The sequence below is a fragment of the Malaya genurostris genome, chromosome 1 (genome assembly GCF_030247185.1).
Source record: "Malaya genurostris strain Urasoe2022 chromosome 1, Malgen_1.1, whole genome shotgun sequence".
Taxonomy (NCBI): Eukaryota; Metazoa; Arthropoda; class Insecta; order Diptera; family Culicidae; genus Malaya; species Malaya genurostris.
The window spans coordinates 163,043,696-163,187,874 of NC_080570.1; the positions used below are offsets into that span (position 1 = coordinate 163,043,696).

The following is a 144,179-nucleotide window of genomic DNA, read 5'->3' on the forward strand; positions in this document are numbered from 1 at the left end:
TCACTGCATTATGACGAAGGGAACACGCTACGTGCTGATCGGATCTTCGGCTCTTTAAGAGATTCAATTTAGTCGACATCAATTAAAGATAAGTTAATTCGCATTGCATTTATTGCATCATTGCAAATCAATGATTCAATTTCGATCATGCATATGAAAGAAAACCGGTGCATAAGAAAAACGGCGCACAAAATGAACCTTAAGTTTAAACTAAAAGAGCTGATGAGCTGATACATCGAATCGATTCACTTTGGTGAGCTGATCGGTTCGGAGCTGTTCACCAAAATGAGCTGTTTTGCACACCTCTAGCCTCGATGACCAGCAAGCAAATGAGAGATGCGACCTGAGCGTTTGAGGTTTTTATTAACCACGCAGAAGGTGCATTCTCTCTCGCTGCTGGTGGAAAGTTTAACTCCCGCTGCTGCTGCTGGCTGGTCCTCGCGCCTCGATGGCCAGCAAGCGAATGAGAGATGCGACCTGAGCGTTTGAGGTTTTTATTAACCACGCAGAAGGTGCATTCTCTCTCGCTGCTGGTGGAAAGTTTAACTCCCGCTGCTGCTGCTGGCTGGTCCTCGCGCCTCGATGGCCAGCAAGCAAATGAGAGATGCGACCTGAGCGTTTGAGGTTTTTATTAACCACGCAGAAGGTGCATTCTCTCTCGCTGCTGGTGGAAAGTTTAACTCCCGCTGCTGCTGCTGGCTGGTCCTCGCGCCTCGATGGCCAGCAAGCGAATGAGAGATGCGACCTGAGCGTTTGAGGTTTTTATTAACCACGCAGAAGGTGCATTCTCTCTCGCTGCTGGTGGAAAGTTTAACTCCCGCTGCTGCTGCTGGCTGGTCCTCGCGCCTCGATGGCCAGCAAGCGAATGAGAGATGCGACCTGAGCGTTTGAGGTTTTTATTAACCACGCAGAAGGTGCATTCTCTCTCGCTGCTGGTTGATGATTCCACTCCCACGACGTCTGCTTCCATCGAACGCACAAGAAGAAATGATCGATTTTCGACCACGGTTCCCCTTTTATACGCATTCAGTTGAAGATATGTGCCTGACTATCTCAAAATCGTCGTCCTTGCGCGAAAAACCCAAGCGAAAGTAAAAAGTTTTCCGCGTTGTTTTCAAATTTTAAGAAAACTTAATTTTTGAGTTGTTTGTGGTTATCGCACACTGTTCAAAATATTATCCTGAATTCCTGATCATATTTTTGATGAAATGGTGAAAGAATTATGTTGCTACCATTAATACAAGTCGAGATATTCGCTATTAAGTTCTGCCCATTCTTCCATATGGCTAATTTTGAAAAGGCGCCCCATAGTAAAGTAAGTCGTATTCACGACAAAAAACAGCACGAACTTATTTATACCTCTAGGAAAGGCCTATACGCTTTGGTGCGAAATTCGTTTTAAGACTTAGACAAATCTCAAAACATTTTTTCAAGAACAGACCTTCTTAGGTCGGTTCTGAGCCTACCAACGTTGTTGTGGTGATGGTAAGGTTTCTATGAAAAATTCGTACTTTCTCAAATTGTATAAAAAAATCTACAGAAAAAAAAATTAAATCTTCATTAATGCTACCGTAACAAAAGAAAAAAAAACTTTCATATAATACATCATGCATGTATTTACTTCACAATCAATTTGGACATGATGGAATGTAAGAATTAAAAACTTATATAAATCGTCCCATGTGCTGCTGGGTCGTCTATGAGTTGAGTCGTCATATCAAAATGTTTTGAGATAACGTCGGAACGGTTAAGCTCCGTTTGTAAGATCCTCCACTGTTGAAATATAATCCAGCATGTCTCGCTGAGTGACGATTCCTACGACAGTCTCGTTAAGCTGAAAGTTATCTGTGTCCGTATCTGAAAAATAATCAAAAGTTTTTTTCAATCTTCCGTGGGATCTCTTCACTTCACGGTGCATTTACATCGTTTCTCCTTCTGCACCACCAGCACGAAAGGATCCTTTTCGAGAATTCGTGAAACATGTCCAAGATTGTCAGATCGATCGATTTTGACAAACTGCTTGAAGATAGCCTTGGATGTCGGATCGCTTGGACTGGCCAATCGGTTTAGCAGTTTACTCATGAGATTGGGCAGGTAAACCATACCCTTGATGGCGCCCTCTTGATCGATAACAGGAAACTGGTTGACGTTGTCACGTTTCATAATGCCAATCACCTCCCGGATGCACAGATCGGACGTCACCGTTAGTGGGGTGGTGAGATTCAGAGAAGCGACACTGGTGTTCCACCATCTGATACGAAAATATGGAGCTTCATTGAATTCTGGACGGTCGAAGATTACTCATACGGTTACTTACTTATGATCGTGTACGTTCGTCGAGCTTTTGAACTGACGAGCCTCCATCCAGTTGTCCGACACGAACTTGGTCAAGTAGTTGCGAATATTGTCCGGAAGGATGACGACACAGTTCTGACCTTCCTTCAAGTTTTTTGCCGCTTCCAAGGCGACGGCAACGTTTCCTCCACTACTGCCACCACAGAGGAATCCCTCTTCGGCGATCAACCGGCGAGCCATCGGTAAAGCAACCTGATCGTTGAACTTGATCCAACGATCCACCACACTGCGGTCCAACACGGTCGGGATAAAGTCATAACCTACGCCTTCCACTTCGTAGAAGGAGACATCCGTTTTGTTGAGTACCTCCGGTTCCGCTAGAATCGATCCCTCGGGATCTGCTCCCACGATCTCGCAGTTCGGGTTGACTTCCTTGATTTTTCGACCGATACCGGCTACGGTACCACCCGTTCCAGCTCCCACAACCACCATATCGACCTTATTGTCCAACTGGTCCAATATTTCCGAACCCGTGCCGTCGTAGTGAGCCAGCGGATTCCCAGCATTCGTGTACTGATTCAACACGATCGAGTTGGGAATTTCCTTCTCCAACCGCTGGGCTACAGCAATCAGTCCTTCCGGAGAGTCAAATGCCGCCTCCGTTGGAGTGCGGATAACGGTAGCACCGAGTGCCTTCAATGTGTCCACCTTTTCATTGGACATCTTCTCCGGCATGACGATCAAACATTTGTAACCCTTGACGGCTGCTCCCATGGCGAGACCAATTCCGGTGTTGCCGGACGTTGGCTCGATAATGGTGCAGCCTGGTTTCAGTAAACCTTTACGCTCTGCTTCCTCGATCATACGCAATCCGATGCGATCTTTGACTGATCCTCCTGGGCTGAGAAATTCGCATTTTGCATCTGTCGGAAGAAGAATTGACAACAATTGGTCAGGGTTCTTTGAAAACAACGGTACCCGGCAAACTTACACAAATTGCATTTCAGACCTGCCGCTTGCGGGATTTTATTCAACTTCACCAGAGGAGTGTTTCCGACGGCTTCCAAAATTGTACCAAGGACTTTTGCTGGGGCGGTTCTGTGAAAAGGAAAAGATTTATCACATTAAACAAATTTGACAACATCCACGTGCCGTGCCGGTTATCGATGACTTCTCGCGGTCAAGGTCCCATCCGTGATGTAAATAAATTCCTTATCAAACGGAGCGCACAGACGCAACATTATCAGTCTGTCCCAGCACGGAAGTGTGCTCGCGTGCACAACGTCAACAAAGTTCGCTGTTGGTCTTTTCGGGGCTTGATAACGTCAGCCGGTGGTTTATTCCCTACTGATAACGGGTTTGTGGGTTTGAACAACATAATCAAACGATGTTGCTATTTACTACTGTTTGCAGCGTATCTTCCCAAACCGCAAATGGTGATGATGGCAGTTTTTCCGTCAGTTTCCTCTAATGTCAATCACCAGTTGTTTTTAACCCGTACGGCCTACTGCGTTTTCTCCGATTGTTACGATGTGACTCGATTCGTTCTGTGGCTTTACTCACTAGAGAAGCTCAAAACCGGTTCTAATGAGCACCGTCTAGGAATGAGAAATCGAATTAAAGTGGCATTGCTATTGTCGTTAGAACATAGTTTCTCACATTTAGGGGATACAGTTTTGGGAATTTAAAATTAATTTCCTATTAAAATTGCAAATATTTATTTTTCCACATCGTTCTCTTGGGAAACCTAATTCTTGAATATAAAAACGTTTCCGCAGAAGAACGATCAGCAAAGACTGGGAGTTCCCCAAAATTTAATCAATTTGTTTCGTTTATTTAGTGCGAAAAATCCTCATTCGAATCAAACCATGTTTGTTTGAAATAACTGTCGCATTTTATACCGTTGCAATTCGACTTGAGTTTATTATAATGAAATCATTTGTTTAATTCGAAATCTACGGTTTTATCTTTCTTATACAGAAAGGCTTAGTAATCACTGTGAGGAAGGACGTTTGAATCGAGTGTCATATACCATTCGAATCAAATCGACGAGATCGCAAAATGTGCTTGTATGTTTGTGTTTATGTGCAAATAATGTCAGCCGAACCGATTTTGACAAACTTCTATGAAAGGTCATACTTTTCAATAGAACACTATTGAATGTTATCCGGATCGGACTTTCGGTTCCGGAATTACAGAGTGATAAGTGCGAAAAATTCGATGCGATCTGGGAGGACGAGATTTTACCGGAGGAATGGATGGAAGGAATCGTGTCCATCTACAAAACGGGCGACAAGCTGGATTGCTGCAATTACCGCGCGATAACTCTGCTGAACGCCGCCTACAAGATACTCTCCCAAATCTTATGCCGTCGACTTTCACCGATTGCTCACTATTCATCATAAGTTTAATGTACCAGAAGACGTTGGAGAGCACAAGATGTCAAAGTTTGCCATAAAATACATGATTTGGCAAGCAATTTACTCATGTGGGAAGCGTACTCAATGGAGGAATACTCTAATTGTGACAACCGGGACGATCAACTGGCTGATATATATGAAAGAATGCCTCCAGCAGCGTCTACTTCCACTTCTAAGGTCACACAATGGTACTACACTTTTCTGGTTGAATTTAGCCTCGTGCCATTACTTGAAAGATGTTCTCGAGTGGCACAAGACTAATGAGGTCAGTTTCGTGCCAAAGAGCTTCAATCCCACGAACACACCGGAGCTACAGCCAATTGAGAAGTACTGGGCCGTCATGAAGCAGGCGTTTCGGAAATATCCTAAGGATGTAAAATCGGAGGAAGACATCGCTTTCCATGCAAAATGTTGATACAAGACCTTATCAGTAGTGTCAAAACGAAGGATTGTGCATTTGAATATAGTATTGAAATAGAATAAAACGTGATTCAATACTTTAGTCTATCATTTAGTTTCAGAGTTGAGACCTAACTTTTAGGTCCACAATCCAGATCGAATATTCATATCCTGAATTTTATGCATGAATTTTGAAGCTGAAATCCGAAAATCAGAATTCTGGATTCGAATTCTGAACTTAAATTAAGGAACTGAATTCAGTTCCGAAATCTAGTCAAGAAATCAGTTCCAGAATCCAGAATTAGGATTCAGTTCCAGAGTCATAGTTTTTAATTCTGAACCTGCTATATGGAATTAAAAGTCTCGGGCAGAAAAGACGTGAATAGTTTTGAACCGTGTATATTTTTATTGAGCTCAAGCCTCTATATGGCCCAATACCAAATTTCATGACAATCTATCCACTAGTGTTTGAGCAACAGCTGATCGTGTCAGACGAATTCTAGTTTTCATCATCATCTATGGAAAAAGACGCACCAGCGCGCAATTCATGCACAAAAGCAACGGTGAAATTGAATGATTTGCAGTACGGGTTGGTCAATCACCCCCCGTATTCTCCAGACCTGGCCCCCAGCAACTATTATCTATTTCCAAACCTGATACGGTTTCTCTAGGGAGAGAAATTTTCGTCGAATGATGAGGACTTCTTATTCCATGTAGTATAATCTAAAACTGAAGTCTAAAACTAAATTTTAAACTTAAACTTTCATTTTGCGGTTTTTTCTACACAGATTTCCGAAGTTACGCGGTCTCAAATTCACTAAGTCCCAAAGTCGATTTTTACAAAAAAACATTTTTTTGAGATTACACCAGATCTGGACGTATCATTCATTCCTAAGATATTTGAAAACAAAGAAAAATTCTTTAGTTTTGAGGTTTTTTACGCGGATTTCCGAAACTATGGGGTTTTTTATGCGACTCGTATCCCCCGCGTAAAAAGAGATCTCAGTGTATTTGATTCGAAATCTACTGATTTGTATTTTTCATATAGAAAGACGTTTGAATCGAGTGTCATATACCGTTCGAATCAAATCGTCGAGGTCGCAAAATGTGTTTGTACGTTTGTGTGTAAGTGACAAATAATATCACTCAATATTCTCAGAGATGCCTGAACCGATAATCTTCTATTAAAATAAAAGGTCATACTTTCCAATAGAACACTATTGAATGTAGTCCGGATCGGACTTACAGTTCCGGAGCTATAGGGTGATAAGTGCAAAAAATTACAAAAAAATATGCATTTAATTTACTCAGATATGACTGAACCGATTTTAGTGAGCTTAGATGCAAATGAAAGGTCTTACAATCCTATGGAACGTTACTGAATTTCATTTGGATGAGATTTCCGGTTCCGGAGTTACAGAGTAATAGGTAAAGCACGACTTCTAGAGCATGTTTCTATACCCGTAGGGTTACCACCTGCAGTGTCGGAACTAGAAGTAGCTGATGACTTTTGAAGACGCTTAACTATCGTTCATTGATTCTTCTTCAAAGCGCATGGTTTTATGCATTCACTAAAAATTTTTACCTAGTGTCTTATCTTCTTCTAGAATTCAGTTCACAGCGTTCTAGCTACGCCAACCCATTTTGAGTTATGGTTTCAATCTTGTAGATTGCACTACTGACAACTAAAAAAACTTTTTAAAAAATGTACGCTGAAGCTCTTTACAACTGTTATATTCTGGTAATCAATTATGCCGAGGGTCTTGTTAAATGATTTTTTTCTTGGTAATAATTGTAACAGTTGATAGTATTTTAGGACATAAATCATGTAAGAATTTCCGGTAGATTTTGATCACGAAAAAAAAAACAGTTTTTGAAAACTCATTGGCTGAAAAAATTACTTTCGAAATTTTCATTCCACAAAACTGACCCTCGAAGTTCATAAGTGATTTTCTATGTCAGCGAAACTTGATGACGAAATTTCACCCACAGAAATACCGCTCAAGGGATAATCGAAAGGGAGAAGAGTCTCCGATGAAATTTCGATGTTGAATTTCCACTACGCATCAGTTCAACACCGAAGTCATTCATGCATTACAGGATTTTACTGTTATATATTCATCAATATAAAAACTTATACTGAATAACTTCCCAACTTAGCTATAATGACTGCGGTATTTTCGATGCAGGTAGAGTTGGCAGTACTGACTACTAAAAATCAATATTGTTTTACACATTCCAAATAGCGATCAAGCGACGGAAGGCTGTTTTAATTACACTGCACTATTTTGATTGAACCCAATAAAACACTATTTAGCATGGATTTGATTTATAGAAGTAACAGGAGCGCAGGATTTTGCATGTCTCGAACACTCATAGTGATATAACATGCTTTGTGATTATTTTTATTATCATTATAACGATTATTAATCACAGCGCTTGCTGCTTTTATTAATATTACTCCACCACCGGTATTGCTGAATAAATTTTGAGTACATCACCACTTGTCAACAGAGCATCAAATTGTAAAAGAAATATTTAGCATTTTATTCCATTTCACCCTACGCGCACTGACCATTTTCAGAGAGGTTCAGCTGTTGTTCATCTTCTGTTCGAGAATCATATCAGATAAATTCAATATGCGAACTTTTTTTTTAAACATCATCGAGGAGAATGTTCGCTAGTTAACTTTTCACAACTGATTTTTTGCCTTGTTTGAAATAAATCAGCAGCGAGTTTTCTGATTGATGATTTTTTCATCTGAAAATCACTAGTGAAAAATTTCAGTCGCGATTTTTCGCACTGTTGATAATTTACCAACACTGCTGTTGTAGTTAGGTCTCAAGAAGTTTGGAAACATAACACAGCGGGAAATTTTATCAGGCAGAAAAAAGCGATAAAATGGCAAATACACTTTGAGAATAACTTCTCTTTAAGAAAAAGACACAGATTTTTGAAGCATTCAGTAAAACTTTTCTAACGATTCACGCCGAAAGACTGGAAAACAAAACTTATTATGAATACTACAAGGCTTGAATAGAATTTAGTTTTAATCAAGATATTGTGATTTTCAAAGACACATTGGAATAAGAGTTGTTGTTCTCGAGTTGATCTATCGAAATGAAGTAAAACATACATGCTGGATATTTTTGCAATTCCTCTCGTCACATATGGATTGAAGTCTGCTTCCGTGGAGCTTCCGTTTCAATAGGGTATCAAAACTTTAATCCGAGAGCCAGAAACATTATTGGTAATCAAAATATCAGCTCACATAGATAAAACAATGCGCATCTTCCACGCAACGTTAAGGTTCTGGTAATTAGATCCATTGTTAGTTGCATACACTCCACACGAAAGCGGTGTATAATAACAAAAAAATTAGTTCTCAGTTACGTCTCCAGCATCAGGTTATCAATTTTGGGTCCTACCAGCACACTGTACATTCGTTTCCTGCTTTATTAGAATAAATTTCACCGTTGACCTATTTGGAGGTTATCGAACATCGTCTATTTCGTTTATTTGAAACTGAAGCTATGCTGAGGTGCGATTGAGTAAAACATGGCTTACAAAACACACGAACGAGAAGCAAATACGCATGATAGTATTTCATTTGGGAATGTCCAGTGTGTCGGAAAAGCAAACGTGCGTAAAACCAACGCAAAGTTGCGACCAACCGACTAGATTAGTTATCGGGGCTGATACATTTCTAACAAAGAACGGGGTTAGTTATCGGGGCTGATACATTTCTAATATTAGATCTCCGAGAAATTTGGCTAATTTTATCGAAATTCGTTGAGTCGAAAAAAATCCGCCGATGGAAAATGTGCGGTTAATCGCTTACGTCATTTATACTATTATATCGTCATAACCGGAAGTGACAACCTTTTGATTTTCGAACTTTATCCAAAACCCATTAGTAGCTTTCAAATGAACCTGGGCTTGTAAAAATCGGCACAGCCATCTCTGAAAAAAAATTAACGGTTAAAAACAACGCGTTTTGTCGGTTAGGTAACTTATACCATTATAACAGATCGGCTGAAAAGTTCGTATCGTTTCTATGAGAGGGCGCCACTAGAATTAAATCCATACCATTTTCAGTTAGTACCAACCTTCAAAAGATATGTGTATAAATTTGACAGCTGTCTGATTATTAGTTTGTGAGATATTGCATTTTGAGTAAAGCTACTTTTGTTATTGAGAAAAAATGGAAAAAAAGGAATTTCGTGTGTTGATTAAACACTACTTTTTGATGAAAAAAAGTGCCGCCAATACCAAAAAATGGCTTGATGAGTGTTATCCAGACTCTGCACCGGGCGAAGCAACAATTCGTAAGTGGTTTGCAAAATTTCGTACTGGCCATATGAGCACCGAAGATGATGAACGCAGTGGACGTCCAAAAGAGGCTGTTACCGATGAAAACGTGAAAAAAATCCACAAAATGATTTTCAATGACCGTAAAGTGAAGTTGATCGAGATAGCTGACACCCTAAAGATATCAAAGGAACGTGTTGGACATATTATTCACGAATATTTGGATATGAGAAAGCTTTGTGCAAAATGGGTGCCGCGTGAGCTCACAATCGATCAAAAACAACAACGAATTGATGATTCTGAGCAGTGTTTGGAGCTGTTATATCGAAATAAAACCGATTTTTTTCGTCGATATACAATGGACGAAACATGACTCCATCACTTCACTCCGGAGTCCAATCGACAGTCAGCTCAGTGGACTGCACGCGATGAACCGAACCCAAAGCGTGGAAAGACTCAACAATCGGCCGGTAAGGTTATGGCGTCTGTATTTTGGGATTCGCATGGTATAATTTTCATCGACTACCTTGAAAAGGGAAAAACCATCAACAGTGACTATTATATAGCGTTATTAGAGCGTTTGAAGGACGAAATTTCAAAAAAACGGCCTCATTTGAAAAAGAACAAAGTTTTGTTTCATCAAGACAATGCACCGTGTCACAAGTCGATGAAAACCATGCTGAAATTGAACGAATTGGGCTTCGAATTGCTCCCTCATCCACCGTATTCTCCAGATTTGGCCCCCAGTGACTTTTTCCTGTTTTCAGACCTCAAGAGAATGCTCGCTGGTGAAAAATTTAGAAGCAATGAAGAGGTAATCGCTGAAACTGAGGCCTATTTTGAGGCAAAGGACAAATCGTACTACAAAAATGGTATCGAAAAGTTGGAAGATCGCTATAATCGCTGTATGACAATTATGTTGAATAATAAAAACGAATTTTGGCAAAAAAAATGTGTGTTTCTATTAAACGATACGAACTTTTCAGCCGAACTGTTACAAACGCGTTTTGTCGTTTACGTCACTTATACCATTATATCTCCGGAGCTAAAAGTCACAGCCTTTTGATCTTTGAACTTGATCAATGGCCCAATAGTAGCTTTCAAACGAGTCTAAGCTTGTTAAAATCGGTTCAGCAATCTCTGAGAAAATTGAGCGGTAAATCCAAACGCGTTCTGTCGCTTACGTCACTTATACCATTATATGTCCGGAATTAAAAGTCACAGCCTTTTGATCTTTGAACTCAATCAATGACCCAACAGAAGCTTCCAAATGAGTTAAGCTTGTTTAAATCATTTCAGTAATCTCTGAGAAAATTGACCGTTAAATACAAACGCGTTTTGTCGTTTACGTCACTTATACCATTATATCTCCGGAACCGGTTTCTTTAAGTTATCTAAAGATTTGACACCCTACAGTATTTTAACTTCAATTTTGTGTGAAACTTCACAGTTCGGTTTAACTCCGCGCTTCCTAAATATTGGGGTTGGTCACTTCATCGTAATTTGGTACCAAAACTTATGCATGTTTTTTTTTTTCAAATCACAAATTAGGAGTTGTAGCTGAAAGCCCCGACCTCGAAGGATTCTTAGTGTCAGTAGAATTCATGGTACTAGCCATGCAATGATTCTGTACACTAAGAATCGGCTGCGAAGTCTGTTGAAACAGAAAGGCCAAATTCCACAAAAGGAATGTAATGCCAGGACTTTGCTTTTAGCTGAAATTTGAAGCTACACAACTGTATAGATAAATTGGGTGAAAACCTATTTGTAATGAATGCTTTTTTCAATTTCCAAAAAATGTCCGGCCTAGCCCCGTTCTCCCCTATACAATCAACTGTAGGAAAACTTCATTGCTGCTTCGATTTTGTATGAAAATTATCATATTTTTATGTCAATTTCAAGCTAGGTCTACTACTCAGTCTTTCACATAAACCATAAATTAACAAAAGGATGTTTATTTAGGAGCTTGCTGATTTGAAACTTAAATAAAACATGAGTCAAATTATTAAATGGCCAATTTTTTTTGTTTGGAAGATAACTTTTTGGCATTTAACATTTAAATATGATTTCGGGTATATGTCCGTCACGACCATTTTTCATAAAGATCATTCTGAAGGTCCAATTTCCGACCACTTTTTTAAACATTTTAGGCCGTATTTCATCAATGACACGTTGAATATTGGTTTCCAAAGTATCAACCGTTGCTGGTTTATCCACATGAACCAATGAATTCACGTATCCCCGCAAAAAATAATCGAGTGGCGTCAAATCGCACGAACACGGAGGCCATTTCACCGGTCCATTACTCGAATTAATGTTCTTCCAATAAGTCGATTGTTTCGGTCGCAGTATGACAAGTGGCACCATCCTGTTGAAACCACATTTCGTCCACATCAATATATTGAAGATTTAGTATCGAAAATTCACTGGTCATGGTTCTGTATCGACTTCCATTCACGGGAACGCGTTGTTCTCCCTCATTTTTAAATAAATAAGGATCGATGATAGCTTGGCCTCCAAAATAGTGAACGTATACCGATAATTTTGATAATTACGTTCTTTATGGTGGTCTCAGATGGACCATTCTTTGCACCATAAAATTCACGAGTTGCTCTATAAACAGTTTTAATTGAACACATAATGTTGAAAATAAATTTTTCCATGATTTGGAAGCGTTGTTTTGGAGTTAACCTGTTCATGATGATTTGCCAAACAATACTGAGTAGAGACGTCACTGTCAAAACAACGTGCAATGACTATGATAATATTAATGGAACACACATCGCCTTCTGAGATATGGTAGAATCGATTTTTCAAACTTAGACCCAAATGAAATGTCTTATCCTCACATCGACAGTTTTTGAAATTTATCCGAACCCGTCTTATAGTTCCAGAGTTGCCTCATAATGAATGCTCAAAATTTCGAACCGTTAGATCAATGAAGAATGAAACTTTAGGTTTTCACTTTAGAGTCATGACATATGCATTGACATATTTTCCCAATATCAAAAGGAGTAGAAGTAAACAATACCATTGGAGGAGAATGTTAACAAATATACAATTTGGCTTTTAACCTTTCGATTTCAATACTACGCCACTTTTCATGCCAACTACTCAAAACACATTCACTGGGTACTGCTTCAAAAACAAACAAAAAACCCCTAAGGATCAAAGTTACTCCTATCATCGGTTGGCATCCCATAATCCTGCAGCCTCTCCTCTATCCGAAGCACACATACTCACAGCGCTTGATGGTAGTGAGGACTCGATTGTTCGGTACCGACGGCCCAAGTGCACCGGGACGGAAGATCCGGTCGCTTGAAACTGGCCAGGAACTCTTCGCGCGAATTTCCTTCACCATTGACTATCCCATTGTGGTGACCATTCATCGGACAGGTGCGATGTTCGGTGGACATTTTCACTTCACAATTGACACGTGTAACTTCCCTAGTTTTGTTCTATTAACTGATTGATTACTTTTGAACTTCGGGCAAAACGACAGAAAGAGAGCGATAACAGTTAGAACTCTACGAAAAAAAAACCCCGACTGCTCAGAGCAACGACTCCAGTACGACTGAAGTGTTTTGCGGAGAAGTAAAACAATTTAAATTCAAAAGCGGGCCTTCTTATTAGTTTTTTTCCGTACTGAATGTTGTTTTTTGCCGTGCCTTCTGCTGTGAAATGATAAGGTACGACGAACGAGACATAGAAGATGGAATAGCGAAACGTCGGTCCGTCTTTATCTGGTGACGTTGTGGTTTCTGGCAAACGTTAGATCGTGAGAGTAAGATATTCGAGCAGTCGACGATTGCGGTTTTATGCTCTCGCTCTGAGTGCACTGCGTATCGGGTTACCAGCTTCAAATTCGTGATTTACATCTATCTATTACTGACGGTGTTTTTCGCGTATATTTTAATATGTATTTTTCACGTGCAAAAAGGTTTTGCACGAGTACCAGTACGTCAATGAGAACGATTAGTAACACGAGGTTGTGGCCTTTAAACGGAAATCGAACGCTTCAGTTCGAAATATGACTAAAAAGTTGCTTGTGAGCAGCAAGACTTTTCTGCAAAATACTCGAACTGGACTGCGTACGTTTGAGATTCAGCGGTCCGTCAACCGCGACGAATGACAGAATACGGTCGAAAAATGGCTGACGAGACATGCGTGAAGATGTACTTCAACCAGATTCCTGCTAAGGTTGAGAGAGAGACGTTCCCGAGAATCTCCAAACAAAGATGATGTCGCAGTTCGCCACAAAGTTCTTAATTTGGCAAGCGATTTGTACTTCCGAAAAGTGGAGTACACCTATCGTTACCAGAAGACCATGAATGGACTGGTGTATTTGGAAAAGCGGATTCTCTTTCTCCTGAAGACTCACAGCGGTTCGACGATTTTCTGTGTGGATTTGGCATTATGCCACTACACGAAGGGCTTGCTAGAATACTTGGTCATTATAAAGGCGAATCTTTGAAATCAACCTAAAGCAACACATCACTCAATAAGTCGTGTTATTAACGAAAAAAGTAATATTGTTGCAAATGTTCGGTTTTATTTATCCAATTAATCTCCTTCAAGAGCAATACAATCATTGCAACGCTTCTCTAACTACTCGAATTTATTTTTTTCCTCAGAATAGGCCTCACATTTCTTACCGGCAAGCATTTTTGTCGTGAATACGACTTACTTTACTATGGGGCGCCTTTTTAAAATTAGCAATATAGAAGAATGGGAAGAACTTAATCGTGAATATCTTGACTTGTAATAATGGCAGCAACATAATTCTTCCATTATTTCATCAAAAATATGATCAGGAATTTAGGATAATATTTTGGACAGTGTGAAATAACCAGTTAAGTTTTCTCAAAATTTGAAAACAACGCAGAAAACTCTTTACTTTCGCTTGGGTTTTTCGCGCAAGGACGACGATTTTGATGTTGTCAGGCACATATCTTCAACTGAACGTTATAAAAGGGGAAATGTGGTCCAAAATCGTTCATTCGTCATCTAACACTCGATGTGGATAGACGAATAACCTACTACGACTAATTTCGATTTTGTTTTATTTTTTTATTCGCAGTTGTCTACCTACCCAAGCTATGGGTAAAAACCGCCATAGATCCGAGAAGGATCCAAAGGATGCTAAGCGTCTGAAGCCAAGTGATGTACAGGTAAACGACCGTTTGCTGAGTAAAAACCAATATGCTGATCTGCCAGTAGATGTCGAAGAGGAACTGCAGAAGAAGGAAAAAATGCCGCCTTTCTACCTGAAGGGCTTCCCACCAACTCTACGCTCGGATTTCAACACTCTGATCAGCAAAGGACTACAGGCAACAATCCGTTTATGTACTGAAGGCTACAAAATAACTGTTCCGGCTTTGAACCACTACAAAGGAGTGGAATGCTATCTGAAGCAGACAAAAGCGGAATACTTCACACACGATATTGCCGCCAACAAACCTATGAAGGTTGTACTTCGAGGACTACCTGACATGATGGAAGCCGAACTAAAGCAGGCACTGTCGGAGGCTGGACTAAAGCCTTTGATGGTATTTAAAATGAAGCGACATAATACGGACAAAAAGTTCAGAGATCAACTGTACCTGATTCATCTGGAGAAGGGCTCCATCACCATGAGTCAACTGAAAACGATTAAATCGTTATTTCACATAATCATCGAATGGCAAAAGTATAAACCGGTACATCGGGATGTCACACAGTGCACGAACTGTTTGAACTACGGCCATGGAGCGAGGAATTGCCACATGAAAAGTCGGTGCGGGAAATGTGCCGAACCACACAATACCAACGATTGCCTACTAGATGACATCGCTGTAAAATGTGTGAACTGTGATGGCGACCATCCATCTACTAGCAAATCGTGTCCCAAACGTGCTGAGTTCACAAAAATTCGACAACAGGCGTCCCGTAAACAATCAACGCGCAAGAATGTTCCACAGAAGGATGAAGTTAATTTCCCACGGCTCCCACCGAAGAGGGATATTCCGAATTTGCCGCCACTTCCTCGCAGCAATCCATAGACTTCAGCCGCTGGATCTCAAAAAGAATCTTCCTCAAGAATCCCTCCTGGATGGGGCAATAATCAACCACAAGCAAAGGATGACTCTTATGATTTATTCTCTGCTGAACAACTGATCGTCATTTTTGAAACAATGACAACAAAACTACGAAACTGCAGAACGCGGTTAGATCAAATCAACGCCTTAGGCAAATTCATCATCGAATATGCAATATAATGAGTTGGTTATAGTAAATTGGAATGCTTGCTCACTCAGGAGCAAAACTGCTGAATTGTCCGACTTTCTTCAAGAGAAGAATGCCGATATTGCTATTTTAACTGAAACTCATCTTAAACCTGAAATTTCTATTTTTATTTCCAATTACAGGATTCACAGGCTCGACAGGACAACTACCAGAGGAGGGGGAGTTGCCATTGCCGTTAAACGATCCATTCAGCACAGGCTTCTGTCAGCCTTTAAATTGCAACTCATAGAAGCCATCGGAATTGAGATTACAACGACGATGGGACCCATCATCATCATTGCAGCGTACTGCCCCAAACAAACCAATCTTCGAGATGGTACGTGTGCATCATTGAAGCGAGATCTGGCTATGCTCACTCGACGACAGAACAAATTCATCATTGCTGGGGACCTGAACGCACGGCATGATTTGTGGGGAAACAGAAGACAGAATCGAAACGGATTCGTACTTGCCGAAGATTACGAAGCTGGACAATACAACATCTTCGCTCCGGATCAACCAACGCGACTTTCCAGATCAGGAGTTCATTCCATTTTGGATATATTCATCAGCAACATCGCCATAGACAGCTCTCCGGTTGTTTTCAACGAGCTCTCTTCCGACCACTTTCCAGTAATATTGACGTTGGGATCTTCACCAGAAACAGTGCCTATTCAACCTCGGAGGAACTATTATCGCACCGATTGGGTCCAATTTCAACATATCGCCGACCAACTTATTAATATCGATTTGCCACTTGATTCCCCGATGGAAATCGATGCAGCCCTATCTTCCTTCCAGCATTCAATCACAGTCGCTCGTGATAGGACGGTTCCAGTACAACATATGCCGAGTTCCTCTCTTCAAATCGACAGTGTCACCAAGAAACTCATCCGACTTCGGAATATCTACCGGAGGCAGTATCAACGAACTGGCATTCTAGATAGGAAGACTACTTATAACAACTTAACTAGGATAATCCAGGAAAGGATATCTGAGCTTCGCAACAGGAACTTCCAGCAAAAGCTTCGACAAATTCTCCCACATTCAAAGCCCTTCTGGTCCTTAACGAAGGTGCTTAAGAAAAAACCGAAGCCTATTCCTCCTCTGATGTCACCCCAGGACGCAGCTGAAGGAATACCTTTAATCACACCAGTAGAGAAGGCAAATGCGCTAGGCCAGCAGTTTGTGTGTTCTCACAATTTAGGACTTAACATTGTTAGTCCATATGAAAGAGCCGTTGCTGATAGCGTAGCTGAGGTTGACCAATCAGACAGCTTGGTTCCTGAGGAAAGTAGAGTCACTGCGAATGAGCTGATGGCTTTTGTGAAAAAATCCAAAAATATAAAGGCCCCCGGTTTCGACAACACATTCAACATTGAGCTGAAACATTTGAGTATTCGCTCATTTGTCTTCTTAGCTAAAATTTTTAACAGGTGCTGGGAGCTTGGTTACTTCCCTTCAAGGTGGAAGTTAGCTAAAGTTATCCCAGTTTTGAAACCGGGGAAAGATCCTTCCTTTTCCAAGAGCTATCGGCCCATCAGCTTACTCTCTGCCCTATCCAAGCTGTTTGAAAAGTCAATACAAAGGCGAATTCTTGCTTTCGCAGATGAACAGGATATATTTCTGGAAGAACAGTTTGGGTTCCGGAAAGGAAGATCCACCATCCACCAACTCACAAGGGTTAACAACGTCATCCAGCAAAACAAATCAGTGTCCAAAACGACTGCCATGGCAATATTGGATATTGAAAAGGCATTCGATAATGTGTGGCACGATGGACTGGTGTTCAAACTGCATCGGTATAATTTTCCCATGTATCTTATTAAAATTATCAAAAATTATCTTGCAGATAGAGCATTCCAGGTTTCTCTGAATAATGCACTTTCAGAAAGATTTACTATTCCTGCTGGTGTACCCCAGGGAAGTATCCTAGGTCCCATTCTATACAACATTTTCACATCAGACATCCCACCTCTTCCAGGTGGTGGTGTTCTGTCACAATTTGCTGATGATACTGCCATTCTTTACAAAGGTCGTGTCATTAATGCTCTGAAGAATAAACTACAGACAGGTCTGGACGCTTTAACGGAATATTTTACAAGCTGGAAAATTGTGATCAATGCAGCAAAAACTCAGGTCATCTTGTTTCCACATTCAAGATCTCCAAAACTTGTTCCATCAGACGAATGCAGAATACGATTCGGTGATGAGGTCATTCAATGGTCAGATGAAGTTATCTATCTCGGACTCACCTTTGACAGACATCTGATATTCAGGTCACATGTTGACAAAATCGTTCAAAAATGCAGCATACTCATTAGGTCTCTGTATCCGCTGATTTGTAGAACATCTAAACTATGCCTGAAGAATCAGATGGCTGTCTATAAACAAATCATCTACCCCGCAATTGAATACGCAGTCCCTGTTTGGCGGGGCTGTGCACGAACACACAAACTTAGGCTTCAGCGCATTCAAAGTAAGATCTTAAAGATGATTCTAAATCTACCCCCTTGGACAAGGACTAGTGAAGTACATGAGATGGCTTCCCTGGATATACTAGAACAAAAATTCGAACAATACTGCACGAAATTTGCAGAGAGGTGCTCAATCTCTGAAATACAAATAATTCAAAATTTGTACGTATTAGGTTAAGGATAGTTATAAGTAGGTAGACATTTTATAAATAATTAAAATAAATATTATGATTAAACATTAGTATGTAAAACAAGAGTAACTAAAACACCTAATATTAATAACGAATCGTATGAACAACAAAGATGAAAGGCCAAAGGGTCAAAACACTTGTACTGTAAAATGTTGATGTAATACACAAAAATAAGATTAATAAACAGATATTTATGCAAAAAAAAAATGCCAAAATCGTTCATTTCTTCTCGTGCGTTAGATGGAAGCAGACGTCGGAGCGAGAAGACGCTTTCAAACAGCGGCATCAGAGAGCGCACCTTCTGCGTAATAGAAAAACCTAAAACGCTCAGGTCGTAGTTCTCATTCGCCTTTCAGTCGTCAAGGCGAGAAGACGCATTAAACCAGTTTCGCATCATTTGGCACTGCGAGCGGATGTATGCAAAGCTAGTTTCAACTAAACAAGAGCGATTGCATCATGCAACAGAGCTCCTGGTCGTTTGCATTGGAGAGAAAGGATACGAAAAACAAAAAGTGGACAACATTATATACAATCAGCCCTTCTAATGGGTCAAAATGTTATCTAAAGAACTATTAAGATTACTTCTTTGCAAATCGAAGGTAAAAATCATCAGTTTAGTGAAAATCCAAAATAATTTGATTTGCTTTGTGCACTTTTCGCTGTGCGAAAATCGTTCGAACTGTGCTAAATATCGTAAAGAATTCCACTATTTTTCCGTCTAAAAGGCAGAAATGAATCCTGTACAGCATCTTGATAGATTCTTTCAATGAAATATGCAAATCCGAAATGACATAATCGACGTCAAAAGTTTCACAATTCACACAATCGATCAGCTATCAATTCAAATTCGAAAGTAGAAAGAAATCGTGTCAGTTTTGTTCGCATTCACGACATCCAGTTAAGTACTTTTTTAGATCAGCGAATAGCAAGTAGTCACTGGGGACCACATCTGGACTATACGGTGGATGAGGAAATGTGACATTACCATTTGAATTGTCTCGATGGAGCAGTGGTTTTTTTCTTCGATATCTGAGGTCGTTTTTCCTGGATTTTTGCATTGAAACGATCTAACAACGCTATGTAGTATTTGCTATTGCCTGTTTTTCCGTTCTCAAGACAATCGATCCAGATTATACCATGTACAGCCGAGAATACTGAAGCCTTAACCTTTTCAACAGACTGTAGTTCATTTGGACGCTTGCATTCGTTTTGATTCCAAAATGAAGTGATGGATCCATGTTTTATCTACTGTCACATATCGATGCAACAAATCAGATTTATTACTTGTAAACATGGCCAAACACTTCTCTGAATCATCAACGCGTTGTTTTGTGAACACATTGCCTTCTGATATCGTTACGGCTTCAGCTAACGCACGCAATTTAAACTTACGATTAACACATGGATCAATAAGTCCCGAGACTAAAGCAGAGATGGCGCTCGTAGTAAACCAGTAACCACGTCTTTCTAGAGTACTAACCTTTGCTTGAAACGGGTCAAAATTTTAAGTCGATCCGACCAGAAACAGCTGAGTTATCGAGGTTGGAGTAAAGTCGTTTTGTAGTTTGTTTAAAAAATGGAGAAAATCGAGTTTCGTGTTTTGATAAATCATTGGTTTTGAATGGGTAAAAACATCATTGGTTTGAATGGGTAAAAACATTGGTTTTGAATGGGTAAAAACACCGTGCAAGCGAAACAATGGATTGAAAAATGTTATCCGGACTCTTGTCCATCAAAAGCAACGATTTGTCGGTGGTTCGCCGAGTTTAAACGTGGTCGTGCCGACACAAATGACGCGGAACGCTCGGGTAGACCTGTGGAAGCCGTTACACCGGAAAATGTGAGTGAAGTGACAAAAATTATAATGAAAGATCGTAAAGTGAAGCTCCGTGAGATTGCTGAGATGACACAGATATCATATGGAAGTGTATTTACTATCCTTCATGAAAAATTGAGCATGAAAAAGGTTTTTTCCAAGTGGGTGCCGCGATTGCTTTCGATGGAACAAAAACAGCAACGAGTCGATGATTCAGTAAGCCGTTTATCACTATTTACTCGCAACGAAAAAGATTTCTTGCATCGTTACGTGACCATGGACGAAACATGGATACATCACTACACTCCAGAGTCGAAGCGGCAGTCATCTGAGTGGCGCACAGCTGGCGAAAGCCGTCTGAAGCGTCCGGAAACGCAGCAGTCTGCTGGCAAAGTCATGGCGTCAGTTTTTTGGGATACGCATGGCGTGATTTTCATTGACTATCTCGAAAAAGGTAAATCGATCACAGTGATTATTATATTGACTTACTGGTGCGTTTGAAGGAGGAAATCGCAAAAAAAACGACCGCACATGCAGAGAAAAAAATCCTTTTTCATCAAGACAATGCACCCTGCCACAAGTCGATGAAAACAATGGCGAAAATGAACGAATTGGGCTTTGATCTGCTTTCCACCCCCCATACTCGCCAGATTTAGCCCCCAGTGACTACTGGCTCTTTGCTGATCTTAAAAAATGCTCCAGGGAAAAGGATTTGGCTCAAATGAGTAGGTCATCGCTGAAACTGAAGCTTATTTTGAAGCGAAAGATAAATTTTTTTATAAACATGGTATTGATAAATTGGAAAAACGTTGGAACCATTGTATCACCCTAAAAGGTGATTATGTTGATGAATAAAAAAAAAATTTGCAAAAAAATGTTGTTTCCATTGTTAGTCTCGGGACTTATTGATCCATGTGTTAGTAGATGGCTGTACGATCACGTTCAAATTTTGCAAACCAATAACAAATGATTTTTTTTCGATAGAGCAGAGTCCGGATAACACTTTTGAAACCATTGTTAAGTTTGTACAGTATGTTTTGTCAGAAAAAAACAATGATAAATTAACAAACGAAATTGTTTTAAATCCATTGCTTTGAAAATCATCAGTCACGTGACTTATTGAGTAATGTATTATAATCACTTAAGGCAGTGGTTAGTCGTGCCATGTACTGAAGATAAGCTTAAAAAATCAGAGGTCTTCAAAAACGACAAGTATTTGAAGAAATATTGCATAGAAATGTGTAAGAAATGTAACGCAAGTGTTGCACAGAATTTGCTGGGTAGTGGTAAATCCAAGGTGCGGATATTTACCCTACGTGAGGAGGTTGAATAAATCAACTTTGCAAATAGGCATAGGTAATAAGTGTTCGTTTGAAATGCATTTTTGGCCATCATTCTAGTCTGTTGCATTTTTTTGAGTACCCTTAGCTGTACAGTCCCTGTCTTTCGATCCAAGTTAAGGTGAAACACACCCGACTTAAATCTAGGAAGGTAAGGAAGTTGAACAGTTCAAAAATGCATGCGAATTAGGAAATATGTACTTTTTGCACATACCAACAAAACCCCTAAATGTTCGCATTCTGCGGCGACCAGCAATAAGCCGTCACTCGTTTACGCCTGAGTCGTCAGAAATAATATAGCACCCTTGTGCAATATTATTTGAGGGTTGCATTGTGTAAGCTTTGCGTCTGCTTGGCGGTTTAAATTGAACTGCTAGGCGCGAGATGGCAGTTCAGTTTGAACTGCTTTAAGCACTGACGAGCCGAAAGCGAAACGCGAAGAAATAAAATATAAGAAAAATATAGGAATAATACCAGATTCTAAAACGACTTATAATACTATGAACAGTGCCATTTATTGTTTTACTGTTTTCATAATCCGTATCCAATTAAAACATTACACATTGCTAGAGTATTGTAGCTTAGTTTGGACACCTTATTTAATCACATATGACGATCGAATGGAGGTAAATTGGGTTGGGCAAGACTCCCTCTTCCGTCCTACAAAGTCCACTGTATGCTCATCAGTATCTAGAACTTAAAAGAACGCAGAGAATTTTCAATGGTTCCGAATGGCATAGATTTAAGTGTATTTCTGTCAAAGCTCAATTTTTACAAACCACCAAATAAACTGTGCAAAAACTGGACCAATAAATCGAGTGATGGCAGTATACAACTGGTTTCCGTTAATTCTTTCCGTAAAGCTAGTAAAATATTTTATCTAACTTGTACTGTATTCATAGATTAGTTTATATATAAGTTTATTATTTAAGATTATTATTGTAATGAATCCTATAGTCTACTCTTGATTGACTATAGATAAATTAATAATTTTTAAGTAGCGTTTTTTCGACAGAATATTTTTCAAACAAAGTATGTTCCGTTGTGATAATATCACCAGGCAGACACAAAGTCGATTAACGCAAAGACCTGAAAAACGAACTTTTAAAACATATTCGAAAACATTTGACATTTTATCACCACTGAAACCACATGAATAGTCGACGCAACTTCACAAATTATGACCCGAAGTCTGAATACAGCGGTGCGTTTTGCTGATATAAAAGACGAACAGTTTACAATTAGAAGAACAGAATTGAAATATGAGTTCCGAGCTGTCCAGTGCCGTGGAAATTGTTCCTTTCAGCGCCCGTCATGACGTCAATACAACTGAAATATGGAGAAAAAAACTTGAATAACACGAAACACCATTATTGTGAGTTACTCATTTCCCGAATACCAAACCCACACTGTTTCTAATAAACAGTTCGAAGCTTTCGGAGTGAAGAGAATCAAAGCAGGAAAGCTTTGGCACCCTTGCCAGGTGAGTACGGGACGGTGACAGTGCTTCGGTAGTACTTTTCCTTAACAAGATGAATCAGACTTTTCGATGATTCATTGTTGATTACCATGGAATCCAATACGCTTCCGTCGACGTTCGTTCTCTGCCTATCCGATGCGTTGTCCGATGGTGCTCGTTCATCAAATGAACTAACGTGATGAAGAGGTTGCATTAGTACCCGATGTCGATTTGATTCAACCGGCGTCGTGAACGTACGCACACCAGCAGAGGAGCATTTCTCCACGACGGTGAAACACGTCATCATCGCCGTTGGCGGGAGTGGGGTAAATGTGTTTTCTTCTTTTCTGGAATGACTTGCAAACTGGAAACGTGTTCATGCCCCGTCGTGTTGTTGTTTTCGCATGTTTTTTTTGCTATTTTATTACTTTCATTATTGCTTCATTCTCCGTCGGGGTGGCACGGGGATTTTTTTTGTTGTTCTACAGAAGAAGAAAGAAAAAACCACCACACGGTCATTATTATTAACGTAACTAAATTTTACTCCGCAGTCAAACTGACGCAAGAGTAATCCTCATCTGTATTGTTTATGTTGAACGATTTCTGAGAAATTGAAGTTCTATAAATGGACAAATACTTGACGAGACTGACGATTACCGCATTCCGGAAATTCCACAAATAAAAGGTCAGAAGAATTTTCGGTGGTGTCATCTGATTACCGCACGTGGAGATCGGCGCGGATGGTGGGACTGACTAGTGTCAAGGTTAAGCTGGACCTATTTTTGCCATATCCAGAAATTTCCCAGAGAAGAGCACAGAGAGAAGCGGTTTTTCGACACGACTGTGACTGGAAATCTCCATCACCCCTGGAAAGTTCCTTGTACTGGTGATGGGCTCATTGTGACAGGATTGACGTCATTCCCGCGTGACTGTAATAATCTGTCCTGAATGATGCAATTCGGAGAAAACAAACGAGAGCATTCATTGGTATTGAGCGTTGTTTGCTTTCCAATCCAATCTATATACTGAACCTGTGTGTTGATGGATTGACGGATAGTGGGTGGTTGGTAGTGGGTAGCCACCACTCCGTGCGCAGCTTTGTCGCCTCCGGTAGCGAACCTACGACAGCCTGTTGTTTGCACCGAAAACGTTTATCAATTTGAAAGATAACAGAGCCGACTAGGCCACTTAAGCAAGCTGTACAATTGATAGTTCAGTTGTTCTACTAGCCTACTAGTTTTGTCAATAGGTTGACTAGTTTGATCGATGTTTAACAATGCTGAAGAAAATCCCCGCCAATCCAATGTTCCCATGAAAAGATGGTGTGGGGGGAACACAGTACAGGGATGATGATTCATGCCGCTAACGGTCACTAATTGTGTTGAGATGTATTCGGGGGAAAAATGTGTGAATCATTCACAACTTTTCTATGACAAATTCTTTTTATGCGTACTTCACCAACGCATTCAACCGGTTTTGTTTCAATGTGGGCCTATTTCACAACAATTTCAACTGTTGCTTCACTTCAGTGGCTCTTGGCACGCTATATAATCCTAACAATCTGCACCGTCACTGTTGTTTGATGTAAATCCTGCGAAATCACTGACTACTTGGATGATTTCTGCTGTCACGATTTCGCAGCAGGTTCCATTGTAGAACGATCATCGAAACCAGTGATTTATCTCCCTGTCGACAAGAAGATTCGGGTGTCAGTGGACAATCCGGTAGAATAACTTGCCTCGACAGATAAGATAAACCAGTGCCTTCGTGACCATAACCTTGACCTTCCAGTCAAATCACACAATTTCACGTGAATTCACAACTTAACGACGGTTGCGATGAATCACACCCGCGAGTTGAGCTCTCTGTCTTGCTAGAAGAAGACAAGCGGACACAGTGCGAATACCGAGCCAGATAACCGACCAACACGTCTGCACCGGACAGACGACAGAATACAACTTAGCCTCGGCCAAGGTTGGACGCTTACCTATATAGATGTCGAGTCGGGCCGGTCGGTCGTTCAGGTCCGGAGCAGTGCGACGACGATGAAGGCAACATGTGCATTCGCGTACGGGCGTGAATGGTGCCGGCTGGTGAATGAACAAAGTTGCGACCGACCGTATCGGTGTGGTACGTCATCGTTCTGTTAATAGGCGGTGTGACGTACACCGATGATCGTTGCCTTTTAGCTTCATTTGCTCCGGAATGGCCGACTGTGCATGTGGTAGTCATGAACACATCTACCGATGTGCGAAGCAGTGATGCCAGACGTTGCAGTACTCCCGAGCGTCATACAAGTCCAATCATGTTTGTGACGGTTACACGCTGGAATAGGGAAAGGCGAAGGGTTTGCTGTTTTGCGAAGGGTACGGGTATGACGAAAAATTTCGTTTGAGATCATAATGAAAACAGTAAACAATTTGATGCGTAAGACAGGGCACAAGGAGAAGACTCTTCGAAAGCTTGAGAGTACAAAATGATGCAATTATTCTGAAAAAAAATCATGGAGTGTATATGAAATCGTTCGACTAGAACTCGAATTGGATATCGTTCATTATTGGTTATAGCCAGTAAAATAGAAGAGATTATAACATACAACATTGAATAAATTAATCTGATTACTGGGTAAGTCAAACAGACGATCTGAACATAAACTTTATGATCATGGTGACTGTTCAAAAAATTATCATGATCGTAGTTTATTCCACTAGAAAGGAGACATTGGCTCTAATAGTAGAACTGAAAATATTTTTTTTTTGCGACATCATATAATTGGTCGGTTGCGACGCAGTTGGTTATTTAGTTCAATGGTACTCGAAACTACAAGGAGACGTCTTACGTTTTTCGAAAGAACTTCGCGTTCTCGTACGCGTTTCGAGTTACCGAAATTATTGTATTCTGCGGTATTCTTCAAAGGTGACATCTGCCCCATTCTTACGTAAAAGGTTTTGTCAATGTTAAGCTAGCACCCCATATGGGATACCAAACGAAGAACGATGAACAACCTCTCTGACTATAGCTCTTTACCACGCTGGGTGAGAAACGATAGAATATCCTTAAATATTAGCGCCGCATACACGGCCTCAATCATGTATGGGGAACCAAAACCCGGATATGTAGTTGCGTCAATGTGGGATAGTTACAAGAAGCTTAGCCTCGATATCCGATCAGATGCGTATAACAAAATCATAACACAAGTATATCAACAGTTGATATGTATAACAATTTGTGTTGTTTTGAGATATTTAACGAATGGAAACGATTGAAAGGTAAAACTTATGATAACAAAATAATAACAAATTCAGTTATGATGTTTTATTTTCATTTGCAAAACTCATGATGAAGTTCATTAATTGAAAAAATGAGTTCTTCCGTAGCTTTACATCAAAATATAATGATCAGAATTTCAAAAATCTTAAAGAAGAAATAAGATCACTAAATAAATTATCCATTCAATAAACAAAATTATTCAACAATTTCTTCTGTAGTTATATCAAATTCAATAATGATTGTGATACAAACGTTCCAACATCTGATACGATTTTATTCCCGCTACAGCTTACCAGCCAAAAATATTTCAAAATTTGTTACAAAATACTTCTGGAATAAATTACTCCAGTTGTTATAATTCTGTTATTACCATCTGATCGGGTACCGTGCTTCTAGTTTTTAATATTAGCATAGGGTAACTTTTGAAAAGCGACTGAGCTCGATGTATAAAATGAAGAAGTTGAAATGGATTTTTTTGGTTGAAGAAACTGCTGGAACTTAAGTTCTTGTGAAGCGTGCCTGGTTGAGAAACAGTATCTACGGATGCCTTTCTCATAATACTCATACTCTCATGAATATTGCAGTGGAATTCTTAAAAAGACTGTTACTTAAACAGAAACAAGTTTGTTCGGGTGCAAACTAGCATAATCTGCTAATCGAAATAGTTTTAAGGCAAGATTGGATTTTTTCTCGTTTTTGCCTTTCTTGCTATGCAATCACTTTGAAAGCCGATTTTCAATCCGACTTTAATATACCATCCCACTCAGTTCGTCGAATTCGCAAAACGTGTGTTTTCTCGGAGATGGCTGAACTGATTTTCACTAACTTAGATTCAAATAACAAGTCTCTTGGTCCTAGCCTGCTATTAAATTTTACCCGGATCGAACCTCCGGTTCGGGAATAACGGAGTGAAATGAGCGAAAAATTGAAAAAGGTGCACTCGATTTTCTCAGAGACCGCTTAACCGATTCTTTCATCCTAGATTCAAATTGAATTTATAGTTCCATAGCCTGCTATTGAATTTCATCCTGATCCGACTTCCGATTCCGGAGTAATGGGGTAAAATGTGCAAAATGAACTAAAAAAGTGCACTCGATTTGCTCAAAGATCCCTGAACCAATTTTCACATGCTGGGAAAATAAAAAAAGGAAAGGTCTTGCAATCCCATAGAACATCTAAATTTCATTCGGATACGACTTCCGGTTTCAGAATTACAGGTTGATAAGTATAAAAATTGCATTTTCATGAGCATTTTTCACACTACTTCTAGAACCAGATTTCGGGGATGGTAATGTCGAGGTCGGTTCGTATGACTAGCATGTTATATGACCTGTAGATTGGAATAGTTTTGAGCCCAACTTAGAAATTTTTTTCATATTTTGCAGCCTCGCTCGAATTACTCCGGAACATGACCGAACGAATTGTAGATTTCCAGGTTACTCGATCTTGAAACGCCATTCTTCAGTCGTTCTGCACTCCCGTTGCACGCGCATATTCCTCGATTACACCCACCCAGCGAGCCAAGATCTGCCCAGCAGTCGATAACCTCTTCCAGGATGACTGCTGAGCATTTCGGTATTCTTACTACATGTCCAGCCCTCTGTAATCTGCTGTGTTTTATTAACCTTCCATTGTCTGCATGTTTGTACACTTGGTACAGTATACTTGGTTTAAACTCACATCACCCTGTAATTCCCGAACCGGTAGTCGGATCTGAAAAAATAGGAATTTCGTAAGACCTTTCTAAGTTCGAGAAAATCGGTTAGACCGTTTCGAAGAAAAGTGAGTTCCATTTCTGGAATTTTTGGCCACTATTTTCGATGCTTTCGGAGCCGGATTATAGGGTCGGTGAAGTCGAGGTCGGTTCGTAAAGTCAGCAACTAACGTGATCTATCAGTTGGAACAGTTTTTTGCCAATTTAGATTTTTTTTTCCATCGTCGCTTTATTGGACGGCTTGAAATTTAAAACCTTCATCGCCTTGCAATTCCGGCACCAGAAGTCAAATCTGGAAAGATTTCAGGAGTTTTGTGAAGGATCGTAAGATCTTTCATTTGAATTTAAATTTGCGAAAATCGGTTGAGCTGTCGTGAAGAAAAATGAGTGGATTCCATTCTGCAGTTTTGTGTGATTATCAACTCTACAAGACCTGTGAACTTGAGGAATTTCTCACGCTCACAAATTTGTAAAATTAGATTTATTTTTTTTTAATATTTACTATTTTTGAAAAATTAGTCCTTCTTTACATCTTCGTTCATTGAAGCAAACTGTTGAATCTGCCGTATTTTTCACTTATCACCATGTAATTCGGGAACCGAAAGTCGAATCTATATGAAATTTAAAAAATCGATTGAGCCTAAGTTTGTTCAAATCGGTGCGACGGACCAGATGATCACCTTGCGACAAATTCACGATAAGTTTCGGGAGCACAATTTGTGAACCCATCATCTGTTTGTAGATTTCAGATGTTTTCCGACAAAGCTGATTAAACGACGATGATTCGTGCGACGCTCGATGGATCGAAATCAAGCGTCAAGATAGCAGGTACGATGCATTCGATGCTTTCGTGATGTTAGATGGATTGAAGCAGGGCGATGCGCTCTCCAATTTGTTGTTCAATATAGCGCTCGAAGGTGCGATACGAAGATCCGGCGTGCAGAGAAACGCAAACCATCATCAATAAGTCGCACATGCACATGCACTCCTTGATTTTGCGGACGACATTGATGATATTGGTGTGGATCGTAGAGCTGTGTAAGAGACTTTTGTACTGCGAGAATGGATGGAGCACGATACAAAGCACGTCTTTGAGAGAAAAATCCTACGCTCACTACTCGGCGATAAAAAAAAGAGAATTTAGAATGGAACAGACGCATGAATCACGAGCTGTATCAAGTATACAAACATGTGACCACTGTAAGGTTTTAAAACACGGCTGACTACAGTGGGCTGGACATGTAGCAAGAATACCGAAAGAGAGAATGGCCTACATGATGCTCAGCAGTAAACCTGGGAAAGGTCGTCGACTGCGGGATAGACCTCACACACACTCGCTAGGTGTGTACGATCGAAGAAGATGCGTGCTCAGCGGGAGTATTACTAATAATTTATTTTTGTGTAAATATGAGTAATCTACACTACTTCAATCATAACTGCGATTTTCATATATACATTTCAGACCGACTAACGAACGACTTTAATGAAGGTGATTGCTCTCTGGTCTGAAAAAAAATATTGGATCTGATTTATTTATTCATTTAGGAGTAAGGGAAAGCCCACTTTTGCTGAAATTCTGTCTTACTCCTTCTCCAACAGGCATAAAACCTTCTCATATTGTGATAGCATGCGTGTAATGCAAACGTGCTAACAAGCTTTTTTTTAAATATTACATATGTAAAATATGAGAATACCGAACCGAGGAAAAATAAACGAGATAGAAAAGCCTTTTTTAATCCACCTAGTGGTGTAATTATGCCTTTCTCATATATTTTTTTACTTATGTTCAGACAAGATTTTTTTTTCAAACTTGAATAAAATCAAAAACTTTCTTTGGTAAAAACTACCATCACCTTTTCGATTTGTAAACAGCTATGGCAAGTTAATATAGATTTAAATGTGGCAACTCTGCACGCTATACAAAATTGAACATAGCACGCTGTGTGCTTGGCGGGTGCGTTTTCCTCTTCTTCCGTACCAGTACGTACCGATGCGTGCCGATTTTGCATCATTTTGTATGACAGTTTGAAAGTTTCAATACTTATTGTCCTATAATTTCGGAACAGGAAGTCGGATCTGGATGAAATTGCACAGTGTCTTTTAAGACACTGAGAGCTTTAATTTGAATAATGTTTTGTGAAAATCGGCTTAACCGTTGTTGAGAAATCGAAGTGAGTTCCGGTTTTTGAGCTTTTCTTCACTATTACCGGTGCGTTTGGAAGCAGAAACCGGACACTAGTAGTCCCCAAAGTAGATTTATATATCCACCAACTAACAAGGTTTGCCAACTGAAGAATTTACCAGTGAATTTTAGAAAAATGTGCACCTCGTTTCGCCATCGATATTTCTATATGAGAAAGGCAAAAAGAATACAAAGACTCTAAGCAATTCATCTTTTGCCGAGATTTAGCGAAAAAAAATGTGTACGAAATTTTTTTGTGAGAGAAGGGAAAACACCAAATCTTTGCTATTACATTCTTTCTGCGGAATTTGACCATTTTGTTTAAGCAGACTTTGCAGTCGAGCTTCCCAAACAATCTACGTCTACATTTTAATTGAATCTAGTTTTGCCTCGTCACTTTGATTTACCATTTTGCAAATCTGGCAGCACTGCTGTTTCGATTACAGAGTGAATCCATATGCGACGTTTACCACCTACTCATCCACTAAATCGAGCTGATATGAGTGAACTGTTTTTTTTTTACGCTACGGAAAGGATGACGAGCTGGTAATTCAGGACTCGGATTTTGGAGTAAGAGAACGCCAACAACGTGCATATTCATTCATTGATGTATTGGTGTATGCTTTTGCTAACTTCTCCCTTCGTCAGATGATGAATGAAAACGTGGTCTTGAATGAATTTTGGAGTGTGGGAAATCGGTGACATCGTTACGTCCGTTGAAATTGATGGACTTGTTCGGTCATGCATGAGCAATGGGTTATTATGGAGAAACTAGAACCAAGTAGGCGGTGTTTTTCGTTGACTTCCGACTATATTTGTTTTTGTTTTGTTTCGGGGAGCAATTGGGAGAAATGGCGTTAGAATTCAGGAAAATAACTGTTCTTTTACTGCTTCTCGTAAGATATGATTTATTTCGACGTTAAGTGTTATAAAGAATTTTTCTTCCAGATCTAACTAAATCAAGATACGTGGAAGCAGTTATCTATAAATAATTGCTTGAGTCACTTTCCGGGGTGACGTGAAAGTATTGAAACGCGTGACTCATTGGATTGTACAGCTCGTTACGACCTATCGGAAGAGTGTTGCTTTCCTGTTGCTGAATACTGATTGGTCTAATATTTCCTTTCGCAATTCACAAATGCTCTGAAGACCACAAGAAGATAAAACGTTTCAGTTGCTTCCCATTCACCCGAACTTTATTAGATCATTTATTCTCATGCAGACACAAAAAAAAGTGAAACATTTATTCACAGATAAAAGCAGATGCACTTGAAGGCCATGTATGCCATCACCAGCTGGGTCACCGCATAGCTCAACAACCGTGCCGGTTGTGGCACCACGAACACCGCATATACGATACTGTGAACGATACGACTGATGGCCGCTATCCGGATGAGATTGGCAGCCAGGGTTGGATCTGGTCGGGTCAGTAGGTACAGAAAAGCCACCAGGAAGAAGGGCAGTATGTTTTCCAGGTCGTTGCGATGGGCTCTGCAGAAAATTAAATGTTTCAAAAACCAATCAACCCAATGTTCGTTGTTCCCCGACCGGACATGGTACCAACCTGCGTACTCGTTCGACCTGAGGATCGTCGAATATGGGCTTCGCTGTAGGGCTGATCATTGCAGCATCCTCGCGGTTGGCAACCACCTGTAATTGGAATGGGATCGATTAACACGTGCTTTTTTTTGTTTGTTCGGTTGGTGTAGAAGTACTTTGGTCTCGAATCAATCATTGGAGATATGATAAGATGTTTTGTTTCTCACAATCACGCTGACACAGGTACTCGTTTCCGATCATGGCGTCAGACAACTCGTTTTCTGTACGATTGAACCAAGCGCTACCGTAAGCCGTTTGCGAAAGTAAATAAACACATTCATATGATGCTTCTTGGGAACGATTAACAAAGTAAACCAAACGGGGAAGGGTTTTTTTTATCAAGGCATATTCCGTTATCAGTTTCCGGTTTCGTACTGCAGTTTCAGTATAAATCCAAATCAATATCATAAACTTGTAACCGCAAATTATTATTGATTTTATATAGTTTCACCAAAGTACGTTAATCAAAGTCGACCCGTTTTCAGTGCATGCAATTGACTAGATTTGTTTGTTGTTATCTGACAACCTTCTGTGATAGCATTGAAAACGTAAAAGTAAAATACGTGATCCATAAGCTTTGTTTATTCGCGTGAATCAATCGTGTCAAAAAATCTTGCAAAGCTGATAGAAATAACGCATTGAAGTTTGTCGATAGCCGAGGAGAGATATGGACAAATTGTCCGGCAGGCAACCAACAAATGCTTCGCGCCGTACCTATTGTTTGCTCGATCGCAGCGATGACACCCAGCTGCCGCTGCACGCGAGCGATGCTGTACTCACAGTTCGCAATTTAATACAACATGCTTGTATTAACACACATTTATTTCATGCAGACCGTAAACTTATTTATTGTAAATTTATATTAAACTTTCAACTTATATTAAAACATTTGAACTTAAACTAGAACACAGTAAATTAGGACGCGATGTCCCTTCGATCGTAGGTAGTCATGCACTGATCTCTGCCTATCATCGATGGTGATAATAACCCTTCAAGAAGGCGCACTTGATCAATTGTTTGATCATCGCTCGTATAACGGTAAGATACGGGTGAATTAATTCGATGTATGAGTTGTATCTCGGGATACACGAAACAGTGGGATTATAGAAGCGAACATATTGCCCCCGCAGAAATAACAATTTCTGAACCGATTATTGACGTTGTATGGATCCATCTTCGTTATGGTAAATTTATCGTGGACTATGGCCTTCCTGTAGCTCATCCCGCGTGGACTCTATATTTGGAGGGCCTTGAACATTTAGTCGATTTCCGTTGAAAGACGTGTGGTTGTAGGTTGACGCTATGTTGATCCGTTCCTCGGAAACATCGAAGTGTTGATCTGCCTCGCAGAAACCGTCGTAGTTGACTATGATGAATTAGCTTGAACGTTAGCATGATGTCTTCATTGATGATGTTGATTCAGTTGTCTCGATCGGGAGAATGCAAATCTTTGCAGCGGGACGTGTGATGATGCCATTTGCAGTCTGGAGTGTCACAACGCGAACAACGCCGTCTTTACCAGGATGCAGTTCACGGACACGCGCCATTGGCCAACGCATCGGTGGAAGGTTCTCTTCTAGAATAATGACAAGTTGATCGGTTTGTAGTTTCACAGGTGGTTTGTACCATTTTGTGCGTGGTTGGAGTGTTGCAAGATACTCAACGTGCCATCGCTTCCAGATGTCTTGCAGAATTTTTTGAATTTGCTGCCATTGATGTAGCCTATTAAACGGAATTGAGTCGTAGTTGTTGTCAGGAACAGAATTGAGCGCAGTTCCGATTAAAAAATGCCCAGGTGTTAGAGCCTGCAGATCTGATGGATCTTCGTAAAGTTTTGTAAGAGGACGTGAATTAAGGCAACATTCAATCTGCGTTAAAAGTGTCTCCATATCGTCAAAGTCGAGTTTCCTGTCACCCAGCACTCGGACAAAATGTTTTTGAGCCGAGTTTATGGCTGCCTCCCAGAGGCCGCCAAAGTGAGAGCCTCTTGGAGGGTTGAAATGCCAACGTATTCCGCAGTCAGAACATTCTCGGGCCATACTATGTTTAAATTCCTTCGCACGAATCAACCGTCGGATGTCGTTGGCTGCACCGACGAAATTCCTTCCGTTATCAGTCCAAACATCAGAACATAACCCTCTTCTTGAAACGAAGCGACGAAAGGCTTGCAGAAACTTGACTGTAGTAAGGTCAACGACTAGCTCTAAATGAGCGGCTTTCGTGGAGAAGCAGACAAACACTGCAACATATGCCTTCGGTGGTGCATCACGTCGGTGTCTAGGTTTGAGATGTATAGGTCCCCAAAAATCAATTCCAACTGTGGAGAACGGTCTTGATGCGGTTACTCTTGAAGACGGAAGCTCGGACATAAATTGCTCGACTAACTTCGGCTTGGCTCGAAAACAGGTTACACATGCGTGTATAATACGACGCACTACACTACGACCTCCTAGAATCCAGAATCGAAGCCTAATGGTGTTTGTCAAGAGCTGCACAGCTGCGTGCAGCAAACGTTGATGGTAGCAACAAATTAATAGCTTGGAGAATTGGTGAGATCCTGGCAGCAGGATCTGATGTTTGGAATCGAACGAAACGGTGGCGCGATCCAGCCGCCCACCGATACGAATAACGTTATCTGTTCCTATTATCGGATGAAACCAACGGAGACGAGAATTTGAAGCTACTGTCTGTGTTTCCTGCAATGACTTCCATTCTGCAGGGAAACTATCCCGTTGAACCAGCCGAACGAGTGTTAGCTCTGCGTCTCTGATTTCCGATGTCGTGAGGGTTGAAAACATTCGTTCCTTCTTTTCCGATCGAAGGTTTTTAGCGAAACGCTGACAATAAGCTGTTGTACGAAGAAGACGCTGATAATCCGAAAATCGAGAGGTATACTCTTCAATGAATGAAACTGACAGAGAAGTTGCTGCCAACATGGATCTTCGCGCCTCGTTCATAGTATCTGAACTGTCTACTCTTTCAAAGATTTGAACAGGCCAAAATTCCTTATGCTTCTTAAGCCACGGCGATCCTTGCCACCAAAGTTCACACTTCAAGATATCATCTGCCGGAAGCCCTCTGGAAACGATATCCGCTGGATTTTCCGCTCCTGCTACGTGATTCCATTCGCAGTTCTGTGTGGCATGCTGAATCTTCGACACTCGGTTAGCGACAAACGTTGACCACGTCGATGGAGGAGATTTCAACCAACTTAGGACTGTTGTTGAGTCTACCCAGAAATATGTTCTCACTGTAGTACGCAACGACTTCGAAATCTTCTCGTACAATTCTGCAGATAGCAGAGCCCCACAGAGCTCAAGACGTGGGATGGACTGCTGTTTAATAGGTGCTACTCGAGATCGCGATGTTAGAAGTGCTATTTTTATCTCTCCTGCTGCATTCATCGAACGAATGTAGGCACAAGAGCCATATGCGAGCTCGGAAGCGTCTGAAAAAATATGAAGTTCGAAGATAGTTGTATTGGGAAGTACAATCAGCCTTTCGATGCGTAGTTCTAGTAATAGGGGTAACTGAGAGCAATATGAGATCCACTTATTTTTCATATTTTCTGGAAGTTCTTGATCCCAATCGATCGATTTACTGTTTTCGTTCTTCAAGCTCCACAGTGCCTGCATGAAGATTTTTGCAATTACTATTACCGGACTCACTAAACCTAGTGGGTCGAACAATTTCGCTATGCAGGAGAGTGTAGTACGTTTGGTAATAGCTGTAGAAGAATCAAAGCAAGGCGTTTCAAAATAATATTTCAGACAATCTGCTTGTGGTTCCCAATGTAATCCAAGTGATTTAATGGTCTGATCCTGGCTAAACTCGACAGTCTGTTTCAGGGCTCGATTATCTTCTGGTATACCTTCTAGTGCGCCCAAAGAATTACTGGCCCACTTTCGAAGCTGTAATCCAGCTGAACCAAACATTGCTTCCATTTGAGTACGCAGTTCAATGGCCTCTTCGACGTTTTTTCCACCTGAGAGAAAGTCGTCCACATAAAAATCCTCACACGTGGCTTTGGCTGCGATAGGATACTTCAGTTGTTCATCCTTCGCCAGCTGTTGAAGGACTCGTGTTGCTAGGTACGGAGCAGCAGCGGTTCCGTAGGTTACCGTTTTCAACTCATAAATTTCGATTGATTCAGCCGGTGACGAACGCCAGAAAATTCTTTGTAACGGCGTATCTTCCTCATGCAGTCGAACTTGCCGAAACATTTTTGCAACATCTGCAACCAGCATTATCGGATGTATACGAGATCGCATGATAATGGAACGCAAATCTTCTTGAATAATTGGTCCTACTAGCATGACGTCGTTAAGTGATAGTCCTGTTTCACTCTTGCATGATGCATCAAACACGACCCGAAGCTTGGTCGTACTGCTTGCTTCTCGAATTACAGGATGGTGTGGTAAGAAGAATGATGGTTTTGTTTCTGCTTGTACTGGACTAATGCGCTTCATATGCCCGAGCCGTATGTACTCCTCCATAAATTCGCGATATTGACTAGCAAGCCTAGCATCGCGACCTAATCGACGCTCGATGAGACGAAATCGATGAAATGCTGTTTGTTTATTATCTCCCAATTTGCTCAGTTCTTCGCATTTCAGTGGAAGACGAACGCAATATCGACCATCGATGTCGCGGGAAACAGTGTCTCGAAAGTGATTTTCGCAAAGCGTTTCCTGTATTGAGTATGCTGGCGATGCGTCATCTTCAATGATCCAACATTTTTCCATTGCACGATGTATATCTGACAGAGTAGCAACGTTACAAGCTACGGGGGAATGATTGACGACAATTTCCATCCTTCCGGTGACGACCCAGCCAAAGACTGAATTTATAAGGCATGGCAAAGTCTCACCCAATGGAATTCGACCTGCCACAGTGAAGAGATCGAAGAATACTTCTGCACCTAACACAACGTCAACTGTCCCTGGTTCATAAAAGGAAGGATCCGCCAGTTGAATTCCAGACGGAATGACCCATTTAGAGGCATCAATAGCTAGAGACGGTAGATCGACTGTCACCTTGGGAAGCACGAACAAATCTATCACATCGCAATATGTTGAAATTCGGGACTTTATCGTCGATCTAAATTTAAACTGTACTGATGTAGATGATTGTCCTATACCTGCAATAGGGAGATCAACCCTACTTCGACGAACGCTCATTCGCTGACAAATGCTTTCGCTAGCAAAGCAGCATTCACTTCCCGAATCTAGTAGTGCTCTAACTGGATACTCGCTTCCCTTGTCGTCAACAAGGATGATTATAGCTGTTGCTAACAGAATCCTGTTTCTTAAATTACTACTTGCATTGCAGCTAACCACACCTGTATGAGTAGCTGGTGTTGATGAAACTCCAATAGGATGGTTTGGAAGTTTTGATGCATCCGACTGGTTGAGCTGTGGTGTGATAGTTGCTGTTTGGCTACTGCCTTCCATTCCTTGGGATGGGCATAATTGGGTATGATGACGTCCGCGGCATTTGCGGCAGCTACCTTCAGAGGAACAAGCCCTCGCCATATGTCCACGGCGTAAACAGTTTCTGCATAATTGGTTGCGACGAACGAACTGCTCCTTTTCATGTGCTGTATACTGCGAAAACGTCTCACATTGATAGATGGAATGCGATCCACTACAAACTGGACAATTACGCATGTTTCCTTGTATAGTTCCATGGTAACCAGTGCGTTGTGAAGTTAGTTTTTTGTGACTATTTGTGACAGCGTGTCTCCAGATTTGTGAACCACCGTTTGCAGAACATTGACTCGACGTTGAAGAAATTCTATCAACTGACTGAATTTCGTCGTTTGATTCATCTCGGCATATTCCTCCCAATCTCGCCTTGTAATTGTATCCAAACGAGTGCTCAGAAAATGAATGAGCAACACATCCCAATGTTCCGTACGTTCGCCCAGCTGCTTCAGAATTTTTACGTTCGCCTCAAATTTTTCAATTAAGGAATGCAACTCCAATGATGCTTCTCGTTTCATGCAGGGAAAGTCAAATAAAGACTGCACGTAAGTACGCTTCAGACGACGAGGATTGGAAAAGTGCTCCTCAAGCATTTTCCACGCAACTGGGTATTGTTCATTGCATATGGGAATTGTTTGTATTAGTTTGAGCGCCTCACCAGTTAATGAAGAGCGCAAATAGTAAAACTTCTGTATTGTAGATAAGTGTGTAGAGGAATGAACAAGTGATATGAACAGATCATGAAAATTCAACCATGTTTCAAAGTCTCCACTAAACACGGGTAATCTTACGTCGGGCAATTTAACATGGGGTATTTGATGGGTTGGTTCTGGCATCGATCGTTGAGGGTTTTGAGAGTTCATGCTGGGTTTGCTGTACAGTAGAAGCTTGCCTTTAACGCGATAGTACGCCTTTTCAAATTCTGTACGTTCCTTCAAGTAGGCTTCTAGGATTTCCTCGTTTTCTTCCGTGCCTTCTAACTCGCCCTGTACCTGGTTGAATTCATTCCACAATGCAACAAAATTTTCTAGCCGGACCGATACCTCTACAGTGTCTCGCTCTTCTTGATAATTTGTGACGAAAGAAGTGATTTCCGTAAATGATGTGATTATGCTGCGTTTTCGATTTTTCAGTGAACGCAGTTTGCGTTCTATCGCCGACATTTCGTTGCACAGTCACCTACAAGCGAAAGACCGCGTAGACCGAAACAATAAATAGTTAAAATGGAACCTCAATTACCTGATTGAGGCCAATGGATGCCTTGAATAAACTGTTGTTTTTTAAGAATTAGATCCGTCTTCCGAAACGCCCAGAACCTTCAAAATGGCCGACAAATGGTGTGCTCGATCGAAAGGAATGGTGAGCCCAAATTAATGTAAATTGCTCTTAGTGCGACTCGTGATGAAGAAGAAGTTTAGTCCTATTACGGCAAATGATGCTTATCCGTCACATAGAAATTTAAGATTCGGTAGACCAATTAACTTAAATAGAAGTATTGGAACCGCACTCACCTTAGTGAGGCATTATGAATGCCTTGTACTTGTTATTCTACAATGGCGCGTCCGCCATACTATTTTGAGTTATGCGAAAAGCATATGCCGGGTAGACGGATGATTCCTATCGACGTCTATCCGGTTCGAAGGACCATGTCGATAGCCGAGGAGAGATATGGACAAATTGTCCGGCAGGCAACCAACAAATGCTTCGCGCCGTACCTATTGTTTGCTCGATCGCAGCGATGACACCCAGCTGCCGCTGCACGCGAGCGATGCTGTACTCACAGTTCGCAATTTAATACAACATGCTTGTATTAACACACATTTATTTCATGCAGACCGTAAACTTATTTATTGTAAATTTATATTAAACTTTCAACTTATATTAAAACATTTGAACTTAAACTAGAACACAGTAAATTAGGACGCGATGTCCCTTCGATCGTAGGTAGTCATGCACTGATCTCTGCCTATCATCGATGGTGATAATAACCCTTCAAGAAGGCGCACTTGATCAATTGTTTGATCATCGCTCGTATAACGGTAAGATACGGGTGAATTAATTCGATGTATGAGTTGTATCTCGGGATACACGAAACAGTGGGATTATAGAAGCGAACAAAGTTGTTTATACCAAAACCGTACAAACCGGTGATCCAAAACTTAGAACTAGTGGGACAAAATTGGTTCCCGAGCAGATCGCTATGTTCCGGTATTTATTAGATTTTTTTCCAACCGACAAAAATCATACCATGCTAAAGACAATTTCCACATGCTGTCCGATTTGGGAAATTGTTGAAGACATACACCGTTGTTACGGTCGCACGGATTTCGCGATTTTCGCGGATTTATCGCGGTTTCTGAAAGGATGCTATGGCGTGAATTGAAAAATTTTGGAACTTTTCCTGGAACATGGAAGAAATCCTATTTGAAATGATCTCCAAGTTAAGTAGACTGGGATTAAACGGATCATTTTTGAATTGGCTTCGATCATATCTAACTGGTAATGAAATGATAGTGAAAATAGGAGCCTGTACAACCCCACCATTTGCTGTTACCTCTGAAGTTTCTCAAGGAAGTCACCTTGGACTGTTTATAACTTTATTGTATCTCAACGATCTAAATTTTTCGATCAAGTGTATGAAACTATCCTTCGTCGATAACATTCATATTTCATAATTCAAAATGGTTTTAAATGCCACTAAATGCTTCGTTATCTCTTTTAGTATCAAAAACTCTGAATAAGAATAATAGTTCGACTATTATATTCCACAAACTGTTCTCGAACGCGCATCGTCTGTTAAGGACCTAACAGTTCGGCTGAAAAGTTAGTATCGTTTAATAGAAACAAACATTTTTTTTGCGAAAATTCGTTTTTATTATTCAACATAATTGCCATCAGAGGCGATACAGCGATTATAGCGATCTTCCAACTTTTCGATACCATTTTTGTAGTACGATTTGTCCTTTGCCTCAAAATAGGCCTCAGTTTCAGCGATTACCTCTTCATTGCTTCTAAATTTTTTACCAGCGAGCATTCTCTTGAGGTCTGAGAACAGGAAAAAGTCACTGGGGGCCAAATCTGGAGAATACAGTGGATGAGGGAGCAATTCGAATCCCAATTCGTTCAATTTCAGCATGGTTTTCATCGACTCGTGACACGGTGCATTGTCTTGATGAAACAAAGCTTTTTTCTTCTTCAAATGAGGCATTTTTTTTAAATTTCGTCCTTCAAACGCTCTAATAACGCTGTATAATAGTCACTGTTGATGGTTTTTCCCTTTTCAAGGTAGTAGATGAAAATTATATCATGCGAATCCCAAAATACAGACGCCATAACCATACCGGCCGATTGTTGAGTCTTTCCACGCTTTGGGTTCGGTTCATCGCGTGCAGTCCACTCAGCTGACTATCGATTGGACTCCGGAGTGAAGTGATGGAGCCATGTTTCGTCCATTGTTATATATCGACGAAAAAAATCGGTTTTATTTTGATATAACAGCTCCAAACACTGCTCAGAATCATCAATTCGTTGTTGTTTTTGATCGATTGTGAGCTCACGCGGCACCCATTTAGCACAAAGCTTTCTCATATCCTAATATTCGTGAATAATATGTCCAACACGTTCCTTTGATATCTTTAGGGTGTCAGCTATCTCGATCAACTTCACTTTACGGTCATTGAAAATCATTTTGTGGATTTTTTTCACCTTTTCATCGGTAACAGCCTCTTTTGGACGTCCACTGCGTTCATCGTCTTCGGTGCTCATATGACCAGTACGAAATTTTGCAAACCACTTACGAATTGTTGCTTCGCCCGGTGCAGAGTCTGGATAACACTCATCAAGCCATTTTTTGGTATCGGCGGCACTTTTTTTCATCAAAAAGTAGTGTTTCATCAACACACGAAATTCCTTTTTTTTCATTTTTTTCACAATAACATAAGTAGCTTCACTCAAAATGCAATATCTCGCAAACTAATAATCAGACAGCTGTCAAATTTATACACGTATCTATGGCAAGGTGATGGACTCTCTTGTATCTTGTTCAATATTGCTTTGGAAGGTGTGATTCGAAGAGCGAGGATCGAAACGAGTGACGATATTGATATTGTGACACGTAACCTTGAGAAGACGACGGAAACATACATCGGACTGAAAGTTGAAGCTAGGCGTATCGGACTGGCCATAAATGCGTCAAAAACAAAATACATGAGAGGAAGAGGCTCTAGAGAAGAAACACTACGCCTCCCACCACAAATATTGATAGAGGGTGACGATATCGAGGTGGTTGACGAGTTCGTGTATTTGGGCTTACTGGTGACCGCCGATAAAGACACCAGTAGAGAAATTCATAGACGTATTTTGGCAGGGAATCGTGCGTACTTTGGACTCAGAAAAACCCTTCGATCGAGAAAAGTACTCCAACGCACGAAATTGACCATCTACAAAACGCTCATTAGACCGGTTGTTCTCTATGGCCACGAGACCTGGAGTATGTTGGCAGAGGACCAACGCGCTCTCAGTGTTTTCGAAAGAAAGGTACTGAGGACCATCTATGGCGGAGTGCAGATGGAAAACGGAACGTGGAGACGGCGTATGAATCACGAATTGCAACAGCTGCTAGGAGAACCACCCATCGTACGAACAGCTAAAATCGGACGTCTACGATGGGCTAGTCATGTCATAAGGATGTCGGACGACAGCCCAGTGAAAATGGTTCTTGAATCTAATCCGACTGGTACAAGAAGAAGAGGAGCGCAGCGAGCAAGGTGGATCGATCAAGTGGAGGGTGATCTCAGAAGCGTCCGTGCCTTGAGTGGCTGGCGACGAGCAGCCATGGACCGAGTTATGTGGAGACGTATGCTTGATACAGCAAAGGACACCCCAGGACTATAGCTGTTAGATAAGGTATTCACTACACTGAAACAGTATTCTTTCTTGGATTCAGAACCTGGACCGAAATGGAGTAACTTGACCTAACCTCTAAATATGGATTTGAGATCTGAGTTCAGAATCTGAACTTCAATTCTGGACCAGAGTTCTTAGTCTGGACCTGGATTCTGCAACGAGATAGTGAACCTCAACTCTTGACCTATGGATATGAATTCTTGATAGAGTTTTTACCTGAACCTGGAAAATAATTCTGGACATGGAATTTGGCTCTGGGCCAGAATCCTGATCCCGGATTTGGATGCAGAACCGGAACTCCTGTCAGAGTTTTGGAACCTGAAACTAAATCCTGAACCTTGACTCTACACCTAAATTCTGGACCTGGATTTTTAAGCGGAATTCGGGATACGAATTCTGGGACTAAATTTTGGACCTGGGTTCTAGACTTGAGCTTCTGAATTCATAGATTTCCGTGACCTGAATTCCTGAACTTCAGTTTTGGACATGAATTCTTATCCCAGTACTAGATTCTGAAGTAATTTTGGATCTGAATCTCAACTCTGATCCGGGAAGCAGGATACTGGACCTTAGTTCTGTATTTGAACAAGATTTCGGACTCGAATTCTGAAAACTCAACAGAGATCCTAGGCATAGCCGTGAATCATGAATGTGGATTTGGATTCTAATTCTGAATTCTGAACCTGAACCGTATTTTGGATGAACTGAATTTGGAAAAAAGCCATGATTTGAATTCCTAATGAAACATTTAAACTTTTTTCACTCATTCTTATTTGATCAAGTTTTTGCCGTAACACCATTTTAGCATTCATTTTCTTCACAAGAATTCAATGATTTACTAATCACATAATTCTTACAACTAATAGATTGGCTTGGTTCTGGATTGTATTCCGCAAAGATATATTGAAATTTTTTCACATTTACTCAAGGTCTATCTTAGAAAGGTTTTTTTTTAATTAGTGAAGCCCACTATTTGCGACTCATTCCCAACCTGTCGTCAATTTTGAGTTTACTACCCACTAAAAATGAGCTAGAGTCCACCAGTGGGCTGTGGGAACCACTTTGAGAACCACTGATCTAAAGCTACATATATTTTTGGAACTGTAATATTGTTCAACTAATGCAGTCAATCGAAACGGGGAGAAGTACTACCAGTAAGGTGTATTGAATGACGACGATGAACCGAGTTATTTGGAGAAAATTTTGTAAAGTCCGACTGCGAAAGCAAAGTTTTAGGAAGCTTGCATACAAGTTGAAATCAAGACCATATGACGAAGAAACTGTCAAACACCTGCACGTATGCACCACGAACTGCAGCATTTTTCTTACGATGAAATGAAGTCAAAAATAACTGGATTTAGAATGACACGTTTCACGTCAGGAAGCGATAGTGTTCCAACGAACAGTATAATAAATGACAAAACCATGGCGACACCTTTTGAAATGACCTTAGCTCATCTGACTTACCCCCTTGCGTACTCTTATCAGCGATGTTAGCTGTGACAAGGCCAGCATTTTCAGCACCAGTATGATGCTCCAGAAGGCGTACGTCCGGAATAGTTCCGTGTCCAAGTTTTCCCAGATGATAGTGGCCATGCTTGCAAATTTGATATTCTTTGGTAATTCTTCGACTAAACTTGCACTTTCTTTTCTGTAGCGAGCTGCTTTTACCGAACTGCTGGCTTTCGACTTCGAACTAAAACTAATGCCTAAACATTAACTTTCTCACTGCTAAACCGTTATGTTGTTTTTTCTAGAAAAAGCTTAGCTAGTAGAGGCACGTCTACGCACAGTCTCGTGCCGAAATCAACAAGGGACTGGTTCAAAATGAGAGACGCTCAAACGGTGTTGAATTTATACCATCTCTTCTTCAGTTGTATCTGCTCTTTTGTGATGTCTGGCGGAAGACAAACTGAACACATGGCTAGCGGTGAGCAAGCAGTTATTCATCGTAATACGCACATCACTTCGCACCGATAATAACCTCGGTCATTTCGAAGATCGAAAATACGATCGTGGGTTTACAGGCAAAAAAAAAGTTCAGACAGAACGTTTGGGAGATTATTTTACAGCAATGTCATTGTCGATTATAAAACTTGTTTTCCATACAGGATTTACTGAGATATCGAATCGCTTGATAACAGATTTTTTATCAATACTTTTTTCGTATGAGTTTAGGTCAATGAATTAAACACATTCGTTCAGTTTTCAAACGTTTTATAAAAAACACCATGCAATTGTTTCAGCCATAAACAGTAGGAAAAAGGCTTAAATAGTACCACCATCCTACAGGAAGAACGTAACCGTCATGACTGTCATGTAGAGACTGGCAACGAACGGAACGAAAAAGGCGATCGCTCTAGCTGGTTGCGGGATGACCACCACGGCGTAAACCAGTGTGTGTAGAATCCGAGCCGCAGCTACGGCACGGAAAATATTCGTGGCAATCCACACGTCCGGATTGGTCAGAATGTAGAAGAATGCAATCACGAAGTACGGCAGAATGTTCTCCAGATCGTTGCGGTGAGCTCTGTAAAAAGGACATCGTGTGTGGTGTTATGAAATTTCGATTTTTTATTTAAATGCACGGCTTGACTTTTGTTCGAATACTGGAAAAAGATATTGAATCAGTGATATATGATTTGCATTGAATGTACCTTCGAACTCGTTCTACATCAGGATCGTCAAACTTCAGTTTCAACTTTGGCATTGTAGCTATATCTTCTGGGTTGACAAAAGCCTACAAAAAATTGTATAAAAATTATAAACAATGAAAAGTACATTTTATTAGTAGAATATTAAAGTTATCTGCAACAACAGAAAAAAAACTGCTGCATCATTATATGTGCCGCGCACGCACTAACACATAGTAGACCGGCATTTGCTGCTCTCCCTTCAGTTCAGTTCGGTCTTAGTTCAAGGCCAACTTTGTGTATGGACAGCAGCATCGCGAATGTGTTGCGTAATAACGATGATTTTCACGATAAAGCAAAAAAAACAACTACCATGCGCGATGTCACGCTCCATAGCAAACTCACCTTCTTACGGAAACGCTGAAGACCTGTCAGGATGGACATAATCAGCATTTTGCCGACCAACACAGCGGACCAGAAAACGTACGCCCGGTAAACCTCTTCGTTGACATTGTTGAAAAGCTGGACCATTTTGACTGTTTTGTGCGTTGTTTCCGTGAAACTGAACGGCACATCCACTAAATAAGACCGTTTATCTCTGACTGAAATATTGCGCGGCTAGTTGTTTCACTTACCGGCAAGATAGACGTTGCAATTAACGTTGTCACGAATATGAACGTGAAAGCAGTCAATGTATTGGTGTTGACTGCGTCAGCTCCGATTAGGGGAGGAAAAACAAATTTCTCACAAAGCAAGAATGGCGTAATATGATTATGTTTTTGTATTCGTTCTAAATTCGGTTTTTCTAGCAATTCTAATACCTTTCTATAGACAATGGCAAAACCGGTTTTAATCAATGTAGTGATATAATTTTTCAAATTACTCGTATCCTCGTGAATATCACTGTGAAATTCTTAAAACAAGAAACAATTTGTCCATTCGATAGAAACAGGAAAGTTTGTTCGAGCGTAAACAGTCAAAATCTACAAATCAAAACATCAAATATGACTTACAGATTGGAACAATTTTGAGCCTAGCTTAAAAAAAATCTCTTGCAATCTTTTTTAGCAATAATTTATTCTCAAACGAATGTAAAGCCTGACTTTTTGGATGAAATAACAGTTTTGATAATTTTTTCACCAATGTTTGATGGAAAATTGCTTACATTCTATGAATGAAGATTTTAATTCTCTAATAAAAAAGTTAGCTATACTGCTTCAATGCATTTGTATTAGATCGCGCTACACAAAATAAACAAAACTAAATATTTTCTGTAAAAAAAGCAGTTTTCCCAAAATTAAATAGCTTTACGACAACCTTTCATATCCATTGCCTTTCGCGTGTTACATTTAAGATTCCCATTTTGCGGGATTACTAATAATAGGTACGTAAATATTTATTTCGTAATAATTTCTGTAAGAGAAAATCCATATTAGGAATGTGTTCGTTGCTAATCAAATGTGTTAGTGGAAGTAAGCTGAAAATGAAATAATTTTTCTCGAGGAGTTTTCAGAAAAATTGAAGAGTTTTATATTAAGATTTCCGCTTTTCTTGAATTGCAATTCTGAGCAGAATGAACTGATTTGTTTATTTTCAAGCATATGGAATATTTATTGATTGAAATCAGGAAAAAGGCACAGGAATTTGTTTTAACGCACATTCACTTTTGAGGACATTACTCATGCGTTTGCAAAGTGTCTTGCTCCTTCATTGACGGAATAAATTTTGTTCAATCCCTTCACTCGGTGATTCCGGAGCCGAAAGTCTGATCCCGATGCAATTCAGAAGTTTGGACCTTTCGTTTGAACCTAGTTGGTGAACATCGGTCGAATAATGTTTGAGCAAAGTAAATGAATTCTATTTTGGAACCAGGATATTTGGATTCGGTTCGTTTGGCTTTCAACTAACAATGTCTATCGATTGCAATAGTTTTGAGCGTAGTTTAGACATTTTATACGTGTTTTGCTTCGCCGCTTTAAGTGACAGCATAAAATTATAAGCACTTTACCCTGTAATTCCGTAACCGGAAGTCGGATCGGGGTGAAATTCAGGAATTTTATATGAGACCATAAGATCTTTCATTTGATCCTAAGTTTGTGAAAATCGGTCACGTCGTCTCTGAGAAATGTGAGTCATTTTAAAACGAAACGTTTACGCTAATCGCTCCGTAATTGCGGATCTGGATGCCGGATGAATATGAGATTCTGAAATTCTGAATCGCTTCTTTAGGCATTATTCACGGTATAACAGTTCGGCTGAAAAGTTCGTATCGTTTAATAGAAACACACATTTTTTTGCCAAAATTTGTTTTTATTATTCAATATAATTGTCATCAGAGGCGATAAAGCGATTATAGCGATTTTCCAACTTTTCGATACCATTTTTGTAGTACGATTTGTCCTTTGCCTCAAAATAGGCCTCAGTTTCAGCGATTACCTCTTCATTGCTTCTAAATTTTTTACCAGTGAGCATTCTCTTGAGGTCTGAGAACAGGAAAAAGTCACTGGGGGCCAAATCCTGAGAATACGGTGGATGAGGGAGCAATTCGAAGCCCAATTCGTTCAATTTCAGCATGGTTTTCATCGACTTGTGACACGGTGCATTGTCTTGATGAAACAAAACTTTTTTCTTCTTCAAATGAGGCCGTTTGTTTTTTTTAAATTTCGTCCTTCAAATGCTCTAATAACGCTATACAATAGTCACTGTTGATGGTTTTTCCCTTTTCAAGGTAGTAGATGAAAATTATACCATGCGAATCCCAAAATACAGACGCCATAACCTTACCGGCCGATTGTTGAGTCTTTCCACGCTTTGGGTTCGGTTCATCGCGTGCAGTCCACTCAGCTAACTGTCGATTGGACTCCGGAGTGGAGTGATGGAGCCATGTTTCGTCCATTGTTATATATCGACGAAAAAAATCGGTTTTATTTCGATATAACAGCTCCAAACACTGCTCAGAATCATCAATTCGTTGTTGTTTTTGATCGATTGTGAGCTCACGCGGCACCAATTTTGCACAAAGCTTTCTCATATCCAAATATTCGTGAATAATATGTCCAACACGTTCCTTTGATATCTTTAGGGTGTCAGCTATCTCGATCAACTTCACTTTACGGTCATTGAAAATCATTTTGTGGATTTTTTTCACGTTTTCATCGGTAACAGCCTCTTTTGGACGTCCACTGCGTTCATCGTCTTCGGTGCTCATATGACCAGTACGAAATTTTGCAAACCACTTACGAATTGTTGCTTCGCCCGGTGCAGAGTCTGGATAACACTCATCAAGCTATTTTTTGGTATCGGCGGCACTTTTTTTCATCAAAAAGTAGTGTTTCATCAACACACGAAATTCCTTTTTTTCCATTTTTTCCACAATAACAAAAGTAGCTTCACTCAAAATGCAATATCTCACAAACTAATAATCAGACAGCTGTCAAATTTATACACGTATCTTTTGAAGGTTGGTACTAACTGAAAATGGTATGGATTTAATTCTAGTGGCGCCCTCTCATAGAAACGATACGAACTTTTCAGCCGATCTGTGTTACGTGTGTCGAAAGGTTTTAGAACGTTATGGATAGTGCTTGCAGAAAACCCAAGTTCTGTTTAGGGGTGTCCAGATTTTATTGCGAACAAGTCTTAGATTCAAATGAGAGGCCTCAAAGTCCCATAGCTTACTATTGAAGCCAAGGCTCAAAAAAGATCTTTCAACCCCATAGAACCCTATCAAATTTAAGTCTATCCTAATAGTCCCGGAATTACACGCTAATAAGTATGAAAATTACACTTTACCTATTTTTCAACAAAAGTTTTAAACTCACTGCAAAAAAGAACTAGTGATAATTTTTAAATTTGCCAACAATCTTTTCCAAATAACCAGTGTTAGTTTTTTGTGTGTAAGAAAAATCCATTCAATCGCATCCAAAACAAACGAAGAGAGGTAAAAACATTTCCGTGATCTGTCATTATCCATTCTCAAAGCTTCGGTTAAATATCGAAACTGCACAATATACAATTTTCACTGAAAACCGAAAATGACTGAACGGATAAATGGAAGAAAAAACATTGTTTCGAAATTACTATTCCGCTTATGTCGTTGAATTGACATGGATCTAGTTTTCATAATTTGCAAGCGGAGCTGAGGGTGACATTTACTTCTCGTCATTTTCGTCTGACTTTGATTAGCTCTGCTCAGCAGAAACTGATATCGATATGCGCTACCAAAACCTCTCAATGACTACTATCTATGACGACCAGATCGTCGTCACCAAGTTTCCTTTCTTCAGACAATTAAAGATTGTCCCAGAAAGTATGGACGCACTTTGATTTCGCTGTAAATAATTCACAAGTGTTAGAAATTCAAATTTTATTCGATATACTGATAATATTAGACTACAACAACAGAATATTATTCTCAACATTTGCTACTTAACCATTGTAGACTAGCTGGCGCACCTTCTTGTGAACGTTCCTCATTAAATTCCGTACAGACTTCTTGGCGACAAGTTTTGATACTTTTTTCCAATCTTTTTCGAACTGTTGAATGGTTTCGGCTGCCGAAACATGTTTCCTAAGATGTGCTTTCGTTAATGCCCAAAATTCCTCAATTGGTCGAAGTTGTGTGCAATTTGGTGGATTCATGTCTTTTGGGACGAAAGTGACATTTTTGGTAGTATACCATTCTACCGTTGATTTCGAGTAGTGGCAAGAAGCAAGATCTAACCAGTAGACAACAGGATCCTTGTGGCTTCCAATCATGGGTAGAAGTCGTTATTGTAAACATTCCTTGATAAATATTTCGCTGTTCATTGAAGCAGTGGTGATGAATGGTTTCGAAATCTTACCGCAGATACAAATTGCTTGCCAGACCATAGCTTTCTTACCAAATTTTTCGACTTCAATCGATGTCTCGGACTGGTTTAACACTTGTCCTTCTCGCACCGTATAATATTGTGATCCCAGTAAGGATTTGTAATCGAGTTTCACGTAGGTTTCGTCGTCCATGATAATGCAGTTCAAATTTCCAGCAAGAATAGTATTGTACAGCTTTCGAACCCTCGGCCTGATATATGCTTATTGTTTCGGACTACGTTTTGATTGTTTCTGCTTCTTATAGGTTCGAAGATTCAAACGTTCTTTAGCACGAAAAACATTTGACTTCGAAGTGCCCACTTTTTTGGCCACATCCCGAACTTAAACCTCCTTCGTTTGCTCGAAAGCCTTCAGTATACGTTTATCCAACTGACGGTTAGCCGGACCTTTTTTTTACCCGTTTTCGGTTTATCCTCAAAGGTGTTAGCCTCACCGAACTTCCTGATTGCATTTCGCACGGCTTTTCCACTTACTCCTTCCATTTTTGCTATCTTTCTCAGTGACAGTCCGCGTTCTGTGCACCATTTGTACACAACGTTCGACGTTGTTCTGCTGAAAGTCCACGCATATCGAAACAACCTAATGAAAACGAATAAACAACTGCACGAGTGGTTAGAGAAGAGTGTAAACAACAGGACGCAGCCATAAAAATTCACAGAAATGGCAGCGGTTTTTGGTTGCGTCCATACTCTCTGGGACAGTCTTTTGGTGCAAATAGTATTGCCTTAACGTCTGCTTAGAGGTTCATGTTGATCCGTTAGGTGGCGTTAGCAGTTCAACTCAAACTGCTAACGCACTGATGAGTCGAAGACGAAAGGTGAAAATAAGACACATACATGTGCACTTAGCGGTACTAAAACCCCTAAATGAGTAGAATCATAGCTTTAAAATTTATTTGGTATCATCTTGTTTGTTTTTGAAACTATTCTATTATCATTAAAATAAATAAAACTTATTTCAACAATGCATTGTTTGGTACATGAAGTAAGACTTCCATCTTTGTAACGATTTCTCTAGAAGATCAGATTGTCGAACCACTGCCACAGTTTCTCCTGCGTTTCATCCACGATGTAGGTCAGACATTTACCTTTTTTCCTAGAAAAAAAAAATACACGTGTTTTGTATATCAAAATTAATTTACGATCGTGTCGCAGATACTTCTTTGAGCAGCCAACTTTAGGATGTTCGTGCCGGAAGCACTGCGGTTTCAGCAGATTGAAGTACGTATAGCCGATCTGACTTGAAACCAGCGAGTTAGCATTCTTCAGACAGTTATAGAACTGCTTATCACAATCACAGTGAGATCTGAAAAAAGGGAAACAGTTTAAATTGTATCACCATTGAATGTCTCATTTTCCGAAACTCACCGGGTGAAAAACCCATTATTTTTCAGTCGATCGAAGCGATCCCCGGCAGAGACCGACATCGGACAGAGATCGTGCGCCCGACAGCATGCATCTGTCATGTAGAAGAACCCGATGTCGTTCTCGCTCTTGGCTTGGTTTCCATCGCCACACCAAACCGTTCCGGGGTAGATGGCTTTGATTCGTTGCTTGAACTGATCGAATAAACTTGCGATCGATGACTTTGTAGATTGGCCTTTTTGGCTGGTTCTTTTGGAATTTGTTGCTGCGATTGGCGACGATGGCGTTGTCTGATCATCTTCAACAACAGCCGATAACGATCGCAGCCCTTTTAAACTTTTATTACTGCTGTTTGGTTGAAATCGGTGTGGTAGCTTTGTGTCCTCGGCTTCAGATTCCTTGCGGTTCCGGTAGTTCACAATGTACTTGTAGACACCCAGCCGTTGCAGTATATCCCGGAAAAAGCCTGAAACTCGCGTTGAGATGGGTTTTGATGCTGATGTGGTTTCATTGAGAGGACCTATCACCGCCCGACCACCGTCATCCCAGTGGGTGGTGAGAAAGAAACAGGTGTTTCAAAAGAACAGAGAGGAAAAGGGAAAATAGCCGCCTTATTTACAAGTGCAGAAACAACGCAAATCGTTTGGAGTTGCTCTTCTAGACATAGAAAAAGCATTCGACAGTGTTTGGCACAAAGGTTTAATAGCAAAAATGTCTGATTTCCAGTTTCCTATTTATTTGATCAAAATGATTCAAAATTATTTAACTGATCGTACTCTTCAGGTTAGCTATCAGAATTGTAAATCTGAATTGCTACCCGTACGTGCCGGTGTTCCGCAGGGTTCGAGTGTAGCTCCAATCTTGTATAATATTTTCACTTCTGATCTTCCAAATCTACCCGTTGGTTGTCAGAAATCGCTATTCTGTGACGACACAAGTCTGTTAGCCACAGGTAGAAATCTAAGAGTGATCTGCAGTCGCCTACAAAGAAGTTTAAATATTTTCAGTGATTATCTGTCAAAATGGAAAATTAAACCAAATGCAGCAAAAACGCAATTAATTATCTTTCCTCACAAGCCAAGAGCTTCTTTTCTTAAACCAAACAATAATCACATTCTCAAATTGAATGGCTTGGAATTGACATGGTCTGATCAAGCTAAATACTTAGGTTTAACGTATGACAAAAAACTCACTTTCAAGGATCACATTGAAGGAATCCAGGCAAAGTGTAATAAATATATTAAATGTTTATATCCTCTTATAAACAGAAATTCTAAGCTCTGTCTAAAAAACAAATTGTTAATTTATAAACAAATTTTCAGACCAGCCATGCTTTATGCGGTACCAATTTGGTCAAGCTGTTGTTCCACCAGGAAGAAAACGCTTCAAAGGATTCAGAATAAAATTCTGAAAATGATTCTGAAGCGTCCTCCCTGGTTTAGTACAAATGAGTTACACAGACTCACAAATATAGAACCATTAGATGTAATGTCACATAATATTATAAGCAAATTCCGACAAAAATCGATGCAATCTTCAATTGAATCGATTCGCTCTCTGTATTAGTTAGTAAGTTAGTATATAAGTTCCTTTTCCCCATTACACAATACAAGTAGGTTTAGAATTTTCCCTACACAAAAATCTCAGAATTGCGGAAGCAAATGATGTCTTCATGGTAATAACCAAATCATATATATATATATATATATATATATATATATATATATATATATATATATATATATATATATATATATATATATATATATATATATAACAGGGCTGAAAAGTCACCACTTGTGGCTGAACACCCAATTTAAATCTTAATAATTTAATTTTAACTCATATTCCAATAAATAGTTATTTAAAAAAAAAAAAAAAAAAAAAAAAAAAACAACGCAAATCGTTAATTATGCAGTCAAACTTATGCAGAAAGTAAGTGCGAACAGAGGTTGTATACCAGTAGTGCACGCTTCTTCTGTGTCAGCGTGTTACGCGAGCTCTTGTATTTTTGTCCGGAACCAGTGAGCCGTGGCCTCCGCATAGGCCGGTCTCTCCGAAACAGTTGCAGTTCCGTGCAAGAGGGTCGTGCTTTTTTCGTGTTGGGAGGGAAAGGGTGAAGCATGTTAAAGTTTAATCCAACGGCACTTACTTGCTGAATATGGCGAGGAATGCAAAAAATAACTCTTGGTATTGCCATCGTCATCGTAGTCCTCGATTTGAAGCTGCGAGAAAAAATAAAAAACGATTCAATTGACGAGTGAGGTTTTGAAGCTGCGTATCTGTAGTTTGACAGTGTGTGTGTGGAACTAAGCTTCAACGAACAGTAGCAAATGATTAAACTATATTAATCCCGATCCCGAAGTAATTAGTAAACGATCGTCTGTAGAAAGACCGTCACGTTACATGATCTGTATGCAAATAAGTGGGAAGACGCATTGTTTTATCCCGTTTTTTTTTCTAGATTCCATCTAGAAGGAAAATATTTGATTAAAATTAGTTAGTACTCAACCAATGGAACGGATGGTGATGGCCTTGTCAAATTTCAAGTTAATTACCCCTCCTGGTTTCTAGGTTTTAGTTTCGGATGCGCAAAAGGAGAACTCCAACCTGTTTTGTTGTCAAATTTGATTAACTATTCCTAGCTACTTAATCGCAAATAATTTGAAATTTTAGAGTACTCTACAAAAACTGACGACTGACGAAAGATATACCCAAAAACGTATCGAATGGGTTGATATAATTTCGATCGTGTCTGGGTTAATTGAAAAAACCGTTTTGGACTCAAATAAATAACCGAACTTACAATTTGAAACAGCAAAATTTAGGACGAAATATTCCTAGCTTCAATTATGCTTCACATTCGATTGTTAGTTAAACATAGAACTAATTGAATTAATTATAACTTCCTTGCAAATTCTGAATGTTACAGAAAGATGATCTGTGTCACAGCCCAGCATGAGTTATCAGTTCACTACAAATGTGACTTTGATCTGTTAGAATCAGATCAATTGTACAGGGGTTCCTCGCGGGAGAGAAACAAGTTGGACTATTTGGAGATGGAATCGAACAAAAAAAATCTGCAAAGAGTTTATTATGAAGTATTTTTCCCTTCCATTGGAATGGCAAAGATGCTCCAGTGATAAAATTTGTTCCATGAGTGGTTTTTGTTTCGATTTCCAAGCCTTCGATAACTTTAGTATTGAAAGAAAGTTAAATTTCGACGTTCGCTTTGCCGTTGGACAAAAATCGATAAATAATTTCAATTTGACATTTGGTTTAAAGCTTGCTTCAGATAGAATTGGAACAAAGACAATTGCCTGTATTTCAGTTATTTATTATTGAATTCAAGATCTTTTTTTGATACAAATGTAGTGTTTTCTTCATACTGTTAAGAAAAAATACGGATAAAATTATTTGTCACGGTTCCAAAGGAACTCTCGAATTTTTCCTGTAACACGTTTTAACTATCTTATTCCACCAGGTCGTCATCTGATTGATATCTTTGACAACCTGCCTTGAGTCTCCTCTTCATGATTGCCCAGTATTTCTCAATAGGGCGGAACTGGGGGCAGTTGGGTGGGTTAAGGTTTTTCGGAACAAACTGGACCCCTTTCTCTGCATACCATTCTTGAACGACTTTGCTGTAATGACGGCTTGCCAAATCTGGCCAAAACATTACGGGATGGTTGAATCGGCAAAATTCGTTTTTGGAGACACCCTTTTTGGTATAGTTCCGATGTCATTATCTTATTTGTAACGAAAACTCGTTTTTTTTTTGCCACAGCTGCAAATGCCCTGCCAAATCATAAATTTTCTTGCAAATTTGTCGGCAAAACAAATTTAAATTTTACTGGAACATCCCCCCGAGTCGTTGCCAAGTAAAATTTTTGACCTGGGATTTGCCCGAAGCCAGCCTTGACATAGATTTCAGCGTCCATCAAAAGACACCCGTCGAACTTGGTCAGCACCTGGTCATATAGTTTCCGAGCACGAATTTTGACCACACTATTCTGTTATATGGTCCGAATTGGCTGTTTGCTAGCTCGACCCGACTTGATTCCTTCCCGGAGTCGAGTTCTCCTCACGGTACTATGGGCAGCACCGAATTTTCTGGTCAAATCACGGTCCGACAGATTAGGATTTCTCTTAATCGTCTTCAAAATCTTAGCACGCAGTTTCCGGTCGACAATTCCACTCCGACGATTGGCTTGAGGCTTCCGAATTGTCGTCAATGTTTCCTTACACCGTTTGATAACGCGCCATACGGTATTTCTGGGCAATTTCAGCTGTTGAGCTAGCCTAGATGCAGACCACAATGGATTTTCCAAATAACTGTGCACATTTTTTTCCCTTTTTTCGGCTTCCATGTTGATTGCTTACAAAGTACAGTCGCTTTGCGGAATGTCAAAAAATCATACGTGAAGCTGACAAAATTCCCGACACGTGGGCGCCAAGAACTTCCAAATCCGTTCACCAGGAGCGCCACAATATGAGCAACAGTTTGTGCCAATTCTAAATGAAGCAAGCTTTAAGAAATGTTTCTATCACAATAGCAATATGAATTTTGTGGACTTCGAGAAAATTATGAAACTAATCTTCACTCGATTTGGAAGATCGAACATTCCGATTCAAAATATTCAAATAATTCATTCAGGGGTTAGCCTAATGTGCACAAATTAAACTGCTTCATGCAAAACTCGGCAGTTCAATTGGAATTGCTAAGCAGACGTAAAGTTTCTACTATTTGCAGAACACCTTTTGTTTAGTACCGAAGTTCCATGTCTAAACTGACGTACCGAACGAAAACGGATTTCCGACTTCAACTGGCCGATTCAAGTTTAGTCAACAAAATTCAAATCTTTATTTAATCGCTGTTGAATTTGTTAAATTCATAACAATATTATTTGTAAATTACCACCCAACTTGCAATGCTTCGGAAAGGGAAGAAGTTGAATTCATTTGAAAAAGCTGATCTTGTAGGTAGACCATTTTATTTTCCTTTATTTTGCCTAAATTATCTTAGTTAAAAGAAATGAATTTCATTGAAGGATTAGTGGTAGGTAGTAGTCTACCTGTCACGCTAGCGTAACTGTCACCAGAGTAAGATGACGGAACAGATTTACCTGTTAATAATTAGAGTAAGGGTACCTGTGTTTTGTTTATTTACATTCGAAGGAAAAAGTGCATTAGCAGACTTAGGCGTGACATGTGTGCCGTTTTGTTGATTTACAGGTATATTCTGTAAATTTAAAGTCATTGAACTAACTCGTTGTTGTCTAAGAGAACGAGCGTTAAAAAAGACTGATGAACTCGAAGAATATCATTCTTTGGATGATAGCCTTAAAAAAAGGTTGACAGATTATGAGTCTTCGAAAAGACTGTTAGTGATTCAAGTAATCTTAAAAAAGACTGAAGCCTTGAATCGATGCAACTCTAGGCAACCAGAAACGACTGTTCAATACCGACTGGGGTAGTCATTAGATTTTCGAACTTGATCAATGACCCAACACTAGCTCTTGAACGAGCCTAAGATTGACTACATTGGTTCATTCATCTCCAAGAAAAATTGAGTAGATGACAAAAAGTTCGGTTTCGAGGTTTCGCCACTTACATCATTATATCTCCGGAACCGGAATCTCGTCGCACAGGAAGTATAGTTAAAGTGACTTGAATCACCCAAACCGAAATGTCACGCAACATTTATAATGGCAATTAGGGCTATGTTCACGGTTCCGTCGTTTTAATTTGCGGAATTCTAATTATTACATCAAGCAAATTACTCTATGTATTAATGCCTGAAATTATAAAATTTTTATTTTATTTAACTACATCTATTATTGAGCAAGCTTCAAAATGTTTAAAACATAGACTGGATAATGAGTTTGGGTGGGTAATAAAATAACAGTTGTTTTTTGTCTATCTCATATTGGGCTTTTGTACCAATAGTCATCTCATTAGTAGAGTCGCTATATTATTTTGTCAGTTAATCAACGAATTGTGATAAAATCGAATACAATATCTTTGCTTCGGTTGCAAGAAGCAATACCGCAGAAAAAAATAGTTCAATACTGCTGTTATAGCGATACGAAAACTCAAACTCAATGCTCCTAAGTTCATCTCACTCCTATGACTAACAGTTTCCATATATAATATAACTACTGGAGTCGTTAACCTGTAAAAACCGACTCTTGAAACAACTTTTTTTCTTACATGACGCTCCCTCGCTATTCTGGCCTGATTTGACATCCTGTCACTATGCCAAAGATGCTTTGGAATGGTATAAAGCGAATGGAGTTCATGTTGTATCGAAAGAGGCGAATAAATATTACTATGGAGTTCTAAAAACAACTGATCATTGAATAGAAACAGGAAAGTTTTTTCGACCGTAATCTAGTCAAATCTACGAATCCAAATACACTAGAGTTCCGGAACTGGGAGTATTATACACAACGAATTCGGGGCTTCTTTATGAAATTGTCCGAGTTCTAATGCGTAGGGCGCTGGTCTTACAAGCCAGCTGTCATATGTTCGAACCCCGACCTGGAAGGATTCTTAGTGCCAGTAGAATCTTAGTACTAGCCATGCAATGATTCTGTACGCTAATAATGCCCAGACTTTGCTTTTTATGAAATTGTAAGCTTTTTCCTTTGAATATATAAGTAAATGAAAATCGATTTGACCAACTAAGGAGTGTATCGTTAAGTAGTTAGCAACATTCAAACAGTTATTACTCTGAAATGGCTTAATTTTTTGCAGCGTGTTTTGCGGTGACATGTTTGTTTACATGTCAATAGCAGCTGCGCAATCGATTGGTTTCGGTACGGTTTATCGTTTCAATGATGAGTCGAATTGATCCGGAAACGCGAAAGAAAATTCTGCACACTTGGTGCTCAGAAAATGGTGTCACGTACAACGAAATTGCAAAACGGATGAAAGTGCACCACACCAGTGTCAAAAATATTATCGAGAAGTTCGGTAAGACCCTCTCCATGAAGAATTTGCCCCGATCAGGTAGGAAAACGGGTCCCAGCCAGCCCGGCCGGGACTTAAAAGTGGTTGAGTACATCAGGAAAAACCCATCGGCGTCGACGCGGGATTTGGCCAAGTAGTTCAACACCAGCATCGGGATGATTCAACGGATCAAAGTTCGGAACTCCCTGAAAACGTACAAGAAACAGATTTGCGGTCGTCGATTTTCTTCACGAAGGGCACAATTAACGCCAAGGTGTACGAGAAAGAATGTTTGAAGAAGAGAATGCTGCCACTGTACAGAAAGCATAAGGCTCCTCCTCTCTTCTGGCCGGATTTGGCTTCAGCCCACTACGCCAACTCCGTTCTACAGTGGTTGTCAAAAAATACTGTACAATTCGTGGAAAAGGACATCAACCCACCGAACTGCCCGGATCTTCGACCAATTGAAAGGTATTGGGCAATTGTCGAGCGGCACTTTCGGAAGGAAGGTACAGTGTCCCAAAACATGCAGGAGTTAAAAAAAACGGGACAAAGTCCAAAGTGCGAGCGTTTCACAGAAACTAGGATTTCAGGATCAGTGAAATGCATAAAAATGTAATTTTTCTACAATATATCGAAAACTGATGTCAAAATATGTTTTTTTTTCGCTTTTTATTCAATAATCAATGTTTCGATACACTCCTTAGGAGAAAAGTAAGATAAATCCTTTTTGCAGTGTTTTACCACTATTTCCAATACTTCCGAAACCTAATTTCAAGGACCGGAAAAACCGAAGTTAGTTCGCATCACCAGCAACAAATATGACCGACAAATTGGAACAGTTGTGAACCCAATTGAAAAGAAATTTTCCCTCTTTCACTTCGTTGCTTTAGGCAGCGGTGTAAAATTTTTAAGTAGTTCTGGAACCGGAAGTCGGATCCAGACGAAAATCAAGAATTTTATTTGGGATTATAACACTCTCTACATAAACCCAAGTTCATGAAAACCGGTCAAAAAACAATGTTTTCGATGCTTCTGGAATCGAAAATCGAGAACCAGGACAGCCGGAATTAGTTTGATATTCTATCTATGAACAATGAATTTAACAAAGAATTTATCAATCAGTTTTATGGGATTTGTACTAGTGTTTGCCATCGTTTATGAAAAAATACACGCGACATTGACCATTTTCCACTTCTAGTGCTCTAGTTTAGAACCAAAAGTCGAATGCGGATGAAATGTTATATAAAGTTTTTAATAATTGTAAGACCTCTCGTTTGAATCTCAGTTTGTGAAAATCGGTCAAACCATTTCCGAGAAAATCGAGTGCATATTTTATACTTAATTTTCACCTATTACCCCATAACTCCGGAACCGGAAGTCGGATCCAAATGAAACTCAATAGCAGGTTATGGGACCTATTCCCGCTCCCACCTTTTATTGGAATCTAAGTTTGTGAAAATCGGTTCAACCATCTCTGGAAAAAGAGAGTGCATATATTTTCCATATTTTTGGAGCATATCACCCTGTATCTCCGGAACCGGAAGACGGATCCGGATGAAATTCAATAGCAAACTATGAGATCATAAGACCTTTTATTTGAATCCAAGTTTGTGAAAGTCGGTCCAGTCATCTCCAAGAAAATCGAGTGCACATTTTTGTTACATACACACATAGGCATTTGCTTAGTTCATCGAGCTGAGTCGAATGCTATATGACAGTTGGTTTACACAGTGATTGCATAGCCTTCTTCTATATGAGAAAGGCAAAAACAAGCTACAACTATCGAAAAATTTCGAAAATCTTGGACAAAAACAGCGAAATCGGTTATAGAGAAGTCTGCACAGACCCTTCCCGATCAGATGGTAATAACAGAGTTATAAACACTGGAGTAATTTTTGTCAGAAATATTTTGTAACAAATTTTGAAATATTTTTGGCTGGTAGATTGTTAAAATAACAAAAATCATAGCAAAAATGGCTCTAGCGGGTTCAAAATCGTAACAGATTTTAAAACGTTTGTATCACAATTATTGTTGAATTTGATATAACTACAGAGGTCCGAAAGAAGAAATTTATAACAATAGTTGTAATAAATTAACAAATTTAACATAGAATAACTATATCACAGCCAACTTATAGCATCGTTTTAATCCAAAATTGTTGAATGAGTTTTTTTTTATTGAATGAAGTTTAAGTTTTTTGAAATTCTGATTGTGGGGCGGGGCTAAGTTGAACCGATTTTTATAAGCTAATTCATCGTCAACGAATATGTGATTTCAATTAAAAAATGTTAAAGCTAGCAACAAAAGTTTCATAATTTCACAATCCCAGTGCCTACCGTGAGCTTACTTGTCATCTCCTAGTCTTACCAGTCTCCCGATTTTCCCCACTCACCACAATATTGTCAGCTGGATTAGTGCTCAGTTCCAATTTACCATTTACGTGTTCGGTGAACAGTAATTCCAAGTCGACGTTTTCATCCAGATCCAAAAAGTTGCTGATCGGAATGTGATCCGGTTCGAGAAATGTAAAATTTTTCGTTCCAAAATGCTTCAACTCCACGATCACCGTACTGATGCCAACATTGTCGACTTCATTTTCGTCAACAGTAGGCGCTGCCGTTGTACTTCCGTTGAGTGTCTGTTTGGAGGACGTTGCTAGAGACTCGGTAGGTAGAACTGTCACTTCATCACTTTTCACTCGGCGGGATTTTTTTAGTAGATGACATTGTACGATAGTTACTAGCACCAAAACCACAATAGCCTGTTCTAGTACCTTCTTCGAGGACATTCTGGCAACAAGTCGAACGCAACTAAATAGCACTGCTCACTGTCCGAGAACTTGACGACTTTCAGACCCATAACGTTGTTATGAAATTGAAGTAATTAAAATTCTTCTCCTTCTTGTAAAGATCAACGGCTGGCTGGCCTTCACTACTGTAAACTGCAGGTATGATAATCGATCGGCCGATCGCACAGGTTTTCACCGGAAAGCACACTTCCGATCACGGCTGACAGCGGACTAGCGCGAATTGAAACAACATGGCTTCTCACTAGAACCGACCGAAGGTCGTCCGTTCGTGAAGCGCTCGGGATGTCCTTGGCAGTCACATTTGGAAACGTATGTGCACTCCACGGCAAAGTTCACTAACAAAGAAAATTGCAAGATAATCGCAATTTCCTGCAGTGGTCAGTCAAGCCGGTAGCCGCCTGTCTGCAGATGCTTTGAAGGTTGCAGCAGATTTTTGCTTCCGTGAATTTCGGTTGATGGTCGGCAACAAATGGTCGTGCAAACTTGCTACTCGATCACTAGATTCCTATGTTTGAGCGAAAGCTTAGCTAAAACTTGCCTATCCGAGTCGGTAGTTTGCTGAACGTAAATTACAAACACGTACCAGAACCGACGTGGCCAGTCGCGTACAAAACGCTTGATCGCGATTCTTCAGCCGATTCGCTTCAGAGAGAGGCTAACGATTGTAACGTCACTTTGATGGGCGTTCAGGTAAAAAAATGGATTTTCGCTTTCGAAAGTCCAGAGGTTCCGAATTCGGAGCCGCCATCGTGTTGACTAATTTTGTGTTTTTAATTTATTTGTTACATTTTTGTAGTGTGTTTCGGCGTTTTTTTTTGTTGTTTTGTTAGAGACCGGTAGATATTCGAGCGCAACTAAATCAAGTATGATGCTAAGAATGATGGGCTTCGTGTTTTCCAATTCACTCGGCCTTGATGATTTAGTTCTGAAATCGGCTGGTTCCCACTATTGTTTGAATGATTTATATCAAAGTAAAACACGTGTATTAGCATGTGGCATTTGATGTGTTGTCAACTTGATTTCCGTTCAATAAATTTTTCTGATTGTAAGTTCGTTTCAATTGTGGTAATTATTCTGTACCCTTGGAATCTTCCATGTTTCAACAAACGAAACATCGAATGTCCTGCGTCAGCGAACTTTAAATTATACTGTAACATATTTATATTTGTTCTTATGAGTAAACAAAGTGATTCGGCTCAGCGACTAAAAGGACAAGGTTATCCATAAGACACCAACGGGTGCTACGGTTGACAGAGCAGGGGAATTGTCTGAGCATTTAAATGCGCTAGCATCATACGAAGGAAATTATTATATTTCGCAGCTGATTGTTTCTGCTACTCGAACGTGTTTGTTATGATTAGCAGGAAAATGGCATCGCTTGGTAATAACATTTCTCAGTATCATAAAGATCATGAAATGCCGAGGGAGAAATTCACATGAGAGCTAAGTATCTGTCCTAGATAGGTAAAGAGTAAGTCAATTTTATACTGATGGACAAAATACACCGGTTGACAATAAACCCGCATCGATGCAAACTGTTCAGTTCTAAATGACAGGTTGTTTCTTCAGCTACAGCATCGTAAATGTGCGCTGTCCGCCGATTGATAAGAAAATTAGTTCTTGTCTTGAACAAAATACAAAAATAAAATGAAAATTGGTTTTTTCACCATATCAATAGAAAATGTTTTGTTATTCAACCTGAAAAGGAAATATGCTACAGGCTTGTAGTGAGTAACTTCCACAATTCTCCAGTAAACTAGTCCATCGGGAATCCAATGCCACACATTTAAAATGGACCTCTGTCGGCCGAGTTCGTTGAACGTAAGAATGACGTGCGGTTCAAATTGGTTTGTTTCAAAATTAGCAAACAAAAGTCTTGACCCTTTTCAATCTAAATTTATTTAAATATGGCTTTTAGGTCAATTTGATTTTACTTTTATCAAAGACTACTTTTGCGTTGCTGGGTAACGTTTCGAAAGCTTATTTCATCATCTTCAGGCTAGAACGACAAAAGTTGTGAAAACCTAGCACAAAACTATCATATACTAAAATATGACGGAATGTAATGAAATTGATCAGGCATTTCCTGGAATCCGTTCAACACTGATATTTTTTGTATTTGAACACTAAATGAAATGAAAGTGCAACTTAGAAATAGTCACTCTTCCTTGAATTTCTGATGAGAAACATTTCTAGCTCCAATTGCAATATTTTGGTTTGTGAATACGTCAAATCTAATGCTGAGTGATTGAAAAAATCTCATCTCACAGCCGTTTACTACTCATTTGAAACATTAGATACAAAAGATTGTTTTTGCACCACACAAATAATTTGATAGGAATAAAATAAATTTCACAGCAATTCCTGAAGAGTTTCATATTTCGATCTACGATTCTTGATTTCTTGTAAAATGTAATTAATGTTTCATATGAATATCATTTTATCACAAAAAACCACTTTGCTTACGCTTGTTTAATTTTCGAAGAAAATACTGGCGAAATTATATATCGAACCCTACACTGAAAAAGTCGATCTTAAAAATTTGAAGTCAAATTACAAAAAACACCATTCTCCATTGAATGGAATTCTGTTCCAGCTTATACCGTTTTCGTTCATTGATCAGAGCAGCCCGAGAGCTGACCCAGCCGCCACAACAACTGTTGATGAGTTTGTTTTAGCAACCTGGAGTCGCTCTAGATCGGACTCCAATGGCGTAGTATGAAATTTCCGAAATCGAAAAAAAAAATTTTGATGCCAAAAGGCTTAGAATTGCATGAAACGTCGAGATTTTGTGTCATCTCGAAAAAATTTTTTTTTTAAAAAATCGACTTTTTTGGACTAAAAAAGTCCCAGAAAGTTGATTTTTTCAGAAAAAAAATTTTTTTTTTGAGATGGCACTAAATCTTGACGTTTCATGCAGTTTTGAAAGTTTCGGCATCAAAAACAATTTTCGATTTTGGAAATTTCATGTACTCCCCCCTATGGTGCTTTTTCAAGATCGATAATTGTCAAACCTTTACCACCGGGCAGCACCCCTTAAGCATGTCCGATTTTGCTCAAATTTTGCATGAGGACATTTTTCGAGGTGATTAAACTTTTGAGCACTAGCGCTTTACGAAATTAGAGGTGATCCCAAAATATTGGCACCCTAATATATATAAGAGCGGTAAAAATCAACGTGTTTTGTCGGTTACGTCACTTATACCATCATATCTCTGGAGCCAAAAGTCACAGCCATTTGATCTTTGAACTTGATCAATGGCCCGACAGTAGCTTTTAAACGAGCCCAAGTTTGTTAAAATCGGTTCAGCCATCTCTGAGAAAATTGAGCGCGTAAAAATACAACGCTTTTTGTCGGTTACGTCACTTATACAATCATATCTCCGGAACCAAAAGCCACAGCTATTTGATCTTTGAACTTGATCAATGGCCCGAGAGTAGCTTTCAACGAGCATAAGTTTGTTGAAATCGGTTCAGCCATCTCTGAGAAAATTGAGCGCGTATAAATATCTTCGAAAAGTGCACACACACAGACATTTTCCGATCTCGTCGAACTGAGTCGAATGATATATAACGCTAAGGGTATCCGAGGCTCCGTTCAAAAGTCGGTTCTTTTCAAAAGGCAGCCTAGATCCATTTTTGAAAATAAAACAATGTATGCAAAGTGGCTTTTTGTGACAAAGTCTACATGTCCAGAAAGTTTCATTCAAATCCGAGAATGTTGCCAACTGCGAATACGATTTGGAGCGTAATTCGTCTATAGTGAAAAATATATATAGTTGTCGAATATTTGAACGCACAGATAAAATGAGAAGCAACGTATAGAGAGAAGATTCTGTCGAAAAACATGTGCGACACATTGTACGATAACATCAAGCGATACGTGAATACTGCATTCCATGGTATGATAGACTGAAGTATTGTATCACGTTTTATTCTATTTCAATACTATATGCAAATGCACGAACCTTCGTTTTGACACTACTCATAAGGTCTTGTACTTCCTTAGGATATTTCCGAAACGCCTGCTTCATGACGACCCAGTACCCAGTATCAATTGGCCGTAGCTCCGGTGTGTTCGGGGGCTTGAAGCTCTTTGGCACGAAACTGACCTCATTAGTCTTGTGCCACTCGAGAACATCTTTCAAGTAATGGCACGAGGCTAAATTCGACCAGAAAAGTGTAGCACCATTGTGTGACCTTAGAAGTGGAAGTAGATGCTGCTGGAGGCATTCTTTCATATACATCAGCCAGTTGGTCGTCCCGGTTGTCACAATTTAGAGTACGCTTTCCAAATGAGCAAATCGCTTGCCAAATCATGTATTTTTTAGCAAACTTTGACATCTTGTGCTTTCCAACGTTTTGTGTGACATTAAACTTATGATGAACAGTGAAAAAACAGAAGTCCCTGAAGTTTTTAATAAAAAATAAATTAAAGTGTTTCAATATCATTTATAAATAGTGTTTATAATAACTGTTTTCAAATCTGTTGGCAGTTCAATGCATTAGGGCACTGGTCTTACAAGCCAGCTGTTGTTTTTTTGAATCTTGACAAGAAGGGATTCTTAATGACAGTAGGAATACTGTTTCACCTATTAATGTTCCACTGCAACGAAATAATAAATGCAAATGCTACTTTCAAATCATCGTTCAGAAATCTTTTCTGATGGAATTGGCCTCTAGTCGAACTTATGCAGTGTAGTTTATCCGTGAGTAGATTTCATGCATCAACTACCGTTACTATGAAAAAAATATCATACATCAGTTACCTAATATGAATGACACAAACCGCACAATTTAGCTTTGACTATCAACGAAGAACACGCAATATTTTGTTGCTTTTCAGCAGAACGTGCTAATCAGTGAAAGCGTTTGTACGTTTTATTCACCTCATAGATACGTTTAACCTCATTTATTAAACCTCTCTTTTAAACGTGCTTAGGTTCAGTGAGAAAATTTCCACAGTTTCCCCAGCCTACTTTGACGTATTACTTCCAGATTGAACACACAAATTCTATTAACTTGAATCTTATTTCAAGTTTGACAGATTATTTTTACAAATTCTTCTATCACCAGAACCGCTTAAATTTTGTCAACCTAAAAAATCCAACCCCACATAATTTCGTTTTACGCACCATTCAATTATTAATGTGAGCATTATTAGTACGGATGAAAGGCTACCGACGCGAGCTGCTCATATGCAAGTGGGCGGGATTCGTTTTCTTGTACAACGGCTCCCAACGAAGGAGTCTTTTTCCGCACGGTAAAATAGACACGACCTAATGATTTCGGTCCGAGTGGAAGTCCGTCAGCAGCCAGTGCCAGTGCGCACCGACTTTGCCATCGGATTATAATTGTTGATTCTTCGTAACTTAAATCCCCATGTATATTGCCATGGTGGTGCTCCCTAATGCCCACCGCATGCTTCGATTAATTCAACATTTGTGCCAATAATTATTGCGTTTCTGTCATTCTTCATTTTTCCAAGCCTGCTACACTGTTTGAAATTCAACACCTGTCGGCAACGGATTGCTTTCCGCTTTATCAAAAGCGTGGCACTCCAACTGAAGGAACAACATAGTGATGATTTAAGGAAGTACTTTTTTAATATTCGTGGATTCCCAATCTATGGTACTATCTGGAGTTAAATAGTATCAGAATTTTAATGTTCAAAATCAAAAGAACAAATATTTTGTTTATAATTTGATCCAGTACAAATTAACATCGTTCGTTAAAGGAAGAACGAACAAAACTGTGTCATCGGAGGTAAAAGTTGTACAAGAAATTGCTTACGAATCTCAGTAAGCAATTTTTGCCATAGCATAACCACAGGCGATTTACTATGTCATTTTCATAGTGTATAGCACCGAAGGAAATAATCAGTTTGAAGTGATAAACGAACTGCTGGCGAGGAGTGACGACAACTTATCTGTAATGTTAGTAATAACTTAAGGCCATCGTCCAGGTACCATGCGCGCGGGTGGTTTTAGGAAATTTTCGATGGAAATTTTGAAAAATTTACCGAAACCAAAAACATACAAACCTTTGAAAAGCTTTTATCTATCTGCAGGGCAAAAAATTCGGAGAATTTTACTAGTCTTATCAAAAATAGATCTGAAAAAATGAGTTTTTTTGGGATCTATCACAATTATTTGAAAAAATAATTCGATGGTATGATGTTTTTTTTCGAATAAACCTTATGCTAAAATCAACGAATTTCATATAACCGATTTTGTTGAAATTTTTGAAATTCGATGTTTTTCTATGAAAAGCGTGAAAAGGTTTTTCCAAAAATGTGTTCGAATGTAATGAAATTACCCTTTCACCAGAAATAATGCTGGATATAAATTCACCTTCATGGAGCATTTGCCTCAATTTGATTGCTGAAGTCAAATAAAGCTTGCTTCATTTAGAATTGGAACAAACTTTTGCTCATATTGTGGCACTCCTGGTGGACGGATTTGGAAGTTCTTGGCACCCACGTGTCGGGAATTTTGTCAGCTTCACGTATGATTTTTGACATTCCGCAAATCGACTGTACTTTGTAAACAATCAACATGGAAGCCGAAATAAGGGAAAAAATTGTGCACAGTTGTTTGGAAAATCCATTGTGGTCTGTATCTAGGCTAGCTAAACAGCTGAAATTGCCCAAAAACACCGTATGGCGCGTTTTCAAACGGTATAAGGAAACATTGACGACGATTCGGAAGCCTCAAGCCAATCGTCGGAGTGGAACTGTCGACCGGAAACTGCGTAGTAAGATTTTGAAGACGATTAAGAGGAATCCTAATCTGTCGGACCGTGATTTGGTCAGAAAATTCGGTGCTGTCCATAGTACCGTGAGGAGAACTCGACTCCGGAAAGGAATCAAGTCATAACGAGCTAGCAAACAGCCAAATCGGACCATAAAACAGAATAGTGTGGTCGAAAATCGTGCTCGGAAACTATATGACCAGGTGCTGACCAAGTATGACGAGTGTCTTCTGATGGACGATATGTCAAGGCTGACTTCGGGCAAATCTCAGGTCAAAAATTTTACTTAGCAACGGCTCGGGGGGATGTTCCAGCCAAATTTAAATCTGTTTTTGCCGACAAATTTGCAAGAAAATTTATGATTTGGCAGGGCATTTGCAGCTGTGGCAAAAAAAAGTTTTCGTTACAAATAAGACAATGACATCGGAACTATACCAAAAAGAGTGTCTCCAAAAACGTTCATTCGATCCCACGACCATCCCGTAATGTTTTTGCCAGATTTGGCAAGCCGTCATTACAGCAAAGTCATTCAAGAATGGTATGCAGAGAAAGGGGTCCAGTTTGTTCCGAAAAAACCTTAACCCACCCAACTGCCCCCAGTTCCGCCCTCCTGAGAAATACTGGGCAATCATGAAGAGGAGACTCAAGGTAAAGGAAAAGGTTGTCCATCACATCTTTTCTTAAAAGTGGTATAACAAGACGTGAGTTTGTATCTTGCAAATATTATTTAACCAGAAACTGTTGGTAAACGCTTTTGTACAGAAACTTGAATTAATCCTTTCAATCGAGCGAACTGTTCAACGTCAGTAAATTTCAACCGCCGCTCATGGGTGCGCTTACAAGCACAATTAGTAAACATACCATCCTGACGTCTATCGAGCCAAAGTCACGCCGTTCAGCCATCAAGCTTCAACAAACAAAGCTGGATTTTAAATCCCAACCCGAAGAGCACAGAAGCAAACGTAGAAGATACTGTTGCCGCGGGTACACAAGCTGCGTCAGTGTTACTCCAAAGTTCGAATGTGGCGTGATCGGGAGGACCGTCGTGCTAATCAGTCGAAGCTTGCATACCCTACTTACCCACCCAAACCACTCCCGTGCAATTTCATCTACGCTCATCAGACGCCTTTTACCGTGCGCGAAGCTCCCATTCGCTGTTTATATTTGTACGTACGTTTGTTTCCTCAGAGCAACTCAATTCTCTCTCTCTCTCTCTCTCTCTCCCTCTACTTGCCGGTATCATGATAGAAAACGGATTCGTCATTCGCAGATTAATGAAGGCGAGCAGTTGACGTGCGATTCGCCGTACGAACCGGGTAAAACTCTGTCGTAAACAAACAAGATAGGTCAAATCGGTTGCCTAAGGCTTGCCGTTATCAGTACTATACTGTCAATGTAACCCTTTAATGATCAACTTATCAGCAATTTTCGAACGATGGTAATTGTAATTTTACAAACATATTAGTAGTCGCACATCAGATGATGTGATAAACCATGACCACAGATTGCTTGCTGAACGCGAAACATTTTTCTCTGGAGCAATTTAAATAAATAAATAAATGGACATGGGTTGCTAGTTATTGCTAAAATTTTGAGCAGTAATTTATGCGAATCCTTGTTTGTCCTATGAAGCTTTTCCGATGCTTGATACCGAATTTATAACTATACACTACAGTATCGGATGTTACAACGGTAAACTTTGCTCGTATGTTATCTCCAGAGTCAGCTGATAGACGCACAGAATCCGTCATAAATTCTCTTATCGGGTTCGGTATGTATCATGTGAACTGAACGATAATAATACATTGGATTCAAGTATTGTTTTTGATTAAAAAACGTATGATAAGAATAAACCTGAATCGAGCTTAATCGAAAAATAGGCTGGACTAAACTCGTGATAAATGAATTAAAGTTCACAATGGAGAACCGTTTCATGGAAACGAACGAGTCATTTCCTCATGAGTCGGCAAATTTCATGATATTCGCTTTAGATTTGAACAGTTCCATAGTCATTGTACACGTAGCACGAATTATTTGTGTTTAACTCTCGAGTGTGTCTCGTATTAAAAAAAAATTGCTTCCTGTCAAAAGCCTAATAAATGAGTAGCTTATTAGTTTTGGTCATATCTCAAACTTTCAGTAGAGTTTTCAGTTTTCAACGTCACAGCAGATGCCCAAACAAGGGACCTCTGCGGTGTATATTATGTATTTAAAGTAAAGAAAAAATCATCTTAACGAAAGGCCTACGACTTATTATACTGTTCCATAGGAACGGTATAGAATTTGGCAAGCGAGGGGACGAATGTAATCTCATGGAAGTGTATGATAGGTTTCAAATTGATAAAATTGCAGTAATAAATTGCAGCTTCTGTTGACTTTACAAAATGATAACGAAGATTCATATATTAAAGGTTAGAACCAATACAAATATGTGAATTTTGATTTAAAAAAAATTTTTTTTTTCGAGATGACACCAAATCTCGACGTTTCATGCAATTCTTAATTCTTCTGGCTTCCAAAAAATCAATTTCGGAAATTTTATGGTATCTCTCACCTCATACCCCCACATCCCCTATGGTGCTTTTTCAAACTTTGACCATCGGGCGGGGCACCCCTTACCAATATCCGATTTAGCTCAAATTTTGCAATCTCAGAGAAAAGTGAGTAAGATCAATTGTTGAGATCTTTCATTTGAATCTAAGTTTGTAGCAATCGAAATGACTGAGCAAAGTGAGATCCATTTTGTAATATATGACCACTATTATCGGTGCTTCCGGAACCGGATACCAGGAGAACCATGATAACTGGAATCGGTTTGTTTAGCTCCCTACAGATAATGGCTATCGATTTGTGTAGTGAGATTTGTGAGAAAAGTGAGTGAGATTCACATTTAAGATGGAATATTTGACAACCGTTTCCGGTGCTTCCGGCACCGGAAATCAGGATCCAGAATAGCCGGAATCGGTTTGTTTTACTGCTTACTCGTAATAGCTACCGATTGATGTAGTTTGAAGGGGAACCGGGTCATTTCGCCGAAAGGGACATTTCGCCGAAAGTCGTTTTATCGAATGCCATTTCGTCGAAAGATGGCTCGGCGGCATAAAGCCATCGAGGCGACACCAGCTCAGGTGGCCACCGACCCGCCGTCGGAAGCTGAGGCCTCTTGCATACAAACCTGTAACCGCCTCGTTTTCCCGGTCTACTCAGAGTTAGGTTTCTTTGCTTTAGTTAGGTCCGAACGAGGGGTAGCGAGGTCGGACAGCACACGAACCAAATCGATGTGGAGAAGTCGCATTAGATCTTTTCCCACTTAGTGAACGGAAAACACCAAATACATTCGCCTGGTAGATACACCTATGCAATTGCTTTGATACTTAGTGGCTAACAGTCAACAAGTTCCCTTGGAAACTCCGTTGTGAGGTTCATAAATCAGTACAAGAAGCAATCTTTATTCAAGAAATACAATTGTAGGTCAACAAAACGGGCGTTTACGTATTATAATTGGTTTGTCTTTATTTAAAATCAATTCCAATCATGATATTAAGACAATTGCAGGATTCGGTGAAATGATCCTTTCGGCGAAACAGCTTTCGGTGAAATGGCTTTCGGCGAAATGACCCTGATCCGTTTTGAGATCAGTTTAGACAATTTTATACCATTTTTGTTTCGCCGCTTTGAGTGACGGTATAAAATTGTTAATACACTTCACCCCATAACTCCGAAACCGGAAGTCGGATCCGGATGAAATTCAGGAATTCCGTATAGGACCACCTTTTGTGTGAACGTAAGTTTGTCAAAATCGGTTCAGTCAGCTTCGAGCAAACCTAAGGAGATTATTTGATGCACATACAGATTATTTGATACACACACAGACATTGCTCAGCTCGACGAACTGAGTCGAATATTGTATGAAACTTTTTACTAGTCGATTTTTCAAAAACAAAACAAAACAAAAGGTTTCACCTCACTATTAGGTGGAATGAGAACATTTCTCAGAAAATATCGAAATTTATATGTTAATTTTTAAGGAAAAAAACATTGTCAATCATGCAAATTTTTTCATTTGTGAAACCCTTAGCTATAGGCTATTTAAAGTCGATTTGATAAAAAAAAAATTTTCGATTTGAACGAAATTTTGTTACAAGATAGGTGACTTTCGGTGGTTTAGTTTTCGATGAAATTACACTGAAAAAAAAACAGTTTGGACAAAGAAAAGTTGTTTTCAAACCACTTTTTTTTCTTAATAGTGTCCAACTTGAATTTTTGACTGTAGCCCGCATAGCGTTTTGGCTACCTGGGCAGCCATGGCCACCAGACGGCTACCAAAATTGATTCAGTGACGGTTGTCAAATCCAATTTGACAAAACAAAGTCGTCTGTATCTAAGTTAGCCGAGCGTTTTCATCTTCTCACCTTCGCTGAAAATGTCAAAGATTTCAATGTGGAAAAATCCTGGTGGATACGGTTGTATCGTTTGAGTTGTATATCTGGCTGCGGTGAGGCAGTCGGTCGCCAGAATGTCTGCCAGCCATATTATTCCAGCTGGCAGCGTTCAGTCAGCCATCTGGCAGCCATGCGTATGCGGGAGGGAGCGAAACTTGACTAATTTTGTAAAAGTCATCCACACTTTTTCGTAGGACTTGTCAGTTTTCGACTACAGCCCTTTGAAAAAAGTGTGTTTTTTTCTGCAAACTGCCTTTAAGTTTTCAAAATCTATTTTTTCTCAGTGTAGGAGTCGGTTAGGAGTTTTTTCCATGTTATTATTCGAAAACTAATTTTGCAAAAACCACCCACAAACCACTTTTTTCGTAGGATTTGTCAGTTTTCGACTACAGCCATTTGAAAAAAAGTGTATTTTTTTCTGCAAACTGTCTTTAAGTTTTCAAAATCTATTTTTCTCAGTGTAGGAGTCGGTTAGGAGTTTTTTCCATGTTTTTATTCGAAAACTTGACTAATTTTGCAAAAATCACCCACAAACCACTTTTTTTCGTAGGATTTGTCAGTTTTCGACTACAGTCATTTGAAAAAAAAATTGTGTTTTGTGCAAACCTTTTGTCTTTAAGTTTTCAAAATCGATTTTTCCCAGTTTAGGAGTCGATTAGAAGTTTTTTTTCCATGTTTTTATTTTTTTTCTTGTTTTCGACGAACGCGGAGGCCAATTCACCGGTCCATTTCTCGAAACAATGTTGTCGTTGAAAGGTTCTTTCAATAAGTCGATTGTTGCTGCCGCAGTATGACAAGTGGCACCATCCGGTTGAAACCGCATTTCGTTCACATCCATATATTGAAGATTTGTCAACAACAATTCATTGTTCATGGTTCTGCATCGATTTCCATTCACGGTAACGAGTCGTCCTCACTCATTTTTTAAGAAAATAATAAGGACCAATGATTCCACCCATGCCCATAAACCACTCCAAACAGTACTTTTACCGGGATGCATCAGTAATTCTTGAACGGCGTGTGGATTATCTTTGAAACAAATAGGGCAATTTTGCTCTTTCACTTACTCTTCCAACCATAAATGCGACCATCATTGAAGAGAATTTTGCGCTCTAAACAGTTTTAATTGAACACTGATTTTAAAAATAAATTTTCACGATTTGGAAGCGATATTCTGGAGTTAACCCATTCACGATGATTTGCCAAACAATACTGAGTAGAGACGTCACTTTAAAGACTGTCCCAGAAAGTATGGACGCACTTTGATTGCGCTGTAAATAATTCACAAGTGATAGATATTCAAATTTTATTCGATATACTGATAATATTAGACTACAACAACAGAATATTATTCTCAACATTTGCTACTTAGCCATTGTAGACTAGCTGGCGCACCTGCTTGCGAACGTTCCTCATAAAATTCCGTACAGACTTCTTGGCGACAAGTTTTGACACTTTTTTCCAATCTTTTTCGAAATGTTGAATGGTTTCGTCATGTTTCCTAAGATATGCCTTCGTTGATGCCCAAAATTCCTCAATTGGTCGAAGTTGTGGGCAATTTGGTGGATTCATGTCTTTTGGGACGAAAGGGACATTTTTGGTAGTAAACCATTCTACCGTTGATTTCGAGTAGTGGCAAGAAGCAAGATCTGGTCAGAAGACAACAGGATCCTTGTGGCTTCAAATCATGGGTAGAAGTCGTTTTTGTAAACATTCCTTGATGTATATTCCGCTGTTCATTGAAGCAGTAGTGATAAAGGGTTTCGAAATCTTATCGCAGCTACAAATTGCTTGCCAGACCATAGCTTTCTTATCAAATTTTTGACTTCAATCGATGTCTCGGACTGGTTTAACACTTGCCCTTCTCGCACCGTATAATATTGTGGTCCCGGCAAGGATTTGTAATCGAGTTTCACGTAGGTTTCGTCGTCCATGATTATGCAGTTCAAATTTCCAGCAAGAATCGTACAGCTTTCGAACCCTCGGTCTGATCGATGCTTCTTGTTTCGGACTACGTTTTGGTTGTTTCTGCTTCTTATAGGTTCGAAGATTCAAACGTTCCTTAGCACGAAGAACATTTGACTTCGAAGTGCCCACTTTTTTGGCCACATCCCGAACTGAAACCTCCTTCTTTTGCTCGAATGCCTTCAGTATACGCTTATCCAACTGAGGGTTAGCAGGACCGTTTTCGGTTTATCCTCAAAGGTGTTATCATTACCGAACTTCCTGATTGCATTTCGCACGGCTTTTTCACTTACTCCTTCCATTTTGGCTATCTTTCTCAGTGACAGTTCTGTGCACCATTTGTACATAATTTTCCGATGTTGTTCTCCTGAAAGTCCACGCATCTCGAAACAAACTAATGAGAACGAATAAACAACTGCACAAGTGGTTAGAGAAGAAACTGTAAACAACAGGACGCAGCCATAAAAATTGACAGATTCTGAACCCTTCCGAAATGGCAGCGGTTTTTGGTTGCGTCCATACTTTCTGGGACAGTCTTTACACTTTAAAAAAACCATTTTCAGAGATCCCTATTGAAAAAAACAAACCTGAGCCGAAATTAACGATTAAGGCTTCGATCGCTTCCCCATCCATCTTATTCACCCGGTTAGGCACCTTCGGATTATTAATAGTTTCTATTCCGCCATCGCTACAGTCTGTTAAATAGGAATTCATTCATTTGAGGGTTTGGAACCTCTTGGGTTCCAGTTTGTGCTAAAGTGCACATGACGTAACGTTTCGCATTCAGCTCATCAGTGCATTAGCAGATTATGTTGATCTACTAATGCCACCTCGCGGATCAACATAATCCGCTAAGCAGACGTAAAGTCGTTGCTACTTACAACGCACTTATTTTACACTAATTGTGCAATGTCTATTCTGACGTGCCGAAAGTAACGAAACCAATTGACGACATTGGTTCATTGTTTAGGGGTCATCTCTAATTTCGTAAAACGATAATGCTCAAAAGTTTAAGCAACTCAAAAAAAAAAAGTCCCTATGCAAAATGTTGAGCTAAATTGGATATGGGGAAGTGTACGACAACCGTTCGATGAACCGGGACGATCGAGATAATACGGATTAAGGTCTTAAAGTTGACCAAAGCTTCAACCTTTGGACAGTTGGAACAATCTTTGTGTACCGCGAAAAGAAAAGGAGTTAAGATTATTTTTTTCAACATCACTGCATCGGTGCATGCATGATATTGATAATGTATAGAAAGTGACACATTTCTTTCCCTGGCTATCACAAACACTTGATTCAAAGTACAAACCGGTGCAATCAAACAACGTCAACGGAACCGCTTATGGGATCTATTTTCAGAGCACAAGTCGTGATCGATCTGGTAGCTGATAAGGGCCAAGTTAACAAAATGTCACCTCCAAATGCTTAATTTTGTAAGATATAAAAATTCCCATTCCGCCAATTATCGGATGATGGATGAGGTTACCAGAAATAATGGAACGTGAACGAAGGTCTCTAGTCTATCGGAACTCGGTAGGGACATAGCAACCAAAGAAGTAAACAAACTCGGTTTAGAATTGTATACAATAACCTGTAATGTATTAAATTTTTATTTTTAAACAGTTATGATTGAATGAGTAAACAATAATAGAGCTCTTGTAAACATACATTGCTTATCTAACAGACGAAAAATATAAACTTCTCTTAAATTTAAACTCCCCGGGGAAATAGATTATCATTCAACAGAAACATTCATCATACAACGGATACACACCAGTCATTCACAGTTCCCATGCATCAACCAAAATTGGAAAGGACCGGCTGGACAGAGAAATTCAACGCTGAATTCATCTTCCGGCAGGTGGCAAACACGACTTAAAATAGCGAAAATCATATCAAACTAATAAATCTTCTACTAGTTAATCAGTTCAATAACTTCCTCGAGGGCACCCCCCCGGTTCCCATTACTGTTTCTGGTCCTCCTTCGGTGCATTGCTGGTGCTACTGTTGGAAGATGCATCGCTTGGTGTCGCCGAACCGGAAATGGTCGATGTGGTGGTGGAGGTAGATGAGGCGGATGAGGAAGTTTGCTGTCGCTTCTGCTGCTTCTCCTTCAGTGTCTGGCTGCTGTTGGTGGTGGCCACCACATCGGACGCCGTGGTTGCCGAAGAATTCGGTGCAGCTTCGACGGCTTGTTGCTGATTTTTCTCATTGATGAAGTTCAGGTACTGCGTCAGACGAAGCACGGCAATCAGGGTGGCAACGTAGTCTTTGACGTCCTCCTTGCGGAGAGATTTGACCTGTTTCGAAACGGTCCGGTAGACACGACGGGCGACCTTGTTCGACAGACGGCCAACGGTTTGTACGGTGTGCAGCACGGGATCGTCCTTGGCAGAGATGGCAGCTGGGAAGAAGTGAAGAAGGTTAAGGATGCCAGTCAAGTGTTTATTTACCATGTAACACCGACTTACCATTATCGTCCTCGATGTCGCCCTCGCTCTTCGGGAAATAGTAATCCAACAGACGTTCGGCCAGCTGAGCCGTGGTATCGACTCCGGATACCGCGATGCTTCCGTACTGAGTTGCCAGCACTTCGTTGGCTTTCTTCCACGACAGATCCTTCAGCGACGAAGCACGCTGCTGTGTAGCGGAACGCATCTCGCACACCTTCTCCGTGTACGGCTTGACCGTTTCCAGTACCTTCATTTTGGCCTGATTGTAGATTTCCTGCGGCTGTTCCTTGATGATCGGTGCGTTCACCTCGAGCTTGTCGATCCCCTTGACCAGCGTCTGATCGACCAGCTGCAATGGTCGGTCGAATTTCTGCACCAACGGTGCCGAGATGTTGACTGCACGGTGCACCACATCTTCGGCCGTTCCGAGGGCCCACGTCAACAGTGGATTGCAGTCTACGGAAACAGAATCATAAACGGAAGTTAGTACAACAAAAAAACTGTTAATGCGTAGTTTATTGGAGCATTACTAATCTTATCGCAACGTGTGTGTTTGATAAGGAATGTCATTGGTGCTGCTGTGTTTGCCGCGTCAAGTGTTTGAAAGTAGTTTAAATGAAATGGATTTTTTTTTCTTTAGGAATTTCTTTGTTGATTAAATTGAATGACAGTTCGCCATTGTCAAAACTGGTTCAAACAATCGTATTTTGATTTAAATAATAATATTTTAGAACAAATTCTGTTTGCTTAGATCATATTCGTTCACCCTACCCAAGCGAGACGTACATAAAAGCAACACTCAGTCAATTCCATCGCTTAAATGAGTCCAAAGTACACACAGTCGATGCGAGTATCGTAAAGATTCAAACAAGCAAAGAAAACAACATGCTGCTGGTCTCGGTAGGCGGCGACGCGCTTGGTTGGCCCGTGACTGAGTCGAGACGCGCGAGGGATGTTATTCCGGTTTTTTTTTTACTCTTGCTTTTTCCATATACCGTTTCAAAAAACATCGGCTCCCTGCTCGGTTGGCTTATGTTCGGAGTTCCCTTCTAGAGTTCTCTCTATGTCATAGACGTTCTCCCTTTCGCTAATATTTTTGCGGTTAGATTTTTTTTTGTAATCGTAAAAAAACTATCTAGTATAAAGGCTTTGAAAAAAGAGCTTTAAACGTCTGACGAAACCCCGTTCGTGACAGGTAACATCAGACCATCCTGGTTATTATTTTCCAGAGTGAGTCATGCTGATGTTAGCACATTTTTGTTTGTTTTCGAACATTCTTACTGCCTCAGTAAGCGGATTAAACAGAACGGCTCGATTTCATAAAAAAAATAAATAAATTCTATTCACCGACATCGCCCGTCGTACTTGGTTAGAATAGGCATGTCTGCTCTACCGCGAATTTATGGTCGAAACAAGTTAGTCCAAAGTACGCCGCATCGAGTGACGTCAATCGTAAAACGTACTACATCGCCAATTGACGCGAAAATCTCACGGGAAACTATCGCAGCAGTAGAAGCAACAAAAAAAAACTGCATTCTCCGGAGGTCACGTGGTTCAAGAATATAGCAGACTGCTGCTTTGGTGCCGATCGCTGCTAGCAGCAAGTAAGTGTGGTGCTGCGATCAATCGAAGTTTCATATCGGTCTATTGTTGTGCGCCTGGTTCGCACACAGATGACCCCAATGTCAAATGAATTGATTATATAAGCGCGAGCGGACACTATCTCGAGTCGGTCGAAAGAAACATGGCCTCCTTCGCTTGTTGCGCTCGTATGCACTTTGTCTCTGGAGCTCTGGCGAGGGTACCTCAAGTAACCCGCCATCTTTAAAGACTGGCAACGTGGCTGGCTGAAACTCGGGGGCTCTGTCAGTCGCCCTTATTCTAGAACATTACTCACCTTTTACTCTGCCATAGACATTCTGGGTCTGTTGCCATGTTGCATCCACCACTGGCAACTTCAGCATGCGGTCAAGGGACTCTAGATGCGGCAGCAAACCTGTCTGGTCAACGCCGGTCGGTTTCGCGGCACTACCGTTTTCAACTTTTCCTGACATTCTGCGAATTTAGTTTCAATGTGTTTCGTTCACAACTGATGAAACACTCACTCACTGGCTTTTGGCTCAAAGTAACAAACTGATAACAAGACTAGCTATTCGGTATTTATTTCACAGAGCGACCGTACTTCACCACGTTCCAGAATCGAATGAGCACCGGACGAATGGCGAATCAATTTGTACCACTCCTATAAGCCAGCCGCACGGGATTGTGTGTGTCCTCTCCGGAGTTGCTCAACGTCGCTCACGTCGCTCACCGGGCAGCGGTCGATCACACGATGATCGTGTATCTTCTTTGATTGGTTACTATCAACAGCAGCACGCTCACACCCGACTGTATTCTCCGCTTATCACGAACCGGACCGAATTACTACTGACTTTCAATGTAATTTACTCAGTGTACTACACTGTACTTCAGCATGCACCGGCCAAATCACTCTTGCACTTTTATTAGTATTACTCGAATGATTCTGGATTAGAAGCGACGCCTGGTTTTTATACCACACAGTTCGATGTTATCTGTCCGTTTTAGGTTTCGAGCCCGAATGTACGATAAGGATTTGCCGGGTGGCTAACAGAAACCAGACAGGGTTGTAGTCTTCCTACAACGGCGTGGTAGAGGTAGGGTCTAACCGACGACACGACCTGCCACTCGCCTTTAAAACTGTATCGTACATTTAACTATCTCTCAGTAACTCGTAATGTCAAAATGAGACATCTTGGTAAATATGTTTGAAACTGGCAACCCAGGTTGATAAACTGTTGATTTTAGAATAACGATATCCTTGGTTACGTTTGTTGTTCAATTAAAAAATGTGAATCGAAAAAACAACTCAATGAGTGTAAATGATGAAATACTTCACGGTTTTATCATACCTTATGATCAAAAAAGAACCGGAATTTTCATTTTAAAATTTCCGCGCTTGTCCAATCGGTAAACTTTTATTCTCTCAACGTTGGCAACACTTTTATACACATTCTGTCAATTTTTGACGCATATCGTACGATTAGTTTTTGTTTGGCGTCTGTACAAAGAAGTGGAAAAATTTTCGTGTGGCGATTTTTATAATGAATGAAAATTTAGAACAACGTGCGTGCATCAAATTTTGTGTTGCTAATGGATTTAAGTGTTCCGAAACGTTGAAAATGTTAGTAAAGGCCTTTGGTGAATCGTGTCTAGGAAAAACACAGGCATACGAGTGGTATAAACGCTTCAAAGGTGGTCGTACAAGCTTGGATTATGATGAGATCACTGGCCGCCCAACAATATCTGTTACTGAAGAAAACATTGAATCGGCGAAGCAAATCGTGTTGCAAAATCGTTCTGTACCGATTAGAGAGATTGCTGTGTTGTTGGGCATCTCTTATGGATCAGCCGAACACATTTTAACTGATGTTTTGGGTTTGAAACGCGTCGCTTCTCGGCTGTTGCCAAAAAAGCTGAATTTCATTCAAAAACAGCGTCGTGTTGATGTGGCCAAAGAGATGATTTCCAACGCAGATAGTGACCCCACATTCATCGAATGCATCATAACTATGACGTTGAAACCGCACAACAATCGACCGAATGGCGCTTCGAAGGCGAGCCGAAACCATCCATTATAAAAATCGCAACACGAAAATTTTCCAACTTCTTTGTATAGATCCCAAACAAAAACTAATCGTACATATGCGTCAAAATTTAACAGAATGTGTATAAAAGTGTTGCCAACGTTGAGAGAATAAAAGTTTACCGATTGGACATGCTCGGGAATTTTGAAATGATAATTCCGGTTCTCTTTTGATCATAAGGTAACACATGAATCAATAAGTCCCGAGACTAAAGCAGAGATTGCGCTCGTAGTAAACCAGTAACCACGTCTTTCTTTAGTACTAACCTTTGCTTAAAACGGGTCAAAATTTTAAGTCGATCCGACCAGAAACAGCTGAGTTATCGAGGTTGGAGTAAAGTCGTTTTGTAGTTTGTTTAAAAAATGGAAAAAATCGAGTTTCGTGTTTTGTTAAAACATTGGTATTGAATGGGTAAAAACACCGTGCAAGCGAAACAATGGATTGAAAAATGTTATCCGGACTCTTGTCCATCAAAAGCAACGATTTGTCGGTGGTTCGCCGAGTTTAAACGTGGTCGTGCCGACACAAATGACGCGGAACGCTCGGGTAGACCTGTGGAAGCCGTTACACCGGAAAATGTGAGTGAAGTGACAAAAATTAGAAGCTCCGTGAGATTGATGAGATGACACAGATATCATATGGAAGTGTATTTACTATCCTTCATGAAAAATTGAGCATGAAAAAGGTTTTTTCCAAGTGGGTGCCGCGATTGCTTTCGATGGAACAAAAACAGCCTGTCACAAGTCGATGAAAACAATGGCGAAATTGAACGAATTGGGCTTTGATCTGCTTCCCCACCCCCCATACTCGTCAGATTTAGCCCCCAGTGACTACTGGCTCTTTGCTGATCTTAAAAAAATGCTCCAGGGAAAAAGATTTGGCTCAAATGAGGAGGTCATCGCTGAAACTGAAGCGAAAGATAAATTTTTTTATAAACATGGTATTGAAAAATTGGAAAAACGTTGGAACCATTGTATCACCCTAAAAGGTGATAATGTTGATGAATAAAAAAAAAATTTGCCAAAAGATGTTGTTTCTATTGTTAATCTCGGGACTTATTGATCCATGTGTTATGTCACAAAATAAGAAAACGAATGCAAATATAAATGTATTATGGGTTTAATTTTAATGATTAGCTCATATCACATCTAACGATTAGCTCATATCACATCTAACGATTTTTGTTAAAAAGGCTTCAACATCGTCTGCTTATGCGGCTATGCTCAGAAATCCAATTAAGTGGACGGCCTTCAAAATAGGAAAAGCACCAAAGGAGATTAGTTAGCTTGACGAATTCTACGCTTGAAAAAAATCCATCTATAAAGTCCATCAATTCTTTTGAACAAGTATCAGGAATCAGGAATCAGAACAAATTGGCTCAAATGGCACGTTCCCCTTGATATTTGGAGATTTGTGCCTTGCCATCAATTTGTTTTTAGCATCATTTTCCCGATATATAAGAGGGAAGGATTGAAAGGAAATGGTAAGGGTTGGACTAGGAGGATGGGAAAAATTGACGACACAAAAACACATAAAAGCAGAAGTAAATTCTGCACCCCTAAGGGATGCTGAACAATCTGCTGAGGATCACATTTAGTGGAAGCAGAAGGAAATTATGAACCTCTACGAGGTCCCGAACAGTCTGCTGTTAATAAAACCTCCAACCCCCGAGAGGATTTAGAGATCTTACAAAAGCGACACCATTCTGCACTCCCGGAAGAATGCAGAACGACTCGCAGTATGTACGAGCAGAAGTAAATGCGGTACCCCCCAGAGGATGCCAAACAATCTGCCAAACCCTATTTAAGGTGAATACAGAAGGGATTCATTCACTCCAGGAAGAACGATGAACCCTTCTGACTATAGCTCCTTACCACATTGGGTGAGAAACGAGAGAATATCCTTCAATTTTAGCTCCGCATACACAGACTCAACCATGTATGGAGAACCAAAAACCCGGATACGTAGCTGCGTCAATGCGGGACAGTTACATATCAGATGATATGAAGTACCATAATCGCATTCACACAAATCACACGAATAATACTCAGCACGTTGAATAGTAGCCATGTGATAATTGAGTTTGCAATGTCCAGTCAGAGCTCTGACCAGAATACTTCAATGATACTTGGAGAAATGCAGTAGACACTTTGACATTTTCAGATTTAAATCTGGTAGAAATGCTTTTGTCTGAGCGCAAGTTTGCAAGCTGCGCCAGTAGCTGGCATGTTTGGATGCAGCCCAAGAACGTATCTTGTGCTTTATCCAACTAGTTGAAAGTGGTAAAGCTGGTTCAGGACCAACGAAATCATTCGTTGCACCAGCTCTAGCCAACTCATCAGCCCATTCATTTCCAGTAATACCAGAATGGCCGGGTACCCATATGAAGTAAACAGCATTTGAAATGCTGAGGTCTTCAATTTGAGTTCGACATGCGATCACTAGATTCGACCGTGAGTCATTCGAACTGAGTGCTTTTAAGGCTGCCTGACTGTCGGAACAAAAATAAATACGTTTACCACAGATCCTCTGCTGAAGAGCCGATTGCTTGGAACACAGTACAGTATCTACCAAGTGAATGAGACTGCTCCAGCCTATTTCACGACAGTAGATACCAGCACCAGCACGACCATTCAACAGAGAACCGTCCGTAAAACAAACTATGTGTTCATCAAGTTGTCGTTCCAGACAACCAGACAACCACTCCTAACGAAGAGTATAGCTCACATTGAATGTTTTAAAAGGAAAACAGCATGTGAGAGTTAGGTCACTAGGAGCGAGTAAATACTCATCCCACGGAACCATTTGAGACCACAAGCGAGTGTGACTGGTAGCATATTCTAATGGGTTACTGTTCCAAAGCCCTGTAACCCTAAGACGGTATGCACAAGATAATGCTTCTTGTTCTAGGAACACATGTAGTGGTTTAATGCACAGTAGCGCCTCTAGAGCAGCAGTAGGAGTTGTCGTGAATGCTCCTGTCATCGCCATTAGGACCATCCTTTGGAGATGATTTAGCTTTGACTGAACTGTCGCGACTTCTCCTTTCTGCCACCATACAAGACATCCATATGCTAAAATTGGTCTAACGATAGTTGTGTAGATCCAATGAATATATCTGGGTTTGAGTCCCCATGATTTTCCAAAAGCTCGTCTGCATTGGCCGAATACCCTGCAAGCTCTTTTAATCCTGAAATCAATGTGAGCAGACCAATTCAGTTTTGAGTCAAGAATAACCCCGACGTATTAAACTTGATCGACCACAGTGACCCCTGAACCAAAGAACTGCAACGGACGAGCTCCTGTAATTATCCTACGATGAGTGAAAAGCACCATTGATGTTTTGCCCGGATTTACAGATAATCCAAACCTGACAACACCATTGTTCAACAGATCGCAGGGCTTGCTGCATTAAATCAAAGAGAGTGTTAATGCTTATACCGGTCATCAATATATGATAATCGTCGGCAAAACCATAAGTCGGAAATCCAAGGTTATTAAGTTTCCTTAACAAACTATCAGCGACTAGGTTCCATAAAAGTGGGGATAGTACACCACCTTGAGGACACCCACAGACACTCAGCTTTCTAATCTCTGGCCTGCCGAAGCGATGATCAAAGAAGTTGATTGCTAAGCATTGCGTGTATCCAGTAAGGGAAAAACCCAAGATATTCCGTTCACGACTGCAATGTTTAACCTCCTGCAGCCATTCAGCCATCGGCACGGAAATACACCTTGACTTAGGAGTTCCTATTTTTGTGGCCTTTTACGACATGGAATAGGAAACCAGTGGATCAATTCTTGGTAAAAAATAATTCCGCCGGATGCCACACGGCTTACCTGTTTGGTGGACTTATACCACCGGTACAGGTGGACCGTAGCGTTATTCTTAGCAGTTGGGAAACCGCTACCGACACTACACGGCTATCTATGCTGCTCAGAGAGGGAAGTTAACATTGATGGTCAACTTCCATGGATGGCCGAGCAGCCTCGTCTGCTTATGCGGCATCGTCTGCTTATGCGGCTATGCTCAGAAATCCAATTAAGTGGACGGCCTTCAAAATAGGAAAAGCACCAAAGGAGATTAGTTAGCTTGACGAATTCTACGCTTGAAAAAAATCCATCTATAAAGTCCATCAATTCTTTTGAACAAGTAAGAGCGTCTCAATTCGTACCACTGGACAATGTCCATCAAATAATCGAAAACTCGGTTCGATTAAACAGAAAAGCAATGGAAATAAAAAATGTTAAAGCCATCCGAATTCAGCCATTGAAATCACGACACTCGAAATTGATACTATCGAATATGGTTAACGATCCGACAAAATATTACTAAAAACTTGTGCGAGAAAAATAGGACGTAAAATTAAAACGATTAAGACGACTTAGGCAGACCCTGTTAGCTTGAGGCGAAATCATTCTTGAGCTCAGCAACGCCATCGCACGGCATTACATTCAACATATCATGTCTCCATTTCTTATCAGGAAACAATTAAATGGTAACTTGATAAAATTTTCGAGTATACTGATAGTACAGTTCGCATTTGTAGTTCATGTAGAGCTCCACAACGAAATCTGGAATACACACAGCTAGATTTCGTACAAATTCCTGGAGGTTCAGATTTGAAATCAAATTAACCAAAGCATATATGTTACCCACCATCTGGCCAAACTGAAATTATAAATCTGTTAAGAAAAATATGTTCAATAATCTTTAAAACTTCTCAGAAGCAATCTAGCGATATTCGAATTCAGACGAACTTTCTCAATTTATTTGTTTATTTATATTTCTAGGGTACCTTGGTAACTATTCGTAGCAACCAGAACAGTGTTGCTTGAGAATTTCATTTTTATTATTAACAAGGGGTCGCTATATTTGTGGTAACTGACGGTAAATCGCTCACGGACACTTTTTAATCCGATTTTCCTTCGAAGAGCCTGGTCGTGTCGTCGGTCTAACGCTTTCGAAAAAATTTTTTTTTTCAAATTTCTTTGTATTTTGTTTGATTAAAACATTTCAAGAATATTTTGTCAAATCTCTGGACGTTCTTATCTCATACTGCCAAGAGGCAAGTGCTCAGCGCACAGACCCAAGAGTAGAATGCATCGATTGACTTGAAAATTTGACAAAACATTCCTGGAATGTTTTATTATGACAAAATCCAAAAAAAAGATGATTTTTCGAAAGTGTTAGACCTTACTCATCCCCTTGAAAAATAAATTGTTACCTTCGATTTTATAGACAACTAGCTGAATTACCCGGCGTTGCTCGGAAATGTTTCGTGAAGGCAAGGCCGAAAAAATTCTAGAAGTTGTTCTGCTTAGTCAAATACTCTGATTGTAGTGAAACATAACTTAGACGACAACTCGTCAGCATAGTAGTTAAGGGGGGAGTAAGGGATAATTTGATTCGAAAAACACTTTTTTTTTGTAATATTTTACGGAGAAACCGCTTAAGCAAATTTATTCAAACTTCTTTTTACATTATATTGCATCATGTAAAGAATATTTAGTTAAATTTCTGTATATTAATATTGAAAAATAAGGCGGTAACAGAGAATTCTCCAAAACCTCTTTTGAGAATCACGTTGCGCGGTGAACACGATAAATCGGCGTAGAGTCAGCTGAAACCGAGTTATTTCTCCCCTCTCCATCGTTCTCAAGTTATTATTTTGATTTTTTTAACAGTTCGTGGAATATTTAAGCAAAAAACGCGATTTTACGCAAAATAATTAATAAAAAGTGTGTTCCAAGTTTGAAAACAATCAGTTCGGTAGATTTTGAAGAATCGTGTTCACGGTTGGTTTTCAGAGAAACGCGTTTAAAATTTTTTCTCAAAAAGTGAGCAAAAAAATATTTTTGGAAATTTACACTGAATCAACACAATATTTTTGAAATGTTAAACTACAAGAAAATGTAAAAAAATTGATTTTTTGAATGCAGTAAAAATTGTCTCTCAAAAAATGCCCAAAAATGAAATACATATTAAAAAATCACTCCATACACTATTAAAGAGTTTGTTACCGACGAAATATAATTGTTTGTTCTCGTTCGGTTTTCGCAGAAACAAGTTCTTTGAAATGATCTGTTTTGTCCATTTCTTGTTTAATCCCACTTTTTTGTCTGGCTTAGCCCCACACAGACAATTCATTTTCGATACGCAATAAAACAATAAATTTCCGCACAGTCGAAAGCATTCAATAATCACTGAATTCTGCACGAAACAAACGTTTAAAAGTACTAACAGTTAAAGAGTGTATGAAATTGCAACCCGTCATTTTGAGCGATAATGCAAAAAAACGGAGAAATTGTTCTATATTTGACTCACTATTGTTTCAATTTGAGGGTTACGTTAGTCAATTCCCAGTTTCCGGTTCCGGAAGTACCAGAAATTAGTGGTCAAAAACTCAAAAACGGAAGTTAATTGATATCTCACATCTATAGCCAGTTTTCGTTTTCTTTCCGTTTTTAGTGTTTGTTTTTTTTCTCCCTCCAGATCTGGAATTATTTTAATCTATACTTACAATTGCAATGTTTTGTTTGATGACTCCATTCCTTTCCGTTATTTTAAATCATTTTGTTTTTCTTAAAACAAATCACCAGTCACAATTCGATAAAAACGGTTTTTCTTTTGTGTCTTTGAAGCAAATTTTCGGGTTTCCATCTATCTTTCATTCAATTCATGTGGTACCAAATTTTCCACACTTTGCCCATCGCTTTTAAACGGTCAGAAATCTACTTATTCATCATCATCATTTGGTATCAAAATTGTATTTCATTTGAAATGAGCAGTTTAAGAATGTTAAACTTTTTTACTAAATTGTTCTGTATCCTGTCGAAACATAAACGATTCCACAGAAACTTGAACGAAAATCTCCATTACAACTATCAAACTCTTCTAAGTTCATCGTTTATCCCCATAACTTCAACCCTGAGTCCTCATATTATAATCGAACTATTTATCTTCAAAAAAAAAAAGAAACAATGCATTAAGTGACACCGCTCATCGTATGGCAAAAGAGAATGTAGCAACTCTGAGTTCCGAATGGACTTTGCGACTGGAACCAATTTGTTTTTTTTTTAACATGCTGTTCGTTTGCATAACAATTCCAAAGGTTGCTGTGGTGTAAAGCAAAGGCAGTGCGACAAATTTCTCACTATGCTATGGCAGTCGGAATTGCACGAGACAGTCATTTGATGGACACACACTGTCAGAACTTGTTGTTTACCAAATTAGAATGTTGAGTTGGCTGTCGGGCACAAAAAAAAATGACCGTCGTTTGACCCAAACGAAGTTAGAATAGAACAAAAAATATACGCTGATAACAGCGCCGGGTAGAAATGGGTGCTAATCGTACAGGCACGATCGACAGATTGACCGTCACGGGTTTTAACGAAGTATTTCGCATATGATGTTCGAATAAATTCGTTGCCGGTGTTGTCGCGGTTGAGGTAATTCAATTCATACTACGTCATGGTTTGAAGGTTGTTCGGAAGGCATGATTTCCTGGTTGGAATGATCCCACAAAGGCCACGGTCGCATCGTTTTTACCCCTCAGAAATCTAACCAATGGCGGCGTTGTAATAACCGTTGATGACCTGATCTGATTGCACCGAGTCAGTCGATTCAGAAGCCGATAGATGACAAACAAGTATGCTGATCTAGTGCATATGGCGTGAGGGGAGCGAAGTTCCGGCGGACGTGACTCCAAGCTGACGCAATTTTCTGTCTGGTGCAGTAAAACGCCATGACCGGTGAGTTACTCAGTGCGTTCAAAGTCCAATCGTGGCGAAGATAGCGGTAAACCCCTTTGATTACTTTGTCTCTCGACCACATCGACATCGACGTTGTTGCGGGTATTACCGAGGAAATAAACGCACAAATGTCCATTCTGTTGCCACAGGCAGATTGGTTGGCGGGACTGTGATTACACGTATCATAATAAAAAGCTATCAGTCACGGGAATCCGTCGAATCACACGGCCGAGGAATGCATCCGTTCCGAATACTTGAGCTTGAGTGACACAACAAATTTCCATGGGGTCAAAATACAGCGGCCTACTTTGGTTGCTACTTGAGCATTCTCGGCAACAGACATTTGTATTTCGAAACTCTTTTTTGTTGTAATCGTTTGGGTTCGATAGACCCAGTTTCATGCTTCTGTTGCAAGAGGCGTTTTCTTATCATTAAGGGCACTCCGCATTCGGCCAAGCCAACCGATCCGAGCTCTCCGGCGTTAACTTCGGCTATGGCTGAGCACGGGCGTGCGCATGCATAGGTGCGCCGGACCCGACACAGTTGCTACGGTGCGAAAAGCTCGGTGAGGAATATCGTTGCCAAAGATATGAATTTTATGTCGGGTCCGGCGTACCTATACATGTGCACACCGGCAGCTCAGTCATAACCGAAGAGCGAAAAAAAATCGGCGATGGAAATGTCGGCCGAATGCGGTTTGACCATTACACTGCATAGAAAATTACAGTTACAAGAAAAACAAACTTTGATTGTCGATTATTATTTTACTTTGTAATGTCATAGAAACTAATATTTGGTGAGGCCTAAAGCAAATGGTGTTAAGTCTAATAATACAAAAACCAAGACATAACGGAATATTCAGGAAAAGGTGTTCTATGCTTTAAGCAATTTGGTGCTTTGGTGTAATCATGTTTTACTATGCGCCTAAAATCATGAATATTTTTGCGTCCATTTATCTCTAATATTCGTAACTACACTGTCATGAATGATCTCCGTGAACTGATATTTATTCTGTTCATTATCTGATAAAACACTAAATCATCATATTTACTTTATGTCCTGTACAATTTACTTTATGAAATGTATGAATTTCGTTAGCGTGCAAGAAAGACACGAATGTCACCGCCGTAACATTTATTGATTATGTGTAAAATAACTGTATTCAAATTATGTATTATATTAAACAAGTTTGTTTATGTTTATCTTTGCAGGTAGATCCAACTATACGCCTGATCAAAACTAACCAACATCCATTGGAGAACGAGTTTGCAGAAGTTCGACGTTTTTGTGGAGGACGCAACGATTCACCAACATCAATACAATTTTTAGCAACGATAAAATATAGTCGAGTTGGGAGAATGCTGGATACAGATATTTATACGTTTCAGTTAAAGTCATGTTCAGAAGCTTTGGATTATAATCAATCGCCGGATCTGAGCGAAAGGAATGTGCTTGTGCAAAGAACATTCCATAATATCCTTAAACGATTGGAATACCTTGGATAAAAACTACACTTTCATCAAACTTAAACAACACTCAAATACGAAGAAGCTCATTTGTCGTGATAGTATAGCCTTGGCTATTGGAATACAATTGATGTCGGCTATGAAACATATTTTCGAATTTTTCTGCAAGAGTAGGAAAAAAGTGAAGGAAAAACTCAAAAACTTCATCAGCTATGATATCCGTAATGGAAAAATTTTGTCATAATAAATTTGTTGATACTCTACTAAACACTTTAAGGAAAGGAGAAGTAACAAAAATTTCATCTTCAACATGTCACGAAATATTTTCGTCAACATGGTAGTGCCTGATGAATAAACGTTTCTGTAAATCAAAAACCTGCTCCAGCTTGTGTACAGCTAACTAGTAAAATTCCAGAACTTTAAGATAGGCAAATTATTATAAAATATTATACATAATGTGTCAAAATCACATTGCATTCGCTTGATCGTACATATTGTGGAAGAGACGTGAAGCATATACTAAAAACGATTTATTTTTTCTTTTGACAAGATCCCACATTTATTTAAGGACGACCCAAATATAATCAACCGGCAGCAATTAGATTCAGAAAATCTATACAAAATGGTTAAATTGTATTTCGATTCCCATTTTATTGATATTTCATCAAAGTACACTGCCACTATGATACCCAATTTCGTATACAGAGCAGCATATCTTGTTCCATCGACCAGTCCCGCCTCAATGCAATGTTTGCATCAAATGGATTCAAACATTGCAGAAAATTGCAAATCGCAAGAACGCGAATTTGGGCTATGTTCTTCAGTTTGGTATGAACAATTACCACGACATGTTCTGTTCGAACTTGGTCCCTTACAATTCTTCTGAATTTCATTTGGACCCGACATCCGGTTCCGGAATAATAGGGTGATATGTACCCTAAAATTTAAAACTTTGTTACACAATTTTCTCGGAGATGACAGAACCGGTTTTCACAAACTTAGATTGAAATAAAAGGTTCTATCTCGACTCGATTTTCGGTTCCGGAATCAACAAAAATATGAAAATAATATTACTTACTTTTCTCAAAGGAGTATTTTATTTTATTCCTTTTAAAGAAAGGTTATGCTGTGAAATCTGACTGTGTCAGGTACCATTCTATGCGCGTGTGACAAATATTGTCACTAAATTTTCTCGGAGATAGCTAAACCGATTTTTATCAAAATTAGATTCAAATGTAGTGTCTTATGGTCCCATACAGAGTTCCTGAATTTTATCTGGATTCGACTTCCGGTTCCAGAATAATTACAGGATGATTTGCAACAACAAAGTGAAAATAATTTCATTCGATTTTCTCGGAGATGGCAGACCCAATTTTCACAAACTTCCTCCCTCTATAATTCACAGGAGATAATGAATAATATGAGAAAGGCATCCTTACCCTAGGTCAGAGGTCGGGAACCTTTTGAGTCGAAAGAACCACAAAATATATCCTTAACAAACTACTTAAATAGTACTTGAATAAATGAAGTTTTTTTTATGAAAAGACTAATTTACTCCAAATCGCTCAAGGTTGTTATTATTTGTGTTAACAGAATTTACTGTAAACGTTCGAGTGACTTTGTTGGCTTTTTTACTATAACACTGATTTTTTTCTATAACAGTACTGAAGTAATTCGTGTCAACAGATGCACTGGTTTTATCACAATGTTGCTTTCGAAATTGAGAATATAGTTTCCTCAAAATAATTGATTTTTCTTTGAAGCAAACCAATTGCTGTGAAAAAACATAGGCTGGGTTTTCCATCCTAACAGTTTTATTGAGTTTTCGCTTGCAGCCCAAACCAGTTCTGAGTGCAACGACTGTCAAATGGCAAAGGGCACAAATCTACAAATAACAAGGGGGACGTGCCACTTGAGCCAATTTGTTCTGATTAATCTTGGAGAAGGAGCTGGGTTAGTATCACTTATCTTCATACGAAAACGTTATTTTGTTCAACTCGGTTAACTTAGCCTGGTACACTTTGATTTAATTTTGCTGCTCGGCAATTTTTTGACAAAAACTTTCGGTAAAGAAGTTACACAATTATGTTTCACAGAGACCGATCAGTTGATCACACGTTGTTTTAAAGAATTGTTAAAAATAATTTTCAAATTGTTCAGTGAATCTATACAATCAATGAGTACGGTAAAAATACAGCATGATATGTATTGAAAATCACATTTACCGAACATAAATTTGATAATCAATAACAATTAAATGTATGGAGACATTTTCCTCAAATTTTAAAAAGTTAGAGATTTCAACCCTTACTGATGGTGCTAGGGTGGCTCTATTGATTTTAATTTCGCTTGAATTTTGAAGCAGGCGTTCCACCGAAAATCTAAAAAAAAAACAGGGATGTTTTAGGCATTGTCGAGAAGATTTACATTTTTTTCAAACATTTTAGAGATGTATTTCTTGTACATTTCGAAACCAGCTTTCTCACATTTCCGATTTTGATACTACGCTGAGTTTTTAGTATTAAATTAATTTTTTAACGCCGTAAAGCGCTTCAGTTTAAATTTTTTTATATGTGGAAAACCACAATATTTGATTTTTTCTAAACAAAAACAATCAACTATGCGTTTCAATTGAAGCTCTTATTGGAAAAAAAACGCATGGTGCTTAGTGCTAGTAGTTACGCACATTGCGTTTCCATCTAAAAGAACTTCAATGGAGACGCATGGTTGATTGTGAATTTTTTTCTGAAAAACTCAAATATTGAGCTTCTCCACATTTTAAGAAAATACGAAATATTTCAACGTGTCCTAAAATTATTCATCTATTACTAAAAATCCAGAGTGGTGCCAGAATTGGGACTGAGGAAATGTGGTATAACAATTTGAATTCTCTTTGGGGCAGATTTAAAATACTTACTCGACTAAAACCTTTAAAGAGCATAGTTATTGACACCTAGTTGAAAAGTCTTTAATATTAAAAGCATATTCCGAGTATGTGTCTGGATTTCGTTTGCAATACAAGTTGGCGAACGACCGCAACTTGGTTAAAGCCGGGTATAAATAAACGATATAAAAAAACTCATTTACAATTTTCATCGCTTAGCATATTTTTTATAGCAACTTTTGGCACTGAAGTGAAGAAAATGAGGCGGCATTTATCTACACATTCATTTATCTGTGTATAAATGCAGAGATCATTCTTTGTAATCGCATCACGTGAGAACGGATGGACGGTTTTACATTTACTTTTTTTGTTTGAGCAGTTTTTATCGCCATCGGGTTCGTATACCAAAAAAAATTAGGAAACTTTCCGGAAAAGTGGGAAAAATTCATAAAGTTATGGACAACGGAATTTTCCGTTGAAAAAGTCGACTATGCTTGCTAGATCATCGATAGGTGTTTAGCGCATAACGAGTTGCATAAGTGTTTGGCCGCCGAAGAAAAGAATACTAGATCGTTGAAAAAATCGTTTGGCACGCTACGAGTTGTTTTGTGTGGAGATTCCACATGCATACTTAATTCATGTGATTCGTCATTTCGAGCCACGTGCGTAATTGGGTATCAGAATTATTGCATGTCAAATGACTCAATGACGGAATGAATATGACTGTTCTAGAAAACCGCTGTAGGTAGGAGTCAAAGTTCTGATACCATCTACCAGTTGATGACCTGTGTTTAATGGAGTCAGATGAATAGTATTGGTCATCGCGGGCGCGAGTTTAACTAATAAGAAATTTGTTTAATGAATCAGTGAAAAGATTGTGCTGTAGAAGCACTAAGCTCAAACTAAGAGATTTTTCTTGCATTTTTTCTATCTAATGATTCAGATCAGACTAAGCACACACAATAAGTGGCAATTAGATATCAATGTTCAAGATGATTATCATAATGGACTGAGATTACCATTTTATATTTCATATTCTGTAAAGAATATTCAAACTGGTAAGATCAATATCAAATTAAACTTTAAGCGTCGTCTCTCCAAGCAATCATGAATTCCACAGTACCTGAAAATATACACTTTATTAGAGCTCTAGAGTACGCGTGGTACTTTTTGGTAACTTGAACGTACAGAACAAGCTCTGAGATAATATTCTTGCTACCTAAAAGCTGTACAAGAAACTGCTTCAAAGTTCGTTCTGTCGGGTGAACATTCACGTATGTGTAATTCCTTAGAAACGGACTGTTCAGAATGCTTTGTATGCTGCTTAAGCCAAATCGTTTTTTACGAACTCTTTGTTACTTGGGCTGAATACAAATTGTAAATATATCCTACTCTACCGATTGAACAACTCTAGAAAAGAAACTGTTCAACATTGTGTTAAGTTTATCAATGAGTAAAAATTTCTGAAGTGGCCCCCCCATTTTTCACGAGGTAACCGATTTTACAATAAGTGTTATTGTTTTGTAGTATTAGTATCTACGAACATGTTCGTGAAATATTTCGTCGATATTCGAATTTTTTATACTATTTTTACATGATAAAAAAACCAGACATTCAGGACAGGCAACAGCAACACCGATTTAAAAACGTAATGACGATTAAAACTACACGCGAATGTAAGATTTTTTCCGACAACGAAGAATTTGTAGTAAATGTTCTGTTCAAACCACCAGAAAATATAGAATAATCTAGAGTCGAACTTGTAAAATAATATGTGATCAATAAATTACCTGACGTACATTTAATGGAGAAACCTGTTTAAATGTACCTAGTACTGTAATGATGCCCTTTTCATATTATTCATTTCCTCTTATATATTATAGCAAAAATTCATCGAAATACTACAATTTAAAAAAGTTGAGATGAGAAAGGCAAAAAATCATTTTCTATGCTTACTTGTCCAAACCTGTCGCAGCTCTTTTCAATCACACCGACGACATCGCACCCTACCGAACCCTGCCGCACCATACCGATTCGCTCGCGCGGTGCACTTTGCATACAGCGCGCGTATACAAAAAATCAAATATTTCAAAAACCCTATTTGAGCACAAAAATTTTTTTGTTGATTATGAAAACCAATAACATATGCAACATTTTAGCGTTTAACAGAGACAAAAATCGCGTGAAGAAGGTACTTTAATATCGATTTCTTTGGAAAATTTAAGTAGAAAGTTTAGTAAAATTGAACATTTTTAAACAGTTTTTTCTTCATTCTATGCCAAAAATAGTTGTTTATCCAGTTGCAAAGTTTCGTATAATTCGAAAGAGAACTTGAGTTTCAGGAAGCATTAAAATGAAAAGGTATATAAATGTTAATGTAACTAAAAATAGTATAAAAAATTCGAATATCGACGAAATATTTCACGAACATGTTCGTAGATACTAATACTACAAAACAATAACACTTATTGTAAAATCGGTTACCTCGTGAAAAATGGGGGGGCCACTTCAGAAATTTTTACTCAATACGAAATTCTGGTTAGTGAGCTTGTCATCGATTAAGAAAACGTTGCACCTTATATCCTTTATGTCAAAACCATTAGATCTTAGGATCTCTGTTCAGTGCACTGACTCAAAGGATGAGATGACAATATGTGGATTGGCTCAAATTTGCTTAACGGAAGTATGTTACATTTTCACATTAATTTTTGGCGATATTTCGATTTGAGCTAAAGCGAATGTATGTCGAATTCCGTTGATTGTAGGTTGAGTAATCAGCAAAATAATAGAGAGAGACGTTAATCACTTAGTCGTTTGACAATTCAGCTGTTAGAAAACATAAATTCGAACAAATTTAAGTTTTTAGGCGGGATGAAGTTCGACGGGTCAGCTAATAAAATACTAAATAATCAGAATTGACATCAAATTCACCAAAGCATCCGTTTTTTTGCACCCATTCGTCGTCATTCTATAATTTAGAGTGGGTAATGCTTTTCAAATTGAGTAATGTATTTATTTCATTCAAGCACAAAGTAAAACGTTTCAACACTATGCATTTTGAAAGTCATTGATTTTTATTGTGAAGGAGGAGCTGGGAAAATTGAGTCTTCGTTTCTTTTAAGAATTCTACAAAAAATGCGCGATGACCTTCATTATTTCGACCGGAAATGACGACATCGACGACGCGGTTCGATGAAAAGCGAGTACACATGGTTGAAAGATAGAAGTGGTATCTAGTCCTCGTTAGTCGACTTGGATCGATGTTTGAGTACTTTGTATAAAATGAACAATATTTGAGTTTGGAACCGCATCTGACACGCGAGCCGCAGGTTGTCGACCCCTGCTTTTTTCCGATAGATTCTAATTGTAATAATAATAAAATGTGAACAGGAACTTGTTTTCTGTTTTTTGATTTCTTCTTCTACTTGCAAATCTGGCTACACTGGTTTTCGTTGAATCACCACGAGACAGCCTGAATGTAGACACTGAAACGAGTATTGGTACGATCAAGAGCACAGATAGTGCATAACGAAAGGCGCCGGATTGTTTTCATGTTTTTTGTGAGAGAATATACTTTATGACTTCGTTCCAGATTTAGATCAAATCTTTGGCTATCGAAATTGAGAGACGAGTAGATCGGTTGAAATGAATAAAAAAACAACCGCAGCGGTCAAATACAATTCAGCATCAAACGAGCAAATACAAGCAAGGATGAGGTAAATTTGCGCTAATGAATGCCACAAATAATGACGCCGTTTGTGCTGAAGATGATGATGATGTAAAAAATCAACATTAATTGATCTTTGCCGCTGAGAGTCGCCCGATGGGTGACCGTTGGTAAGTAATGAACCTAATTCAATTTACCGAACAGTGTGATTGAATCTTTCTGTTGTTTTTTTTTACTATAGCTTTTCTATGGCGGAGGACCCCAAAACATTTCTTTTTGCAATCAGCCACTACGAAGATACATCAAGTCGCTACGGGTCTTGATCTTATCCGATGATGATGTGCATAATGCTGTGATGTAAACCGTGGCGAACGGCTGAAAGCATGCGGGAGCATCCAACCGGGGTTCGGGATCTAATGCACTCACGACACGACACCGAACCTGATGGTGAATGGAATGAAACACTTTGCGGCCGCCAGCGGTAGATGGTTAATTGTAAAAATTAATGCTGTTTCCTCCCAGACCGGCCGGTTGTGCACCTGGCGGTGATGTCCTTTGAAAACGCGTGTAACGGGATCTTCTTGTGGTAATGGTTTTTGACACGTCGGGTTGAGTGGTTTCTGCTTAATCTCAAAATTGTCCGGAAAGCAAAAGTAAAGACAGTCGGAGAAATATGACACCCAGCGGCTGTGACGAATGGGGCCAGATTTTGTCTACATGCCAATATGGACATTTTTATTGCTAACAGCAAACACCGCTATCCTGTGATTTACCGACGCTGGGGCCACGGGGCACAATCGCGAGCCGCAAGAACACCAAAGTAGAAATTGTACATCAAACATGAACCCACAGTCAACAGTTCTATTAACATCTAAATCATCTTCGCTCATATTGCATTAATATTTATATTTATGATCGGACGGCGAGACGGTAGAAGGGTTGAAGCCGCCAGAAGTTGGGGATGTCGACGAAAGGGGCACGCCTCTCTTCATGAATGTCTGCCGAAGAAAAAACGTTATTTGAACTGTTCATCAAGTTTGCTAAAGGTAAACACAATTCTTCGGGCGAAATTTACCGCATGTTCACGCGCCAGCATGACTTGCGCGGAAAGGGATCAGTATCTATACAGGTTTTATGAATCAGACCACAGTACGCGGCAAACATCAACGAGCTTATAGGCATTCATTATTCACAACCGCCTAGAACTATTTTTGGGTAAAATGTTGCAACACTGCCGGGAGTGCGATGGTGGAGATGAATCGAAGCTTGACACTCCGTACACTTACAATAGCTTACCGGGAAGTGCCGAATACAGGCGTGAAGAAATTGAATCAAAGAAAGAAATCGCAAACTCTGAATAGTAGGCCGTGTGCTTACTAACGATCTTTGATCTTCACAGAGTACGATTGATCGAATCAAGATGGCTAAAAAATAGCAATGATCAGGATGGTTGTTGATTCTAGCTTTTAAATGTTGTTTCTGAATTGCGAAAATGCAACTCCAAGTAACCAATAGGGCTTGTTCGCGACAAAAAACGACAAATCTCTGGAAATACTTCATCACCGTGTGAAACATTTCGCAGACTGATGATCAAGCTTTTAGACCGAAGAATCATTGAAACAAACAATGCTCACAATGAAAATCTGGGTCTGTCAGTAAAAAAAACGAGCAAAAACGATATTAGTTTTACTACAATCACTGTCCATAACGTTCTTAAATCTTTCGATACATGTTTCACAACAGCCTGGAAGGCTGGGAGCGGAACCATAAGAGATCTCAGGAACCACCAGAAGAACGCGACGGTGAAACAAATATTCCAGAAGAGACCAGATCTTTCGGTACAGTACAGAAAAAGCAAAATGTCTTCAATTTTCGTGAATATTTCCAAGCACCGGCAAGGTATGAAGTCGTTCAAGGTGTAAACTGTACCGAATGGTAATGGTAAACAGAATGTGACCAGGACTCGCAAGTTGTATCGTGAATAAAGAATGCATTTTTATACTGACATGCAACAGAAAGGTGTAGAAAAGTATTTCAGGGCGAAGAAAAGGCCAAGTTTCCCCAAAAAATAGTTGGTTTGGCAGGCAATATGCAGCTGCGGTCGAGCAAGCCAAAGGTTCATCACTACCGGAACGGTAAACAAGGATACAATATACCGTGAAGAACTAAAGAAGCGATTGCTAGCATGCTAGTCTGGCTTGGTTTGACATCTTGTCACCGTTCCATTCCAGATTCATGATCTCGAACTTCTAGGTCCAGAATTCAGCTTAAAAATCAGGTTCAACATTCCTAAGTTTAGGTTCAGGATTCCAAATGAGGAACTATCATTCTGATTCACACAAGAATCTAGTTTTAGAATTCAGTTCTGTTGCAGTTCCATTGCCAGGATTCAGCTCAAGAATCTAGTTCCTGAGCTCAGTTCTAGGATTCCGATTCTGGAACTAAATTCTGGACCTGGATTCTGGAATTGAATCCTGAACCTGAATTCTGGAACTATGAATCCAATACAGTTCTGCAATTCAGTTTCAGTACCAGGATTCTGTTCAAGAATCCTGTCGCCGAACTCAGGCTTAGAATACAGATCTCGAATCATGGATTTGGACATTTTACTGAATTCTGAACCTGAGTGCTGAAACTGGAACTGATTTCTAGATCTGAATTCTTGAATTGAATTTCAGACATCGATATTTCAGACAAAAATCCTGTTCCAAAATTCAATTCCTGAGTCCAGATCTAGAAATCAGTTCCAGTTTCAGCTCTCACGCTCAGAATTCAGTTCAAAAATCCAGGTCCATAATTCGAGATTTGGATTATAAGTCTGACTTCGGCGACTGGACCATTCCTGAACTGAAACTGAATTGTAGAACTGAGATCTAGAATTGGATGTGGTACTAGAATTCCGGTTCAGGATTCAATTCCAGAACCCAGGTCCAGAATTTACAAAATTCAGTTTGGGTCCCAGGATTCAGTTAAAATATTAAGTTGGACCAGAATTCTGAAACTATAATTCAGGTTCACACAAGAATCTAGGTCTTGAACCAAGTACTAAAAGACAGTTCAGCTATTCTGTTTCAATTTCTGAACTCAGATCCAGAATTCAGTTCCCGTTTCATAATTCAATTCCAATGCCAGGATAAAATTGAAGAATCCAGACTCCGAACTCAGTTGCAACATCCAGATCCTGAATTGTGGATTTAGATTCTGGAACTAAATTGGACCTGAATCCTTGGACCTAAATTACAGTTCCAGAGTCGGGGATAAACTTCAGTTCAAGAATCCTGGTCTGGGAATCAGTTTTAGTATCAGCATTCAGGCTCAGAATTCAGTTCAAGAATCCAGGGTCATAATTTGGAATATGGATTCTGAAACTGGAACAGAATTGTGGACATGGATTTAGAGATTGAAACTGAATTGCAAAACTGAGTTCTAGAACTGGATTCAAGGCGAAGAATCTAGTATGAACCTGAATTATAGTTCCAGAACTCAGGTTCAAGAATCAGTTCCATAATGCAGGTTCAGAATTCAGTTTCAGAATCTGAATTTGGTCCATAATTCGAAATTTGGATTCTTGAACTGAATCCTGGCACTGAAACTGAGTTCTGGTCCTAAAACGGAATTATGGATCTGGATTCATGAACTGAATATTGGAACTGGATTCTTGTCTGGACCTGAATTAGAATTTCAGAATCGAGGTCTAAAATTCAGTTCAAGAATCCTGGTGGTCTGGAAATCTGATCCAGTATCAGCATTTAATTCTTGAATTCAGTTTAAAAATCCAGGTTGATAATTCTTGATCTGAATACTGAAACTGAATTGCAGAACTGAGTTCTAGACGTAGATTCAGGATCTAGATTCTAGTGTGGACCTGAATTATGATTTCAGAAATCCGGCTCAGGATTCAGTTCTAGAATCCAGTTTATGAGTTCAGTAACTGAATCCTGGAACTTAGCTCGGGAACTGGATTTTAAAACTGAATCGCGGGACCCGAACGGAATTCTAGATCTGAATTTTTGAACTGGATTCTCGTCTGGACCTTAACTATAGTTTCAGAATCGATATCTAAAATTCAGTTCAAGAATACGGCTGAATCGGGCTATTATTGCTGGACGTCGTTCTAAGCGATCGCTGTCGGACTAGATTTTTCAGTTTTGTTTTCTATGGTAATTGTCATTTGTTTACATTCTGGCCTGCTATGGTTTTCTTAATACAAATGCAGTATGAAAGTCGTACACTATCCAAAGTTTCATTGCGTGGTCATTGCGATCGTGTTAGTGCCACGGTCGCACAGTGTTGCCAATTATAAGGCTGTGGACTATCTTGCGAATTATTTTACTTTAATAACTTTTAGTTAAAAGTAGACAGTCGTCGAGCAGTTATTTAAGCCCATTGCAAAGTTTGACGGATGGAAAGTTGTTTAGTTTTCTTTTGAACTGAAAATAAAATAATATAAAGTGGTATAATAATTGCAACATTATTCTTTATATAAGAGCCTCGAGAAAAACTTACTTCGTTTGACTATGTATTGAGACTTTTGTTGAGGTATTTTCTTTTGATGAAAATATAAAAAGAAATCACCCAGAATTTTTTTTTCGGTGGCGTAAAATAACTGCTCGACTGTCAAATTTTAAATAAAAGTTATAACTCTGTAGATGGTCCACAGCCTGAATACACGCATTGAACTGTATTGACACTGAACCGGACCTGAAAGGTTTGAGTAGACCTTTGTTCATTTGAAGATCTAGTGATACTTTTTTTTTCTTAAGTCGCAATCGCAATTACTTAAACAGCTTTAGCTTATTTTGTTACAGATGACTGGAAGTGATGCTTCTCCAAGAAACGTTTAGCGAAATTCAGATCCCGATTTGGAGTTGAAGATTCGAACGTTGAACCAACATTAGCAGTCACGTCTAAAGATTATGATGAAACTACTGAAACTAGAAGAGAACGACGGTTCAACTACCAACACTTCATTGGTAGCGTACGAGTTTGCGTGCAGGGCTAGCAGCCCCCGTTGCTGTGTGTGTGTAAGTAAATTTCAACCATCGTCGAGTCGCAACGCAACCAGATATTGGATGATGGCTGCTAATTCCAGTCGGTAGGTCTGCTTGCTGGCGAAGGAAAACCAAGTAAAAACAAGAGAGAACAAAGCCACAAAAGCGAAACACGGCGAGCAGGGTATGCTCCGAAGCTCGGCTGCCGTCAATAAGACAGCAGAAAGAAGGCACACAACAGCAGAATACGTACGTGCAGTGGCTGCTGCTGGCAGTACGTAATGGTGAAGGTGGCGGAAACGAAACAACGACAGCGGCTAACTTCAATCGCTTCGGTCAGGCTCTTTTGCGCTCCGGATCAGTCGGCGGCGGCAGGCTTTCAGTTGTTCAGTTGTTGAGAAACGGTTGCCGAGTGTGGATGTGTTTTAATAGCGCTTTTGGAAAAGTTTGATAATTTCTATACAAGGTGGTTGAAGGGTTTTTCAGGGAGTTGCATCACAATCGAAGCACTCCAATCGTAGATGAAAAATTCGTGAATTGAAAACAACGGAAAAGTGAGGCTCGGTTGGCAGAACAATCCTAGAAGTGCTTTATAGTTTTTGGAGCAAGAACCTTACACTGCGGTGGAAAGTTAGGATAAAATATCCTTAATTGGAGGTGAATTATGTGCGTGAAATACCCATAGCAGGCGGTGCGAAGATTATGCGAATGTTTTTTACACTTCTGATGGTAGTAGAAAACTAAACGGCCCAACTATGGCAACAATTTTTTATAACCTACTGGGATTAATGCTGTCAGTTTTGGTGATTGATTCGGTACGGGCCGTCGAAGAGCTCAAGTGTGAACTGATTACAGTTTCTGCCTGTCAGAATCTAGTGTACAATATGACGGTGGCTTCGGCACCGATGACGGTGACCAACGGTTCCGGGAATTCATCCTCTTCCGGCGAACCTGGCAAGATGGACATCGTTCGAACGCAACGTGATGCAGAGTTACTGGTGAGTAGAAGTTGTTGCATAGTCCGTAATGAAACTCTTATCGGAAGGAATTAGTTATACACGAGTCTGCGCTGGAGTTTATCTTACCTGCGACCCTAAGATGTACACATTTTCGAGAGTGTTTTGGGAGGAGCACAAACGAGGCAAATTTGATGTGCTGGAACCGGTTGTAGCCGTGTTAATGGTGCCACTATGGGTAGCAATCGTGGATAAATGGTCAAACTTCATCGAAATCTGGAACGTTCGGCATACGCATCCCAAAATTGACAACTGAACTTTTAAGATAAAATGTATTGTTCGAAAAAAATGTTCCGATGATCCTTGCTCCATTCTGGTCCACCGTTCAGACGGAATCTGTCGGTTCGGGGCGGTTGTTTTTTCCAGCCCCGGTATTCTCTGCGGTGTGTCTGTTGCTTTTCAGTACCTTCTTCGTATCTTTCCGACTTTAGAGAGCCGCGTTTGCTTGCTTGCGGTACGTATTTCTTCCATATATTTATCTTTTTCTTCGTACGCTCGCTCGACCATTCTTCACCGTCCGTTTGCGCCATTCCGATTACGGGTACAGATAGAGAAGATGATGGGAGATGTGTCCGTGTGGGGCGGAACTGGTGGCGGCTATCTGCCTTGCAAAGGGAAGAATAGCAACGAATTGCTTTTAAAGTATTATTTCATTCTTCGGTTAGGAAATTCCGCCAGTCAACCAGTCCTCAGCTTGAACATATAGCATCCATCCAGGGGGAGGTTCGACCGTCGCCGTCGTTTGCAAATGTTTTTGTTCGGGATTCCGGAGATAAGTCTGAAGCCAGATGAAACGGGACAGGTCGAATTGGTGATTGTTTTTTTTTGCGTATAACGTATACTACATTTTGGAGCGGATTATTAGCGACTGCTGGTTCACGATATGGCCCCCTCTTCCCTAATCGGAGACATACATCGGACAAACGAAACAAAAAAATTGAATCTTATCAGACACATGAAATGTGTTTGCGGTCATAAATTTGTATATAGCTATCTTATCTATATAGGCTTTTATATATTTTTTTTCGTACACCGGTAAAAGGTACCGACAAAGTGTAGTGCGCGGGGAGCATAGATTTCCTCGATCGGTCGGCACCCACGGCTGGTTGACTGTCCTCAATTGACCAGCGCCTGTGCCTCTTCCGATAATTGCAAAGTCAGGTTTCATTTTTGCACTTTCGTCGCGTCCGGAGCACTGATAATTGATATTTAATTAAACAATTATACTTCCATTTGCGGATCGCCATAATGGACCGCCGTTCCGACATGGGTGTATGAATAGGCTCCTCTTCCGTCCAGTAAATTCCGGACTCGACAGCAACCTTCGGAGCGCGACACTGAATTTGGTCATAATGGTTCTAATTGATCCACTTTCTTCCTCGTCGTGCCGAGCCGACAAGCGTGTCCGAGTAGAGTGCATGCGGGCTAGGTGGATTCACTCGATTGTTTGTTTGTTTGTTTGCTTGATTTATACTCCCCTCGATTCTTCATGCCATAGGATGCGCTCTAGAAGGTGTCGATAAGATTGGCTGCCTGCCCGCACAGCGGCACTTTTCTTTGAACATGTTTTCTTTCAGTTTTAGAAGCTTTTGCTTTTAGCGCTTCGGGCCTTTTAGTAATTTACAGTTAGACTATAAATTTATCGGAAAAGATCATTTTATAGATTTGTCCACCAAACATGAATCATTGATTTGATTTCTAGTGCAACGGCACACGCCTGACAGTCAATTATTACTGGCAGTCTGGTCACGCATAGTTCCGTCCGTGACAACAACCGATTCTTTCGTCTCTTGATCGACCTGTCAGAGCAGACAAGGCAAAGAAATACGATCCATACGTCGTGCGAAAACAAACTGCCATAATTGAAAGTACCGGAGATCGTCACGAAGATGTCTCCTAGGCGATAGCACTCCCAGCCCGAGCTGCTGCGATGCCCTTATAAGCAATCGTCGTCTGACATCGGCTTGCGGTACTCACGCGGTTTTGTTTTTTCACGGCTTGTCATTTTAATTGCATTCTAATTCACTTCGTTGAAATGTACCCCGCTACTGGCCCGGTATGGATCGTACACATTACTACTTACCAGCCAATTATGAGTGGGCGATTTTGCCGCGGCGCAATTGAAGTAATTGATGATCGATTGTTTTCGACTACTTGGCAAACAGCCAGCATTTTCGATTTCACCAGCCGGCTCATTCATTGTCAACACTTCCGAGTGTTGACTTTCAAGCGCAAAACACAAAACAACTCAGCGCCTCCTATGTTTTACTTTACGTTGTGGACCAAGAAAACATTCAGGTTTCAAATCATTCAGACAATTGAAATTTCCATAGCGAGTACGCTTAGACAGTGAAATTTAAGTGTTAAAAAAAATGTCTCGACTTGTATCAAGAAGCTTGTATTGTACGCAGTTGACTGGAAATTTCGATAACACGTCTTCTATTTTTACTGACGTATTGAAAAACGCAAACTAAAAAATTAGTAACTGAAACGTACGTTAGTTTGAACAACTCGAGCAGCTGGTACTCACTAGACCGCTTACGATTAAAACGAGAGAGGGATAAACATTAGGATTTGGAAGACCTACAAACAATTAAAACTGATTGGCGCAAAAGCTAAATATATAGGTTTTCACTCCACTAGGGTACTGGGCATGAAGCCAATATTGAACCTGATGAGGGGATTGTTGATCGCGTCAGAGAGATGAAGTATCTTGGAGTCGAAACTTTTGAAAAGCTAACATCTAAATCTCACGTTAACTATGTCATCAAAAAGGTTGCCAAAAAGCACAGTGTATTATGCCGCTTGAAAAATGATTTAACAACCAGTAGTAAAATTCTGCTGTATAAATCAATAATTTATAACGTAAGATGAATAAATAATTATGCCTTCGGCTTAAGCGGTCTTTCTAATAATAAAAACGGCTGTTGGTCTTTTTCAGGGGAAATTATTTTTTATTATTAGAAAGACCGCTAAAGCCGAAGGCATAATATTTGCTTAATTTATAATATCAGAACTTACTCACAAAAGAAAACAAGACTGAACATCAAATGAAAATAAAAGCTCGCACCAACTTGAACAAATGTTGGCAGCGCCCTTTCGGATTCCAATGAAACTTTCTGAACCTGCACTCTCATTGAACCTAACTCAAAAATGAGTGACACATCACTCAAATTCATAAAAAGTGCACATACTCTAAACTTGAGTTACCACCTTTCTACTCATTTTTGCGTTAAAGGACGAAATTGTCAAAACTTGAGTAATTTTTACTCAAAATAAGAAAAAAATATTTTGTTCAAAATTTGAGTAAGTTCAACTTAAAATTTGAGTTCATTGCTCTCAAAATAAGAAATTTAAAAATTTCTTCGTTCAATTTCATATACAATGTTATTCTTCTTTCTTCTAAATGCGCTAAATAGTGATCAAAACCGTTTCCTTTTGAACGGTTTGGAGTCTAAATTGAATTATTTTGATATTCTTATGTTGCGCTTTTCACTAAGCACAATTGAAACCACAAAACATCTATGATTGACGTTGATTCATGTTTTCAAAACAGGATCTAGAAACGGCAATGGAAAACGACGTATTCATGCATTCTTTATTTCGATAAGAATATTCCGAGAATGAAAACGCAACTGCAAGAAGTATTTTTTCACTCAAATGTTTAAAAAGTCAAGGCTTACTCTAATGTATGAATAAATGCGAGAGAACTCGTGGCAACGAGTTTCTTTTACTCAAATCCATACTCAAATTTTGACATATTGTTATGAATTTGAGTAATCGCAACTCAAACCATGAGTTATGTTCAAAGAGCGTGTGTAGACTTTGTCACAAAAAGCCACTTTGCCTACTTTGTTTTGGCAAGATTGCTCTGTCAAGACTGTCTTTTGAAAAGGGGCCAAACTTTTTTATCCATTTTTGTTTTCACGTGGTTATTGTCAAAAAATTACACAAAATCAGTCAAATTGTCGAACAAAAATACTAAAAAAAAATCATTATCCAGTCCCACACTGGAAAAAATTTACTAAAATTTGGAACTTAATTTGTTTTTTCAAATAGTTTTTGTCGAAAAATTACAAACGAAATCAGTCATATTTTCGATTAAATATACTGAAAAAAATCTTATCAAATCTTACACTGAAAAAAAAATTCCTAAAAATTCAAATTCGATTTTTGACCGATTTTCTCGAATAGTTATTGTCGAAATATTACAAATCCCACAAAAAAGTGTTGTACTGGTGATTTTCACAAAATAATCAAATTTTTGAATTAAACTTCTGGAAAAAGAATCCTTGTCGAGTCCTACACTGAATAAAATTTACCAAAATTTTTTACCATTTTTTTAAACAGTTATGTTCGAAAAATTACAAAACCCACAAAAAAAGCGTTGTACCAAGTGAATTTCACATAATCAGTCAATTTTTCTTATAAAAATACTGAAAAAAAATATTTATAGAGTTCTACACTGAATAAAGTAGACTAAAATTTTCTGACCAATTTTGTTCAACGGTTATGGTCGAAAAATTACAAAATCTACAAAAAGTGTTGCATTAGTAATTTTCACAAAATCAGTCAAATGTTCGAAAAATTACAAATTGTGCAAAAAATTGTTGTAGTAGTGATTTTCACAAAATCAGTCAAATTTTCAAATAAAAATACTGAAAAAAAATCCTTATCGAGTCCTAGACTGGAATCAGAACAAATTGGCCTAAATGGCACGTTCCCCTTGATATTTGGAGATTTGTGCCTTGCCATCAATTTGTTTTTAGCATCATTTTCCCGATATATAAGAGGGAAGGATTGAAAGGAAATGGTAAGGGTTGGACTAGGAGGATGGGAAAAATTGACGACACAAAAACACATAAAAGCAGAAGTAAATTCTGCACCCCTAAGGGATGCCGAACAATCCGCTGAGGATCACATTTAGTGGAAGCAGAAGGAAATTCTGAACCTCTACGAGGTCCCGAACAGTCTGCTGTTAATAAAACCTCCAACCCCCGAGAGGATTTAGAGATCTTACAAAAGCGACACCATTCTGCACTCCCGGAAGAATGCAGAACGACTCGCAGTATGTACGAGCGGAAGTAAATTCGGTACCCCCCAAAGGATGCCAAACAATCTGCCAAACCCTATTTAAGGTGAATACAGAAGGGATTCATTCACTCCAGGAAGAACGATGAACCCTTCTGACTATAGCTCCTTACCACATTGGGTGAGAAACGAGAGAATATCCTTCAATTTTAGATCCGCATACACAGACTCAACCATGTATGGAGAACCAAAAACCCGGATACGTAGCTGCGTCAATGCGGGACAGTTACATATCAGATGATATGAAGTACCATAATCGCATTCACACAAATCACACGAATAATACTCAGCACGTTGAATAGTATGTGATAATTTAGTTTGCAATGTCCAGTCAGAGCTCTGACCAGAATACTGCAATGATGCTTGGAGAAATGCAGTAGACACTTTGACATTTTCAGATTTAAATCTGGTAGAAATGCTTTTGTCTGAGCGCAAGTTTGCAAGCTGCGCCAGTAGCTGGCATGTTTGGATGCAGCCCAAGAACGTATCTTGTGCTTTATCCAACTAGTTGAAAGTGGTAAAGATGGTTCAGGACCAACGAAATCATTCGTTGCACCAGCTCTAGCCAACTCATCAGCCCATTCATTTCCAGTAATACCAGAATGGTCGGGTACCCATACGAAGTAAACAGCATTTGAAATGCTGAGGTCTTCAATTTGAGTTCGACATGCGATCACTAGATTCGACCGTGAGTCATTCGAACTGAGTGCTTTTAAGGCTGCCTGACTGTCGGAACAAAAATAAATTCGTTTACCACAGATCCTCTGCTGAAGTGCCGATTGTACTTCACACAGAATCGCGTTGATTTCTGCTTGGAACACAGTACAGTATCTACCAAGTGAATGAGACTGCTCCAGCCTCATTTCACGACAGTAGACACCAGCACCAGCACGACCATTCAACAGAGAACCGTCCGTATAACAAACTATGTGTTCATCAAGTTGTCGTTCCAGACAACCAGACAACCATTTCTAACGAAGAGGATAGCTCACATTGAATGTTTTAAAAGGAAAACTGCATGTGAGAGTTAGGTCACTAGGAGCGAGTAAATACTCATCCCACGTAACCATTTGAGACCACAAGCGAGTGTGACTGGTAGCATAATCTAATGGGTTACTGTTCCAAAGCCCTGTAACCCTAAGACGGTATGCACAAGATAATGCTTCTTGTTTTAGGAACACATGTAGTGGTTTAATGCACAGTAGCGCCTCTAGAGCAGCAGTAGGAGTTGTCGTGAATGCTCCTGTCATCGCCATTAGGACCATCCTTTGGAGATGATTTAGCTTTGACTGAACTGTCGCGACTTCTCCTTTCTGCCACCATACAAGACATCCATATGCTAAAATTGGTCTAACGATAGTTGTGTAGATCCAATGAATATATCTGGGTTTGAGTCCCCATGATTTTCCAAAAGCTCGTCTGCATTGGCCGAAAGCCATGCAAGCTCTTTTAATCCTGAAATCAATGTGAGCAGACCAATTCAGTTTTGAGTCAAGAATAACCCCGACGTATTTAACTTGATCGACCACAGTGACCTCTGAACCAAAGAACTGCAACGGACGAGCTCCTGTAATTATCCTACGATGAGTGAAAAGCACCATTGATGTTTTGCCCGGATTTACAGATAATCCAAACCTGACAACACCATTGTTCAACAGATCGCAGGGCTTGCTGCATTAAATCAAAGAGAGTGTTAATGCTTATACCGGTCATCAATATATGATAATCGTCGGCAAAACCATAAGTCGGAAATCCAAGGTTATTAAGTTTCCTTAACAAACTATCAGCGACTAGGTTCCATAAAAGTGGGGATAGTACACCACCTTGAGGACACCCACAGACACTCAGCTTTCTAATCTCTGGCCTGCCGAAGCGATGATCAAAGAAGTTGATTGCTAAGCATTGCGTGTATCCAGTAAGGGAAAACCCCAAGATATTCCGTTCACGACTGCATTGTTTAACCTCCTGCAGCCATTCAGCCATCGGCACGGAAATACACCTTGACTTAGGAGTTCCTATTTTTGTGGCCTTTTACGACATGGAACAGGAAACCAGTGGATCAATTCTTGGTAAAAAATAATTCCGCCGGATGCCACACGGCTTACCTGTTTGGTGGACTTATACCACCGGTACAGGTGGACCGTAGCGTTATTCTTAGCCAGTTGGGAAACCGCTACCGACACTACACGGCTATCTAGGCTGCTCAGAGAGGAAAGTTAACATTGATGGTCAACTTCCATGGATGGCCGAGCAGCCTGAAAATCATTATCCAGTCCCACACTGGAAAAAATTGACTAAAATTTGGAACTTAATTTGTTTTTTCAAATAGTTTTTGTCGAAAAATTACAAACGAAATCAGTCATATTTTCGATTAGTCATATTTTCGATTAAATATACTGAAAAAAATCTTATCAAATCTTACACTGAAAAAAAAAATTCCTAAAAATTCAAATTCGATTTTTGACCGATTTTCTCGAATAGTTATTGTCGAAATATTACAAATCCCACAAAAAAGTGTTGTACTGGTGATTTTCACAAAATAATCAAATTTTTGAATTAAACTTCTGGAAAAAGAATCCTTGTCGAGTCCTACACTGAATAAAATTTACCAAAATTTTTTACCATTTTTTTGAACAGTTATGTTCGAAAAATTACAAAACCCACAAAAAAAGCGTTGTACCAAGTGAATTTCACAAAATCAGTCAATTTTTCTTATAAAAATACTGAAAAAAAAATATTTATAGAGTTCTACACTGAATAAAGTAGACTAAAATTTTCTGACCAATTTTGTTCAACGGTTATGGTCGAAAAATTACAAAATCTACAAAAAGTGTTGCATTAGTAATTTTCACAAAATCAGTCAAATGTTCGAAAAATTACAAATTGTGCAAAAAATTGTTGTAGTAGTGATTTTCACAAAATCAGTCAAATTTTCAAATAAAAATACTGAAAAAAAATCCTTATCGAGTCCTAGACTGAAAAAAAATTAACTTGAAATTCAAAATCGATTTACGAAAAACCCCATTTCAAATTTTATTAAAATTTCATTCCAATATAGGTGGTTATGTTCTCCACCAATCGTTCATACATTGCAAGATTGGCACTTTTGAAAAAAAAACAGTTTTACTAGCAATAACTTTTTCTTGCCCAAACTGATTTTTATTTAGTGTTTTTTTTTATCGATAACTGAAGTAAACTGAAAGTCATTTTCATCCATCAATCCAATCCAATAAAATTAAATTTGGGCGGAGATTTCACAGAATAGTCTATCGCTAGTTACCCGATATTTGCAAAAAGTATCAGTAAAATGGACAAGAGAAGGTTTAGTTAGAAACACTTTTGTTTTGTAAACCAACTTGATTTTTTTTCCAGTGTACTATTCGAATAGACGTATTCGAATTTGCAAGGTGCTGCACCCTCTTCGATTTGAATGAAACTCTCTCGACATCTCGAGACTTCATCGTCAAAAGTCACTTTACTTACTTTGTTTTCTCAAAATTGATCTAGATTGTCTTTTGAAAAGGGCTAGATTTTTGTTTTTTCCTTTTTTCTATGCGATAAATTATTGTCGAAAAATGACAAATCGTACAGAGTTGCTAGAGGTGTGCACAAAACTGGTCTAATTTTTAGATTAAAATAATAAAAAAAATTCTTAGAGTCCTGAAATGAAAAAAAAATCGATTTAAAAATTTTTAAATTAAATTCCAAATATTATGATTCTCTTTTTGAATGAATTTTTGACCCACGATAGATAATTATGTTCCCTGCCAATCTTCCATGTGTTGCAAGATGGGCATTTTATTAGGGGAACAAAGTTTGTCTAACAAAAACTTTGTCTTATCCAGAGCACGTAGGCTTTCTGCAAATATCGGGCAACTAGCAATAAGGTATTCGGTGTGATTTTCCTCCAAACTGAGTTTCATTGGAACCGTAGATGACTATGACTTTTAGTTTAGTTTAGTTTTCGATCAAAAAGACACTGAAAAAATTCAGTTCGAAAAAGAAATAGTTTTTGTTAGAAAAATAGGTTGATAGGGAACATAATCACCTTTCTTGGGATAAATTTGATCAAAATTTAAATTTTTTTGTAATTTTAATTTTATTTAAATCAGTTTTTCAGTGTAGGACACGATAAGGGGGTTTTCAGTATTCTTAGTCGAAAATTTGACTGATTTTGTGAATATCACATTATTCTTCTCAAAAAAATTGCATGAACTTGAACTTAGCGAAGCACTTATCGCTGATGATACTGCAAATAGGTGAATAATATGGTTGTAATGCTAATAAATGCCCATTTTTTTTTCCTCCTCAAGTTTCTATGAATTTAACGAAGCACATCTTTTTCTTAAATGAATTTGACAACAAACCGAAACCCAGGGAATAATTTGTTACTGATTAGTTGTTAAATAGTTACAGTCCTTTTGAACTAGTTGTTCAGTTTTTTTTAAGTTTCAATAAGTTCATATGAATTTAACGAAGCACTTCTCCTAAATGAGCCTGAAAACAACCCAAAACCCAGTAGATAGTTTGTTGCTAATTAGTAACGGTGATTTTTAATTTGTTGTTCAATTATTATATGAAGTTAGCGAAACATCTCTCCTAAACAAACTTGAAAACAACTTGAAACCCAGTGGATGTGCTTCGCTAAATTTATGTTCATAATTTAAACTTTTTGAAAAAAATATGAGGCTTTCAAGAACTACAAATACTTTTTTTCCGATACTGTAATAAACAAAAGAAATTGTCATGTAATTTTCGATTGAATTTTTAATGTTTGACATCGATTTTTTTTATTTAATTACATTTGGGTTCTAATGACTTTTTCAATTCGTTGTGCTTTAAATTCTTTTCATTTTCACGCAGAGATTTTCAGATTCCCCTAAAAAATACAGATTTTAATGTGACAACCCTGAGTCCGTGAGGCTCGCGATAGACAACAAGGGCAACAAAAAATCAACCTTCGTTACGTGAATGCGCCCGTTCACAGCCTACTTATACAGAGGATTTCGATAATGCAACCAAAAAAAACGCCCCATATGCAGAGCCCATTTGTGAAGCCCGCGCAAAAAAAGACGAACCGTTTTCGAATGACGGATAGTTCGTGCGCTTCACTCTTCCACCGTGTTAGCATTCGAATGTTGTTGAGTCCAAGTTGAATTGCCGGGATTGACTCGTGGTTCGGTGTAAAGTACGCATAGGCGCAGACAGTAACGCAAAAAAAAACTAAAACCGTCAGCCTGCTTTGATGAAATGAAGCCAAAGCGAACCGATCTTCTACAACTTGATTTATATTTGTGCCGTTTCGTTCGTTCGTTCGTCCGACTGGCAGCAGGCCATGGGAAAGACGATCAAACGGAGGGGATCAGACCAGAGAGAAAAAAACTGTAGATGGACGAAGAAACCAAACCGACAACGTGGACTACGTTAAGAGGGTTTCGAGCGTGCAGTGAAGGGAGCGGAAGGAGGTCCAGGGCAGATGATGATGACGGTTAATCCCTAAATTGTTAATCGAAGCTTGGCTTGGGCAGGTATAAGCCGGATCGATATTCTAATTTCTTTCCACTCCCGCTCGGGATTGGAGAGGGGATTAACTCAGACAGAGGGAAGTCGAAGGTAATCGATACGCTTTTCATCTCGTTTTGCTCATTACACATGAATGAAGCGATTATTGACATTTAATCTCAACCCGAGAGCATGAGAGTTTCAACCGATTGTCGGCTTGCGAGTGAAGATTAAACGACGGAAGCCGACATCCTCGAGTAGTTTTTTTTTGGTGTTGTTGCTGTCCGAACTTGAGAGGTGAGCTTAAGCGTAAGCATTCAATGGTTTGCTCGTTGACAGGCACGGTGGAAACCACTGACAGCATCTGACAGCACGTTTCTATTCTACTAAGAACAATCGGGACCAAATCAGTCGAAAATTGGAAAAGCATAAACCCATCCGTTTGCAAGCACTTAACAGCCTAAGTGCGAAGGTTGCCACCTTTTCCCAGGAATCAGTCACTTGAGAATGTTCGAAAGATGTCCTAAACAAATATGGAAATTCGAGACAGTAAAAGAATCCTGTGGTCGGATCCGCCGCTTCTGAGGGAGAACTTTCTCCAGCTGTCAGCAGGAGTTTTTTTTTCTCTATTTTTGAGACTGAGACTGATGAGTAGCGTGGCTAATGAGGAACTTGCCTGTTCGATGATGATTATGCAGCAGTTTCGGTCACCTACCGGGTAGCGACAGGAGGTCAAACTATCCGCAAAAAGGAATCAGCACAGATCTTTGGTTCCGATTCATTGGGAACCGACCGGAATTCCCATCCATGAACTGCAGGCGTCGTCGTCTCCGGGCCTGTCCGCTCGATCGCAAGCAGAGCCAAGGTTCGTTGCGCTCCGTTGAATTTGCGCATCGTTTCACTACATATTCTGCTTCTGGAGAGTTCTTCTGCCCCTTCGGGCTTGACTGTGCCGTCGTAATAACCGTTCCGTGCTGCTGCTGAGGAAGGGGATCGGCAACTCGATCCTCCCGCTGTCGATTGCGGATAGCGGGGCGATGTGATGCGAATCGACGCTGATGACGATGACGGTGGTGTTTTGCAGGCAGGCAGGCAGGCAACTTGTCTGAGCTCGGGAGTGTTGGACCGGTGGAATGGAAGTGATGTGTGTGTGGGGGGTAGTCGAGAGACTGGCTATGTGATACCTACTTGCCTCAGGCAGTGTAAGCTGTTGGTGAGCGGAGTTTGTGGTAGCACGAGAACACGGACGAGGTGTACTCCGAAAGCCGACTTTGATCTTTTCCTCATTCCTTTTTTGTTCTCTTCATACTCACCCTCTCTTGGTTTTATTGCTTGTTTCGCTTGGACTCGTCGGTCTGTGTGTGTGAGTGTGTGCGCATCCATTATCCTCCCCCTTTTTCCCATTCCGCTTCCTACAGCGGATTTTTTTTGCAATTCTGACCAACAGGACAAACCAGCTAAAGCTTTATAATTAATCAAAAACTGGCATGTAAATCTTAATGTGATTTAAATATGACAGGATGGTTTAATTTTTACAAATGTTTTATTTTGATCCTCTTTTGGCCTCGGGGTCCGCGTATCGATTGGCATCATGATCGAATCGGAACGTGTACGTGCAGCCAGCAGCCAGGCCGAGTAATTTCGGCAATTATATGATCTCCTCTCGATCACCAGCCAGACCCCATTTCCATAGTATAAGCGATTCTTTTTTTTCCCCGGTGGAAATTTAATTCAATTTTCATAACTTAAAGCCAAACTATTAAAGCTAATTTCGATTATTTATCTTTCGATCCATCCGCCGCCATACAGTTTCGCCCGGAGTTCGGATACGAGTGAGAATGATCGCCGCCAGAGCTGCTGCTGCCGCCGCCGCCGGAACGGTTTTGTGTCGGTTGAAATAGTCGGCAAAGATCAAAGCGAAAACTTCCTCCCTTCCGTCGGCTGCCTACTGCTGCTAACGTCGCCATTACATACGGCCCCCTATTTTTTCGTTGTTGTTGTTGTTATATGTGGAATTGCTGACTACGGATGACTACGGCGGCGTGGGGTCGCGGTGACGGCTTGCATGAAAGAGTGTGTAGTTTATGTTATTAAATTGAGCTGCCGGCTGTACGGCTGAGCTGGCTGACGTGTTCTCTGTGTAAATTTTGATTATTTGCTTTAATCCCAGCAGTTTAATGGTGGATATAATTCTCCCCGCTCGCCGATCGGTGCGATCGATTTCATTACAACCGCGTCCGATCGACCAGGAGGAGGTTTTCTCCGGGTAAAATTGAGATAAATATTAAGAGCTCTGATTGCAACAGGTTGCGCGGCTATTCGCGAAGAGTGCTTAATTGCTGATGCTGCTGCTGCTGGTATCTGGCGGTCGATAATGAAAGCCCGGAATTCAATTAGATTTGAACTGGCGAGTAGCGCTCTGTAATTAGCAACATTTGGTGGTCGGCTGAGATTGAACCGAGGGCGGATGTTCTGTCCTTTCCAAGGGGGATGATGATGGCTAGTAGTATTTCTGCTTTTTCGTCGAAAACAAAAAACGAATGTGAGTTAACCTGGGATTGAAGATCAGAATTCAGTCTCTAGTATTATATTCTATCAGAATCGGCACTCATTGCTAATCCATCATTGTCAGAGTTCCCACAGTCATCTTCAAATTTTATGAAAATTCGATGATATTCTCACAAGCACTTTTATGATCGTAAAATACATGCAGATTTGCAACCTGTTTATTAAAAAAAAAACTTAAATCTGGCAAGAAATCTGTACCAACAGACAAAAATCTTAGCTTTTTCAAGCAAATAAGTCTATTCATGAACTTGAATGTGCGAGATATTGTTTCCGAACAATTTATTATATTCAAAAAAAATTAAGGAGACTAGCATTCAACGGTTTGTGACGTAATTGGTGCCAATATTATGGCTTTGCGAGGTTGGAATGAACAATTTTCTGTAGTTTTGTTAAATCGAAGCGAATGAACCAGATCTCACCTTAACCAATAAAGACTGTCCCAGACTGTTGTTTACACTCTTCTCTAACCACTTGTGCAGTTGTTTATTCGTTTTCATTAGTTTGTTTCGAAATACGTGGACTTTCAGCAGAACAACGTCGAAAAATTATGTACAAATGGTGCACAGAACGCGGACTGTCACTGAGAAAGATAGCAAAAATGGAAGCAGTAAGTGAAAATGCAATCAGGAAGTTCGGTAACACCTTTGAGGATAAACCAAAAACGGGTCGTAAAAAAGGTCCTGCTAACCCTCAGCTGGATAAACGTATACTGAAGGCGTTCGAGCAAAAGAAGCAGGTTTCAGTTCGGGTTGTTGCCAAAAAAGTGGGCACTTCGAAGTCAAATGTTCTTCGTGCTAGAGAACGTTTGAATCTTCGAACCTATAAGAAGCAGAAACAACCAAAACGTAGTCCGAAACAAGAAGCATCGATCAGGCCGAGGGTTCGAAAGCAGTACAATACGATTCTTGCTGGAAATTTGAACTGCATAATCATGGACGACGAAACCTACGTGAAACTCGATTATAAATCCTTGCCGGGACCAGTTAAACCAGTCCGAGACATCGATGGAAGTCGAAAAATTTGGTAAGAAAGCTATGGTCTGGCAAGCAATTTGTAGCTGCGGTAAGATTTCGAAACCCTTCATCACCACTGCTTCAATGAACAGCGAAATATACATCAAGGAATGTTTACAAAAACGACTGCTACCCATAATTCGAAGCCACAAGGATCCTGTTGTCTTCTGGCCAGATCTTGCTTCTTGCCACTACTCGAAATCAACTACCAAAAATGTCACTTTCGTCCCAAAAGACATGAATCCACCAAATTGCCCACAACTTCGACCAATTGAGGAATTTTGGGCATTAACGAAGGCACATCTTAGGAAACATGTCTCGGCAGCCGAAACCATTCAACAGTTCGAAAAAGATTGGAAAAAAGTGTCAAAACTTGTCGCCAAGAAGTCTGTACGGAATTCAATGAGGAACGTTCGCAAGAAGGTGCGCCAGCTAGTCTACAATGGCTAAGTAGCAAATGTTGAGAATAATATTCTGTTGTTGTAGTCTAATATTATCAGTATATCGAATAAATTTTGAATATCTAACACTTGTGAATTATTTACAGCGAAATCAAAGTGCGTCCATACTTTCTGGGACAGTCTTTAATGCATATTTTTCAAAATCACAAATTGGAAATTGTTGCTGCAGGTTGAAACAACGGTATAGATAATTTGGATAAAAACCTAATTGTGATGGATGTATATTTTTTTCAGTTCCCAAAAAGTGTCCGGCTTAGCCCCGGTCTCCCCTATGCGATTTCCTCCAAGTGCAACTTACTTGAAGCAGAATGGATCGAGTTTAAAAATGCTAGCACTGATAAAGGAAAGGTTTCAAAAACAAAGTAGTCTGACACTAAGTAGGTCGGCAGCACCGCCAACTGCTGTCAAAACAGTACAGTGGTACACTTCAAATAAACAGTGTGTCCAGATATTGAATGACACAAGTTTTAATCCGACAAATCAGTTTTCGGTGAAAAGACATTTTCGGAAACATCAACCACTCAGCGATGACGGACCGTGGTGAAATGGATGTCGGCGGAGCGGTTTGCGGCCCACTCTCCAAGTAGATTCTAAACAAAAACATGAATTGGAAACGAATGAACTAGCAATCGGTACGAATTCCCAACTGAAGTGATAAGATTTGAATTTTACCCAAACCTCCATCGAACGAGGGGCGAGATGGATTTTGCTCGTATTTCATGTACGGCTAAGTCCGAACCTACAGAATACAGAAGCACTTCTCGTTGCCGGTTTTCTTGCACCAACCGAGCAGTGAAGTCTGTGGAGGCCTACGCTTGCCATATTACAATGCCAAGATCTGCCGGCCGTCGCTGTTGCTGCTGCTGCTGCTGCCTACCACTTCGGTAACCCGCCCCGAATTGTCTCATCGTTTCGCTTGTGCTTCCTGCCATCGGCATCGACTTAATTTTACGTTTTCGTTCATCGGCCGCGCTCACCGAGATGGATATTAAGACACATTAAAAAGCATTCTTCTTGGCGGCCGTGTTTTTTTTTCTATCTTTCTCTTTCGATTCCATAGTGCCAGCGCTCTTACACTTCCCCCCGTGGGCCTTCTCTTCCTACTGCATCGTCTCCGCCCATCACGGCAGCATCAGAGAGCCATCAAGAAGGTGCGCCCGCGGCGCGGCTGTCGGAGTGTTATTTAACCGAAAGCATATATTAGTGTATTATAATTCTCAATCGAGAAAGGGAACAGCAAAAAAAAGGCAGCTTCAGCAGGAAAGATAATAAAACCAGTCGGGATCGGGCGGTGTCGAGGAGGAGAAAAAACGGGAACAACAACCGCAGTATCGTAATAATGAAGTGGGAAGAGCGCTTTCCTTCGCTGTACCGGCTTCGTCGGTACCCGGGCACCCCGACCGAATCCTTTTGACAGATGGATGTCGGTCTTTCCGACAGAACGGTGAAAAATCTGTTCAATTTTACTAATTTGTGAAAAGAGAGAACATTCATCGGTACACACACAACGGATAGCAATACCTTTTCTCCTGGCCGTCTCAATTGTAGTGCCTGGGCTCCGGCAACGTTCTTGGACCGGAATGGAAGATAAAATACAAAAAAAACACGTCTGCTGGTCCCGGAGGGAACAAAGGCTGATTTTTATTTTTCGAAAATTATCAACGGTTCAAGCTTATTTAGCCCTCCTGTTTGTGTTCTGCGCTTGCACGACGACGGAAAAGGGCAATGCAATGGTCCGATCCGGATGGGTGGTGGTGCTGGTGGTGGTGGTGGCCAGAAATGAATAGTCGATTCGATATGCTTGAAGAGTCGATTTGCTTGGGAAATCGAGATTCCGAACATCACGGAAAGACAGACCGGAGATTTCTCTCAACCGGGTAGAAGGACACTATGAAGCAATCAGCTATCTCGTAGCCAGTAGCAAGTCTCACCTATGCCGGCACCTCAAAAACGAGAAAACAAAAACCACCACATACCTCTTAGCACCGGAGTTCTAATCTCGGTCGGCATCTCGACTTCGCCAGAAGAGTAGTACGTACGTTCGGCGGAAATCAATTAAAAATTAGTCACTAATGAAAATGAATTGGAATTTAAATCCCTACCCGATAACGATTTAATGGCAATAAATTTAAACGGCCAAGCGACTGCAAGATGACTCGAAAGATCAATACCGCGAGAGGTAGAATCATGGCGGATACCGGCGGCCAGTGACGACGGACGAGTCAAGTGTTTTAATTCAAATATTCGAAACCGAGGGTGAAGAGGAGAAAACGAAAGAGGGCAGAAAGATAAGCCCAGAGTCTCGAATTAATTCAAACTCGTTTCTCTCGGCTCGCTCGAGTCGCGCTCCTTTTTGGAAGAGCCAAAGCGCAAGATAAGACACCGAAACTGATGGGATTGAAATAATCAATTCCTGGTTGCCTGATTCGTTCGTTCGTTCGTTCGTTCGGCTTGGCATGCTGGCCAAACGCTGGGGTACGCTTAGTCGGCCAGGGAGCCAATTCGGCTCAGGATCCATCCTAAGTGGCTCGTTATGTTTAGGATAAGCGGATTTAATTGCTTTAAAAGGTTCTTTCCTTTCATTCCAATGCTCAGAACAGATAAGATGCTAATTACGAAATTAGTTTTTTTTCTGTTGGTCCAAGTGCCCTTAAAAGCATCCGCGAGATAAGCATGTGGCGGTGGTCAAATTTGACGGCAGACCGCACACACAGTCGAATTTTTTGCTGTGCCACAGAACAGGACTACGAGAACTAATTAGTCATCCTGCAATGTATAGATGTAAAGTGTGCGATCTATAGAGCGGGGTACTGTCAACGAAAATTCCTTGCTCCGGAAAGGCCTGTCATCATGGCATGGAACCTTCAAAAGGTACCGAATAACTGTATAAGCCTACTGTGATGATGAATCTAATGTCGTTTTCGCTTGATGCCAAACCTAACCCAGTTTCCACTCTAACTGCTGTCAAACCGTTTGTTTGAAGCTAGTTTCGAACCTAGTTTTAACGTTGTTGAACTGAAAATCGAGTCAGTTTCGAACCTGGTTGTTATATCAGGTTTGCTCAAACCCCCGTTGCTAAGTGCTAAATCAACACAGTTTCGTGAAAAGTGTTTGTTTGATGAAACTACCCTGGGTCAGTGTCAGTGTTCTCAAGCGAAAACGACATAAGGGATAAGAGAACGTCGCAGAAAAAAAAACACACACACACACACACAGAATCCGACCGTAACAAAAGCGGACTGTAAAAGAAGAGGGAATACGATGATCATACGTCATACATACATCATCATTGTACCGCGCAGAACCGACAGTCCAAGGGAAAAGGGACCTTTCAACAGAAGCCAGCATGGCCGGACGCTTTTATGTTACGGACATGCAATAAAAAGTCGGAGCTGTTGTTGCTGCTGCTTCTGCTGTTGCGCTATTTGCTGGATGCCGAATGGACAGATCCGGACAAAAAGTGCACACGTTTTTTGTTGTTGTTGTTGTCCCTGTTGATCCACATTCCGAACTGCAACCTTTCGGACTCGCAAAACGAAGCTCACGTGGCATTGCTTGTAGTTTGCATCGAAATATCATAAAATATTCTTCTCAGGCTTTTTTTTCTATTGAAGAAATTATTTGTGGGTACACGGACAAAATTCAGATTCTATAAATGAGTGGAAATATGTGCATTCGCTTCGAGTTTTCGCGTAGCTTTAAAAGCAGTTTTGAACACTGTTTTCTTTACGTTTCGTCTTAGACTCGTCAGTGCAGAGCAGTTCAAATTGAACTGCTTAGTGCAATCCCAAACAGTTCAACTTGAACCGCTGAGCAGACGTAAAATTAATGATATTTGCAAAACACTTTTTAATTGGCACCGAAGTGCCATGTCTGCTGACGTACCGAACGAAAACGTTATTTTCGGCTAATACTGGCTGCTACTAATAGCTAGTTTTGAACAAATTTCGAACTATTTTTTCCTCAAAAATGCTTCTTAAAGTCGTAGCAAAGATATAGTATCCGAATCTATCACAATTCATTTATAGAAACTCGAATAATCGTCAAAATAACTAATGGTGACTCTAGTAATGCGATGATTATTGGTCTAATAACCCTAGAACCTACAAAACGAAACTGTCCCACTATTTCCGGTGCTTCTGGAATCGAAAACCAGAATATTCGGACTCACCTAATTTGGTCTTTTACTGACAATGACTACCGATTCAAATATATATGACCCCAACTTAGACTTTTTTTTAATGTTTTCCACTTCGCCTATTTGAGCGAGGGTTTAAAAAATTTATCTCTATTCACCCTGTAATCTCGGAACCGGCAGCTCCGCAGCTGCATATCCCTTGCCAAATCATCAGTTTTTTAGCAATTTTGTCCAAAAAAGCAAGCTTACAACTTCGCAGGAACATCGCCTCGTGCCGTCGTCATGTAGAGTTTCGTCCGAAATTCATTTTGATGTAGGTTTCATCATCGATGAGCAGGCATCTCTGATATTTAGTCAAAATCTGCTGGTACAATTTCCGAGCTCGAGTTTTGGTTTACAAAACTTTGCTTCAACATTCTGTTTGGTTGCTTGCTGATTCGATAGGAACGATATCCTGCTCGTAAACGAATTCTTCGAAGCGGTACTGCGGGCAGCAGCGTATTTAAAACTATAAAAGTGGGTTGCAGAATTTTTTCTCTCCTCTCGACTTCCATCTGGAATAACTTTTGAAGCACTGCACGAAACACCGTGAAATTTATACCATATTCATTATGTCATTTGTTACTTTGAAGTCAATGCTAGCTCGTACATTGTATCAAAACTGAACTACTAGTTTTGTTTAATTGAATTTCCTGTGTTTTCTTTACATAGAGATGAATTTTTATGTTTTGACAAAATTTCCAAAACATTCATTAAAGGACGAATACATCAACGCTCAAACTCAATGGTAACCGTTTTTCATCGTGAAAGCATCGGTACCGACGCATTTTGTTAATTTTATCTTTCCAATACTGCTCAAATGTTTAGGTAACCGTCCAATTTCTCTGTCACAATTTGTAGCAATCTTAAAATGAAATGTTTGCGGAATTTGAATTTTCTCGAACTTTGTAATCGAGTGGCCACGAATCAAGTAATAAAAGGCACCAGTACACAAAAAAAACAACTCGTTCTGACATCTCCTGAATCGTGCTTTTTGAAACTTTCTAAATAACTAACGCCAAGAAAGAACAAACATAAAGTTAAGGAAAATTATCTTAGAAGCATCGAGTCCATCCGAAGTTCGATGTATAATTTAGGAATCTATACATCTACTGAAACGCCGGGTGTTTAAGGCACAGAACTATTTTTTTTTACCAGAAGAATTGGCAACACTGCGTATCTCTTCGAACAATTTGGCTCTCGGTTCGATGCGAGTATAATTTCAATCACCGATTGCTGCGACGAAATCTTTTCGATGCAGTTACCCGTGACACTCTGGTTTTGACAGTTACTCTCAACAGAAAAACTCGAGTGACTTGACGCAGATTTGAAATTCGCTGTAATTGTTGGAAATCGACACTTTCAATCTGCTTCGATTGTTTCAAACTTAGGCGCTAATTAGCGGCGGCGGAGCGAGTTCGGATGATGCAGGTCAGCTAACAACAGGAGACGGCCACAACAACAACAACAACAAAAAAGCCGCCCGTCGAGACGAAACGAAATAAAATGAAGTGGGCAGATGTGAAAGGAGAAGCAAAGAGATTATATTGCTTTGATTGCTTCCCCGCTTCTTGGTGCCCGCCATCCGGACCCATCGTCATTGAGATTGAAATGCCCGGTGATCTTCGCGGTACAGCAACACGGATCGCTACCGACGAGACGATGTCTCCCGGTTATAGGTGAACCCTTTTTGCACCGAAGGGGTAATAAAATCATTAGCGGCGATGTGCAAGTTGCTTTTGCGACCGAACCATTCGGGTGTCCGTTTCGACTAGCGTGGACGAGCTCGGAGCACTTTTATTGCATTGTGAAATTACGGCTCTAATTTTATGACTTCCATTAGAGAGCAACCCGCCGGGATTTTGTTTTCGATACCGGAGTTGTCGCCGTTTTTTTTTCTAGCGAGGCCATGCTAAATTTCACATGTCTTTGGCGGTGATAGATGACCGTTTCTCATCAATCAAAGTCGGTACCGCTGGCTGTGAAGTTGGTTTAAATTTTTATGATTACTTTCTGTCAGTCGCTGGCGTTTCATGGAAAGGAACTTGCCCGACAGCTGGAAGAAGTGTTAATTTACAGTTTCAAATAAAACAAAAGTTTTACCGGACCTCAAACCCGTTGAAGATTTCTCATACTGGCTGCACGCTTTATTGTCCCTGGTAAACTTCACAATTATGTCAGCATTCTGGTGTTGCTCATTGGAAATTCCGACAAGAACCAACGGTCGTCCCTTGCTGAGAATGTTTTTTGACCTCAGTTTGATGACATTTCAGGATAAATATCAAATCAAGATCGAATAGTTGTCAGAATAAAGAAAAGTGTATGGAATCACGTTGCATCACAAGAAAATATTCGGTAAAATTCGTCCTATCAGGGTATGTAATCAAAGATATTATTGAACTTTTTCCATGTTCGTTTGATTCAATTTCAATACCATATCCGAATGTACGAACATTTTTTTTCGTGGGAATCAATTCCTTCGAATTTACTTAGGATGTTTTCTATGCGGCTGCTTCTTAATGGAATAGTACCTCTCAATTGACCGTAGTTCCGGTGCCATATTAGCCTTTTGCCCTCCAAAACATCTTTCGAGTAATGGCACGAAGCTAAATCCTACCAGACAAGCGTAGGTCCTCTAGGCGATTTTAGAAGTGAAAGTATATGTCTGTGAAGGAATCCCTTTATGTACAGCTGCCCGTTGATCGTCCCGTTTGTCACAATTGAAGACAAACACGAGAAAATGTCCTAAGTGCAAATGAGAGTTTCTCTTTGTTCTTTGTTTATTTTCTCTTTTGATTATTACGGTCCTATCGGTAATCCCTCTCTCTAACTTTTTATCTAGAATAACGACTGAACCCATCGACTTTCGATTCGACTGTAGTTAAGAAATTTTTAGAAAAACGAATATGCCGTAATAATTGAAAGAGTCAGTAAGCAAATAGAAATTGTCATTTGCGCTTGGGACCTTTTCTAATGTTCATCGAGAATTGGAGTGATACGCTTTCCACATGAGCAAATTGCTTGCCAAATCATGTTTATTTTGTAAACTATTATCTTTTGCTGTCTAACGCCTTCTGGGACATCCAACTTACGATGAACAGTGGAAAACAGGAGTCCCGGAAGCAGCCAGAACGACGTACTTCTCATCATTTGTAATGAGACAATGCGATTTTGTCAAAATCTGGGTGTAAGGCTTGCGACTTAATTGCGATTCGGCGAGTGGTGAGTTCGTTTTTTCGCATCTTGCACAAAAGTTTTACTGAACTGCAGTTTTTTCGCCACATCTCTTACAGGACTGTTTGAATTCCTTCTGAAAGCTTCAGCTACACGCTTGTGATTCTTTTCGCTATACGTAAATCCATTTTGGTAATTTTTTGTTTTCATTTAAACAATACTCAACTCACCTAGAGTAAGATAATGCTTTTTGAATCTATTTGAATTTAAATATCGTAATTTAAATATCTTTAATTTAAATATCGTTTCTGACCAATTTCATTACATTCTTTATATTCTTTAATTCATATATTTCGGTGCTAGGTTTTGGCAAAATTGGTTGATCTACCCTGAAGATGATGAAAAAAGCTTTCGAAACGTTGAACTGCAGCGAATAAAAATCGTTTAAAGAAAAGACAAATTGACCGTCTTTTCTTTTAACGATTTTTATTCGCTGCAGTTCAACGTTTCGAAAGCTTTTTTCATCATCTTCAGGGTAGATCAACCAATTTTGCCAAAACCTAGCACCGAAATATATGAATTAAAGAATATAAAGAATGTAATGAAATTGGTCAGACATTTCTTGGAATCTGTTTGTATTTGAAACGTGAAATGAATGTGCAACCCAAGAATAAACACTATCTATTGAATTCCTGAAGAAAAAAATTTCTGGCATCAATTGCAATGTTTTGTTATGTCAAATCTAATGCTTAGTGATTACAAAAAAAAAACATCTCACCGTTAGAAGAACTATACACATTTTTGTAAAAATATTACACATTGAACTAATTTCACCCAAAATTTTCAACTAAAAATAACCAGTGGTTGGCAAAAAATGTAATGAAAATGATCAACGTGAGTGCAAAATTCGAAAACCACTGTTTACCGGAATCCGAAATTGTTCAATTTTCGTCCTCAACGGCTCCATTCTATGGATAGCGAAAACAGTTCTCTGATCGATCGATATCGTAGGTACCTCCGGTACGGCAGGTCCCTGTCGGAAGATCGGTAATGTAAACGACCTATTATTACCGGCACGTACGAGATGTTTCACTTCAGGGGTTCCGAACAGTGATCATGTTCTTCGCACTAACCGAGGCACCTTTATCCTGCACGTCATGCTGCCATTAGTCACCACCGCAACGTCAGGCCAGGCCTACTTGGGTTTTCGTAGTGGATCAGAGTCACGTCACGGACGGCGGGGTATGGACATGGGAGGCTGTCGGGTGCAGTAGCAGCCGTGGCCTGAACTGGTGTTTTCCGAAACGCATGTCGTGATCTGACCGTTCGGGAGAGGTTTACTTACTCCTCCTGACTAGCTAGTGAACACCTTAGGAGGATCGACCGGAGCGCCCCGAAAAGCTGCCGCCGCTGCTTCGAGTTTGATGTATGTAATCAAGCCCGTTCGTGTATAATTACGACTAATTCCTTTTGATTATTATTATACTCTGCAGTCAGCCTGCCCGCTTGACTACGCTTGGACGGAAAGGGCCCTGAACTGAACGAACGTTTCGTTTCGTTCTTTTTTGTCTGTCTTTTCGTGGCTTCGTTAGTTACTTTCGTTTGTGGCTTCTCTCTCTCTCTCTCTCTCTCTCTCGTTCGCTTCGTTGTCCGTGCCAAATTGTAGGTTGAAGTTTTTCGGTTGGTAGAAAAAGAAACGACGTATTCACCTATTAGGGTTCCTACGCTGGAAGACTGGTGCAGCACGGACAGCCAGCGATACACCGACGGACAGACGAAGAAACCATAAAACATAATGGCGAATTAATGGATATCATCGCCATTATTCATTATCATTGGTCATCATCATTATCGTCATCGCCCGACCGATATCGCCGAGATTGAAACGACCGTCGATCACGCGGCCGAGCCGCAACGGGGCCTTCGAATCCGCAATCGAAACGATGATGAGCGATAGACTCCATTCCGGCGGACGCTATGGGAATGTATATCAAAGGAAAACAACAATAATCATAGGCGGTTTGTCTGTCAGACATCGATACGAGCGCGAGCTGGGGGCCTACTGCGATGCGAGTGGCGATTATTGACAGCCGTTCGGCTAGGGTTAATTCTACGGCAGAAGCAACCGGACCGGAGCTCTTAGTTGTTTTTTTTCGGATGCGCCACGGTATGCTGGATTCAGTGGAGACGGTTTCTCTGGGCTATCGAAAATTGTCATTCGCGTTAGGAACTGTCACTCAGTTCGAAAGCTGCGAAAAAGTGGAGCAATTTTATCATGGTATACTGAGATCATCGGTGAACGATGTAACCGTCATGATATTTTCTTATCGTTTTTTGTTGTTGTTTTTCTTCTCGATGAACTGAAAGCAGAATCCTCGATAGAGAAAACCCATCGGAGTTTGGGTGATTTAGGCGTGCCGCACAAATTGCCGAGCTAATGATGGCTAAGAATTTGACGGACCTTTTCTTGTAGTTTTATTTCGTCTGCCGGACTGTTCCGTAATTCCGTCATCTTCGACTTTGAGCAGGTCCGCGAGGTGGCATTCCTGGAATTTCTGTTTTCTTTGTCAGGTTAGGGCGGGGACCGGCTAAGTATAAAAAGTTCATGAGAAAATTCACCGAAAAATAATTACCGATCGCATTCGTTGCCAAGGGGAACCGAGTCATCCAGTGAAAGAAACAAAAGATATTTCTGATTGTGGGTAAATTGAGGCGAAGCACTACGGAGACGACTACGTCGTTGTCTCCGAGGAATAATTGCCTGGACGACGAATGGAGCAGAAATCGAGGAAATGTGTTATTAACGGAACGTCGCTTCTGCGATCCGCGTGGGGAAAAATGGGACGAAAATTGGTCATGACTGAGTTCACACCTGCTTGCTTCCATCGATCGCGAGAACAATTAGTGACTGACTGACTGACTGAGCTCCGGTTTTCTTCGAACGGTTTCATTACGGCCTCGGGAAGGTGACATTATTTCACGCGTCCGCTACAACCGGTGCATTGAGTTGACGAGGTCAACCGGTTCGGGACACGCACACTCCGGTGGGATTAGGGTTTAGCACTGTTTCCAGTAATGATACTCAGGAAGATAAGAATCGAACAGACGCTGACTAAACCATAATATTTGCAGCGGAACGGCTCGGTTCGCTGGAATGGTTCATTATAATAATGTTATTATTATTATATGATACGGACAGCCGGCCTGCATGCACATCGGCCCAGGTCCACTGCTCTCTGTGCATAGCAATGTGCTGTGAGTGAGTGAGTAGAGAGCGATGGAGGCAAAAGTTAAAGTGTTATGGCCCCATCAAGCTGCGGTCGCCGGTCCGGGTGGCGGTTCCTTTCATCTTTGTTCAGATCTTTTCCGCTCTGGCTACTTTTTCTTCTTGCAGCTTCGGTCGACCAGGCAGTGCTTCGCCACTCGTCGTCTCACCTTTATGCCTTCCGGGAGCACTTACCGAACCGTTTCTTTTATGGTTTCTCTGACACTTTAGAAGCAGAAGGAACGCACGCTTCCACCATCCGATACGAAATACACTACACACCACAGAACAGAACAGAACAGAAAGACAGAAACAAAAGGGACGGAATGATTTATGCCTGATCGCCGCTGATGTAATGGTTGATTTGAAATCGAATCTCAAGAGAAAATTTGGATATCGTCAACCAAGACGTCGTCATACGATGCATGCAACAGCTGTACCTTCCCGAGGGAACAATTTTCTAATCAAAGACCGCTTGTTTTCTATCTTTCCCCTAGATCACATCCCTACGGCCGGTACTCGATTCGGGCTGCTCGAAGCAGGCCCTGTTCCTGTTCTGCTCGTCGCTATTTCCGCTGTGCTCGGCCAATGCACCCCGGCCGGTCCAACCGTGCCGGTCACTGTGCGAACAGGTTCGCAAGGACTGCTTCAGCGATGCCGTGTTCAGCAAATTGTGGCCCGCCTATCTGGACTGTCGGACACTACCCCAGCCCGAGAATCACGGATTGTGCATGCAGGTGAGAAGGGATTGCTTCTATCAACTATCGATTTATCTTTTTTTAGATTTATGAAGATTTTAGATCAAATTGTTGGAATTCGTAGTTCTGGAGCCAATTTTCGGCTCACGCCGAAACCTTCCACTATTACTAGTGTTTTGCGATGGTTTTTATTCTGGAATTCCTCAAGGTAGCCATCTCGGCCCTCTGATTTTTTTCCCTGTACTACATGGAATGAAAAGTCCCTGGCCTCTCACAGAAAAGACGTGAATAGTTTCGAACCGTGTATATTGTTGTTGAGAATAAGCTTCTTGATGGCCCAGTACCAAATTTCATGACAATCTATCCACTAATGTTTGAATAACAGCTGATCGTGTCAGACGAGTTCTAGTTTTCATCAAGCTACGGTAAAAGACGCATCAGCGCAAGTCATGCATAAAAGCAACGGTGAAATTAAATGATTTGCGGTACGGATTGGTCCACCAACCCCCGTATTCTCCAGACCTGGCCCCCAGCGATTACTATCTATTTCCAAACCTATAGAGGTTACTCCTGGAAAAGAAATTTTCCTCGAATGCTGAAGCCTGTTTTGAAGGCCTGGATAAATCTTTTTTTTTTTGCAAAGGACTTCAACATGTTGGAGAACCGATGGGTCAAAGGTATCGCTCTAGATGGAGATTATACTGAAGAATAAAAAAGCTTTCACGGCAAAAAATCGACTTTTTCTTTGTTTGGGCTGTGCAATGTCAACGAAAAAAATTACTGGTCATTAGAGATGGTTGGGTGTAAACCCGAACAATTATGCCTTCATTTTTTGACAGCTATCGAAATTTAGCCGGGTTTTTAGTTGGCTACCGAAATTCGTACTAAGCGGGTTGTACCCACTGGTACGGGACTGGCAGTGTCTGTCAGAAGTCACTGATTGTATTCGGACTGAATACCGATCCGAACCGAAAGCCCGCTAACAAAGACTCTAAAAACTAATTCCTAGATTCTGAAACTAGATTTTTCGAATTGGTTTCTTGATTAGATTATGGAACTGAGCTTAGTGCCTTAATTCTAGTTCGGAATTCGTACTCAGCATTCTGATTCAGAAATTCAAATTCAGAGTTCTGGAACAAAATTCTAGATCTGTATTCCGGAACAAAATTTTATATCTGAACGCCGAACCAGAATTTTGGAACTGAGCTTTTGAATTATTTAATTTCTGAACTTAGTTTCAAAACTTTCTTTTCGAATTCAGTTCAAGCATTTAGTTCGTATATTCAGATTCTGAATAAAATTCTAATTATGGATTCTGAAATTAAGCTCAGTTTCAGAATTCTATAACTAAATTCTTTAACTGAATTTTGAATCTAGATTCGACAATTTTCATTTATTTAGTTATTTAACTCAGTTTCAGTTCCTGAACAGCCAGAATTCAGGTTCTGTCAATGTCAATTTATTCGCATTCACGTCCTCCAGTTATGTCTCTGACACTACATACCCGCCTTTTTTTAATTTAGTTCGTTATAGTGAATTTAGTTTAACTTTTCACCGACATTCCCTGAAACATAGATTGAAGAAAAACTAAGCAATAAAAAAGCAGGATTTCCGTTTTATTTTTTCGCAAATTTTCATTTCTGCTGGTCTATTCGACAATCTGTTTTCAATCGGTTACACATTTGCAGTGCCTGTTTTGATTAAATCATTGAAATTTTGCGCACTACGGTACAACCAAATACAAACAATAATTACCCCTAGGTCAAATACAAACGAATCACCAGCGTTTGGTTCAACAAATCAACAGAATAGCCTAGCCTGTGGCAAAACTGAGTTACCGGTAGTGACACCTGCCAATGAAAAATGAAACCAAGAAAAGGAGGACTCTTCCGAAAATTTTCCTATCGGCAGTAGTGATTTGCAACGATTTTTTTCGTTTATTCCAAAATAGTACAAATAGATATCAGCAATAAAAGTACACTCGGAGTAGAAGAAAATCGATTTCAAAGTGATTATTACTACTTTTTTTAAGTGTAAACCAGGGATGCCAGGTCATTTTTTCAAAAATCTGTTTCTGACTCAAAAATCTATCTGGATTTGTCTGGGTCCAACTATACACAAGTAAATTTTGACCGGGCTTCATTTTCGGTGTCTCACCCCCTATCGTATAGAGGCCAAAACCGATCTGGTGAGATCTGACAAAATCTTGGAAAATTTGTAAAATTTGGCAAAAGATTTTATTTGTTAGAGTGTCTGGCGAAGCGAGAAAAGATAACCAACCTGGCAACGGCAACGCTGGTGTAAACCTAGGACAGGACCAGACAACTGGCTTCTTTTTCCAGAAAAATATTTCTCTTCTTATTCCGGTTGCTCCCTGCTGTAAATAATAAATGCCTCGCGATCACTGTTGCCAGTAGAGATAATTATGCATTCTGAAAACTTTCTCCCCTTATAACATGCAATTATTTATCATTTGAAAACACTTAGACAAATGTTATATCGGTCAAAAATATAGCTCTGGATTCATTTTGATCAGATATTTGTTTTGAAGAAAACGTTTAGTTGAAACACCTTAATAAATTTTTTCTAAAACACTCAATTTTGGGTAATTAATTCTTGCAGCTTTATTAACTAAAGTATTCAACATATTCTATTTGAGAAAAATAATAACATACAGAAGTATCCAAAGATTCGGTGCTATTCTCAACCAACATAATCAATATTCTCGTCCATATCACACTTCGTGATTTCAGGCTTTCTCATTGTATCATCCAGTGATTGTTAAATGTACTCGTATACTTTCCACATTGACAAGACTTAAAAACAAATTGAACTTAAATCTTATTGAAATTAATAATTTTGAAAAGATGATCCGAAAAATAAAATATCCAATATCAAGCTACACTGTTACCGACGATACTGACAACACTTTTTCTACCACCCTGTAGTAATATTGATTTCAACAACTTGTACCTGCTTATGTCAATTTCAACCAATCACGAGCTGGTCCGAAATTGGTCCTAAAAGTGGATTAACAATTGTCAGGTCCTGTCCTACACGCTGCCAAAAAAAACCCAACGGTTGACTTAAATTCATCTAACATGAAGTAATCAAGCATGTTTTTAATTGTTGGGTGAAAAGTACTGTATCGGTTGAGTAGTTTTCACTCAACAGTGTAGTTTACTTCAAAAAGTTGCTGTTGGGTGAGAAAATTTTGTGTGTTGCATTGCAGAAACTATCGGTCAGATTTGAAGTGAGTGAAATTATTTTGTAAAATTGCCGGTTTTGGGAGAATAATTCAATGATTGTCATCAATCGCAGTGTGAGTAGCTTTGTATAATTTCTTTTTAAAATAATAATTACACCGCAATATCATTTCAGGCGATGGAAGATATTGAGATGCGTTCGATCGCTCAACGGTGCAGTTCCAGCAGCTGAATAGAACAGCCTTGGTAGTTCAATGATATAGTTACATTGTTGAAATATGTAAAAATATTAATATTAAATAAATAAAGTAATCATAGTTGACTTTATTGTTTGCGTTTTATTTTTCAAACCATCGAACGAAAACTGAAATCAAATTACCCAAGTTTATTTTTATATCGCTTGCGTAGTTTCTACCTAATCAGTACTATTGATGCTTTTACTCAAAAATAAGTAAAACCCATTTTACCCAAAATTGGCTTCCTGCACACAACCCCTCTATTGAGTGAAAAGTATCTAAAATTAGGTAATTTTTTGGCAGCGTGTAGGTGTAAACTACGATTGGCATATTGTCGCAAAACTGAAATGTAGAGGCGCTGCTTGTTTAGAGATGATACTTTCAGCAAGAGCTGTCAAATCGGTAGGAAATTTTTAATTACTCCACCTTTTCAACGATTTCTTATGAAAACGGGAAAATTCATTTAAAAAATCATAGTAGAAGTTGAAGAAAAAGTTTTTACTCTGAGGCGGTAATGTTGATCCTAGTTCATTGTGCGAAATCTACCGTTTATTCAGAATAGAGCATTAAACATGGTTCCAAACCATTTTCCAAATGCCTGGAAATAACAAATAAAGTATCCAAAATAAATAGTACTCGATCGCTATGTATTCTAGTACTCGATAGAGGTGTGCAAAACAGCTCATTTTGGTGAACAGCTCCGAACCGATCAGCTCACCAAAGTGAATCGATTCGATGTATCAGCTCATCAGCTTTTTTTAGTTTAAACTTAAGTTTCATTTTGTGCGCCGTTTTTCTTATGCACCGGTTTTCTTTCATATGCATGATCGAAATTGAATCATTGATTTGCAATGATGCAATGAATGCAATGCGAATTAACTTATCTTTAATTGATGTCGACTAAATTGAATCTCTTAAAGAGCCGAAGATCCGATCAGCTCGTAGCGTGTTCCCTTCGTCATAATGCAGTGAACTGGGTAGCAAATGAGTGAGCTGGTGAGCTGCGGTTCTTTTGAAAAGAGCTGTGAGCTGTCAGCTCACTTCAATGATTCGATTCACTGGAACAGCTCAGGAGCGAATTGCCCATCTCTAGTACTCGAGAAACCGGTTTCCGTTTAAAAAAATGTTGATCCGAAAAAACCTAACCTTACCCAATTTCACACATTTCTGAAGATTTTTCATGTTTAATCGTAGTTAGCACTAAAAAAATAGTAGTGATCACTTTGAAATCGATTTTCTTCTACTCCGAGTGTACTTTTATTGCTAATATTTACTTGTACTCTTGAATAAACGATAAAAATGTTGCATATGTCGATATGAAAGTTTTCGAAAGAATCCTCCTTTTCTTGGTTCCATTTTTCATTGGCAGGTGTCGCTACCGGTAAATCAGCTTTGCGACAATTTGCCAATTAAACAAGAAATATCTTCAGAAATGTGTGAAATTTGGTAAGGTACTAGAATGTTCAGTGATCGAGTACCATTTATTTTGGATACTTTGTTATTTCCGAGCATTTGAAAAATGGTATTGAACCAAGTATAAGGCTCCATTCTAAATAAGCGTTAGTTTTAGCACAATAAATTAAGATCAACATTACCACCTCAGAGTAAATACTTTTTGTCCCACTTCCACTATGATTTTTCAAATGAATTTTCCAGTTTTTATAAGAAATTGTTAAAAAGAAGATGAAGTAGTGAAATCTTTTTCTATCGATTTGACAGTTTTTGCTAGAAGTATCATCTCTAAACAAGCAGCGCCTCTACATTTCATTGTGCCAATCCTTCTATTTAGCTTCATCAAAGGCGAGTAAACGAAAATATTTTAACTCTACGTTGCTTTGGTTTCATAAGTTTTGTTATTTTTCCAGCAGTATAGTTGACCATTACCAGAGTTGTTTTCCAACATTCACATTTCTGGATTGACGAAAATGAATGTAGGTTGATTGAGTGGTCCGTATTCGACTAATTTCCAACAATTCTTTCATTCCATTTTTAGTGCAGCAGTAATTCGAATTATGCCGAAATTTGTTATAGTACTAGCATTGCCAGGAAAGGTTAGAAAATAAAAACAGCGTATCAAGTTATGCTAACATGTTTTTATTTTAGGGAAATAAAGATATAAAAATGCGTGTCCTCGAACATTTAACGGAGTGTTCCATGTTATTATTTGCATTTGGTACTACTGAACTGTTTTAATCCAATATTCACCCGCACTATCGATGGATTGTATTTTATACTGATGCGGAATAAATTTACCAAACTATCATTACGATAGTTACCATTGATTTGCATTTCTTCTACTCGCCCGGATCAGAGTCACTGCGGTATCGGAAAGACCAAACGAAAAAAAAAATGCAATGGTTGTGCGGATCCCGCGGGAGGGTATTACACTTTGCCACTTTACCATCGTTCTTCAACCGATCCGATTCTTCCGTACGTCGAAACACACGTCGGCGACGGGGATGGCAACAAAGAAACGCGCACATGTGAAATGGAATATGAGCGATAAACTATACATAATGTAAAATTGTTTTATCAAATAAGAGCTTTTAAGAGGTTTCGTGGGTTTCTTTTCGGTCTGTTCTTTGTTTTATTTTTCTGGCCAGAAAACCGCGCGTTCGTTTCCTTTTACCTTTCACGCGCGGGTATTAATTTGAGCGCCATTCGGGTATTAAGAGTTCATCCGCGCATCCGTACGGCGCGTTCCAGGGCCTTCTGATAAATATTTTTTAAAGCGATACAGGATGGCCTCTCATACCAACGGGGTGAAGTAGAACAATTAAGCAAAGACCCCGCTCCGGCCTGCTGCCAAGAGAGCAGCTATCCGATAGGCACGCAACAGGCTCTCTGCGGCGCGCGATGGGGTCTAATTACGATTTGCTACTCCCCTATTGGTAGCTCAAGTATCCGCTTTGCACACATTCAAAGGTTAAGAGCTGTGATTATATTGATTATAGTTCAACCGAAAGTGCGAATTCTAGAATCGAACTTCCAGGAAATCTGACGGAGCGCTTCAAAAGTTCAGTTCATCTCTATAATTAGGCCAGCAGAACTCCGAACTATAGTTAAATGTAGTTTTTTTCTTCATTGTTTCGAATGTGGGCCAAGCACCAGTGTTGCCAAGCTTACATCCAAATCGCACACGGGTGAAACTATCACTAATCCGCTTTCCGTTTCGTTCATTTCAGGTTCCACCGGAGGCATCTGGCAGTGTCGAGAAGAAGAATCTGACCATACACCAATCGGTCGCAGCAATCCCAGTGAAACCGTGGTCCATTTTTAACCTGCCCCAGTTGCAGCACGGTGCACTGGTGCCAAGTTCTTTTATTGAACCAGGTGCCACCAGGGCACCCCACCATGCCATTCCCACGCCGATCAGCTGTCCAACGAACTATTCGCACGAGTACGATCAGTGCGTGCCGAAGTGTGGATCATCGATCGATGCCATGTACAGCAGCCAACAGAAGGAAATCATTGAGTTCTGGACATTGATCCTGTCGGCCGGTTGTTTCATCTTTACCCTCATGTCCCTGGTGACATTCTGGACCAAGGCAACGAAGTTCGAATATCCGGACCGACCGTTACTGTTTATGACCTTGTGCTACAATCTAATGGGTCTGTGCTATTTGGAAAGAACCATTCTTCACAATCCACGGAAGGAGCTTATCGATTTGCTGGAATGCAACATCACTTCCCAGTGTTTGGCGTACTACATCATCAAGAACTACCTGCTGATCAGTGCCACTACGTGGTGGCTCATTTTTGGCGTTTGCTGGTATCTCAGTACCGCCAAACAGTGGTCCTGCGAAGCTTTGGAGAAAAAATCAGGCCTGTTCCATGTTATGGCCTGGGTGGTCCCATTCACCTCACCCATCGGAGCTTTGTTGAGGGGAAACATTCAAAAATTCGAACTGACCAACTTCTGCACAGCTAAAGGATTTACCGAAATTCCGGCCCTGATTCTGCTCATAGTAGGAGCCATTCTCATTTTCCTGGCTCTGGTCGCACTGAAACGTCTCAAGTCTACCTGGAACCAAAGTGAAACACTCGCTAAGGTCTTCACCCGTGTGCTACTGTTTGCCATCGTCTACCTGATGCCAGCCCTGTCAGCCGTAATCTGTACATTCTTCGAGCGTATCGAAAACCCCGTTGAACCGTGCCACTCCGATGGAATATGTCCGGCACCAGAAAAGTTCTCACTGCTTCCGACACTACTCAAGCTGATCCTAACACTGGTAGGTGGATCAGCGACCGGCATCTGGCTGTGGTCCAAACATTCGACTGACCTGAACAAAAAATCTTCACTGCCGGGATCGAGTTCGTCCAAAGGTTCGCTGAAAACAGTTCCACTGTTGAAAGTGCATCAGGCTTCATCGCAGCTAGGGAACAACGTCAATCCCTACCGGACGACGACAGTCAGTAATCATGGCAGCGGAGGTCATCATCCAGTTAGTTCGAGCTCGAAGAAGTATTTGTACAACTCCGCCTATGGTGGTCATCGAAGTTCCGGAACCGGGGGTTCTACCACCAATGGGTACGTTCCGGTACGAATACACCGCAGTTTGCGGGTCCCATCCAGTGGGACAACGACGTCCATCATTACTAGGATTTGAATGTTTCCGTGCCTCAAACCAGCAAGGCTAAAGCTTTAAACTAGATTGTAGCATGTGAAAACAAACGTCAGAATAGCGATTGGAACGCTCCAACTGTGATACATTAAAAGTTAAACTGTAAATATTTATCCCGCGTGATGATTTCGTTCGTTGCGCAGTAGTATATTCTACCGGTACATGTGTTAGTAGTAACTATTTGTCTTCAAAAGCAAACAATATTTATTTACTGTGTAAATGCTTAATTTTAGACTGGTTGATTCCATAAGTTAACGAAATCGCACCCACGGAAGCTTCTTCTAGGTGGGTGTTTGTACAGCATCGGTAATTACACAAACAAACAATTTTATCGGGCAATAGTTCGTACAACTATTGTTGCTTATTCAGCTATAATTGTTTGACGAGTGCCTAGAACAGATAGAACTGATTTGTAAGCGTTAGTTTATGATAGTTATACAGTTTTCTAGCATAAGACAAATTTCACAAAATATGACATGTTAGCATTCAAAATATTGTAATCAATCGGGTTTCCGTGTGAAATGTCACAAATGTCCTATTTCATCGGTATCTGCCACAGATGCATGACTTTTGTTTCTCCAGTGAAAATTATATGCTCTTTCACAAATTCCAGCCGCTTTTTGATATTTGTCTCGGAAAGCTTCAAAAGAGTGTTGTCGTTTTTGCCTTTCTCTATAGAAAGGTATTAGAATTGCTGGAAAAACCGACTTTTGAACGGAGCCTCGGAGACCCATAGTGTTATATACCATTCGACTCAGTTCGACGAGATAGGAAAATGTCTGTGTGTGTGAGCGCGCGCGCGAGCTTGTGTGTGTGTGTGTGTGTGAACCGATTTTAACAAACTTAGACTCGTTTGAAAGTTATTGTCGGGACATTGATCAAGTTCGAAGATCAAATGGCTGTGACTTTTGGTTCCGAAGATATGATTGTATAAGTGACGTAACCGACAAAACACGTTAAATTTCACCGCATATATATATATATATATATATATACGACTAAGTGGTTAACGTTTTTCTCCAATATTTTGATGATTACTTAACCTACAATCAACGGAATTCGACACACATTCGCTTTAGCCCAACAAAAAAAAAACATCTCCCAAAATTAATGTGAACATGTGTACAGCTTTTAAGCATCGATAATGTTTTCTAAAAACTTGTTCTGTATGTTCAAGTTGCTAAAAAGTACCACACGTACTTTAGAGTTCTAATAAAGTGGATATTTTTAGATACGAAGGAACTTCTGGTGCCTTGGAGAGACGACGCTTACATTTTAAGTTGATATTGAACTTACCAATTTGAGCATTCTTCTCAGTAAGAATGGCTTTTATCGTATCAAAGAACGCTCTCTAGCAACTCTTCCCACGATTCAATCAGTGCCATTAAAGAGAGACGAATATCATCTCAGTAATAAAACACCTGCATGGTCCATTTAACACAGAATGGACACCAGTGCGAAAAAGATTTTCTCTCGACAACCCTTCTGAACATCACGGGTTAGCACGTTGGGGTAGGGATTCGCTCTGAAGCAATTCTCGTTTTGCGATCCGATTCTATACGGGCAGTGGATAATTGTGATAGAATAATTTTACTATTGCCGCCTATTCTAACTATGTACATATAACTTCGGCATAAGTTGTGTCTATGAAAATATCTGTGAATGCTCAACACAAAGGTTTCGAAATATTGTAACCTAGTATGAGAATCATCAAGTTGGTTCATCGGTTCGATTTTCTGGGATAATTGTCAAATTGCGATTATCCCTTGTTAAATTCCACACAGCGCCGATTATTGCAAAACTGTATCTATTTTGGTAAGGCCGTGTAATACTCAAAGTATGAGATGGAGCGAAAAAATGTAGAAAAAATCTTTCACGGTTCACGCATTGAGAGGCAGTGAGTTCTTGTAGCATCATCTACCAGATTGACGATGTTGTATACAATTTAGAGAAATAGTATCAATCCATCTTGCATATTGATATCTAATTGCCACTTATTATGTGCGCTTCGTGTAATCAAAATCATTCGAATCAATCTCTTAGTTTGACTTCAGCGCTTCTAGAGCACAAACTTTTTGTTGATTCCCAATGACCAATAGTATTCATCTGACTCCATTACACACATTCCGGAATTCCACCAGTCATTTAGTAGGCAACCATGTTGATACCCAATTAAGCACGTGGCTCGGAATGACGAACCACATGAATCAAGCATGCACTTCACACAAATCAACTCGTTGCGCGCCAAAAGATTCTTTCAACGATCTAGTATTCCTTTCTTCGACGGCCAAACACTTATGCAACTCGTTATGCGCCAAACACCTATCAATGATCTAGCAATCATTGGCGACTTTTTAGTGGAAAATTCCATTGTCCATACAACATAACTTTATTGGTTTTTCCCACTTTTCCGGTAAGTTTTCCTAATTTTTTTGATGTACGAACCCGGTGGGGGTAAAAACTGATCAAACAAAAAAAATCATCTCAATCCTCAATCATCTTACGTGATGCGATTACAAAGGATGATCTCTGCATTTATATATATATATATATATATATATATATATATATATATATATATATATATATATATATATATATATATATATATATATATATATATATATATATATATATATATATATATATATATATATATATATATATATATATATATATATATATATATATATATATATAAGAGGAAGTCAATATTTTGTGATCACCTCTAATTTCGTAAAGCACTAGCGCTCAAAAGTTTAAGCACCTCGAAAAATATCCTCATGCAAATTTGAGCTAAATCGGTTTGAAAATTTTCGATCTTGAAAAAGCACCATAGGACCATTTCCGAAATCGAAAATTTTTATTTATGCCGAAACTCTTAAAACTGCATGAAAAGTCGAGATTCAGCGTCATCTGAAAAAAAATGTTTTTTCGAGATGACACTAAATCTCAACGTTTCATGCAATTCTAAGCCTGTTGGCATCGAAATTAATTTTTCGATTTCGGAAATCCCACCACCCCTCTCCCCTAAGGTGATTTTTCAAGATATACGAAAATTACTTTAAGTGGACTAAGAAGGGTTTTTTTAGATTAGCATCACTGTTCTCATACAAATAGGCAACGCAAATGTCAAGCACTAGTTTGGAAAAATGATGCTGACTGTGTGACATAAACACTGAAGCATGCTTTTGTGAACTACTCGAATCAATCTGAAGCAATTGGTGTTAAAATTAGTATCCGAAATTAATTAAAAAAAGTATGAAACATATTTTCATGAGACTGTTATGAAAGAAGAGAAAGGCATTATCACATCACTAGGTGGATTAAGAAGGGTTTTTTTTGTTGAATCAGTCGGCTATGCAAGTCTGATGGTATTTGCACTAACGGATTTGGAACACATCTTTATTTTCTATATAGGGGTGCAAATCAGAAACTCAAGGTAAAATACACGTAGAAATGTAGTGAGGTTTTAAACACTTACAGCTCAGTCTCATCATTTGATTGGAAATATTTAAAGGTTTCGATTTGAATGTATGAAGCCACGTATTTTCAATTATATATGGTTGAAATTTTGATTAGTAGCGAGCAGTGTCCTATTTTGTCTGCTAAAAATCTCCGGTATGTCGGATTTCCCTGCCATAGACGACGCTTTTGAAGGAGTAAGCTATATATCAATGGGCAAGTATCGCTTTGATTGGTTAAACGATGAAAAGGCGAAGCTGTTGGAAGAACGCGAATCTATAAATATAAGCGAAATTATAGCTAACGTTTCAGTCCTATACATGTAGCATGTCAGAGGTAGGTTGTTGCTAGACAGCAAGACAATAAGTGCTATAAAACGATTTGAAGCTTTAGTTGGTATGCTCTGATCTTGTGTCATGCGAGTTCGGATGAAATTCCATGTTATGTCGTTTCGCCTGAGAAATTGACAACTACCCCAGGGTAAATGTTGAGTGCGTAAGATTAGTTTCTAATTTATATAAGATGAACTTAATTGATGATGAGAAAAAGTTTATCGCTTCAACCGAAATCGCAGAATGGTAAAGAAACTTAATGCTATAAAAATCACTGCTTGCATACACAACTTGAACACAGGCTTGACGAAGAGAAGCTTTAATATCAAAATCCGTATCGCAAGTATGTACAAATATATAATTGCATACATTTGGGATATTGGTGTAATTTCGTCGGCTATAAAACAAATACAAATCAAGACAAACAATGTTCGGTGTTAATTCCTAATCAAGATCAATCCAAGCATACTCTCGTGCAATAGCGGATTCAAAAGTGTGACGATTGATTGAACTGTTTGATTGTAGATCATTAGAAATTTTGGTTGCCTTGTTCCACATCAATGGTTCGAACAACCCTATGGGGCTGATCCTTGTAGTTTTTTCTCAAAATTGCAATGTCCATCAACGAGAGTTGTGAACAATTATCCTTCAAGCACTGTGCAATATGCAATCTGTTTGTCGAGCAGCAGCTATAATAAACTGGTTTCATCGCAGCAGGCACCGGTGGAGTCCAGCCGCCGTCGAAGATTCCCATTCAGTGCTGTCGAAATGCCGAGTGACATTCTAAATAACATTGGCTATCTGGATCAGCCCGGTGGCAAGGATAGGGCACTCCGGCAAGTGCTATCGTAGCCAACATCTGGGGCATTTGGTGGGCAATCAGAGCGCTCAGAGTATGGTAAACAAACATTCGAGCATTTCAATTCGAGTAAAATCTTAATTTCCTTATCGTAGTGATGATATTCTGTTCGATAATTTGCGGGGAAGTGCTTTAAGGGGTACTGAATAAACAAGTAGTTTGTAATATCCAATTTTTTGTTAGCCATTCTTCTTCATTGTTTTGGTTTTTGCAGAAAGCTGCTGGCTACAGTTTCATGACGTCATAGCAGGGGGCTGATCTGGATGTGCGATTCGGTTCTCATGATTTCGTCACCGACGATTTTTTTCGAAAGCGTTTCTGTGACGGATAAGTTCAATGCGAATAGTTTAAAACAGTATCTGGACAGTCAGATGTCGTCGCAACAGAACTACCAGAACAGTTCCCACAATGTGTACGGAAATACGGGACTGGATTGTATTACTGGCGTAAGTCGATGTCTCTTTGGTTGCTGAGTTGTGTAGCTTTTTTTAATGTATCAAGCCAATACTGATGACTTGGTTTCAACAGCATAAACAAAGAAATCGTGTCATGTTTTATGCGTATATGGTTTGCTAATATGTTCAACCTATGGAAATGAAACCTGAGATATTGGGTTTAGGAAAAGACGAAAGTTCGATTTCGATTTTATTCAACAATCTCACATTTCAAATCTCAGTTTGAAGTTCCTGATCTGATCCTCAACCGTTCATCAAACTCTATTTGTTCTTAATTTATTCAAACAGTGCATGGAATCTTAAATAAAATAAACCTAGATTCCCCAGTGTAATAGTACTGTAGTTGAGAAACCCGTGACACCAAAAGCGCCGTCTGGTGCAGAATGGGTGCGTAAATGCTCCTAAAATGCATGCATAAAGTTGCCTGCGCATTTAACACAACCACAGTAGCTAATGGAAAAAAGTGCACCCGTTTCTCACTAGAGGTGCTGTTAGTGTCACCGTACAGTGAGAAATATATGTTTACTTAATTTATGATGGAATTCAGTTATTGAAAATACTGGCACAAGCAGCCCTTACACGATCATTAAAAGTGTCATAACTAAAAAGTAATGTCAATTTTAATGAACGTGTAAGGGCAGTAATGATTCCCAACCCGCACATAGGATCAGAAAGATTTTTCTGGTCCGAAGAGGTGATGAATTCTTCATACAAGGGCCGCTATAGATAATTAACACAATCAAACATATTCTTGTTACATTTTATTCATACGGCCCACTATCTTATCATATACGAAAAAAAATATTTATAACTGATAGAAAGTTCCTTTTGCGATTTTTCGTATTCGATGAACAACTCCTCTTATGCTGAACACTGAATTCTATTAAAAAAAATATTGAAAAAATAAATTAATTTAATTGCAAATATTATCCAGTCTGCAATATTACACTCAGGCACAGAAATTTGTTGGTGCCTAACTTGACTGTTTCAAAATGTGACACACCGATGGCGCAGTAATCGCCTAATTCTAGGCAAAAAAATGACTTGACGCCGGTAAACAATACGTTGTCCATCCTGAAAAGGCCAGTATATGCTGAAAATCAACGTTTTCGTTCGGCACGTCAGAAAAGACGTGGTACTTCGGTACCAAATAAATAAGTGTTTTGCAAGTAGCAATTACGTCTGCTTAGCGTAAGGAACAGTAATAAATGTTATACTTACTGTGTCCAGCAATATGACTGTTAATGTTAGTAAAAGAAGACCACTCTTCAATTGCTCCACATCCTGAGTTTTCCATTGTGAATTGGATAAAATGTTTCCTCATTGTTTGAGGACATAAACCCGTTTTGCGCATTGCCTCGCCAGTGATTTCACGCTCTATGTTATTCAAAACATTAACACCACCGCTGGAATTATCTTTCTGAATATGGCACAGTTTTTCAACTGATTTTATTTTTTTAATGAATTCCAACGCTCTTTTGATATCTTTTGCGTTTTTACAGGCTTACTGGTCGTTACAGATTCTATTGTAGTTATCAAATTCGAATACATTTGCTAAAAAACTGAAACGCCTCATTGAGTCAAAGTAAAAAAAAGTTCATTTCTTTTGTATTCATAACGATAACAGTAAAATGAGAATCATTCAACATTGGCCAGATAGTAAATTCAGAGTTCATAACTTCGGAACAAATACGTTCAATATTGATGAACTCAAGAGCTCGAAAGCCAAACAAGGAAGGAGTGAAATCGCAACACAATATGTTTGCATTGGGATGATACTTGTTGCATAATAGCTGCACACAAAAGTCGACCAAGAAATTGGTTAGCAAACTATTGTCAACTATCAATGATTTTAAGTCGATATAATCTAAATAATTTCCATCGACACATGCTAACTTAACATGATCAAACTCACTTGTTCTACTTACGTAGAAGTAGTTCGGATCTTTCATGATTCCATTAGGCAAAAGATTTGTTTTTTTTTTAAATTCAACGTGTTGAACTGTTTCACTCTCATCGAATCCTTTGAACATTGTTGAGTCCGTTTCTGTAATGACCGTTTTAATGTTTTTGGTTTTTGGAGCCTCATCAAGACTCTCAGAAACACAAGGCTTTTCAAGTTCCATTATTAGACTGAAGTCGTTGTTTGGAGCTGTTTCAAGATTTTTCGATACACAATACTCTTCAGGTATATTCAAATTAAATTGAGTTATCATGTCTTTTAACATTTTATCGTGGACATGATTTATATAATTATCAACTTTTACTCTAGATGTATCACTGATGAACTTACATTCATCGATACTAGCTTTGATGATTCTGTGATATCCTTCAATCACTCTATTATTGGCTCGATTTAGTTTTCGGTTATCTGTCATATTATCAAAATGTTTCGCTACCAACAATAGAGTTCACAGCGGTAAATAGGCAACATATTTTCTCAAGATGACAGTGATGAATTCATTGATTAAATCATCTGAGAAACTCGCGTTACCCTTTTCGTTTGTCAATTTTTTGTATACTTCTAGTCCTTTTTGATAGAATGGACTTGACTCATAGATTGTTTTATAGTCTTTGTGTTCAGTACTATATTTTTCTAAAATATTTATATCTTCGACTTGAACGTCCATGTATTCTTCGAAAACCGGGTCCTTTATAACATTCATTTCGCTAGCCATCATATCAGGCTTCACGTTTTTCATCATGCGTATCAACTATCAAATACTTGAACAGCAATCTCAATATATGGTAAATTTTGTTTATATCTTTAACATTGAATAGGGAATGTCAACGACCATACCATGTTGGAAACACCGGTTCTCGTCCGATTGAATAGGGATGCCAATACAATCCTACAAAGTCGATTGTTTGAATAAATTAAGAACAAATAGAGTTTGATGAACGGCTGAGGATCAGATCAGGAACCTCAAACTGAGATTTGAAATGTGAGATTGTTGAATAAAATCGAAATCTAACTTTAGTCTTTTCCTAAACCCGATATCTAAGGTTTCATTTCCATAGTTTGAACATAAATTGAAGTCTTTTTGTCGTGAATACGACTTACTTTACTATGGGGTGCCTTTTCAAAATTCACGCTCCGAAAGAGTGATAAGTTTTTGATCGTGAATATCTCTTGTTGTATCTAACGAATCAACATAATTTTTGCTACATGCCATCGGAAATATGATCACAATTTTATGATAAAATTTTTAGTTGTGTGACATAATC

General features: G+C 39.6%; 6 protein-coding genes and 1 long non-coding RNA gene across 12 annotated transcripts; 1 reads left to right on the forward strand and 6 right to left on the reverse strand.

Annotated features, from left to right (window-relative positions):
* Nucleotides 1–1,591: 1,591 nt before the first annotated feature.
* Nucleotides 1,592–13,175, reverse strand: LOC131426586 (cystathionine beta-synthase-like protein). Its single transcript, XM_058589444.1, has 5 exons — nt 12,669–13,175; nt 3,287–3,393; nt 2,318–3,218; nt 1,923–2,251; nt 1,592–1,857 (listed from the first exon to the last, which is right to left on the reverse strand). Exons 1-5 carry the CDS (start codon nt 12,839–12,841, stop codon nt 1,748–1,750), a joined length of 1,620 nt encoding a protein of 539 aa, XP_058445427.1. The 5' UTR covers nt 12,842–13,175; the 3' UTR covers nt 1,592–1,747.
* An 8,834-nt stretch (nt 13,176–22,009) lies between these two features.
* LOC131426588 (uncharacterized) lies at nt 22,010–24,833 on the reverse strand. Of its 5 annotated transcripts, none has more exons than XR_009229114.1 (3): nt 24,004–24,833; nt 23,610–23,916; nt 22,010–23,454 (listed from the first exon to the last, which is right to left on the reverse strand). It is a non-coding gene; the product is annotated as an uncharacterized LOC131426588 (long non-coding RNA). The 5 variants fall into 5 exon arrangements; XR_009229112.1 differs by having other exon boundaries at nt 23,534–23,916; XR_009229113.1 differs by having other exon boundaries at nt 22,010–22,602; nt 22,657–23,916; nt 24,004–24,832.
* Nucleotides 24,834–31,069: 6,236 nt separating this feature from the next.
* LOC131426589 (microsomal glutathione S-transferase 1-like) lies at nt 31,070–44,063 on the reverse strand. The gene is made up of 3 exons (XM_058589446.1): nt 43,596–44,063; nt 31,703–31,788; nt 31,070–31,629 (listed from the first exon to the last, which is right to left on the reverse strand). The coding sequence occupies exons 1-3, from the start codon at nt 43,722–43,724 to the stop codon at nt 31,386–31,388; spliced, it is 459 nt and encodes a 152-aa protein (XP_058445429.1). The 5' UTR covers nt 43,725–44,063; the 3' UTR covers nt 31,070–31,385.
* Nucleotides 44,064–44,328: 265 nt separating this feature from the next.
* LOC131426590 (microsomal glutathione S-transferase 1-like) lies at nt 44,329–45,383 on the reverse strand. Its single transcript, XM_058589447.1, has 3 exons — nt 45,167–45,383; nt 44,786–44,868; nt 44,329–44,658 (listed from the first exon to the last, which is right to left on the reverse strand). Exons 1-3 carry the CDS (start codon nt 45,290–45,292, stop codon nt 44,415–44,417), a joined length of 453 nt encoding a protein of 150 aa, XP_058445430.1. The 5' UTR covers nt 45,293–45,383; the 3' UTR covers nt 44,329–44,414.
* Nucleotides 45,384–50,543: 5,160 nt separating this feature from the next.
* Nucleotides 50,544–61,383, reverse strand: LOC131426591 (uncharacterized). Its single transcript, XM_058589448.1, has 5 exons — nt 60,348–61,383; nt 53,150–53,222; nt 51,001–51,517; nt 50,792–50,938; nt 50,544–50,728 (listed from the first exon to the last, which is right to left on the reverse strand). The coding sequence occupies exons 1-5, from the start codon at nt 60,741–60,743 to the stop codon at nt 50,647–50,649; spliced, it is 1,215 nt and encodes a 404-aa protein (XP_058445431.1). The 5' UTR covers nt 60,744–61,383; the 3' UTR covers nt 50,544–50,646.
* A 14,114-nt stretch (nt 61,384–75,497) lies between these two features.
* Nucleotides 75,498–78,905, reverse strand: LOC131426592 (lipid storage droplets surface-binding protein 2). Its single transcript, XM_058589449.1, has 3 exons — nt 78,278–78,905; nt 76,399–76,836; nt 75,498–76,331 (listed from the first exon to the last, which is right to left on the reverse strand). Exons 1-3 carry the CDS (start codon nt 78,432–78,434, stop codon nt 75,892–75,894), a joined length of 1,035 nt encoding a protein of 344 aa, XP_058445432.1. The 5' UTR covers nt 78,435–78,905; the 3' UTR covers nt 75,498–75,891.
* A 22,009-nt stretch (nt 78,906–100,914) lies between these two features.
* On the forward strand, nt 100,915–136,332 carry LOC131426593 (frizzled-3). Of its 2 annotated transcripts, XR_009229115.1 has the most exons (5): nt 129,131–132,819; nt 132,935–133,146; nt 133,209–133,266; nt 133,319–133,733; nt 134,401–134,501. XR_009229115.1 is itself a non-coding variant. In XM_058589450.1 (3 exons), exons 1-3 carry the CDS (start codon nt 101,564–101,566, stop codon nt 135,823–135,825), a joined length of 1,908 nt encoding a protein of 635 aa, XP_058445433.1. In that variant the 5' UTR covers nt 100,915–101,563; the 3' UTR covers nt 135,826–136,332. The 2 variants fall into 2 exon arrangements, 1 of the variants encoding a protein (XP_058445433.1); XM_058589450.1 differs by lacking the exons at nt 129,131–132,819; nt 132,935–133,146; nt 133,209–133,266; nt 133,319–133,733 and adding exons at nt 100,915–101,806; nt 127,573–127,812 and having other exon boundaries at nt 134,401–136,332.
* Nucleotides 136,333–144,179: the final 7,847 nt, after the last annotated feature.

Coding starts and splice junctions, on each gene's coding strand:
- LOC131426592 (XM_058589449.1), bottom strand. CDS start 78,434: ATGTCAGGAAAAGTTGAAAACGGTAGTGCCGCGAAACCGACCGGCGTT. Junction 76,837..78,277: donor TGTCTATGGCAGAGTAAAAG/GTGAGTAATGTT, acceptor CTGTTTCCGTAG/ACTGCAATCCACTGTTGACG. Junction 76,332..76,398: donor CGACATCGAGGACGATAATG/GTAAGTCGGTGT, acceptor ACTTCTTCCCAG/CTGCCATCTCTGCCAAGGAC.
- LOC131426590 (XM_058589447.1), bottom strand. CDS start 45,292: ATGGTCCAGCTTTTCAACAATGTCAACGAAGAGGTTTACCGGGCGTAC. Junction 44,869..45,166: donor TTCAGCGTTTCCGTAAGAAG/GTGAGTTTGCTA, acceptor AATTTTTTGTAG/GCTTTTGTCAACCCAGAAGA. Junction 44,659..44,785: donor GATGTAGAACGAGTTCGAAG/GTACATTCAATG, acceptor TCCTTTTTACAG/AGCTCACCGCAACGATCTGG.
- LOC131426586 (XM_058589444.1), bottom strand. CDS start 12,841: ATGTCCACCGAACATCGCACCTGTCCGATGAATGGTCACCACAATGGG. Junction 3,394..12,668: donor CCTCACTACCATCAAGCGCT/GTGAGTATGTGT, acceptor TCCTTTTCACAG/AACCGCCCCAGCAAAAGTCC. Junction 2,252..2,317: donor ACGAACGTACACGATCATAA/GTAAGTAACCGT, acceptor TTTTCGTATCAG/ATGGTGGAACACCAGTGTCG.
- LOC131426593 (XM_058589450.1), top strand. CDS start 101,564: ATGGCAACAATTTTTTATAACCTACTGGGATTAATGCTGTCAGTTTTG. Junction 101,807..127,572: donor AACGTGATGCAGAGTTACTG/GTGAGTAGAAGT, acceptor TCTTTCCCCTAG/ATCACATCCCTACGGCCGGT. Junction 127,813..134,400: donor ATCACGGATTGTGCATGCAG/GTGAGAAGGGAT, acceptor CGTTCATTTCAG/GTTCCACCGGAGGCATCTGG.
- LOC131426589 (XM_058589446.1), bottom strand. CDS start 43,724: ATGGCCACTATCATCTGGGAAAACTTGGACACGGAACTATTCCGGACG. Junction 31,789..43,595: donor TGATAAGAGTACGCAAGGGG/GTAAGTCAGATG, acceptor TTCCAATTACAG/GTGGTTGCCAACCGCGAGGA. Junction 31,630..31,702: donor CAGGTCGAACGAGTACGCAG/GTTGGTACCATG, acceptor AATTTTCTGCAG/AGCCCATCGCAACGACCTGG.
- LOC131426591 (XM_058589448.1), bottom strand. CDS start 60,743: ATGTCCTCGAAGAAGGTACTAGAACAGGCTATTGTGGTTTTGGTGCTA. Junction 53,223..60,347: donor ATCCAGCTGACAATATTGTG/GTGAGTGGGGAA, acceptor TTTTTCTCGCAG/CTTCAAATCGAGGACTACGA. Junction 51,518..53,149: donor TTCCTCGCCATATTCAGCAA/GTAAGTGCCGTT, acceptor GGGCGGTGATAG/GTCCTCTCAATGAAACCACA.